Source organism: Mustela lutreola, chromosome 2, assembly GCF_030435805.1.
Source record: "Mustela lutreola isolate mMusLut2 chromosome 2, mMusLut2.pri, whole genome shotgun sequence".
In the NCBI taxonomy this organism is placed as follows: domain Eukaryota; kingdom Metazoa; phylum Chordata; class Mammalia; order Carnivora; family Mustelidae; genus Mustela; species Mustela lutreola.
In genome coordinates, this window is record NC_081291.1 from 214,850,597 (window position 1) to 214,972,877 (window position 122,281).

A 122,281-nucleotide genomic window follows, 5' to 3' on the forward strand; every position below is an offset into this window, starting at 1 on the left:
CACGCTGCATTCTGGAAGTATAAAATCCTAAATGCTTGCTGACTGCAAATCAATCTCTTTAACCCAAATATTAATAGCTGCATGAACTGGTAATACTTCTCCATTGATTACGACCCTTCGCTTGGGTTTTGTATCCATATCAAGGGGGCCTAGTTTCATTGTTTGGCTGGCTCTATGCTGGTCGCCACCAGATCAGAAATGTATTCTATCAAAGTCTATTATAAGGAGCGCATTCAATCAATGGCCAAGAGATGTGTTCTGCCTGGTGCCGCCTGTTCCGTGTCTGTTGCTTTGCATTTTAGAGAGCCCTTGGATGAGAGGGACTGGACCAACAGATACATGAGTCCTGAGCGCGCTCGTGATTTGGGGCCCTTGGTATCCACCAGCCTCGTAAGCAGCAAGTGCTTGCAAGACGGGCTTCAGCGGAGGCTGCCACAGGACCACTCATCAGCCATCGTGCTCGAGTGAAGATGTTCAGCGACTTGTGATTTCTACTCTGGGCTTTGTCATCTTCCCAGGCCTTGGGACCTCCTGAATCTGCTTCTATTTTCCCAGGGGTGCAAGGGCACCAGCTGGAAATCTGAGTGAGCTGACCCCACATTTTGATTTTTTTCCCCCAGGCTTATTGCTGAGAAAGGATCCTGGGCTGGCATGTTGTGTAACCAAACTGTGCTCACCGGTGGGCCCCTCGCTACTCACGTGATGATAAATGACACTTGTCATCGCTAGGTGATCTATTAGTGAACAGATCCCCCTCGCGAGGTGCTCTATTAGTGAATCTGCTCAATGATCAGATTTGCCCACCGGCTTGAAAAGTGGATTTTCCAACATTTTTTTTTTCCCCCCAACATGTTTAAACCTCAAACGTACATGGGCTTAAGATATGGAAATTCTTCTGGACGTGACAGAATGAGGCTCTTCATAAGAGGAAAAAAAAAAAGAGCATGTGAATTTTCACAGAAAAATGCCTCATGTTAATCTTGATCGAGATTAATGTCATTTGCCTGAGTTCAGCCAAGAAACCCTGGTTTGTTTCAGCTTCGGCGGGGCTGGCCGAGGCAGGAAGCTCCCTACCACGTGTCCTAAGGACTCCAGGGAAAAGGCTGCTTGAGAGTCCCACAGAAGGCTCAGAGACAGACTTTCCGAACATAACTGGCCTTTGTGATTCAGTATGTTGCACAGACATCTTTTCTAACAGGAAAGACAACTCTTCAAATTAACAAGTCGAGACGCCCTTGTTTCATGGAGCTGCTGGTTTGGCCGGTGAGTACGGTCTTCCCCAGAGTATCATCTCCCTACGCAAAGCAAACCCTCCGACACCGATTTCAGTTTTATCTGTTCTCCCCTTTGCTGAGTGGTGTCTGGATGGTGCGGTCACCCCTCGGTGAACTGCAGCAAAGAATTAGGAGTTTCTAAACAGAAACAACGTGTCCGTTGGAGCCTGCAAGATTCAAAGAGATCACAGACTGATCATCAGAAATAAAAAGGCACAAAGATGAACCTCTCCATAAAGAGTATATTGTGTTGATTTATTATAGACTGCAGTTAAAAAAAATATTTTGAGGTTAGCCTCTCCAGTTTAAAAGCACTTAACCAGGAACATTTGAACAGCTATGCGATGGTCTCTCCCTCGCCTGCCTCCCCCTTCAGCAAGTACTGTAAACAGGGGTTTGAGAACATTCAGTCAGTTTCTGGAACAATCAAATGTATTTGCTTCGTAAAGGAAACCACCTTCCGAATTTCCAAAGCATGCACTGTTACTTGGCATTAGGTATTTCAAAACGACCAATTTTGCTATGGTATTGTAAGGCCAAAATAGAATACCTCTTTACCAGACGTACACATTACAACTAGAAAAAAAAAAAAATTACGGACTAACCAAGTATAACGATTCCATCAGGAATTAATGGGGAAAGGCACTGCGTCTCTTCCATTTGACCACACATGTACGAGCCACTTTGCATGCTTTGAATTCAAGTCCTTTCCAACATTTAACAGCATTTTCTACAACATACAAGTCACGAGTAGGGTAATATCTGACACTATTCTTCCACAGCCGTATTTTTCACCCACGTGTACAATAGGTATGAATATATGCTATCAGCTTTATTTACAAGTTTATCTTGATGTTTTAGTGGGGTAAAAAAAAAGTCAACTATCTCAACACCAAAAGGTGTCTTTTTTGGGGGGGGGGCTATGATTCATGTGTGTAAATCGCCATGTAAAAGAAAGAAATGGAACCAATGTCTGACCCAAATGACCAAAACTAAAATTTCTCACCCACTAAAAGTTGGCAGTGAAACTGCTATTCTCTGAATTTTTTATAGAGTGAAACCTGACATAGGAATTTCAGATTGACTTTTTTTGCCAAAGCACAGGTAGATGTGGCGTGGGAAAGGACCGGGGCTGATGTATCCAGACAGGACGCCCCGTGCGGGTGCTGTTGCAAAGAGAGTCATGAATCTGGAAAGGTGACCGGTTTTCCAAACGCTCTCCCGTCCTCCAGAAGAGGCAAAACAACAATGGCATAACTCTATACACGAACAAGGGTTAGTTCTGAAAATCGGTAATATACATGCACAAACATTAGAACAGGAGGGGGGAGAAAAATGAAACACTACAAATCCCACATTGCCTTGTTCTCGTTTTCACGACGCTTCTGCACCAGACCCTACGAGGCTTCGGGGGTAGTAGAGCAGAGCAGTAGAGAGAGCCTCCCCGCAGGCTGGCCAGAAAGACAAGGCTCTCCCCCCGCACCCGGGGATGAGGCTGCCCTCGACAAACACAGAACCTACCAGAGAGAACGAGTACGACACACTATCGTTAATCAGTTTTCATCGAGATGGGCCCCAATGTCCTTGGGCGATGACCTTGAGCTCAGTGATGGGCCCGGGGCGTCCCTGGAAGCCGGGACGCCGGCCCGGGGGAGCAGCATCAGAACCAGGGGGCGGAGCCCGGATGCTCCTCCGAGCACCGGGAACTGGAGGTCCTGCCCCGCCCGACCCGCGCCCCGCCTCCGCCCAGGTCGTGAGCCGCCACCTGCACAGTACAAGGTTCCTCCCCGCCAGTGGGACTCGGAATCCTTCTGCCCCCTGGCTCGCCAGTTCAGCTCAAATGCAGAGGCGCGTACTCCGGCCTTCGCGTCTGGATGATTTTTGGTTTGGGTCTCTTCGTTCGTTCCATCTCGTCGCCGCTGTCGTTCTCCTGGTCGCTCTCGCAGACGTGGACCACCACGCTCGGGGTGGTGTCGGTCGCCGCGTGCAGTTCATACTTCTCCCCTAGGGAGGGAAGAGAAGATGCAGGGTCACTCGGGCAAGGACCGGGAGGGCCAACGAGCAAGAGCTCGTGGAAGAGCACGGAGGGGTCTGCGGCGCCAGGCTTCTCCGGACGTTCGGTGGGGCTGGAGGGGCCTGGGCAGCCGTGCTCCGGACTGGCATTCCCTCGTGGCTCGAGCAGAAAAAAAATTATATCTAGATATATAATATTAAATAATGTAATATAAAATTTTGTATATAAATATAGTAAGTTTATATATATATATATATAATCATCTTCATATATTATGCTGCTTTCTTTTTTTTTTTTAAAGATTTTATTTATTTATTTGCCAGAGACAGAGGGAGAGAGAGAGCGAGCGAGCACAGGCAGACACAGAGGCAGGCAGAGGCAGAGGGAGAAGCAGGCTCCCTGCCGAGCAAGGAGCCCGATGTGGGACTCCATCCCAGGATCCTGGGATCATGACCTGAGCCGAAGGCAGCTGCTTAACCAACTGAGCCACCCAGGTGTCCCTATTATGCTGCTTTCAAGCACTGAATCAAGGTGTATGGAAAGAGTTTATTTTATTTTATTTTATTTATTTAAATGGAGGGGGAGGGGCAAAGGGAGAGGCAGAGAAAAAAATCCCAGTCAGGCTTTATGCCCCGCCTGGAGATCAACCCAGGGCTCAATCTCTGAGATCGTGACCTGGGCCAAAGTCAAAAGTCAGATGCCTCACCGATCAAGCCACCCAGATGCCCCAAGGAGTGCATTTTTAATTTCACTTAACATGTTCACCAGGCCTCCTAAATTTTCCAGTGTGTGCGAGGAGTGTGCATTTCGGAGAAGACAGTGCATGAAGAAAACACATTAGGAAGGGACATCGTGAGCCTGTCAGGGCTCCCACGGAGGCAGCACACCCCAGGGACAGGAGACACAAGTGGGGGGGGGGGCTGTGCGAGGACGTAATTATGGCTGGTTTGAACCAGGTGCTCCCAAAACATGTCTGACCACAGCATCCCTTTTCACAGGACAACTTGCAACCCCGGGAGCCAGGAGCGTCCTGCATTTCCAGGTCAGCCTGTGTCTGACCAGGTTCAGTCCAGTTAAGGCCCCTCTGGTGCAGCAAGGGTGGGATGCAGGAATCTTCTAGAAGTAACTGAGAAAAAAATCTATGGGGCTGCCCTGGTTGCCTCTTCAGGGCTGAGGGAGGTGGTGGCCAGACGTGGGCTCGGAGCCCTGCCACTCAGTCCCCAGAGCCCATGGTTGCATTCCTTCGCATCCCTGTGAACCTCTAGCTCCTCCTCTGTAAAATGGGAGAATAACAGCCCTGACCTCACTGAGCCAATTACCTAAGTGCAAGCCAAGTTCTTAGGGGTCCTGATGTCCAGGTCACAGGCCCAGTAAGTGTCACCTGGTTTTCCTAATGTTTACAAACAGAGCACGGATCACTACTGGTGGAAAGCTGGGTGCAGTAGAATGCTAGGATTTCAACAGGTGGGGGGTGGGTTTGCTTCAGCTCCCTTCACCCCCCCCACCTCCAAGGGATACAGGGGTAGGTTTTTTCTCCACCCAGATTCCAGACCTTCCTGCCTCACACTACTTTGCGGACTCCTCCGAACCTAGAAGACACTTTTCCTCATAAAATGTTGGGCACCTGGGTGGCTTAGTGGGTTAAGGCCTCTGCCTTCGGCTCAGGTCATGATCTCAGGGTCCTGGGATCGAGTCCCCACATCGGGCTCTCTGCTTAGCAGGGAAACTGCTTCTCTCTCTCTCTCTCTCTCTCTCTCTCTCTCTCTCTGCTGCCTCTTTGCCTACTTGGGATCTCTGTCTGTCAAATAAACAAATAAAATCTTAAAAAAAAAAAAAAAAGGGAGTTGTTGTTTCTCTATCTGGAACATCAGCACAATTGCGTTGGAAAAGTGAGCGAGTCTCAGCTCTTCCAGGGAAGGAATGAAGGTGGAGGTCACAAGACCTCGTTCGTCAGGATCCTTATCTACCCCCTAATTGGCCACCATCCAGCAAGCTTCGGGGTAGGACCGTATTTGCAAAATCTTCGCAGTCTTGTTGGCTGCAAAGCACAACCGAACATGAAATGTTGTTCCAGCTCAGTGTTAAGTAAACGAAGGATGAACGGGTTTTATTCTGTCTAGTTTCTGAAAAGGCTTTTCCAATCAGCCTTCCATAAAGGCGTGGTAGGTTCTGGAGTGGGAAGAATTGTCGTCAGCTGCACTTCTTGCCTCTGGAGCCATTCATCACCTCCTCCAGATGGAGGCCCCATTTCTTCCCTAGCATTCCCTCGGACTCCGGGGGCTCCCTCAGACAGCCGGGAGCTGCGGGAGGAGCGCCTGCTTCCTCAGAGCGGCCATCTTGACCTTCACACCACCATTACCAGTAGGTAACGGGATTCTTGCTCTCTCCCTCAGAGGGAGTTTCCGCTGGAGCGGTGGGTTCAGAAATGTAATCTTTTCAACACGAAACTGCTGATGGTCCAAGAAATAAATCCCTCCATCCAAAGGAACGTCATCAGACTTCTGGTCAAGGAGAAATAAGGAGCCAATGGTCTCAGCATTTATTACGTTTGCTCTACGGACAGGGCAGGAGGGTGGGCTCAAACCACTTCATGCCCCTCATCCAAACCCTAGCCGGTAAGACAGGAACCACCAACATTCTGTTGTTTCCAGAAATCATGAATTGGGCATTGCCTGTGGGCCAGGCACCTCTGCGGTGCTTTCCACATCGATCTCATCTACTGCTCCTAACTCCATTGGGTAATACCGATTGCATGGCCAGGGTATCTTTTATCTGCCTGACTACTCACATCTTTGTTGCCTCAAAGGACTGGAACCTCTTTTTCTCTGCATTCGAACAGGTGTGAGCCCCCTGTAGGGCCAAGTGGGGGCCTGCAGGACGGGGGCTCTTTCTTCACTACACTTCACTACACTCTATGGTTCTCCAGAACATTCAAAAGGGCAGGTGAGCATCAGATCAATGGATGAAACCACCCTGACTAAAAAATAAAGTTTCTGAAGTGTGGGATGGTTTGTTTTCCCTTTCCAAGTCTAGTCGGTTATCCTGGAGGGACAGGCCTTGGGCCCGGGTCTGAGGCTGCCCACACAGGCTGTGCTCAGTGGGTGACAGGAAAGATTGGCGTGATGCCAGCTGCAAGGGATCATGGTCCTTGGTCCCCATGACTGTCTAAGGCCTGAGGCAGGCACGCATGTTCCCAACAACTTGAGTCATGGGCACAGATGAACGCAAAGAGGCGCAGTTCCCAAACCCGCTCGCATCCATCGGACAGTTGAGAGGGGCCACAAGGCTCTGGCTGTTCCCTGACAGCAGGTGCGTGTCCTGGTCTTGGCCCTCAAGGACAACTTCTCCCCATCTCTTTCCCTGCCCCCACCCCAGAGCACTGCTTACCTGGCCCCAGCTTGGAGATAGCATATAACAGATCGTAATTTATGACGGGAGTAGCATCTTCTACTTGTTTCCAACCAACCGGCGGCGAGGCAGGAGGAGAGATCAGGAACTGCTTGTCCGGATTTGGGGGGGCCAGGTGGGAACTTCCTATGTGCAAAGTCTGAGGAGAGAGAGAACACACAGGTGGGTGTTTCTGGAGGAGAACAGCCCCGTGATGCTGCAGCACTCAGTGACAGCTAGTTGGGGACAGGGGACCAAGGATGAGTCCATGACTGGGCAGCAGAATGCCTGCCGTTGAAGGTCGGCTCATGATACGGTCTATTTGGAGAACGTGATCGGGCTATGCTGACCCCTCCCAGGACCGAAACCCACAGGCTCAGGACCACTGACCCAGACCAATGGAAAATTGATACTGTTTTAGTAGAAATGGAGAAAATAAAGCTCTGTCACTGAGGCCAGAGGGATCTCAGAATCCATGTCTTCCGGCTCCTCATATCACAGACATCTAACAGAAGCTCAAAAAGGCGAAACAACAGCTCTACCGTCATAGTTTCTCAGGGGCCAAACCAGGGACGGGGACCCAGGATTCCCGCCCACCCAGTGGCACCCCACAATTCCCTTCCTCTGGGCTTCCAAATCAGATGCACGAGGAAGAGAAAAAAGATCCACCATCCAGGGGGTTTTGAAAAAATAATACTATGAACCAATAACCCACGACACTAGTTTGGGCACAGAAGTCCTATCAGTGGTTAGAGGGCCGTCCGGAAAGGTGTTACATTGAAGTCTGATCAGTCTGGATTTTCTTTGTGTTTTAATTTTCACAATGAGCGTGCATTTACTTTCGTAATCAGAAGAAAGTTGTGGAAGGATTAAGTCATGATCCAGAACCTGGATCAAATGCAGAAAGGAGTGTGCTCCCAACTAAGGACTCAAGGTCAAAACCCGTACCTCCCAAAGGTGGCCACCAGGGGGCAGGGTATCCCAGCTCTAATTTACCCTTGAGGGACCAGCAACCCCCTCTTTCTCCCCAGGTCAGGAAGCCTCTCTAGGAGGTCTGCTTCCCCTGTATGGACCTGGGGAGCTCAGAGCCTCAGCAGGGGCCAGCTTTAACCAGAAAACAGCATCGACAAAGCTCCTTCCCTTCCACTGCTAATCTGTTGGATCCCTGTTACATCATCACGTAGCACTTTGTGAGCTGCCTTGAAAATGGGTCCCCGGTCACTGAAGGTTAGGAGCAGGGGGAAGCTGGAAGGATGGTGAGCCAGGGAAAAAGCAAACCCATGCACAGCCCTTCGTGAGTGTCCTGGAAGCGGGACTCCTGCTACCAGGAGGATTGCTTAGTGTTTGCTAACTAAGCAAATCTGGCTAAGTCATTTTTTTCTTCTTTCAAGCCAGTCCTGCATTGGCAGACTGCTGGCTCTCCATCGCGTGGAGCTCGGTGCTGCTGAGAAAATGCACGGAGTGGGGACCCACTCAGGTCTGTTCTCCGTCTGGAGCACGTCATTAGCCCTAACCCTGGAGCAGGAGCCGTACTCCCAGTGTCCCTCAAACCAAGGTCAGGGGCCACTTCTGAGATCACGTGCTTTCAAATACACACTGATGTTTTCTTAAGATAGGCAAGATACTGAAAATTTAGAGTATGAACTTTGCCTTTCTCCAAATGAATTCGTAGAGTTTTAAATCGGCACATACAGTATATAATTGACTGGGAAGGGCGTCCATCATATCTCGCTGAGTAAAAGAGAAGCCGATAATGGTAACTCCATCGTTTTGTGCAAGAAAATGAACCACTCTGTGTTTGTGTCTGTATACGTGAAGGAGAGAGTGTGTAAGGATTCACGCTAGATTGTCAAAGGTGGTTACACTGGGGGACGGCTCTGGAAGGAGAGTGGAGAAATGTTATCTATTTAACTTTAGGGACTTGGGTGTTGTAACTTGGATTGTTTCAGTTAACTTGTACTGCTTTTGTCATTCAAATGACAAAATAAACATGCAAGAATGTTCATGGCATCATCATCTATGATAGTGAAAAACTGGAAAACAAGACAAACGTCTGAGAGTAAAAGCTGGTTAAACATATTTGAAATATCTATATGGCACACTATTATGTGCCGGTATTAATGGTCTTTCTTTTCAATTTAAGTCCAATTAGCCAATCATGAGTTTATCATTAGTTGCAGAGGTAGAGGTCAGTGATTCATCAGTTGCACAGAACACCCAGAGCTCATCCCATCACGCGCCCTCCGTACTGCCCATCCCCCAGTGCCCCCCTCCCCTATCCAGCAACCCTCAGTCTGTTTCCTAGAGTTCAGAGTCTCACAGGGTTTGTCTCCCTCTCTGCCGACTTCCCATCTGTTTTCCCTCCCTTCCCCTAGGATCCTCTGCGCTATTTTATTCCACAAAGGAGTGAAACCATGTAATTGTCTTTTTCCGATTCACTGATTTCGCTCAGCATAATACCCTCCAGTTCCATTCTCCTTCCCGAAGAATGAGTAATATTCACCCTGATGGCTGAGTGATATTCCATATAATGATCTTTTTAAACACATTTTCATGGGGCAGTAAAATGATCATGAATAATGATGCATGCAGGAAGGTATGACAGAGGGTATACTTTGTAATTTCCATCCTGCGGTGCAGACGTATAGACATTAAAACACCAAGGTAGAGCACGCTCAGGGTATGAGCTGCTTTTAAAGAGGGGGAGAGAGGGAAGCACGCGCATCCACGGATTTAACTCACCTGGGCAAAATATAATTTCATTTCCTTTCCGAGAAATTCAGTCTTATGCAGCTGGAGCCTGGCGTCTGCAGCCGATAAGGGGTTGCTGAAGTTTATTCGGACTCGTTTGAAGCTCTTAAAATACTGGAAGGTGATATCCTTGTCATACGTCCTAAAGAGGGATTCGAATTTGGCCTGAAAAGTAACAACAAAGATAAAAGGCGTCAGAACACACCTGCGCAGGAGTCTTGACGACTCCGTTCCATTTCTTCTTGAGGGAGTGGACTGGAATCATGGCGAGAACACCCCGCCTCTTTCTTAGAGGAGACAGGGGCCTCTCCCCTCTTAAGAAGATGTGTTCTCTCTGCCCTTCGAATTCTGAGGCGATTTTAGGACAAAGTAAGAACGTAGGATCTATTAAGTTCGCTGAATCGTGGAACAAGTGCCAACACTCGACACCTCCCAGAGTCACAGAAATAGTCTTTATAAGTAGAACAGGAGGACGTCGCAAGGAGGGCCGGCTTGGCAGTCTGTCACCCCCCTCTTGGCCTGAAGGTCCCTAATGTCCAGCCACCTTCCTCAGTCCCGAGAACCCCGATCCCACTGCTCGGTTTTGGGTGTTGGGTATTTCTTAGGGTTTAAGAGCACTGGAGCTCATTTGAGAAAAAAAAAAAAAAACCGTTTTTATCGCACAGGAAAACAATGCCGTTGATAAGGAACCTTGCACTTCTTACCGTAAGGAAGAGGTCTAAGGAGGAATCCCCTGTCGCCTTCCCACTTGCTCTGTTACCTTTTCACTCTCTAGAAGAATACTGGCTTAAAAATTAAGGCCGATGGTCCCATGTCTGCCCGCCGACTTTTTTTTTTTTTTTTAAGATTTTATTTATTTATTTGACACACAGAGATCCCAAGTAGGCAGAGAGGCAGGCAGAGAGAGAGAGAGGAGGAAGCAGGCTCCCCGCTGAGCAGAGAGCCCGATGCGGGGCTCGATCCCAGGACCCTGAGATCATGACCCGAGCCGAAGGCAGAGGCTGTTAACCCACCGGGCCTCCCAGGCGCCCCTGCCCGCTGACTTTAATATGGGTACAGTTCTAGCTCTAGTGTTATAAAGACCAGTGAAAATTATAAGACAGCAGGAGCTCTGAGAATGGAAGTGTCCAAGTTCAAGGGTGTATTAGGCTTTCCATTCAGGAGGGAGCTCATCTACCTTCTGGGAAAAGCTTTTTGGAGAGACCCCTGCTGGGCTGGGGGGTGTCAGCCGGAGCCTGTGGGGGAGATGGGAGGCCACAGCAGGTCCTCAAGCTCCTCAGGAGGTCCTCGGGCTCCAACCAGAGAGAGAGTTGACAGATAGTCGAAACACACTTCCAGAAAGATTGTATGGGCTTTGAGTGGTCATGCGACTGAGCACTGGGGATGGGTTGTGGGAACTCTGTGAAAGGCAGAAGGGGCTGGCTGAGGGTCCAGTGGGGGGCAGTGTGCTTTCTATAAAGGGGATCCATGCAGAAGAGGAGGTGTGGGGGGGGGCCCACTGAGGACCTTGGGAACCTACAGAAAGCAGGTGGCGAGAGGATGGTGTGGAAGAGGGGGAGAACCTTCGAGACTACTGAGTGCAAGAGAGAGGGGAGGCAACGGGTGTCCAGGGGCAGGCTGCTCCACAGGCAGGCTGTTGGGGGGATGGGAAAGCTCCCACACTTCCCCTCCTGGAATTCCGTGACTTTTCTTTAGTTTAGGAACAGTTCTGAGGGGGTTGCAGGGGCAAAGAATGAGAGCAGCGCATAGCAGATGCTTCGTGGGGATTTCATCGGGCTGCATGGGACTTTTTCTCCACCTCTCTGGAGCAGGAGGACCGGCAAGTTGCTGGCACGGCGCGTGGGCATCAATTTGGAATTTTGCATGACCTCATCAATAGGCATTGTGACCAATGACTTAGTGCTTAGTTCTGAGGTTCTGATTCAGAATTGAGGGGGAGGGGACTTTGAGGACTATTTTTAGAATACGAGGCAGAGCTTAGGACCAGAACACAAGACAAGGCACAACATCTGTTAAATCCACATTTCTGTGATACCATTCCCCTACAAAATAATTTGTGCTAATAACTGGTACCTGGTTTTTGCAGTTGTTGGACGGCATCTCTCTCTAATTAATTAAAATACGGATTTCGACTCACATAAGGCTAATACGAAATACAGAGATTTCTGTAGTACTTTTCATAGGTAGAATGTGCTCTGATCTAATTCAAAAAGCCCAGTCCTGGCTCACACGCATCGCACGTAATTGGGGAGTTAAATTTGATTAAATAACAACAACAATGACAACAACACAAAACCTTCACAGGCTCCGATAAGGCATTGGGCATAAAGCATATCACACAAACATCATCCCCAAACAGAACACACAGAATTCATTTATATACAGTACTGTTCAAGATCAATTACACAGCTGGGGAACTACTGATGGAAATCTGACATCCTAATCAAATGAAGAAGAAAAGCATCGGAATTAAAATTACTAATTACACTAAGTACCATCAATGGGAGCTGCTTCCCGGGAGGTACACTTACCCCCACTTAAGTTATTTATCCAGTTTTATTACTTGCTATGGCCTCATTTTCCCTAACTAAAGAAATCCGAAAACTTGGGGACAGGACCTAGTAATTACCACAAACATATACACATCTTTACAATATTTATTTCCCAAGATAAAATTAAATTGTTCTGATCGCTAGATGTCAAAGCGAAACGCTCCATTCATTGTCAGAAAAAGCTTCCCTCTAAAAATTTACTTACGACCTACACAGAATAAAAAACACCCTGTTAAAACCAGTTGCATTACCAGTTAGTCAAGGGACCTAGATGTTTGCAAATGTTGAGAGCTTTAGAAAGCTCTTTGCGGGTATTTTCTCAGGCAACAGCTTTTGATTGATAAAGCTCCAAGTATTTTGGATTTATTCCCCAACCCGCAAACCCACAAGACAGCCATGTAACACCCCTGCAAATATCTCATTCACTAGTCCCAATTAACACAATGCTTTGAAAACTCTCAAAAATCACATCATATTAGAAGCCTTACCCTGGTTTCACTTTCGCTGAAGATATCACTGTTTGCCACACAGGCAATCAGGGAGCTAAAACTGTAGTTAAAGTTTCTAAAGTGCATCTTGCTTTCTTACAGTGAGAGGACTAGCAGCTCAGACAGGCAAGCCCCAAGCGAGGTTCCTTTGCAAGAGGCTGTAGGTCCTGTCTCCGGCCAGCCCTTATAAAACACCGAAGTCCAGCCCCCTGGGGAAAAAAAAGCACAGCTTCCCTGGCATCCTGTTTGGACAGCAAATTCCTGAGTCAAGTCCTGCATGCTTTCAGGCAGACGGAGACAGAGTGTAAGTTTCTACTGGAAAGAGGTGACGTCAACACCTTAGTCATTTTCCCTATGCTAATTAACTTTGCTTGGGGAGGATGGAAAAAACAGCCAAGGTTTGCCTTGCAGCTGTTTTATCAACCGCTCTTGCAGCATACTTTCCACTGGTAGTAATTCCATTCAGCCACTCAGACACCATGCTCCTCGGCTGAATGGGACGACCCTTCTCAAGATGGAAAATGTTACCGAAGAAAAATGAGGAAGGTCTCAGCAGTAAACAGTAATTAGCCTCTAGGGGAGTTTCGAGTCTTTGGGAAACCTGGAAACCCAAGCCTGGACTGGTCGTTTGATCCCTGTAATTCCCTGAAAACCTCAAAGTTTCGTGTTGGGGTATTAGAGAAAACATTTTGAAATCTTTCTTGGTCAATGAACTCTGTTTTTAAAGAAAAAAGTGGGATTCATTTTGTAATATGGCTTTTTTTCCCCCTAATTGAACTTTATTGGATGAATGTCCCAATTCCCGCTTGTATTCCACCGTGGGAACGTGGGAAGAGATCCTCAAGCAATCCCGGGATTTTTCATTGGAAAACTTTATTATTTGTAATTTGGGAGCTAGGAATATGCAACCCTTTGATCATTTCCTAACAGCTATTGGGCTCAGAAAAAGATATAAAAACATTTTGGAGAATCTAGGCTCTGAAGTTGAGAAAAGAAACACTGATGCGGTTGCCTTGCTTTGAAACATGTTGACAAAGTTTTGTTGCTGTTGTTGTTTTAATAGGAAACGAGGGGGAAAGGGAAAGAGTCTATGCTACACTGAGAAGTCCATCCGGATGGCCCCTTTTCCAGGTACGACGTCTGGTGTGGAGAAGCTACTAGGATGGCAGAACGCTAGTTCTTTCCAAAGGCTGCGGCTCTTAAGTTCTAAGCACTTTACCAGTGTCGATCCCTATGGCAGCTTGGGTCCCAGGTCCTTCTCAATCTCTCCAATTTCATTATCCCCTAAAAGCACTCCAGGAACTTATAAAAAAAGTATTCTTTAGTCTAGAGGCACATGGAGACACCTCCTCCAGAAGCTTCCAAAAGTGAAACAGAACCCTGCCATTCACATGTAAAAATTAACTTCAAAGAATCGTTCAAGCCAGCCAATAATAAAAGGAATATATGCCGTGGAGGACAAAACAAACCAGAGCATTTATCCCTCCCCAGAAAGGAAAAGCAAAGCCTTCTCGGATGAACGAGTGTTGCTTCATTTGAATGCACGCTGCCCTCCTGCCAATTGTCGGGTTTTGTAAGAACCCAGGTATGGTGTATGCTTTGCCAAATTACCCATCACCCCCAACCCAAAAAGATCTAAATGCATCTAAAAAAGTTTGGAACACTGAATAGTACGGGTTTAACATGAAGAGGAAATGGTCATGTGAGCCAGTGCTTGGTGATGGGAGCATGTGTTTGGGTCCATGACACATACAAGCTCTGGTGGCCGCAGTGTGGAGAGGGGAGGTGTTGGTGGAAGAAAGAAGGGGAGCGGGAGGGTGGAGAGACAGAACTGTCCCCCCTTCTCCAGAGAGGCTGGGGACACCTCTGAGGTGACCCACTCCCACCAACTCCAACCCCTTTTCTTTTCCTCCTGGAGTCCACCTTAGCAAATGGAGTTAAAAGGCTATTGGAGGAGGAAGAAGAGGCTAATTTCACAGTCTTCTTCTTTTTTTTTTTTTATTTTTTAAAATATTTTATTTAAGTATTTGACAGAGAGAGAGAGAGAGCATAAGCAGGGGGAGCTGCAGAGGGAGAGGGAGACGCAGGCTCCCCACTAAGCAGGGAGCCTAACGTGGGACTCTATCCTAGGACCCTGGGATCATGACCTGAACAAAAGGCCAATGCTTAAACGACTGAGCCACCCAGGCGTCACTTTTTTTTTTAAATCATGGCATGAAGTTCCTGATCAGTTGTTGGACAGATCTGAAACATTTTTGTTCATCTGAGACAAGAGTACTGCTGCTCACCCAAATTTGTAGTTTTTGTTTCATTATACAGATGAAAACAACAATGAAGAAATAGTGAGGTATCCGAAGATTGTTCATCTGTCTTTGCTCGTAGAAATAGAGGACAAAAGATCACTCTCTCACCAGGTGGCCCATAACGCCTAATAAAAACGTATAATTCTGTACCTGCCTTTCAACTGATTTCATGCTCATTTGAATTCAATTGTGAACCTGAGTTCTCCCACTTTACATGAAGAAGAGGAGCTCAAAACGGTGGCCAGCTGTAAGGAGGCTGAAAAGAATGCTCTCCGGCAAAACTCACTGGGTCACAGAGTGACCGGGGCCTTGGACCAGGAGGGGCACCCAGGGAACCCCAGCCCAGGCTTCCTTGGCTACTGCATGAGTGGTGCTCCAGCCTTGGCTGGCCAAGGGGACAGACACCCGCCCCTGTACCGAGAGGTAATACTGCGGCAAACTCATCTCCGTTTCCCTTCCTCTGCTAATCTGACAGCTCTCCTTTATAGACCTAACACGCATGTCTATTATATGTGAACTTGGATTTCTGAACATCCTGTGCAAAAGAATTACGTTGTACATAGTGATTTTCCCCATGGAGGATAAAAATTGTTCCAAAACAAGTATTTAGAGAGTCAGCTTTCCTACATGTATATCCCTTGTCATTTGGGGGACAAGTACATTCTTGATTCTTGTTTGCTAGTCAGGCATAACTGACTCGAAGACAGCAGTGCCTAATGGCTTATTAGAGCTCTTGAAAAGCACACTAAAACTTGCACTTGAAATAGTAACACTGACACCAGAAGTTAAAGAAGAAATGAAATGCTTTAGTCAACTAAAAGCTTTAGATGTTTTGCATTTCTTCCATTTATATCGTAAAAATCCTAAATGCATCTCTGTAACTTGCCTTTGCTTCCTCTGGGTCCATGCAGTTTAGAACATATATTTTCACCAAGAAGTTTTCTATTTTCAGTGAGGAAAAATCCAGGTTTATGTTGAATTCCACCATTCCCATTACAGCATTCCTCAGGCAAAGTTAGGATGACCTCAGCCCGACCCTATAAACCCCAAGGGGTTGTATAACTATGCCGAGAATGTGCCACAGGGGAAACTTGCTACAAGATGTCCAGAGAGGGAAACGGAGTTTGGGCTTTGATGAGCAAACCAAAGGAGGGCGAAGAATGAAGCGATGTTCGGTGTTCGAGAGATTGAGGGAAGGGGGAGGGGTGGGCGGGAAGGACTCACCTGATTTGGATAAAAGGTGTCATTTTTTTTTTTTAAAGATTTTATTTGTTTATTTATTTGACAGACAGAGATCACAAGTAGGCAGAGAGGCAGGCGGGGGGTGGGGGGTAGGGAAGCAGGCTCCCCACTGCGAGGAGAGCTGAATGTGGGGCTCGATCCCAGGACCCCGGGATCATGACCTGAGCTGAAGGCAGAGGCTTTAACCCACTGAACCACCCAGGCACTCCCAAAGATGTCATTTTAAAGAGCATTTATCTTGAATGCTAAATGGAACTTGTGGTTTAGTTGAGTTTTTAGCTCCTGAGATAATGGAATTGTTTTTTTTTTTTTTTTAAAGATTTTATTTATTTGACAGAGAGAAATCACAAGTAGGCAGGCAGAGAGGCAGGCAGAGAGAGAGGAAGGGAAGCAGGCCCCCTGCTGAGCAGAGCCCGATGCGGGGCTCGATCCCAGGACCCTGAGATCATGACCTGAGCCGAAGGCAGCGGCTTAACCCACTGAGCCACCCAGGCGTCCCGATAATGGAATTGTTTTATTGTGACTTTATATTTGCAGCCCTTCTTTCTATAATATGGACCTTTATTCTTCCAACCTATGTTACTGGGCAACAGAAAAACACAGGGGCTCATTCTGGCTCCTTCTCACCACTTCCCAGTCTAAAGGAGGTTATGAGCGCAGGGGAGCGTCCTTGTCCTCAGCATGTAAACCGGGTTAGTATTAAATTCAGAGTTGCGGTGGGATCAAACAATGTGAAGTCGGCACAATGCCTAGCACACTGCCTGAAAATACAGCCGTGGTTGCGTGTTTGCCACGTTTCTATTTCCTATTTCACCTCTAATGGTGCTGAGGTTTAGAAGGACCACGGCTATGGGGAACGGAGCCGTTCACTCCAGAATGAGGCGCCACCCACGGGACACCATCAGAAGCCTCCTATGGCCACGGCAGCCGTCTTGACAACCCTCTGCCTGTGGGAAGAACATATACAACTTAATATATTTTCACCTCTTTCAATGCTTTTTAATGTCCTTTTTAAATGCTTACTTTTAGGGTATGTTTTAGAAAGTGCCCAACGTAGAGATGAAGTTGTGTAGAATTTACAGATGTACTGGCAGATGTACTCAAAAGTCTTTTACCAATGAGATTCATGACCAAAACCCAAAACGCATGGAGACCATTTGTCAAGGCAGAAAGTGTGATTTAATTCCCAATTTACTTTGAGTTTTGTCCTAACTATCAAGTTAAGAAAGAGAGCAGGAAAATGTTCTCATTTTTGATCTCCAAAGGAATTTCCATTCTTGTTCTCTTTTAGGAGTAATCAGGAAACTGGGCTCTGAGTGGTCAGATTTGGGTGCTTTTAGCATTGCTTTATTACTGGTAAAAATCTGCTGGGTTCCAGGGACCTCCGTTTCTGAGAAAATGTAAAACAAAGCAGGTAAGCTCTTTGCTGATGGGCTTCAAGGTTCTAACCAGAACCCCCGGAACAAACAGGCAAGTGGTGATTCTCCCAGGAATGGGGCTGATGCCTAAAATAAGAATTCCAAATCTGAAATAAGAAAACCATCTTAAATGAAGATCACCTTTATGTTTAATAATCATTAATCTTCTTCTGGATCTGTAGGATTACAACGAAGAAATGTCACTGATGGTAAACTTCAGCCTGGCACATTTCAAATGATCTGAAAAGCAGAAGAGCCTGAAGGATCTGGTACTTTGCACAGATTCATACAAGACAGCATACATACAATTTGTATTTCTGGGATAATACAGAACTTTCAAGGACTTAAATTAATAATATGGTAGCTTTTTGATATTAGTGACAAAAAGGGTCAATACAATGGTGAAGCTGCTAGGGACCCCTGGGTGGCTTGGTCAGGTAAGTGGCTGCCTTTGGCTCAGGTCCTGATCTCAGGGTCCTGGTATCTGGCTCCCTGCTCAGTGGGGAGCCTGCTTCTCCCTCTACTCCTCCCCCCACTTGTGTGTGTGTGTGTGTGTGTGTGTGTGTGAGTGTGCACGCATGCACCCACGCACGCGCACTCTCTCTCCTAAATAAAATCTTAAAGAAAAACAAAAAACAGTGGTGAAGCTGCTAACCGTGTTATGTTAGCAGAAGGGCACCCATGCTCTGTTAAATATGGTAATGATTGAAAAAAAAATTGCAATCATCAAAAAAAGAAAAAGAAAGAAGAAAGAAGAAATAAAATGAAAGAATCCATTGATTAGGGAAAACTATGGAGGAAGAGCATGTTTAAATTTCTCCCTTAAAAAAAAAAAAAGGTTAGAGTTCATACAAGATTTCATCTTGGTTGTTAAATTCCAGGGGCGCTCAAAATCCTATTAACTTCTGTTTCCTTATTACCTCACTCTTTCCTTAGTACATACAGGTTAACCACTCCTCTACAACTTCTTGGAAACACACTGCTTCCAGGGATTAAGATGGAGAAACAGCCATAGGCAAATCAGAACTATTCTTCATGAACGACCTGCGGACCGGCAGATGGGGATTAAGGGGGGGTAATGTTTATTTAGAGATGACTGGGCCCAAAGCCACCCTGACTCATTATACCTTGTTTGCTCTCTTTAGTCTGTTCCTTTCTAGACCCACCTTGGTTTAATGACTGAGTTTAACTTCGACCTCGGTGCCTTCCTCCATAGGGGCGCGATCCTGCCTTGACAAATACCCTGACGGGAAATGTCCTGGGAGCTGCTTAGCCACAGTCAGACCCTGGGCTCCTCACTCGCCGGGACCTGGTTCTCTCTCATTCCAGCCGGCCACCTGCACTCGCTCATTCCCACTGAGTAAATCCCTTTCCCTCCAAAGCAGGAGCTCTTCTTTCTCGTGGGAACGGGAACACGGATGGGAGAGCCCTGATCCTTTTGGTGCCCGATTCCAGGCTCATCTGGGAAGAGTTGAGGCAGCTGAGCCCCAGCCAGGATGTGTGCTGCCTGAAGGCAGAGGCCAGGTGTCTTTCTAGTAGGTTCTCCTGGGGAACCTGGCCCAGGGCTGGGGCCCTGCGGCAGCCCATGGATCTGGGGGGCAGAGCTGGCGTGGGAGGGGGGAGTGTCTGGCTATGTAAGGGGGACACCAGGGAGCAAAATCGCAATCCCTGAGTCTATAAAACCAAATAGAAAACACAGTTTTTGAGAACTTTCCTATGCAGTTTGTATGAACACCCCCTTTAAAAACTCGGAGTCGGGGCGCCTGGGTGGCTCAGTGGGTTAAGCAGCTGCCTTCGGCTCAGGTCATGATCTCAGGGTCCTGGGATCGAGTCCCACATCAAGCTCTCTGCTCAGCGGGGAGCCTGCTTCCTCCTCTCTCTCTCTCTGCCTGCCTCTCTGCCTACTTGTGATCTCTCTCTGTCAAATAAATAAATAAAATCTTAAAAAAAACCAACTCGGAGTCAGCTTGGAAACTGTTTTCTGCCAAATGCGGGAGCAGAGAAAAGTGGTCCCTGCGTGTTTTCCTGCTCTTTGCATCCCCACCCGCCCCCAAGCCCTGGTTCCCAGTCTGTAGCTGAGAGATGGCCAGTGGGGCCAGAGCATATGCTGTCCTTTTATACTTATGCGGTCTTCTTCGCTGATTATTTGCAAGTCTGATAATAAGCTGCATGAGGAAGTATATTCTGTCTTCATGAGGATGACACATGACTTCAAATATACTTAAAAAATAAACTATGCACACAAAACAAACAACCTTGGATATTAACACTTGTCTTCAGAAAAGAGAACAACCGAGCCCACTTCGTTCGTTGGGGAGATCTGGGGGTTCCTGTCAATGAGAACTTGGCCACACACCTCTGTGCCTCGGCGTCTGGGATGGAAGGGCTGTCTGTCCTCTTGGGTCTGAAACTGTCAGCTCAGTTTACTGGTTGTCAATTGGCAGCTCCCCAACATTTAAGAAAGTTGCTGACGGTATTGAAAAAATGGGAGGTTTCACAGAGAAATAGAAAATCTGGCTTCTTTGGAGGGGGTAAAGAAGGGACTAGTGGCCCTTTGGGGACCAGAAGCCCACAGGGCTATGGCTCACCTGGGAGGCTACATGCTGCGCTCGCCAGATATAATTGTCCCCATCGCTCCTGACGCCTAAGGCATTCGAGCTCTTGGCCTCAGGCTTAATTTAGTAATCAGCAAAAATAGAGGAGTCCCTTGCTGCGAGCCAGACCTGGAGGGCCAGGGGCGTGAGGCTGCTCCCCCACCCAGCCCTGGGGCTCACAATGTTCTCTGTCTCATAATCCACTCCAAATAATACACTCAGCATATCTGTCGCTCCTTACATGGCAATTCTTTATTTTTTTCTGGCCCCTTCGCTGGCACAACACATTTTCGTAAGTGACTCCCTGGATATTTGCCGAATGTTCTCTTCCACCCCTGAAATTATATGGTAACGCCAACGAATGGTGGAGACCTTAAGATAGGGATGACACAGATTCTGCTCAAACGTTTACAAACCACAGTTGGTTTCTTTAGAAACTGCTCATGTCATAGGACATGATTGGATCATATCAGGGAGGCAGACAGCAAGGCTGAGAATCATAACCTTGACGCGCTTACAGACTTCTGCAGAACGAACTTGTGACTGACGGAGGCCCAAAGGTTTGGTCACGAGTGGCTTCAGCAGACAGGGTTAGAGATGATTGTAAAGTAGGCAGAGATGCAGGTATTTTCAGAGTAAGGCTTTTAAGACAGTTCTTTAAAAGGCCATTTAAGGGGCACTTGGGTTACTCAGTGGGCTAAGCCTCTACATTTGGCTCAGGTCATGACCTTAGGGTTCTGGGATAGAGCCCTGCCTCTAGCTCCCCACACAGCTTTGAGTCTGCTTCTCTCTCTCCCTCTGCCCCTCCCCCTGCTTATGCTCTCAAATAAATGAAAAAATCTTAAAAAAAAAAAAAACCAGAAAAACCCCCATTTAAGCTGCCTTTGTAAAAATCCAGGATACAGTTTGATCAATCTTCTTATGTTGAAATAACTCTTAGGAAGATTGTGCCTGACTTCATCCTTTAAAGAAACCCTCCCCAAGAGTCTAAGCTGGCCTGGCTATTCCATCCTGAAGGAGATCATGGGGGTATCACTAACCTCTGTAGAGGCGAATTACGTGGCATATATAGTAATCAACCACTGGGGTCTGCTGAGCCCCTCTCCCCCTGTAACCCTCCCTGAGGAGGAATAAGTTCAGTAGGCACAGACAGGACACTGAGACAGATGTTCTTGTGCAGGAGGTTTATTTGGGGGGTGCTCCCGGGCTCAATACCCAAGGAAAGGAGGGTGGGGGGGTGGTAAGGGGAGAAAAGGAGACTGGGCAGAGGAAGACGAAAATACAGTGTTCCAATGGAAGCTGTGCTAGTCCTTGGGGAGTTCTGAAGATGGCCCAACCCTCACTGGGACAGAAGGGCTGGGTGCTGATAGCCCCATATTGGTAGCTCCCAGGTAGCTCTGGGACTGTAGTTATCTGGAGAAAGGGCGGGGAACTGAGGGAGGTGGCTCTCAGCTGAAGTAATCCCCAAAGGGGGCAATCGCCAAGGGCAGCTGGGGGCAGATTCTTTACTACTGAAGGATCCTGCAGTGTGTTACTGTGACCACCAACCAACCAACGAGCCAGTCAAACCAACCAACCAGCCAGCCAACCAACGATCCAACCAACCAGGCAACCATCCATCACTCCCAAGATCAAGGAACCAGTAAGTTCCGAGATCAAAGATTTGGACACCAAGAAAATCATCTGAAATAGCTGACAGATAGGACCAACTTTAAACTGGACATCATGAAAATACTCGGGATTCCACTCCAGATCATTAGCTTATTGTTTCGTGTTAAGGAACTTAAAAAATAAATGGGTAAAACGAACAATAAACACAACAGTCTTAGACTCTCAGCGTTAACCAAGTCAACTGAAAACCCAACAGTTTTACTCCTAGGAATTTATGCTAAGGAAATCCAGAGAACTGTGGGCAAAGACTTAGAAGCAAACATATTCCTTCAAGGCTACAACATACTCCTACAAACAGAAGCCTACATGGCTGCTTATGCAAATTATGTACCAAAAGCAACCTCGACATCCAATCAGCGAGCAGCTATTGACCTGTGGAATCCACTCCACTGACCACAGAGCCTCTCACAGTACGCAGGTGATAACTATCTCAGGACACAGTCAAGATATTCACAACTTGCTGTTAAGAGGAGAAAGCTGGTTACAAAGCCATGTGTATTGCTGTGATCCATTTTGGTGGAAAGAAAAAAATACGTTAGTAGGAGACTGCAATGTTTTCCTTTTTTGCCTTTTTGGACTTACTAGTACTTCCGCGGTGAACATTTATGACGTTTGTAATAACCAAAAAGCTCCTCTCTTTCTCCTCCCCCCATGATCTCCTGTATGTCAATGGTCACAGAAACCTCGGTTAACAGATAAGCTATTCAAGGTTAAGGAGAAGAAATCCACCTCCTCTTTTTTTACATAATGGTGTGGTATGTGGCTTAACTTTCTTTGCACTGCAATGTTTGATACACACAATTCTCAAAACTGATGTTTTTAACCCATGACTATTTTGGGAGAAAACCCTGTCTCTTACCTAGATACTTTTAAAAACAGGGATTTCACTAGAAAATATTTCGTTTTTCTTTGATAACCTCTCTCGTCAACCATTTTTATCTGGTGAAGGACCAAATATCAGCGGTGTTGACTGGGCCATTCTCGCTAGAGTCAAGGCCACTGACCCTGCCCAGAGACCGTCACGAGGCTTCCCTCCTCCCTACTGCTGAGTTCCGCAGGAGCGTGAGCAAGTCTCACACAGTGCACCCTTCAGGCCGGCAGAACCCAACAGATTCTGGAAAATCTCCTATCCAGGCCTTGCAGATGACCCCCAGCATGTTGCCATCGCTGAGCAGAACTGCCAAATCCTCTTTTGTCACTGCCGTGTCCTCACCTGTGCTTTCCCGACTCTCGTGCCATCCCAGAGTCACAGTCCAGATCTCTTCCCTTCTCCTTCAGATGGCCCTGCCCTCTGCCTCTCCCTTCTAACAAGACTGGAATGTTACCTAATGAACTTGTTTTCCTATTATAGTGTTAATGATGACAGCTGTTCAAGTATAAGGCCTCCCAGAGAAGATGTATTTAATCAGCAAATTATGAAGATCAAAGTCTCATCGCCGAAGGAATGAATGCATGGCTAAGAGGAAAATTCCAGGCAGCAAATTGGTTACAGGGGGAAACTCCCATAGACAGGGGGGCTTTTCTGGGGCTGGGTTCTACCTACCTGGAGATGGAAAGTGTATGTTTTGAGCACTTACTCTGAGCTGGTTCTTACGTGGGCTGTTTGAGGTCAAGAACAGCCTTTCAAGTGTAAGGAACAAACATCCATTTGTACATTTCACTCAACTACCATCTTTGAATCCCGAACCTTCACAGGACCTTGAGCAGAGAACCCAGGCACACCATGCCCCAGCATCTGTCAGCTAACAGCTGGGTGTGGTGTTAAGCCACTAAATTTGTGGTAACTGATCATGCAGCTACAGAAAATATTTCCTGAATCAGAGGCTCTGGGTTTATTTTATTTAATTTAAAGATTTTTCACACACACACACACACACACACACACACACACAGAAAGAGCACACAAGCAGGGAAAGCAGCCGAGGGAGAAGCAGGCTCACCTGCTGAGCTGGGAACATGATGCAGGACTCGATCTTGGGACTCCAAGATCATGACCTGAGCTGAAGGCAGTTGCTCAACCAACTGAGTCACCCAGGTGCCCCTCATGGCTACCCTATTGGTTACGGTTTCTGACTCTTTTTTTTTTTTTTTTTTTTAATAACTCGAGAGAGAGAGTGAGAGAGAGCACGAGACGGAAGAAGATCATGAGAGGGGAGAAGGTCAGAGGGAGACGCAGCTGGGAGCCCAATACAAGACTCTGTCCCAGGACTCCAGGATCATGACCTGAGCCGAAAGCAGTTGCTTAACTAACTGAGCCACCCAGGTGCCCAGTTTCTGACTCTTTTTAAAATTCCTGCCTGATCTTCTCCCTGTCCTTCTTTCCATCTCTTGGATTCATTCTTCCACTGGCCTTTCCCTCTTTCACTGGGGGCTCCCATGGAGGAGACCATTTTGTGGGTGGTCTTGGGTGCCTTTATGTAGGTTTGGGGCAGGACTGTTTATAGGAATGGATGTCTGGAAGCCTTTGCCCAGTTCTCTGCATGCTACCTGACAGCAACAGGACCTGGCACACAGGGAGGAATATGTGTCTTGGGAACATTCTAGAAAGTGAGTCTTGGAAAATGCAACACCACAGCCTCTTTGTTGAGGCCTAACGTGTGCATTAGGAAACAGCTTGTCCCTCTCTTCCTTTCAGCCCTGATTTGGCCTCCATTGGCTCTCAGGAGAAAAATCCAGCATCTAGACAATGAGTGGCTCCTGTGGGACCTCTCTGTGCCGGTCCCACCACCCCTTCCTGGCTCATCAGTGCTCCCCAGACTTTTAGGACTCAGGGGCTTTCATCCAAGCTGCTTCCTGGGCCTAGAGCAACTCCTGTGTCTTCTCCTGGCCAAGTTCCACTTGCAGGTCATAGCCAATGAGGTTAATCCAAGGTGGGATTAGTTCTAATTGAATACTATCTCTGGGGGCACAGAAGTTGCCCCAGGGCCCATGGATGTGATTAACTTTCCTGTTAAGCGCTCCTATTCCTTCCTGGCACCTATGATGCTTGCAATTTTTCTAGGCTGATCTCTTTAACATTCATTTTTCCCTGCTGTGCCCTCTTCAGAAGTTGGAAAATGACGGTCTAACCATGTTTTCAATGACCTGAAAACATGACATAGAGCATTGAGTTAGCAATTTACATATGACGTCAAAAGACGACACACTGGGCTTAATTCTGTGGTAGATTTATTCTGATGATCTGCACCAAGTTCCTCTTGCTGTAACAACTCATACGGAGGGTGTGACCTAAGTATAGTGTGTCAAAGCCAAGGTTTAGAATTTGCTACGGGAGTAGAGTACATGCTGAATTTTGTATGAAGAGCTATTTGTTTAAATTACACAGCTAGGCTATCTTGCCACTTTTATAAAACGAATTCAGTAGAGGTCCTAAAAAACCAACATCAAGAATATAGGTGGGTATATGTTTAGATGTTTAAGGTATGTTTGCCTAGTGTGATGAGAATACAAATAAAAGGCACGGTGGTTGCTATAGGATTAAAATACAGGGCAGATGACTAGCCAAAGCAATCTTAAGAAAGAACAAGCCGGAGGTGCCTGCGCTCTGAGTTCAAGCTCTATTACAAAACACAGTATTCAAGACAGTACGTCCTGGCACAAAAACAGGCACACAGATCTATGGAACAGAATAGAGGAACCCTAGAAACGAAGCCACGCTATACAGTCAATTAATCTATGACAAAGGAGGCAAGAATCGCCAATGGGAAAAAGACCGTCTCTTCAATAAATGGCACTGGGAAAAGTGGACAGCTACATGCAAAAGAATGAAACTGGGGGCACTGGTTTAGTTCAGTGTCTACCTTTGGCTCAGGTCAGGATCCTGGGGTCCTGGCATTGAGCTCCACGTTGGGCTCCCCGCTCCGAGGGGAGTCTGCTTGAGATTCTCCATCCCCTGCCCCTCTCCCCACTCATGCTCCCTCCTCTGAAATAAGCAAATAATTTTTTTTAAAAGAATGAAACTGGATCACTTTCTTTTTAAAAGAAGATTTTATTTATTTATTTGACAGAGAGAGATCACAAATAGGCAGAGAGAGAGAGGGGGAAGCAGGCTCCCTGCTGATCAGAGAGCCCGATGTGGGGCTCAATCCCAGGACACTGGAACCATGAGCCGAAGGCAGAGGCTTTAACCCACTGAGCCATCCAGGTGCCCCTGGATCACTTTCTTATGTAAAAAAAATAATTCAAAATGGATGGAAGACTTCCATGTAAGACCTGAAAACAAAATACAACTTGTAGAAGGAAACCCAGGCAGTAAGCTCCTGGACATCAAGCTTAGCAATATTTCTTTGGAGACAGTCTCCTCAGGCAGGGGCGAAAAAAGCTAAAATAAACAAACGGAACTACATCAAATGAAAAAAGGTTCTGCCCAGCGAAGGAAACCAACAACAAAATGGAAAGCCTACCGAATGGGAGAAGATATTTTCAAACCATATATCCAATAAGGGGTTAGTACCCAAAATATATAAAAAACTTATACAATATGATATTTTAAAAAACCTGATTAAAAATGGGACAGAAGAGTTGAATAGACATTTTAGCAAAGGATAAATACAGATGGCCAACAGGCACATGAAGCAATGCTCAGTATCACTCATCATCAGAGGAAAATACCAAATCAAAACCACAACAAGGGGCGCCTCGGTGGCTCAGTGGGTTAAGCTGCTGCCTTCGGCTCAGGTTATGATCTCAGGGTCCTGGGATCGAGTCCCGCATTGGGCTTTCTGCTCAGCAGGGAGCCTGCTCCCCCCCCCCCTCTACCTGCCTCTCTGCCTACTTGTGATTTCTGTTAAGTAAATAAATAAAATCTTTAAACAAACAAACAAACCAAAAAAAACCCACTACGAGGTATCACTTTACATCAGGGAGATTGGCTAGCATCAAAACTACAAAAAGTAACAAGTGTTGGTAAGAATATGGAAAAAAGAAAAGCTTTGTCCCCTGTTGGTGGGGATGTAATTGGTGCAGCCACAGGGGAAAACCAGTAAGGAGGTTCCTCAAAAAATTAAAAATAGAACTACTATAAAATCCAATAATTTCACTTCTGGGTATTTATCCAAAGAAAATAGAAAACACCAATTCAGAGATATATATGCACTCCTACATTCATTGCAGCCTTATTTACGATAGCCAAGATACGGAAGCAACCTAAGTGCCCATCCATGGGGAAGGAAAACATGTGGTGTGGACATCTACATCCATGTGTCTACAGCAGAATATTACTCAGCTATTAAAAAAAGAATGAAATCTTCCCATTTGGGACAACATGGATGGATCCAGAGGGAATAATGCTAAATGAAATACATCAGAGAGAAAGACAAATGCTCTATGATTTCACTTAAGCATGGAACCTAAAAAACAAAACACAGAAACAAAACCAAATAAAGCAAAATCAAACCCAGACTCATAGATCCAGGAAACAAACTGTTGGTTCCAGAGCAGAGAGGGGTTGGGGAGCAGGTAAAATAGTGAAGGGGATAAGGAGGTACAGACTTGCAGTTATAAAATAAATTGAGTCATGCGGATGTCATATACAGTGGAGCAAATACAGTCAATGGTATTGTAGTAACTTTGTATGGGGACAGGTGGTAACTAGACTTACCATGGGATCATTTAATAATGTATATAAATACTGAATCACTATGACTTCCACCTGAAACTAATAGGATACTGGATGTCAATTACGTTTCAATAAAAAAAAAAAAGTAGGTCTAAAATATGCCAGTTACACTTTAGCTTTGTTTTGGTAGTTGGAGAATATTTGTGGCATTTCCCTATATAAGCTCTGAGCACTGGAACCTTGACTTGTAACTATGTTGTAGGAAAGTAGTGATTGTCTTCTTTACTGTCCATTTTCGTTCTCTGTTCTCCTACAGAGTTGTGCTTGAGCATCAAGCTGATTTCACCGACACACTGGAAAAAGCAGATGTGGTCTGCACGGAATGAGACCCTCTGTGCAGCATTTTCAGGTGGCATTCAGTGCTCAGGTAAGCAGTGAGCCCTGTAACCCTTCGGGGACAAATGTGTGGATTTTTTTTTTTTTTTTTTGAGGTGGGGAGGGGCAGAGGGAGAATCTTAAGCAGGCTCCATGCTCGGCATGGAGCCTGATGCAGGACTTGATCTCACAACCCTGAGATCGGGACCTGAGCCAAAATAGTTGGATGCTTAACTGACTGAGCCCCCCTGGGCGCCTCAATGTGTGGGTATTTTGATGTTTTGCCATAATTGCACAGTTTGGGGGCATTTTTACATGATGGCATTGTTTCTTATAATAAAACCCCACTGTATTTCCACAGCCGGTCCAGTTCTGGGCACCCAGGTGGGGGCTCAGTCACTGTGTGTTGGACAAGTGATTGAATTAATGATCACGCACCCTGTAAACTCCAAAATATTGATCCAGATAGAGAAATTTAGGGGAAAAAAAGGTAATTGGCATCTTTTAAAACTTGTAAATGAGAGGCATCTGGGTGGCTCAGTCAGTTAAGCACCCGACTTTTGATTTCTGCTCAGGTCACGATCTTGGGGTATTGAGAGGGAGCCCCATGTCGGGCTCCACAATCACTGTGGAGTCGGCTTGAGATTCTCTCTCTTCCTCTCTCTCTCTCTACCCCTCACCATCCCCACCGGCTACACTCAAGCTCTTGAGTGCTCTCTCGCCTTTTAAATAAATGAAATCTTTAAATGACTTGTGAATGACGGGGGTGGGGGGGCGGGTGATATTTCGGTCATCTGACACTTCTTTCCCTATTCACCCCACAAGCATTATCTGAGCATCTTCGGTGTCTGGAGAGCCATGCTGGCCCCCATGAGATCTGGGGACTGAGACCTGGCCCTGCTCTCGGGAAGCACCCCCCCACACACACACCTCGGGAAGGCTCAGGCACAGACCTAGCCTTCAAGTCTTATTGAGCAATGGTATGAACCACGGGCGTCGAAGGACAGGGAGTCCTCCAAGGTCAGGAAGCAGGCAGATAGATGGAGGTAATTTATATGTGACTTTATGCTGACACAGCTGAATGGAATTCTCCGGCCCACCATCACTGGTGTGACAGCCACTGGGACAGCCCCCTCTTAAGCCATGTGCCTGCAGTCCCCGGGGTGGGGGGTGGGGGGGCAGGGCTGGACTGGCTTTCTGGGTTCAGCAGCCCCATATACTTCTCAGTGGGACATGATCCCTCAGCGAGACCCAATCAGAAAGCTAAAGCAAAGTCACAAAAGCACCAAGCCCCTCCCCGCCCCTGCCACTATCCCCAGCCTTGTTTCAAGGTCATCACTTCAAGTTTGCCCCTTGCTCACGAGGGAGCTAAGAGCATTGCACCTGCCAGGCAGCGCGTGTTACCCACGCTTCCAGAACCCAGCCGGAGTTCAAGCTCAACCCCGCCTGGCACTTCCTCACAGAAGCCTGTGTTGGTGGAGTCCCTGGGCGCTGGGTACCCACAGAAAACTGATGTGAGCTGTGACCAAGAAATTCGTTTTAGAAATAAGGAAGTAGATCTGGGCTCGTTGCGGTTTCTGATGCAAACTGCAACAATGTGGGGCCGGGGTAAAAGGAAACCCGGAGAAAAGCAGATGTGGGTGCTCCGTTTGCTCTCGGGGAGAATAAGAGAGAGGAGCCTGTGTTCCATACTACCCTGTTTATCACCCCACCTCCTCTTAACTCCCCCCAAGTGCCAGCAGCTCTCCCGCCATTGCTGTGACCCCAATGTGTCCCCTCTCTTTTCAAGCACCCCCGGGGGGGACAACTCTAGGATCTCAGATGAAGCAGGCTTGTTCTAACATGCTAAGAATAGCCCCAGCACGCCAACACATTCGAGCGTTCATTTACTTTCTTTGTCAAAGGCAAAGGTGGGCCCTCTTTTCATGAGGGCTCCTTGACAACATGCCATTTCAAAGGGGGTCCAGCGAAGATAATCATCTGAATCTCAACTGCTTGGTTGAAAAACCCATGCAGAAAGGCTGAACGATTTCAGTCGATCCTGAATGAAATGAAATTCCTCAGAGATACAGCATGCTCTCTGACCATCTGAAGGACAGCAAAAGAAAGTGATTTTGCAGAAACATCATGGCTAACAGCAAATGTCTCAGTGACTCAGAAAATGGTTAGCAATCACATGAGGCGAAAGTTCTTTTTTTTCCATTAAAAAAAACATGCAAAAATCAAAATTCCGCCTATTCGCAATCCCCTGCTCCAAACATTTACCAGCAGACTTACTCAACTTTGGCTCTAAGAACTTTTACCATTTCCTAAATGTTGGCTCTAAGAAATGACATAAAATTACTGACTCTATGTACTTGTTCGCTATTTCTTCATCATTCATTTTTTTTTTTTAAATGTAGAAACCATTTTCTCTGTTTCAAACTAAAGAGCTTTTAACGTAAAGGCACTGACTGGTATAAGTGAGCATTAAATTATTTGAAAAACCCTAATAATGCCGCTAATTTGTTGTTGTCAGCAGGTGTGTTAGCTACTAGTTATTCTGGAAGCTGAGGCGAAGGTTCCATACATGTGCACATGGAGGCAAAATCACCGTGGCTGAAGAGGAAAGCTGTCTTTGTAGTTTGCAGAATTCTCAAATACTCATCAAGCAAGTAAGTCACGGTAGCTCTCCAGCTCGGAAAGAAGAAGTCACAAGGCCTGCACATCCCCCTACCAGGAACTGGAGAATAGGAGGAAGCAAGCTGAGAATAGCGACGGGTTTCCCCCGAAGTTTGTATATGTTATAAGAAATGTTCAATTCCATTCGAGATATGGAAAGACAGTATGTTTTTCCCATGAAAAGGGGAAACAGGAAAGGTTTAAGTAGCTTGACGCGTTACGATGTCGTATTTGGAAAATGGAAAAGGTTGAGAAAATGATTACTCATCCGTGCATGACTTATTAAAAATGGCTTTCTGATAACAGGGACATAACCTGCATGAATGACCACTTCCCAAAAGCTCTATTCTGGCATCCGTGTTTTCGAAAGTTCTACACTGGTAATAAGATAGTGAATTTGGGGGGAGGGTGGTTTCTTTGGAACCCAAAGGGTCACAGAAAGAGTCTCACCAGGCTGTAGCCATGTTGCCCCCAGAATCAAGGGGCAGTGGGGTGAGGGAATGGCTGGGGCCCCCAGCACCCACAAGCATCAGGAGCTCGAGCCCAGGCACAGGGGACCCCCTCTGTCCCAAGCACAGTCAAGAGATAGGGGCACCAGTGGAGCCAAGAGGAGAGCTTCCACGGGCATCCTTAAGCTTCCCCAGAGAGGCACAGAGGGCTCTCAACAGAGCCAACCAGACCAGTGCCCTGGTCTCAGACTTTCCAGAATCTAGATCGTGAGAATCCTCCAAGTCCACACAGTATTTTGTTACAGCAGCCTGAGCTAACATACCCCCTACCGCTCAGCTTTAGAAATAGGATTTTAAGCAAAGGCTGTGGGTTCTAAGCCCCTGTTCTTAACAACTGTGCGTTACCACTTTTGGAGAACCCCTAAATTAAGACATTTGGTGTACTTTTTGCTTTCAAAGCTACATATGGAATTTGGCTTATATGGTTAGGTGTATACTGAATGAATAAGACTTCGGAAATTAGCCTATTAATGTTCAAGGGGTTAAGAGGTACAAGCTTCCGGTTAGAAAAGGAGTAAGTCACAGGCATGAAAAGTACAGCATAGGGAGTGTAGTCAGAAATGAACTGAGTTCAATTGGTGCTGGATGGTAACTACACTTACCGTGAGCATTTGTGATGTACATAAACGCGGAATTCACTATGTGCACCCGAAACCAATGACGATTGTGTGCCAACTCTACTTCAATTAAACAAAATCTTAAATAATCAAATTAGTTCTCTTAATAAAATGACATGTCTTTGATATCTGCAAAAGCTCTCTGATGACCTCTTAAGCTGGAAAAGCTGGGTTTTCAGATTTAAACAGAGTCCATGCTCAGGATTTAAATTCTCTGCAATATCAAAATTTTTCAAATAGGAGTACAGCACTTTTTATACAGCCTTATCTGAGATATAATTTAAGTATCATTATAATACTTTGAAAATCTGTATATGTGATAAACTGGTATTTTGCTTAACATCATAAGAAATGCCATGATGACTGATAAACATTGTTCATGATAATTTCAGAACCTATTATTAAGTTCTGTATCTACCAGTAGACCCAGTAATGTCTGGTACCAAAGTGGAAGAATATTGAATTCTGTCTTCACACCATGCAAATGAAATGTTATTTCTTCTAGGTTATATTGTAAATCCAAGTGAAGGACAATACCAGAGTATAAAGCAATTACAAAGACATGCACGCTGTTCCTGTTTGCACTTATTCTGTGTAGTTTGGATGATTCTGCTGGATTGTTCTGCCAACACACCGGCTGTCAGGCACCCAGGAGGAATGGTGAGGTTTGCTGGATGCTGAGATCTGACCAGTCATGTCTGAATTCCTCCTTCATTTGCCTTTTGTTACTCCTACTCTCTGCTGTCTCGTCCCCCATGAGGACGGGCAGCTGCCTGTCCCTGGCCGTGATCGAAGCGCTGTCCCGGACTCATGCTGTCTGGGTCCCAGCACGCCCTGACCCATGCTGGTGGCTGTCCTCGGAGGCCCTGGGCCCAAGGAGAAAGTCAGACGGCCAGTAGCCACATGTGTGGCAGCCTGTGTGCAAACAGGTGAAATTCTGCCAGGAAGGCACTTTCTAGGACAGCGTCTGACTTTCTAGAATTATTATTTTTACTTCTTTACAGCAGTGTTCATTTTCTAACCCAGTTGTGGTTTAGGTGATGTTCTCATCTGCTTTTGAGTTTGGAAATGCATCTTCTAGATGATTCGCTGTGGTCATTCCCAATCCATATTAGTGGCTGGGTGCCCGAGACACCAGAATGACCATTTCTGGAGGTCAACTTGGGGAATTAGCACTCTCTCCCAGACAGAGGGTGCTGCCGCCCCTGGAGTCGAGGCAAAAATGGGGCTGCACCAACCTGCCTTATTTCCACTGCACACAAAACAAAATGGGCTTTAACTCCACGGGCAGCACCTACCCAGCAGTCCCTCCCTAAAGGACTGCACAGGGAGGATGATGATGGACCACCTGGCGGGAGGCCCACGGCCTCCACGGCTGAGCCACGTGCAGGTAGGGGTAAACTGGTTTGCTGTTGACATCAACTCATTCATTTCCTCACTCATCCACCTGTTGAATATCTACAACAGGCCCAGGTGCCAGGGCCCAGAAAAGACTCCATGAGAGTTCCCTGTAGAGCTGATGCGCCCACAGCAGACCCCTGGCCACCCAAACTGAACCCAAAAAAGCTCCTGAACCCAGAATCCAAGTGTAATTCCGAGGCCTCTCCCGCAGGGGCACTTGGAGAGTAAGGGGGAACAAGTCAGAATAGCGGAAGCACAACCGAGACTCCTAAGTGGCCAAGGTCCCCCCTGTTCTCTGCAGAATGTCTCCCCCACACACAACCCCCACTGTGCTTCTCCAGAAGTCTTCTCCCAGAGTAAAACCATCTCCGGTGGCCCAAACTATCATTCAGAGACTTATGTGACTTGTTGCAAATTCTTAACTTCTTTTTTAAATTAGGCTCCAAGCCCAGTGTGAGGCTTGAACTCAAGACCCTGAGATCAAGACCTGAGCTGAGCTCAAGAGTCAGACCCTTAACCGACTGAGCCACCAGGGTGCCCCACGATTCTTACTTCTGTGGTCTAATTCCAGACCTGCACATGCAGAGGATAAACCACACAAGGTCAAGGCCAGGGAGCAGCCGTCTCCAAGCCACGGAGAGAGGAGCCACAGAAGACACCAACACTGCCCCACACCTTGATCTGGGACTTCCAACCTCCTGAACTGAGCATAAATATCTGCTGTTTAAGCACATCCCCCCCCTCCCCGACTGCCACAGGAAACCAATACAAGCAGTATTTTAAGAGTACATAACAATATAAAATGCGCCCGTCTCAAAAATACCACTCTTCCGTCAACACCCTTATTTATTTAAGGACTCTGCAGAGAATAAGTTCCTGCCTGCCCTTTGCCTTCCTGTTTTCAAGGAAAACTCTCTGAAAGACTGTGATTAGCTAGGAATGTAAGGAGGGCTCCAGGCCGCCGAGGGAACGCGCACAGGCGGCTGGTTCCAGGCGGGCTTGGTGGCCCGCGCAGAACGTTATCCCGCATCTGATGGGATTTGCACCCCAATCCTGCCATCGGACACCCAGCAGTCAGTCACCCCTTCACATACACAAAACCACAACGTGGATGTTGATCAACACAAGCCACTCTATGACAATGATTAAACTCACTTTTTCAGATGCCACATTCTTGGCAATCATTCGGAATTGGACCTTTTTCTCTTTTTTCTCTCCCCCTAAACAAAACAGTGGGAGGGCTTTTCAGGGGCACCCAGGACACTCCAGGAAACCGTCAAGGATGGATGCATGCCGGCGGTAACTATTTTTACTCCCACCTTCTGAACACTGTTTCTTTTCAGCTAGAGTTTACGCACGGTCGGCGGCTGGCTTGGCTGGAAAAGTCACAGAAATTGACCCTTGCTGAAAATATCTATACCAGTTTTCTTCCTTGGAAAAACGAATGACGAATCCTGAATCCTGTTTCCTAGGTTCTTAAAATAATGATGCCGATTTGCTGGTTTACTTGAAAATTCCATGGTAATAAAATAACCACTTAAAGATTTAACCTATTTCCATTGGGGCGGTTGGGGGAAAAAGGTGAAGGAAACCAGTTCTGTCATTTTGGCTTCCCAATTCTGCAGCAAGTCCAAAGCCACGTTCTGACCATGGGTGGCTCTCAAATCTAGCATCGGCCCAAATTTCTGGGCTGGGAGACTCCCCTCATGAACATTCTTTCTTGACTCTTTCTTTAAATCAGCCTTAAAGGAAGTCGTAAATCTCTGAGACCTTCACAGGACGTCTAGCGTTACCCTGTTGGTCAGTGAAGACAAAGTCCTCTATTGTCTCTCTGAACTTCCCGAACCTTCTCCCTCAATGTCAGAGGATAAAGGCAAGAGGGGCATGGAAAACATTTTCGAATGAATCCTTAAGTGTCGGTTGCGTGGGTCCCATGGGGAGAGTTGAATGAACAAGAGTTGTAGAAATCGTTCTCATACTAAGTCAGTCTAGCCAGTGGAGAAAGGGAAGGAATTGCCAGTACTTTCCAAGCTTTGGCAGAGTTCAGGGCACGTGGCCATGTGCTCAGAAGATGAAATGAGGTTTGAGATGCTGGGTGGGAAAGCCAGCAAGGGACTCTTGCCACGGGCCCATGAGGGCTGCTCCACCCTAGAGAGATTGCGGCCGGGGGTGCTGTGAATGTGAGGTCAAGAGACTTGGGGTCGCGGACACGCAAGGGTTCTGTATGTATTAGCCTCAGGCAGGGAATGACACCCTTTACGGTTTGGCTTCTTGCTGACTCTGCAGACACAGCTCGTTTCTACAACCCTGGCTGGGAGAGCCTGCATTTTCACAGGGTGGACCTGAGCCAGCAGCACTGTGAGCCTGTGAGAAAGGCTGAGAGTTGGCCCCACCTGAGATCTACCGAAGTCCAGTCAGCGGTTTAACAAGATTCCCAGGTCACCCGTGCACACTCTCTGGCAGCTCAGAGGCAACAGACGTTTATTTTGCACAGTTCTGGAGGCTGGGAAGCCCAGGATCAAGGTGCTGGCGGATCTGGTGTCTGCTGGGGTGCCCCACCTGGTTCACAGGTGGCTGTCTTCTCACTGCGCCATCACACTGGTGAAGGGGAGAGGAAACTCTCTGGGGTCTCTTACATAGGTCCCTAATTTCATTCATGAGGTCTCTGCCCTCGTAACTTAAACACCTTGTAACTTAATGTACACTAGGGCCTGGGATTTCAACAAGGGAATTTCAGGGGGACACACACTTTCCATCCAGGGCACACCCTTCTACCCCAAACTAGGTAGGGGAGAGAATTGTGCTGATTACCATCTGCTTGCTAAGTGATGCCACGGGACAAGAACAGCAAACCATCCTTGGGCAACCTGCAGACCAGTAATCGTCCAGAGGAATCTTGCCAGAGTGCCACAAAGGGCAAACAAGGCAAACCTGGTTTACAGGATTCTTCCAGAGAAAATGTTTACCAGGTTGCCAAGGACATCAGAGTCACCTAGAACGTCGTCGATGCTCAATGGGGAGTGTGAATGCTCACAGAGGGGCTCCGCTCTACTTACCCTATTAGATATGTTGGTTAAAAAAATTATATATATATAAAATATCATATATATCTCCTGAGCTATCATGATCGAGTGCTCTATGTACCGATCAAGCAATCAAGCATAACAGATGGGAGAGAGGACTTGATTACTTGACTTGGGTGGGCAATAAAACAACACACTTCCCTCCGTGTGCAGTTTTAATGGGGAATTATATATTTTCAGCATTTTTCTCTAAAGATGTAGTACAGATCTTATGTGACTCAGACTTTTAATCCAGTGCATTTCCATAGGGGTTTCTGTTTAAAAAGACAATGGGACACCGGAACACAGTGCATCACTCTGAATTTGAGGGTGCCTTTTCTGAAGGCAGGCGCACCACAGGGCAAAGGAACTCTGCTGCCCGCCATCAAGGGCATGCTTGGATAAGGCGCAAGACCTCTGGTTTGCGAGAAAATATCAGAAACAAAAGAGATAGATCCTCCCTCTGTAATGGGACTTTGCCAAGGCCAATTGCCTTTCGGACTTGACTCCGCAACCCCAAAGGCCCGTGGGGTGAATGCCCTTGTCCCCACTGGAGTGGGAAAGGGTGGAAATCCATTCGAGCTGATAGCAGGGACAGCCAATTACTGAAAGGAATGTAGTGCTCCCTAATAATTTCCCATTTTATTTAAAAAGTTATGATTAAAAAAAAAAAAAGGACTCCAGGTGTCTGAAGCATTATGCCACATGATTTACAGTACCTAAAATCATGGAAAGTCACGCCACTTCCTGATAGCACACAGCTCATGCTGGCCACCGAAACCCTTCTTCTGACTAATTCATTCCATGCTGTAGCTTTCCAGGTCTGACTCATGACCGAATCCTACTTTTCTCATTTCCTGAAATGATTCTGATGAAGGTTATTCCACATAAAAAGTGGGATAATATATAAAATCCAGAGACCTAGGTATAATTTTAAAGTCTTGACTGTAGGTCTCAAATAAACTTTTGGTCATAAATGAGGAAGATGGACCCACATTTCTGGATTCTAAAGGACACCATACATTCCAGTAGATGAGCTCGGAGGGCAGGGATCAAAACTTAGTTCAGCTCCAGAATCAGATCTACGTGTACCGCAACATATCAGCTATAAAGCAAAAGTCTTTTCAGACCAAAGGGAAGTCTGAAATCAGGAAGTCTGATGAGGATATGGACGTACCTGCTCTGTGAGATGGTGACCGTTATGCTTTACTTAAAGAGGCATTTCAGTATTTAATCACTCACTCTCTCTCTCTCTCTCTTTTTTTTTTTTTTAACATTATCACCAAAAGGAATATGGAGCATTTTAAATTGCCTTGAGTTGCTTGTGTTTTATGGCAGATAAATGCTTTAAAATCACTGAGTTCTCTTAAAAAGAAAATTCTTGGAACCAATGCATACTTCCAATTTTCAGTTGGGATTCATGAGAAGTGAGTAAACAAGCCAACCCTTGACTAATTATTTCTCATACTTATCTTCTTTCTTTGAGGGTTAGAATTATTTTTACTTTTCTAGTGAGAATCCCAGAAAGTACATATTTCTATATAAAAATGTGAAGACATTTTGCCTCATGCTATCGGCTGAATGAGTGAATCACCTGAATATTTACCTGAAATTCGTTCTTTTATTAGAAATCACTGAGTATTTCTGAGACTCCCCCAGGAATTTTGGAAAAATTTTTCAAAACGAGTTATGCACTGGATGCCGAATCCGTCAGATGAAAAGCTGATGGGGAATTTTACAAATGGGCTTACAGCCTCTAATCTAGGGAAGGATCAACCTGACACATGAAGGAGAGATAGACAGCCCTTCATGATGCTTCCCTGATGTACAGCAGTATCAGTAACAGGACATCTCGCGTAAGTAAAAACGAAATAAACAAAACACTCTGATTCCGACCAAGTTCCAAAACCTGTGAGTTCCCAGGAAACACAGGGATGGATATAAGAGATGTGCTAACAAGGCTAAGGGAAGGCAGTCGCTGCTCCTGGACTGTGAGACATTCTACCAGACAAATCACTCTGGATCTTCAAATACGAAAGGCTACGGTTGGGAAACCGGATATTAAGCGATGTAAGAAATAGATCAACCAAATGTGACAGATGCTTCACACTTGGATTCTGGTTCAAACACGCTAATTATAAAAACAGACTTATGGGGTAATTGGGGAGTTTGAACACAGAACGAATATTTGATATTAAGAAAGTACTTTTTTCTTTTTTTTTTTTTTAAGAAAAGAGTCCTTATCTTTTTGAGATGCATTCAATTGAAATGATATGATACCTGCAAACATGTTTAAAATTACCCCAAGCTGTGAGGATGAGGGAGGATTTCATATGTGGATTGTTGCTGAAACTGGGTGATGAGTGGAATACAGCGTTCATTAGATATCTTTTCTTGCTTTTGTATCTCTTTGGAAAACTCCATAAATAAAAAGTTATTTTTAAAGAGTTAGAACCCCCGCCCCCCCCAAAAAAAGTGGTAAAGAACCAGAAAGGGATTTATAATAAAGTCACTACTCTGTATGAATTCTAAATAGACATGTATAAGATAGTTTTCATAATAAAATGTGTATTTCACGCAAGGTGAAAATACACAATTTAATTTTTAACCATTTTTCAAGAGAGTGAGATCTATGATAAAAAGTTTCATACTGACACTAAAAGTATACAACAGAATTCTCTTGGACGTGGTTTCTTTTCGCCGTTATCGGCCATATGGTGGTGGGGAGGGAAAGATACGGAGAATGCTCTCCAAAATGCTGGAAAACACGAACAGGGAACCATCTCGGCGCACCTTTCTCCGGAGAACCGAGTAGCGTGGAAGCGTTTGTTTCTTGCTGTGACGGAGCTACGGCAGGTCCATCGCACCACCTGAGCCGTCTCAGGGCCTGGCTCACGAGGATGCTCTTACTGCTGCTGCTGAAACACCCAATACTTTATGGGACCCGAATGTAAAGCAGCGGCCGTTGAAAGGCAATGCCCACTGGGCCAGGCGCTCCGTGCGGGGGGCTCGTGCTCGCCACCTGTTGCAGACGGGGCAGCTCCTGACCCATGACAGTCCCACCCAGGGGGTGTCGGGGACGACCGGGGTGTTTTCACTGCAGCTGAGAAAAGCCTGGAGGAGGTCACCTGAAGGTTCAAGGGAGGGAGTGGCTCAAGAGGAAGGCCAGACGTAAAACCCAACCCAACCCAGCAAAATCCTGTTGTGCCCTCCCCGCGACCGCGGCATACTCTTCCCAGGCCCTGGGGAGACACGAGCCTCAACGTCATATTCCGATGCATGCTAGCGAGGGCACGTGGTGCGTTTGGAAATTTCCAGATAATTCGAAAAAATAACAACTCTCAAATAACTTTCACATTTAACCGTCCTTAAAGGGTGAGAGAGGTGGTACCCATTTTTCACAGAAAGGGACAAAGACAATGATGGGGATGATGGCCCCCTGCCCCCCCCCTCCCCCGCAGCTATCATGTAACAGCCCGGCTCCCAGGTTCTAGGGCCGGCACTCTGCCTACACTCCCTCTCTTCCTCCTCAACCCCCTCGGTGAGATGGCCACCATTTCTCTTCTGCAGACGGGGAACTAAGGCTCCGGGTCACACTGAATTGTCTCTGATGTTTGACTCAGAATCCGAATCTGAAGCAAGGCGACAGTGAAATCGTACCTAGCCTAACACAAATTCTTAAAATAGTGAAGAATGATCCATCATGCCCAGTGGCAAACTATGTTGACAAGTTCAAGCTGTCAGGAAGGTGCCTCTGGTCCCGTGTACGATGGATGGAAAATTTGCGAGACCTTTGGCCACTCTAAAGAAGATGTCCCCAAACTAACAAAGAAACACAGTGGAGCAAGGCAAGGAATGAAAAGGTTTGCCCGGCCAGCTGCCTTTTCACCGCGCACACCACACCACAAAACAGTGACTGAGGGCTCAGGCTGATTGAGGACCTGGAATGATGAGAGAAAAGGCACTCTCAAAAACTATCAAGAAAATTATCAAGAAAAAAACCTCTCACCCCCATCTAAGAAGGCAGGTTTGAACTGTCCATTTTAGACACTGATTTAAAAATGGTCAAATATTAAACTTCTAACAATCAAACTATTATATACTCTTCTTTAAAGAAAACCTGGCAATTTCAGGATTTTTGAGTAGCAGAGGTTCTACTCTGACTTTCCAAGGATGCAGGGCATTCTAGAAAGAACGCTGGTCCAAGAGTCAGCGTTGGTTTCTAGCCCTGGCTTTTTAGCAGAAACAAGCCCAGCTGGGCTGGGCAGAACATTCCATGTCCCTGGATCATGCCATCTCATCTGTCGCAGGGTCAATAGTAAAGGATCCTTCAGCTTCCAACACTCTGAATCCAGCACCTCCAAAAGGACAACAGCAGAGACAGGAAAGATCATAATCCCGAATAATATGATTGACTCAGTTTATATAACGGAACAAAGTTCGGGAAAGCAGGCAGGGAGAGTAACACTCAAGTGTCTTACTGTTTATGCTAATGGAGCCCCATAAAAGCATTTCACCTGAACACTAAAAACAGGCTTCCAAGTAATCATAACAATAAAATAAAAATCATAAATCGCTGTCAACCCAGCTGAGTGAAACTCCCATCCGAGTCACTGGAAATTGTGAGAAGGCTAAGATGGATAAATGCTGCCTACTTATTCCAGGAATCGTTGGAAAATTCAGAACAAGGCCAGGACTAAGGAAAAAAAAATAAAAGAAACTTGTCTGACAAATTAAGTAGTGTCAGGAAGTTTAATACTGACTGCGTTTGATTCATGGCACAGGATTCTTTCTGTAAGAACTTTCATTAAACCCTGTTTGTTCTGGATAAAGACTGACATGCTCATAAATGAGTTCAGACGAGCACAAGCTCCATGATGAATCCTATTATGTAGGTGTTTCTGTAAGTTTCACAGGCCAGCAAGAAGATAAAGGACTCGTTTGTAAGGTGCACAAATGTCCTGCTGGTAACGGTCTAATCAGCCGAATGCCTTAAATGCCACACTCTCAAATAGCTCCTTGTTCCAATGGATTAAGTCCTTTGAAATAAACGGAACTAGGTCCCACAGAAGGTCCTGATGTTCTTCTGAGAATGTGGCTCACGTTTTCCAGTTTATTGTGCAGGGTCTGACTGATGATTCTAAGTTACACTCAACCTACGCCTTGCAATTTACAAGGTCTTTGCAAATGTATTCACTCCTTTGAGTTTTCTGAAACCCTTGAAAGGACAAAGGGAAAGCATTCTTGTCTTTCCCTTAGCAGAAGTGAGGCTCAGCAAGCTTGGATTACTTGCCCAAGGTCGTGTAGCTCATAATTGGCAGCATCTCCAAGCACGTGGGTGCCTTCTCACTGTGACCCAGGACGGCTGCACCCAAATATGCCTTCCTGTAAACCCCCAAGATAGTACCGAAAAAGAGACAGTTTGGGTACACGGACATGCCCTCAAGATTATGGTGGTGAGTCAGTAAACACAACCTAAAGGGAACACTGATGAGCTCATTCAAGTCTTGGGCTCTGAACTGAGATGGGGTTAAGATCACTGAAAAAAACTTTCCCCCCAGATTTATCTTTTAATATAAGAAGTCAGATTCTAGGTATTTTGTAAATTTTTTTAATTTGAATTCAATTTAGCTAATATATAGTGTATTATTAGTTTCAATGGTGGAATTTAGTGATTCATCAGTTGCATATAATGCCCAATGCTCACTGTATCAAGTGTCCTCCTAAATGCCCATCACCCAGTTACCCCATCCCCCCTCCCCCTCCAGCAACCCTCAGTTGTTTCCTAGAGTTCAGTGTCTCATATGGTTTGCCTCCCTCTCTGTTTTTACTTTATTTTTCCTTCCCTTCCCCTATGTTCATCTGTTTTGTTTCTTAAATTCCACATGAGTGAAATCATGTGGTATTTGTCTTTCTTTGACTTATTTCACTTAGCAAAATACCCTCTAGTTCCATTTCATTGCAAATGGCAAGATTTCCTTCTTTTTGATGGTTGAGTAATATTCTTCTGTGTGTGTGTGTGTGTGTGTGTGTGTGTGTGTGACCTCTTCTTCATCCATTCATCTGTTGATGGACATCTGGCTCTTTCCATAGTTTGGCTATTGTGGACATTGCTGCTATAAACATTGGGGTTCAGGTGCCCCTTTAAATCACTGTGTGTATCTTTTGCATAAATACCCAGTAGTGCAATTGCTGGGTTGTAAGGTAGGTCTATTTTTAACTTTTTGAGGACCCTCTGTACCGTTTTCCAGAGTGGTTGCACCAGTTTGCATTCCCACCAACAGTGTAGGAGGGTTCCCCTTTCTCTGCATCCTCACCAACATTTGTCTTTCCTGAGTTGTTAATTTTAGCCATTGCGACTTGTGTGAGACGGTATCTCACTATGGTTTTGATTTGTATTTCCCTGAGGTTGACTGATGTGGAGCATTTTTTCATCTGTCTGTTGGCCATTGGGATGTCTTCTTTGGAGAAATGTCTGTTCATGTCTTCTGTCTATTCTTGACTGGATTATTTGTTTTTTGGGTGTTGAATTTGAGAAGTTCTTTATGGATTTGGAAGACAAGCCCTTTATTGGGTATGTCATTTGCAAATATCTTCTCCCATTCTGTAGGTTCCCTTTTAGTTTTGTTGACTGTTTCCTTTGCTATGCAAAAGCTTTTTATCTTGATGAAGTCCCAATAGTTTGTTTTTGCTTTTGTGTCCCTTGCCTTTGGAGACATGTCTAGCAAGAAGTTGCTGCAGCCGAGGTCACAGAGGTTGCTGCCTGTGTTCTCCTCTAGGATTTGGATGGATTCCTGTCTCACATTTAGACCTTTCATCCATTTGAGTTGACTTTTGTGTACAGTGTAAGAGAGTGGTCCAGGTTCATTCTTTTGCATGTGGCTGTCCAGTTTTCCCAACACCATTTGTTGAAGAGACTGTCTTCTTTCCACTGGATTTTCTTTCCTGCTTTGCTGAGCACTCTGACACAAACTTAGAATCTGTCTGAGTGAGTAACAGAGGTTGCATGATTTATGATTCTAACAAGCTTGCTCTAGTCTATGTTGGCACAGATGCAGGCACTCCGTGAAGGTGCTAGTGAGGGAAAACCCACACTGGAAGGGGCTGCAGGGCTCTGTGAGAGGGCCCATTTTAATGCTCCTCCTGTGATCTGCTCCCCCTAGGGACACCAACCTCGGCTTTCGTAGGAATTTAAAAGCAAGATCTTCCATATCATTTCTCCATATTCTACACTTAAAGCAAACAGGTAATAGAGAATAAGAATGAGAATTGAGGAAAAAGAACAGAAGCAAATGAAGAATATCTAACTGACATTCATCTCAAGGCTGTTGATTTCTGTGGGACATCCAGTTACTGGAAAACATCGTTACGAGAGGATTGTTGTAAAGTTTTAAATGATGAAAATAGGGTTTTATAATGGAAACTATTTTGCAATTCTTTAATAATTTTAATACTTAATATAATAATTTGAAATGTACCAGAAGAACATTGGGTTGAAATGGCAACAAAAGGAAAATAATGTGTTAAAAATCGGAAATATTGACATGATTTCACAAAGACATCAGAAGAATGATCCATCTGTTTGGGAATTGCAGTGAGAGCTTGGGGGAAGCTAAATGGAGAATTAGTGGTGAAATAAAGAAATGAAGCAGAGTAATGTCAGGCAAAGCGATTCTGACATTACAGGTGTAACCCCACCTTTCGAAAGTTCTCATCATGGGCCTTGGCTTTTACCAGAGGCCTGTATTAAGAGCTGCTTTCTCTTAACTGAAAGAAATCTGAAGAGGACTTCTGCTTCTACGAAAAAAGGGCATAACCTGAAAACAGTTTTCCAGTGAGTCCTAGTGAGGGAGTGCTTAGCCAGCAGCGAGAATGGCGCCCCCAGCACCTTCCCCAGGATATTGGCAAGCAGCCCCTTCGAACTGGGCTCCATCTTGATTGGTTGCGTACATCCTTGAGCAAGATGCAGCCTAAGAAAAGAAAAGCCAAACAGGGGTGATTTCTAGGGTCTGGAAACACTAAAAAAACTTCTCCATGTAAATTAATGATAATTGCTTCTTTACTTTATACCATTTTGGGTGATGAAAGTTTTCCTGTGAAAACTCTGCTTTCAGATAGTGGGGGGAACCTGTCTTCACAAGCTAAGTCTTTGTGAAAATCATGATTCATATAAATACAGGATAAAAATTCCTAATCTATGCCCTTTTCTCCAGCACCAAGGAACTCTTTTTGGCAAGTGGCTATTTTAAAAGTTTTATTTTTAGTACAAAGAAAAATAATCCCCAGAGTATATTTGTAAGCCTGGCTGGACTCCTCGCAATGTCAAAAATAGTGATCTGCCTGCCTACCCTGTTTATTTTAAATACTGTTCTAATGCTTTCTATGTGAACAAAAATACATTGGAATAGTTTTATCTTCCTCCAAGAGTTAAAAATATTGTTGTCAGTTTTACTTGGCTGGTTTGAATACTTGAAAGCAGAATTGCAAGAACTAGCACTTTCTGGAAAATGTTCACCTCCTTCTGGATTATTTTACATAGAAGTTCGTTACCTGAATAATCTGCTTATGAGAGGATGAGAAGCTAATACGCAGTGTCAAGGCCAACAAAATCTGAACCCTAACATCGAAATATCATCAATATTGGCCCCATGTCAGGGGGACACAACAGTCCTACTGTTCAGAAGCTGAAGCATAGAAAGTCAGCTCCTGCTTGGCTGCATTTTCCAGGGGCACAGAGAATTCAGGGATTTGGCTCCTTACAAGGCCCAAGATCCTATCTCTTCCAATCCAGGAATCCTCGCAGAAAATTCCAGGTTATTTATGACTCCACTGCATTCTTGCCGCACTCGGTTATTTTCTTTAATGTGAGTGCGTTACTGAGGCGGGACACTCCCAGCTCAGCCTCATATTTTCTGTGAGGTCATGCAGAACAAGCACTTCAAGGAAATATGACCGATGCTTGGTGAATTCCATTCTGAAAGCACATAAAACAATCATCGTGCTCCATGCCCCTCAGGGGTAATCTCTTAAGGTCCCGCTTTGGCGAAAAATCAGTAAGAACTTCATGGGGCACTGATTTACTTGGCAGTGACATCAGTAGGGGTACATTCTTATGCTCCTGGAAAATCAAATTCCTCTCTATTTCCTGACTCTCCCCAAGTATCCTCCTTCCCTAGGTCATCATGGATTGCATACCTACCATGTGCGAGATGTTCCTAAGAAAGTGTCTTTCTGGGGGGGCTGGGCCCACAGTGGCACATGAAGTCACCTGACAAAGGCCTGGGGAGGCACCTGCAAAGGACCTGCGGGGTTACAGCAGGGGGAGGGCAGGGGTGAGGGCGTGGGGGTAGAGGTGGTGGCACCAGCTGAGCCTCCCTAGCTGTTCTTGCCTACCTGAAGAGTTTGGACACTCCCCAAAGAACACCCTTGTACAACAACTTAACACTACTGATCTGTCCATTTGAAAATGGTTAAGATGGTAAATTTTATGTCATATGTATTTTGCTGTAATTAAGAAAAATAAGATGCATAATCTCAATCTCATCATGGGGAAACATCAGACAAACCAAGACGGAAGGACATTCTACCAAATGATAGGTCTGTAGCCCCCACAAGTGTCCAGATCAGGAGAAGCCTGGAAAGACCATTGTTGTTCTAGGCTCAAGGACACTCAAGAGATAAGACACCCACTGCCCCCAGCAGACCTCAACTGGATCCTTTCCTTACAAAGGACATCCCTGAGACAAATTGGGGACTGTAAATGGAGCCTCACGCTTTCATGACAGTGATGCGTCTGTGTTAACATCAGATCCTCATAGTTTTCTTGTGGTCATCTAGAAGCATGTCCTTGTTGTGAAGAGACAGTCTCCTGTATTCGGGCATCAAGTTGGTAAATACTTTTAAACGGCTCGGTGAGGGGAGAGAAAGTTACCTATATTGAACTTGCAACTTCTTTATAGTAATAACAACCGTCGCAGTCACAACGGCCAGAAGTATTCCATTGAGCTGGGCAAAGTGCAGAGGCAAAACCTGGCATCTTCACAGGGTGGTGAGGCTCTCGGTTGCCCAGGATCGCCTCCCAGCCTCCTCTCTGTGCTGTGCACCTGGCACCTTGGGCAAAGATGCCTATGTGCTGTAGTTCTTCACTGGTAAAGAGAGGCGATGGCACCCCACTCCTGCCTCAGACAGTTGTGAGGATTCAAAGAAGTAAGTGTGCAGTCCTCAGGGTGTCGGCACTATTATAACAAGCATCCATGTTCACTAGGCTGTTCTCACCACATAAGGTCAGGGACCCTGCTGATGACGTACCGGTGTTAGCCCCTACCATCAGCATGCCTAGATGTACCTATGCTCCCCCTTTGCCAGACACACAAGGAGGGATGCTTCCAAAGACAAACCTTTTGTCTTCCTTTCTGCTCACCTCGGCATCAGACTTGGCAAAATCAACATTGCTGTCATCGTGTATTGATTCTATGTTCATTGTTTTCTGGGCAAAAGAATGTTGGAAGACAGGACCTTGCGTTTGCAGAACTAACATACGGTGGGAAGCCAAGCCGTTCAACATTAGCTATTATAAACATAAGAACACACTGTACACTCTAGCTTAAACCTTATCTTGGGGCCAATGCTGGCACAGTATTTCTGAGTTAAAATTCAGGATTTCCTAATGTTGACACTGAAAAGTGGTTCAACCTTTCTAGAAGACAAGGGGGCAGCATGGGACAATGTTTATAGAGGGTCCATATTTCTTGGACTCCCTAATTGCATTTGGGGGAATCAATTCCTGTGTTAAGAAAAGGTTGTATAAAAGTGTTTTAAGTGGGTGCTTGTTTGCGATAGAAAACCATCTGGAGAAATGCAACAAAATGTGGCGTTCTCCAGAAGAACAGGTAGCTTCCATTCACTGAGTGTGGGTGGAGAGGGTGGTTTATCAATATCCCAGGCAGGGAGGCATGGAAGGACAGGAACCTTCCAGAATGGCATGGGACTCGGTGGCTGATGTACATGGGTGGGGTGGGGAGGGTCACGGCAGGGGAAAAAAACAAGAAATGAAACTGGAGAAGCAAGTGAGGGCCATAGCAGACCGTGGAGGAACAAGGAGGACCCCTTACAGGAGTGGGATGCTGGAAAGAAGACTCTGGAAGACACCTGGGCACTTCCAAGGGCTTGCCTTGAAATGGGAACAGAGATGAGAGGAGAAAACAGTGTGCAAGCTGGGGCAGCTACCAGGTGACCGGGAGGGAGGCAGGTGAGGAGGCTCAGACCCAGGAAGGGGCTCTAGGGATGTACCTGTGAGAAAAGGGCCAGTGAGTAAAAACAGAAGAGAAACTCAGTTAAGGACTCTAGCCATGTCAAACGTGTGCCTGTTAACCAAAAAAGATTTTAAAATAGATGAAAAGTAACTCAAACTGAATAGGATGTGGATTGATTTTTTTTTCCTGAAAATTTTATCAAAACTGCATCATCATAAATATACACATTTGTCATTTAAATCCAGGCTTTGACCTTTACTTGTCCTTTAGGAAAGTGATGCCCAAGTATGGTCTGTGACAGGGGCCAGTTTGCAACGAGGTCAGAAGAGAAACACGGAGGAAGGCATTTAGAAACTTTTAAAGCAATTTATCAGAAAAATTGCATGTCTGTTGCATCTAATAATAAGAAGATAAGGCTTGTGTGTTGTAGGTCTTTCTGTTCCACTTCATTCTTGTTGTAATTTATTTTTATTATGTTGTATTTATTCGTTGGCAAGAGGCTGGAAATTGAGACAAAGCAGGTCATCCTCACAGACGGACTGGGAGGCAGTGACTGAAAGCCCCGCATAGCTGCAGGGCTCTGGCTGGCGCGGTCTCCGAGCCACCTGCTCCTGGAGGCTGAGCAGCGGGGTCGCTCAGCTCAGCTCACCCCCTACCCCCAAATCCGGGCTGCAGCTCCATTTTACCTGGGGGGGCGCATGCGTGCTGAGCACCAAGCTGGGACACAGAATGAGCGCCACCCCGGCGGGTGTGACTGTTGAAGCCATTTCCCGCCTACTGTCTGGGGGAGCCCCACCCTGTCTCCTGCCCCGGAGGTGGGCTGCTGTGCTCCCTCTGGAACACTCAACTTCTTGCCTTATCTGCCGCCTTTCCGGCATCTGTGGGGCCTGGGCAAGAACGCGCATGCGCACTGTGAGGCAGCCCCGCGCATCTCCCTTCCGGTAGACAGGAAGCCTGGCTTCCGGTAGACAGGAAGAGCTTCCGGTAGACAGGAAGACCTTCCGGTGGAGAAAAGTCTTTCCCCGGCCTGGAGTCCCCAAGTCCGGTGTGGAGAAGTCCACACCTGCTCGGTGTCCCAGCACCGGGGTTCATAGCAGGCTGCCTTTCGTGAACAAATGTAGGCCTGTGTCCCGTGCACCTCAATGGTTAAAAGTACACGTCAATAATAAGTTTTAAATAAAATATTTTCTATCTTCCTACCTTGAAAAACAAACAAACAAACCCAGATAATTACTGTAATGGACTGAATGTGCCCCCCATCACCCCATTCCTATGTGGAAGCCCTAATACCAATGTGATGCTACCCGGAGGTGGGGCCTTTAGGGGGTAACTAGGTCATGAGGTTGGAGTCTTCATGAGTGGGTTGGTGTTTTTCCAAGAAGAGGGCTAGAGGGAGCTCCTCAATCGGCCATTGAGGAGACGCGGAGAGCTGGGCGGTGCGCAGGCCCGCGGAGGGCTTCCTGCAAACCCCACGCACGCTGGCGCCCAGACCTCAGACTTCCAGCCTCCAGAACTGGGAGAAATGCACTTCTGTGGTTTAGAAGCTACCTACCCAGTCTCTGGCACTTTGTTAAAGCCGCTCAAGCTGACAGATGGTCATAGTGACCTGCAAGGCCAGGCACAAATTAGGGTTCTCAGACTCCCCGGGTCCCTTGATGGAATGTGACAACAGAGAACTAACCCCTTTTCTTCCTACCACTGTCTGCACCCCATAGCCTGTGGTCACACCCCACGGGGTCTTGCCCACTCCAGGTGGGCACCAAGTTGACACATTAAAGCTCTGCCCACAGGGCACCTGAGTAGCGCAGTTGGTTAATTGACAGACTCCTGGTTTCAGGTCACCTCATGGCCCCAGAGTCATGAGATCGAGCCCCACTTTGGGCTCCATGCTCAGCAGGAAGTCTGGTTGGTACTCTGTCTCCCTCTCCCTCTGCCATCCTCCCCTGCCCCCAGCGCTCTCTCTCATACATAAATCTTTTTTTTTTTTTTTTTTAATTAATCTCTGTTCATAATCCCAGGAGACAGCTGCTCCTTAGCTACCCTGTGGCCAGAAGGGGCCAGTCCATGGATCTGGGGAAGAGACCCATACAGAAGAGAGAAGAGGATTTGGATCATCCAGGGAGGGAGCTGCAGGGTCCTTGGTACCCAGAGTGTGGCATAAATGGAGGCATAAATGTAGAGGTCCCTCTGGGAACTGGGAGTGTGGCCAGAGGAGGGCTACAGTAGGGAAAACCATTGCCTGATAAGACAAGAACCACCATGCTCCCTACTCCACCCCTCAAAAAAACATGGCTCCAGGGCTCCCGCGTAGCTCAGTTGGTTAAAGCCTCTGCCTTCAGCTCAGGTTATGATCCCAGGGTCCTGGGATCGAGCTCTGCATCCGGCTCTCTGCTCAGCGGGGAGCCTGCTTCCCTTCCTCTCTCTCTGCCTGACTCTCTGTCTACTCGTGATCTCTGTCTGTCAAATAAATAAATAAAAATCTTCATTAAAAAAAAAAAATGGTTCCTTTGTCCTCTACCTTCTCAGTGGAAACAGCTGAAGTTTTTTTGCTTTTTGTTTCCTGTCCCTTTTTCTTTCTCCCTTCTCAGCACATGTACACACACACAGGCAAACACCTGCCCAGGTGCACATCTGGGCACGCACGCACAGGAACACACGTGCACACACACACAGGTGGGTACAGAAGGTCCGTGCAGCCCAATCACTTGCTCCCCAGGTCAGACAGAGAGTGGCAGACCCCAAGACACACAGGACCTGTAAGACTCAAACCTCCCCCGCAGAGGGGGCCAAAGGGAGGTCAGAATCATGCTCGACCTTGACCCTCTGATAAATGGTATTGCTCTGCCTTCCAGCCACCCCCACACCCCCAAACCCTATTAGGGTTCTGCATATTTCTGTAGTTCGAGGCTGTGTGGGTACAACCCAAATGCTTTCAAGTAAGAAAGGTACAGATCATTTCCACGAAAAAGGAAGTTGGAGTACTTAAGACTGGGAACACAAGCTCTAAGAGGCATCCCTCTGTTAGCAAGAGGTAACCCAGCCATTTAGAATCTCAAATCAACTTCGACACAGAAGACTTCAGCCTAGTTACTGACAGGAAAAATGCTTGGGGAAGTCTTTGAAAGGTTTAACCTACAACCAAGTAAGTCTCTAGCAAGTTGGGGCTTCATTAGAATTTCCTACTTGTCGGGGTGCCTGGGTGGCTCAGTGGGTTAAGCCGCTGCCTTCAGCTCAGGTCATGATCTCAGGGTCCTGGGATCGAGTCCCGCATCAGGCTCTCTGCTCAGCGGGGAGCCTGCTTCCTCCTCTCTCTCTCTGCCTACTTGTAATCTCTCTCTGTCAAATAAATGAATAAAATCTTTAAAAAAAAAAAAAAAAGAATTTCCTACTTGTGGCTACTGGTGTGATGAAGTAGCAGCCTTAGAGGAAAACAGGGGGAGGGAGCATGTGCTTCTCTTTTTCCATTTATACTCCAGACTTCCCTTTGCCCCATGGACCAAAGATAATCAAAGCGAAAGAGATATTGTCCCATGTCTCTCTCATGCATTTGGTTGGCTGTTCTGTCAGGACAAAATTCCACTTGATGGATAACTGCACAGAAGGGCTTAGCTCTGAGAACAGGGGAGGTGTTAGCAGATCCCTGTGGCAATGCACTTACAGCAGCTTCCAGAGGGGGATGTGAGCCTTGCCCTCATAACCTGAGCTCCAGCTTTGAAAGCCCACCATGGTCCGAGTAAGAGGAAGTTCAACACACCCACGGAGAGCCGACCTCCTGCTTCAGCAGGGCAGCTGGCTACTGAGAGTGTGGCTAACGCCTCACCAGTTCCTTCAAGTCAGAAGTCCATCTGCAAGTCTAACACTTTTTTGTACTCATGTGGGCAGGAGAAAGGGCAAACTGAAGACACTCTTTAATTGATGCAATTCTGCCCCCACCAAATCCATCAAAAGACCTTGCTAATATAATTAGATTGGCTGTTAAGAGCTTGACCTCAATTGTGTGTGTGTGTGTGTTTTTAAAGATTTTTATTTATTTGAGGGGGGCAGAGAGAAAGAGATTGAAAGGGGGGAGGGGCAGAGGGAGAAGCAGACTCCCCACTGAGCACGGAGCCCGACATGGGACTCCGATCCCGGGACGCTGGGGGATCATGGCCTGAGTGGAAGGCAGACGCCTGACTGACTGAGCCAGCCAGGCGCCCCTTGAATGTGTTTTAACTTTCCGGTTAACTTCGAGAATTCAGGTTTCCAGCTTTGCAATAATGTGAAGCTGTTAACTGAGCCTAAAAAGTGTGTTGGCAGCAGTGCCCTAGAGGCAAAGGTGCGTTGGGGTCGCCTTGGTTCCTTGATATTTACAGTAGACGGGCTCCTGAGAAGGGTCTCTTACATCAATGTGGGCATTCCCCTGTGGATCCTGTGTTAAGGGCCAGGGGCTCTAAGTGGAAGAGAGCTTTGTTTCTCTAAGTTTCTGTGCTCAGGGACGGGTGGGGCAGAACCAGCCCAACAGGATGCATTCAGACCTGCCTTTTCATGGGCAGGTGTAAAGTGCCTTTAGAGTACTCAATGAGGGGCTCACAGGGAGACTTTTGGGAATAAAACTTATTTTTGAAGTTGGGGGAACTGCTGTGTAGGAATTACCATAAATCCCAAAAGACTGAGCCATTTCCTTTCAGCTATTTAAAATGATTTAATACAAATACTAACAGATGAATGTCCCCTTTATTCTGCAGTGATTCTTTACACATTAGCATGTCTTAGAATAGAGACCCATTTTTGACTGTTATCAGAGGAGAAAGACTATCCAGAGCTGCAGAGAGAAGGCAGGAGCCTCTCCCTCCTGGAAAGCAACATGGCACATGCATGGCTGCATGTGGGGAAGCTGGGGGAGAGGTTCCAGAACGGGGCGTGTGAGGGGTGGGAACGGAGGGATTACTGGACAGAAAAGGGAAAGAAAGTTAAGCGAAAACAACGAACAATTTCATCACATCCCACGTACCAGCTACTGTGTGTAGGTGTTTCTGTGTATTAACCTTTAAAATCTGTCCTCTTTGAGAAATGTATAAAAGTGCTGAATTATTATAATGCATGACTGAAACTAATAGAACACTGTATGTTAATGATACTTGAATTAAAAATAGTATTTAAAAAAAAGCTCCTCTCTTGGTGAGGAGGTATATATTATTTCTATTTACAGAGGAGGAAAGAGTCTCAAAGAGCTTAAAGACCTTGCCCAAGGTTATATGTTAATTCCCTTCTGGAGCCAAAGACCACTAGGCTGAGGGCAAGATTTAAGGAGCCTCGGGGTAAAGGCCCGCAGGGCTGGAGGGGGCAGGTAGCAGCAGGGGTGAACCTGGAGGCATTCCCATTGCTTCTCCTGGAAGCCTGCAGCATTGTCCAACTACAGACTGAGGTTGAGGGACAGAGGACGGGGAAGAGAAGGACCAAAACCCATGGGTGCTAGGACTTTGGATGAGTACCCCAGGCCCCCGAGTTGAGTTTTCAATACTTTGGTGATTGTAGAAATTTAAAGAAAACCAATCAATCCAGAAGATCCCAAACAATGATAAAGGTTCCTTCTCAAACTTCAGAGTTAAAATATGCTCTGGAGAGGGGCACCTGGTGGCTCAGTCATTAAGCGTCTGCCTCTGGCTCAGGTCATGGTCCTGGGTTCTGGGACTGAGCCCCAGATTGGGCTCCTTGCTAAGCAGGAAGCCTGCTTCTCCCTCTCCCACTCCCCCTGCTTGTGTTCCCTCTCTCACTACGTCTCTCTCTGTCAAATAATAAATAAAGTCTTAAAACAAAACAAAACAAAATGCTCTGGAGAAAATGAAAGATATCAAGTAAGGAAATAATAATTTTAAGAAGAAAAAGAGATAGGGGCATCTGGGTGGCTTAGTGGTTTAGCGACCAAGTCTTGATTTCCACCCAGAGCACAATCTCAGGGTTGTGAGAATGAGCCCCAGGGTAGGGCTTTCCATTGGGCATGGAGCCTGCTTGAGATTCTCTCTCTCCCTCTGCCTCTGCCCCTCCCCCTGCTCACATAGATGCTCTCTTGCTCTCAAAACAAACAAACAAACAAATAAATAAATATTTGCTTCTTAAAAAGACTTATTCTATCAAAACATGAATGTACATTTAAGTAATGAAATTAGATTTTCCTAATAATGCCAGTTAATACATTTAAAATTAAAATGACACAGACAGTACAGATAAAGAATTTAAAAGACTTCACAATTAATCATGAAGACTAATTTGGCAAATTACAACAAACTGCTTTTAGCTGCTTGCCTAGCAAAGACATATTTAATTATCACTAACATAATGGGTGGCCAAGAAAAGGTGGAGAATCGTCATCCTGGGACAAGAAGAGCACTGCCTGTTTACTGCTTAGGAGACGCAGTGCCCAGCGAGTTCAAGGATGTAGGATGGGAAATCTGCAGAACGTCCCTGCACACTGTCTAGCCCCACAGATGCTCATGTCCGTCTGTGGGGCAAGAACACAAGCAGTTTGCTCCCTTATGTGATCCTGAGGGATTTCATAAGAGCTAAGGTTAAAAAATTAAAAAGCCTCAGATTAAAACTGTCCCGAGACAGCTCCTTTCATCGCCATGCTAGAATGTCAAAATCTGGCTTCATGAAAAGCACTTTCTGGTGCAGGATCTGCCGTTTTGCAGCGGCAGCGAGAAGACTGCAGAGAACAGAACACAGGAGCCGGAGTACAGTTCTGACCCCGCCTGACCTCATCTGGATGTCTTGTCATTGATTATGAAGGAAGGGGAAATCCTAGGAGTCCATGGCTGTGAAGGGGAATTCGGTGTGGGGCCGCAGGGCAGAGCGCTACTCCATGGTGGGGGAGTTCCTCTTGGCTCCACTTGCGTATGTGTTGGGTTCAGTGGAAGAGTTCCTTTTAGCACAATATTTATTTCATTAAAAACAACAACAAAACCCCAAAATGAGACTGTTTCAAAACCACTTGGCTTGATCTCTGAGGTTCCTTCCAGTTGCAACATTCTGAAGTCAATGAAAGTGAGTAAATCTGGCTTATCTGGTCTCTGCTCCTAGATCCAAGCCAATGTCAGCTGAAATTTCTGGTACAAGATGAAACTACTGGCCTGGGTGAGACTTTGCTTTTATAAGACAGCAATCCAAGGAAAATGTCTGAAAACAGACTTGATGTATATGAAAGACTTTAGCAAAGACCCTCGAATCTAGGGGACCAAAAGCGTCCAACTTCCTTTTTGTCATAGTTCTTCCTGGGACAAACGGCACATGATGGTGACTGAGGGAGCAGGGAGGGATACAGAGAGGACATCAAGTCACGGACTTGGATAGAGTCAACATTACGTAGCTACTCTCTCCTATGAACATCGGGATGAAAATATTTTGCCTTGGTTGAGTTCCCTCATCAATGTCCTATCACCGTACTTGCCTTGCTCGATTTCCAACCCACTCCTGCTCACAGGTTCCAATGATTGGACATAAAGCCAGGCCAACTGGTCCCCCTACAAATACATCCTACATAACTTTAGACACACCTTCATGGCTTCCAGGTCAAACTTCCATTCACCACTTGCTTCATCTGCCGTGGTTTCATACCTTCTTCCACCCCTGAGTTTTCAGCCTAAGTCAAGGACCTCAACTGCTACTTTTTAAGACTACCAATGCCAAGAAACTTGAATTAACGTCTCCTTTCGTACTAAAACATTTTTCTGTATTTCGATTCATTCTTGGCTCCTTCTCTATCTTGTCAATAAGAACCATCCCTCTTGCCTCCTCCAAGACCCTCCTGTATCTCATAATGACGCCTACTTATAATGTCTGTTACTGCTGTTACAACAGACGTTGCCTCTCGAGTTAGCAGAACATTGCCAGAATGCCCTGTATCAAGAAAACACATAAAGACATAAAATACAGGAGATAGTACTGGTTTAGGAGGCCCAACATTCAATCAGATACTAGGGTTCCAGAAAGAAGAGAAATAAATGGGGAAGAGATTAGGAATACAAAACAAAACAAAACAAAAAACAAAAAACAACAAACCCAGGTTTAAAGGAGATGAGTCTTAAGATAGAAATAACTCATCAAACAAAAACTATACTGAATGCAAAAACTATACTGAATATAATATACAAGTTAACATATCTGCAAGGCATTTCAGAATTTAGAAGAGGAATAAGAATGGTTTAAGAGAAAAAAAAACCCAAAATTACCTACAAAAGTGTGTGAGTCAGAATGCTATCAGCCTTTGTATCAACCAAACTGGACCCTAGAGGACAATGAAGCTTCCCTAAAAGTTCTGAGAAAAAACAGTATTCTCTAGAGAGTTCCACATGCAGACAAAAACCAGCAATAAAGTGGGGAAATGAATACACATGTTTTAAGATATTTCAAGAAATCAGATAATTTATTATCTGATTATCAGATAATTTATTAACTGACCTTTTCATTCTCTCTTGGAGAAGAGGAGGGAGTTAAAGTGAATGTAGTCCAGGAAGATGAAGGCACAAAACACAAGAGATAAAGACATGGGATCTTGGAAAACTGGACTCAGCTCAGGGGAGGAGAGAAGAGATGCACCCAGGTGCCTGGGAAGCCTCAGGTCTTGAGAAGAGCCAGTCCAGGATGCAAAAATGTCAATAACAGGAAGTTTCCCGTCATTGAGAAGGTACAAAAACTTCAGACTATGATAGAGCACCTCACACACACACACACACACACACACACACACACACGAATTGAAACTTAAGCAAAACAAAAATGCTATTCAATTAAATCAGGTTCAAATGTGAAGTAATGCATATCATGACCTTATTTTTAAACTGAGAGATTTTGGAGGGTATAAAAGGAGTATCCATTTGCTTTTGATTTTAATACATTCTCTCTGAGTGCCTTCTGGGTCTTGAAGTTGGACCTACTTAGAAGGAAATGAAATCTTAACCAACTGGTTGGCCCAGTGCTGAGGAATATTTTACAGCTCGAACAGCGTAAACCCTTCTTCCTGATGTTCAGATTTGAGAATCAACTTATGAATAAAACATGGATAATGGTCACAGCACAGTATGTAAATATTAACCACCTGAATGCCACAGTGTGGCCGGCTAGAAGGGGAAACTGGACAGAGGGAAGGCAATCAAGAAGAAATGAGGAGCAAAGAAAGGTGGGGACTCGGGCTCCCAGGTGGCTCAGTGAGTTAAGTGTCTGCCTTCAGCTCAGGTCATGATCCCAGGGTTCTGGGCTAGAGTCCTGCATTAGGCTCCCTGCTCAGAGGAGAGCCTGCTTCTCCCTCTCCCTCTGCTGCTCCCCCTGCTTGTGCTCACTCTCTCTCTCTCTGTCAAATAAATTAAAAAAAAAAAAAAAAAAAAAAAAGCAAAAAAGAAAGGTGAGCACAACCAACTGCATAATTTGAGGACATCTGCTAAAACCAGTCCCTTTCCATCAAGTGAATTCTTGAGCAGCATCATGGATCTCTCTTTACCAAAATTGGTCCTGGGGCTTTGCACAGATATGGTTAGGATGAGCCTCTCCTTCCAATGGCTCCCTGCCCCTCACTGCCCTCCACGCCTGGGAGGTCTCACAGAGTCTAGGCCCACCCTCAGCAGGGGCAGCAACACGCCAGAGGAACACACACAGTTCTTCACCCTGCCCCCGCCTGGAACTACCACACTCAACTTACTAATAATATCACTTCCTTCTTCCGGCCTTTCCTCCCCAACCCCTCACTCCTCTCATGATCATGGCTTCTTGCATATGCCCAGCATGATGGCTGAGGTGCTGAGCCTGTCTTAAAGGAAGTGAAGCCTACAGCCTGGGGAATCTTATGCCTGGGAGTGACAAAGCAGAAGGTGTAGAGTAAAAGCGTTTCCTAAAGGGCATTTCACACAGAAAGATCAGTGGTTGGGACTTCCTAAAGAGGATTCCATGAACTGTAAGGATGCGTGCAAGAAGTCTGCTCATGGAAGCAAAGGAGAGCAGACGAGGCAGCAGATCACCACGGGGGCCTGGGTGACCCTCAAACACATCATTTCATTTCATCCCTAGGGCTAGGGATGAAATGAAATGATGTGTTTGAGGGTCACCCAGGCCTCTTTGAGCTCTTTGAGGCAGCTGTCATTTTACTGAGGAGACAAACTCAACCCAGGCCTGTGTGGAGCCAGAGCTTGGGTTCCTTCCATCGCACCGTCCAGGATGGTTAACTCTTGGTCACTCTGAGTGAGGGAGCGAGCCAAGGTCTGACGAATTCTCTAGAATGCTGCACCCCCAATGTGATGGCTGGAGGAGAGGAAGTACAGCATGAAGGGAGTTTGAGGAAGATTCTGATTTGAGTCCAAGAGCTCAACAAGGTCGCTTACCAGAAATGGTCCCTAGCTCCCGCCCAGGAGTAAAATTCCACAATTCCATAATTGGCCTCCTAGTTCTTCCTTCTGTTTCCCAACACAAGGACGGGGTTTGCACTTTGCCAGATCTGCACAAATAACCAAGGCCATAAGCTGGACAGGCGCACACACCTGTACCACCCCAGCCCCGGGGGCTGTGCCCTCTCCCTGACCCATTCTTTCCTACAGGGAGAATTAAGGCCTCTCCCTGGACCGGGCTCTGGACAGCTTCCAGAGGAGATGGTGACAAGGAGAAGAGAGCCCCTGGGACACCATCCAACTCAGACACAGCGAGGTGCGGGGTGGGTGGCTGTTAGGAGCTCCAGGCTTGGCAGAGTTCTCCTCTTACTTGAATAAAGCAAGCTATGAATGCCTTGCATGCTTTCAGACTCGACCTTTCTTTTTAAGGAAGGATGATGAATTTGATGAAAAATGAAACCAAAACCAGCCAGGAAGTTTAGTCTTTAGAAGAAAGAAGTTATAGCAGGTTGAGAATAAGGTACCGCAGAAGTCCACACATTTTGGTAAACAGATACGATGTTTTAAACTTGACACTGGCCAGATTTCCTTGGTGGGGGGTGTCTAATGGCTGCTTGGCAGGAAATCTTTTGCAATCAAATGTATATTACAAATGAACAGTTGGGAGAAGACCCAAAGATACCTAAGGAATCATGCTTTCTCCTTGGGTTCGATCAAGACTTGGTTTTTAAAGGTATGGCCAACCCTTCCGCCCACCCATCCATCCATCCATCCATCCACCCATCCATCCATCCTCTCATTCATCGCATTATTAACAGCAAATTACATGGCAAGCACGTAGCATGTGCTAGGAACGAGCAGAGCAAGACCAAGACAGTTTCTTCACTGGAGAAGAGAAGAGGTAAGTTGGGAAGAGTTAGTCTACAGAGAAAAGATGCTCTGGGATCCACAGACATGCACGGAGGATTCTGAAGGGAGTGACTATACGCCATCTGATACTATAATGGCGGCTACATTTGTCCAGACCCCCAGGACACACAACATGGCAGCAGGAGCGAGCCCTCATGTCCACTGCGGACTCCAGGGGATGACGATGCCTCCAGGCAGGACCATCAAGGTAGCAAATGTACCCTCTGGTGTGGGCTGTGCATAAAGATGGCGGGGACTGTGCATGTGGTGGGGGAGGGCGCGGCAGGCCCATATGGGAGATCTCTGCATCATCCTACAATTTTGCTGTGAACATTAAACTACTCTAAAACATCAAGTCTCTTTAAAAAACAAACAAACAAAACAAACAACAAAAGCAACAACAACAATTTTAAGTGTAGGGGCACCTGGGTGGCTCAGTCAATTAAGCGTCTTCCTTCGGCTCAGGGGATGATCTCAGGGTCCTGGGATGGAGCCCCATGTTGGGCTCCCTGCCCAGTGGGAAGTCTGCTTCTCCCTCTCCCTCTGCCCTTCCCCCCACTTGTTCTCTCTCTCTTTCTCAAATAAACAAAATCTTTAAAACAAAACAAACCCCAAGCCCAAAAAACAATTTTAAGAGGCTACCAAAACAACCACTAGGGTCCAACCAGATGCAGGAACGGGGTGAGGTGTCCCAAGCAGAGCCCCCGCTGGCTTGCTCAGCCAGTAGCCTGCATCCTGGGGACCCCGTCGGGTCCCCACCCTTGCATTAATGAGCCATGCTACAGAAAGGCAGGGGAGGAGCAGAGACGGGAGCAGGAGCCAGACAAAACCCCTTATTTGCCAAGTAAGGATTCTGAACTTTTCTTACAGACAGCGGATAAGCATGTTCAAAGCAGGGCAGGGAGATGATTGAACAGATCTTTGGAAAGACCCCTCAGGGAGCAGGCCAGAGGTGGGTCAGAGGTTGCCTGGGTGGACAGCAAAGCTAAGTAGGAGGTCACCACAGTCACCTAGGCAAGAGATGGGTCTCAGACACTGCACTGTGGCAGGTCTAATGGACAGGAAAGTGGAAATAGAGGGAAAGCATGGTTAGATGTGAAATCTGCAAAACTTTTGGCTGAATCGGTGAGGGTGAGACAGAAAGTGTCAGCAGCACCTCCCCTGTTTCTGTCCCTGAACACCTCAGTGGATGGGAGAGAAATCAGAGAGGGGTGGCAAGTTCAGGGGCAGAGCCGATGGCCCAGGTTTGGACACACATAGGTGGGGAGGCCCTCGAGCGCTGGAGCGGGAGGCCCGCTAGGAAGGCAGCTAGCCAGGTCTGGAGCCTGCATAGAGATCTGGAGGTCCGTCTGCAGACTACTGAAGGGGTTGAAGAGGACAGGGAGGCTGAGGCACCCAAGGTCAGAGCCCAGGGGGCCACCAACCTGGAGAAATGTGAATTTCAGAAATTCAGAAATGTGACAGGGTCAGCTGTGTGTCACGGAAACCTGAGATTCTGTATTGTCCTAGACCTTTGAATTTCTCTGACAACTTCCATCATGATTTTTACTCCCAGAATATATAATCTGGGTAAGCCAATGAGGCCATGCTGTTGGACTCCATGCTATATGACTACCAAGGTCAGGCCCATCTAGAAAGTAAATTTCTACTTGTTTGATCTGGAAAGAAGTTAGACTATGACACTGAAAAACTCGAGGAAGGGGTGGTTTGGAAAAAAGGCATCAGAATCATCTTGCAGGAGGAAATTAAGAAAAAATCAAAGCTTCATAGGACTCCTGCTGTGAGTACGAAGTAGCCAGAACCCCTAGAAATCGGGAGAGAGCCCACACTACATATTCTTATCATCTTTCTTAGCCAAGTAAGTAGTGAGATAACCTGTGTGCACCCAAAGCCCTACTGGACATTCATTTTTAAATGGGCCATTTGGCTAAAGCCCGTGATGGTGGACATTCGTTGTCTCGGATGAATGGTTGTTAACGTTAGAAAGGATTCAAACGCAAGCTGATGTCATGGGGCAGCAGGTGACTGGACAGGCTGACTCTATTCCAGGGCCAAGTCTGGCATCTGCTCCAGTCCTGGGGGACCCCTCTTTGGGCGCCAGGGAGATGGGCCTGCCCAGACCAGGAGAGCGAACTTTGTGGACAGACCTACGAGTAAGTCTCTGAAGAGCTGGAGATGGACCTCCTGAATGTGGTGGTCCTCTGAGAGGTTCATCTTGGCCGAAGCGGCTTCGCAGGGCCTCAGGCACACAACAGAACATTACCACGAGGGGTCTGTGCGGCTCTGCACGGGTGCCTTGACCCCCTCCCTCTACTGACCACCCCGTCAGGCTGCATTCACACAGACGCCCTCGGAAGAGCAGGGCTGGGTGACCAGTCCCAACTCAACAGCTTGAGTCCTCGGACCCATGCCAAGGTCAGCCACCATTTGGGTCACTCACTTGAACAACAACAAAAACAAGCAGATGAACAAGAAACCGAGAGGATGAAGAAAGGAGGCTTTGTTCTTAGTGACCTCCAAACATGGGTCCTTTAGAGATGTTTGGGCTGGCAGTCCTAGAGAGCTTGCTAAAATCGTAGTGCTGAGGACAGAGTCCAGATCATTGACCCTGGGCCCGGGGTAAGGACAGGGCATCTGAATTTTTAATAAGCCCTTTAGGTGCTTCTGATAAACCGCCAGACTTGGGAGCCACTGGGGAAAATGATTTCCAAAGCCCCTGCTGGTTTTAGTAATACATGAGCCAATGCAGGCACTTGATAAATGCTCAGGACTGATTCAAGCACCATGACCCCAAACCCAATAGTGGAGTTGTATTACTTAGACCTTACCTATCTTGCTGATGAATAACGCTCTTAGCTTTACAGAAAACAGAATAAAATGAATTAGTCAGGGGTCCTAAAATAGACCCATCTCTCATTTCCCTGGAATGAGTTTTCTAAAACTGAAACAGAGTGTCAGCAACGTCCCTGGGCTCAGGGGAGGGCGGTGGGGGTTGGCAGGTTCAGGGTCATGAGCTCCAACTCCATCTGGGCCAATGGTGCTCAGTAATGACCTGAGCAGAAGAATTTGGTTTTGTTTTCTCTTCTATCACATGGAGATAACCACCACCAATCCCTGTCCCACGGACGAATTCATAGGGGTTTTGCTATCAACCTGACTCTTTATGGCTAAGAGCAGGTGTCAGGGAACGGGGGAGAATGCCACACCCCAGGACTCTCAGACCCAACGGGTGGGCTCGAAATCGAAGCAAACCTGGCCACAGATTCCCGACGACGGAGGAGGAGGCCCGGTTTATCTTGCTTTCGCAGGTAAGGGGAGTCCAGCTTTGGAATGCCAAGAGCAACTTTATCTACCCTCACGTGCGCTGGCCACGGAAGCCGGAATGCACGGCCCACCCCGCACTCGCAGCTTCCTTGAGCCAAAGGTGCCGGCACTCAGGCCTGACAGCGAGCAGGGTCAGCGCGAATGGAAAGAATGACAGTGTGTCCTTCTATCTTCCTGAGGCTCTGGCTGATACGGAAACCGGCTGGCGCAGGCAGCAGTGGAAAGTATGAATCCATTCTTGCCTGGGGTTGAATGACTGAAGAATAATCAGATCGGGGCTCGTGTTCAAATATCACTGTGGCTCACTTGACGGGCCACTCGGCACTCTCGTCCCCTGGGCTGCACGGATTGTGCGTTGCAAGACCGAGCAGCTGAAAGCCTGGCCTTGCAAAAGCCAGCATGCAAGGGACTCCAGTGAACAGAGCGGGGTGGCGGATGGGGGGGGGGGGGTAGATGAGACGGGTGTGGTCGGTGCCCGGCAAGGCCCTGGATGCTTTTCTTAGGCCTCTCACCTCTGGGTGACCTTGTGGTCCTAAGAGGCTCTCAGTAATCCTCCCACTTTATTATGGAAGAGGCCAACTCCAGAGTGTTTGCCAGACTTGCCTGAGGTTGCACAGAGCGGGGATCCAAACCCCAGGTGCTGGGAATCTAAGACCAGAGACCCGCATGCCTTCCTGGGCTTGTGTCCCTTGACAGATGCATAAAAGCTGGCCCCAAGTCAAGAAAAAGCACGGGAAGGCAAGCCCAGCGGAGGGTGTTTGCGAAGGGGACTGGTGTGGAGGAGGGAAAGGGGAGTTTTAGGCCAAAAGACTTCAAAAATATCTTTTGAGAAGCACTAGAAACCACTCCCCCTGCCCTTCAAAAAACACTGAACAGTGAGTCGGAGTTCTAGGTCCTCCTAGAGATGGGCCCAGTTGCCTCAGAGAAGTCTTAGGCTCTGGAGGGAAAGATCCATTGGAAATGCCTTCCAGCTGGAAAGTTTAAATAACCAAAGATGTTCCTTGCAATTTTTTTTTCCCCAGAGACTATCTCACAGTTCAAAAATGCCAATTCTAACAACCAAATGAAGATCTGGTCTAGGATCTTACCTGCTCTGCTCTGAAAGCTGCAGAACTGGGCACAGGAAGAAAGGCTAGAAGGAACGTCCTTATTAAAACACAGAACAAAACAGAGGTGCCTGTTTCAGTCAGCAGAGCATGTGACTCTTGATCTCAGGGTTGTGAGTTCGAGCCCCATGCTGGGTGCAGAGATCGCTAAAATAAACAAAAGGACCCCCCCCCCCCCCAAACTAAAAACAAACAAGCTAAACTAAAAAAAAAAAAAAAGAAAAAACCCCAAACCAGAACAAAACAAAGATGACCATCCCCGAGAGTCAGAAAATGAGCTGACAGTGCCCCTTAATGATCCCTTCAATCTGAGAAAGTATTACTCACACCCTCTCTCCCTCTGATTTGAAAAGTTTCCTCGAATGTGAGAGGAGGAGGAGGAGGAAGAGGAAGTTCCCACCCTTCCCAACCCCAGCCTGTCCACTCTCCATTTGCTAAATTCTGATCCCAGAGATGAAGAAGCCCAAAGAGAAAGAGCCATTATGCCCAGGCGTGGGGGCTATTAACAAGCGAAAGAGAAGTCACAGAGAATGAAAAGCCTCTACTGTTTACAGCCCTGAAAAGAATTAAACACTATCAGGACACCTAGCATGATAGTTTCAACAGAGTATTAATGAGAAGAAAAAAACCCTAAAAATAAAAAGTTGGGAAGATCAGGAAGTGCCCTGATGCCTAGGGGAAGTGCACAGCAAGGGCGCCTCCCAGGGGATCTGCCGCATTCCTGCAAAGCAGGTGTCCTTCTATTTAGGGAACAGAATTAGCCTGACCTCCTCAGGGACCTCCTGGTTCTGAATTTGTTATCAAAAGGCCAACAGGGCGGCTCTCTTTCAAGCCAGACCAGGCATTTACTCTAGCACCTGGGCTGGATGTGACTGCCAGATGGAGGTCGATGCCATTTTAAAGAGTATCTCTGAGATTGTTATTTATAAGAAAAAAAAAATAATACATAAAATATATAGATTTTATATACATATTTAAGATATATGATATATCACATAAAATATAATATATAATGCAATTATATATTTTATATATAATACAAACTTAAATATATATTTATGTATTTATCTATTTATATGTATATATGTATTTCTCTATTTATATATTATATGCAAAACATATATTTATGTATTTATTTAATATATATTTTAAATATTATATTACATCTTATAATCATATAATTTAATATTTATATTTATTTTAAATATATATTTATACATATTTATTTTAAATATATTTTTAAATATACTTATTTATATATTTATATATTCATTCTTGTCCCTGTTTCTGGCACAGAACTCCTAAAACCCCTGGAAATTCCGAAGTGATGAGGGCATAAAGGTGTCTTTGTTATGCCATTGAAGGAATTTTGGACCACCCCACAGAATGGGGGCTGGGGGCTGGTTGCTGGGGAGCTAATATTGTGACTAGAGGGTTGGATCTCTACGGAGGGGAGGGGGCCTGGAGGCCATTGATTTAATCAATCATGTCTATGTAATAAAGCCTCCATAAAAACCCAAAAGCCTTTGGAGAGCTTCTTGATTGATGGACAGATTTGGAAACAGGGTATGGAAGCTCCGTGCCAGTTCCCCCTTCCTTTGGGCTGCTCCTGAGTGATATCCTCTCCTAATAAACCAGTAGTCTACATAAACTGTTCATCTGGGTTCTAGGAGCTGCTCTAGTGAACTAATCAAACCTAGGGAGGGGGCTGTAGGAACCTCAGACTGGTCAGAAGCACAGGGGACAACTTGGACTTGGGACTGGCCTCTGAAGTGTATGGGTGTATGGACGGGGCTGTCTGGTAGGTCCGAGCCCTTCACCTGTGCGATGTGAAGTGACCTTGGGCTGTCTGACACCCAGCTGGTATCTGACAATTGGTGGTGTGGGGAAATCCTCCACACACACATGTGGGAATTGGGTCCAGAGTCATTCGTTTCAAACAGAGAACAATCTGACACTTGTTTTAGGAACAAGAGGGCTAATAGGTTCTTACAGATACTCCCCCCTCCTAAGTTTTATTGATTGATAAAAATCTTAGATATTTAGGGTGTACAAATATGATGGATATGTAATATATATGGTGAAATAATCAAGATTATTAACATAACTATCATTACCCCTTTGTGTGTGTGTGGTGAGGACACTTAAGATGTACCCTCTTAGCAAATTTCAAGTATATAATACAGTATTATTAACTATAGTCATCATGCTATATATTAGGTCCCCAGAACTTACTCCTTTAAAACCAAAAGCATGTACCCTTGACCAACATCTCCCCCCATTTCGCCACACCCCACAGTCCCTGGTAACCAACAGATCACTCTAACAGTGTTATGGGTTAAATTGTGCCTTGCCTCCCTAAATACACAGGTTGAAGTTCTAACCGTCAGTGTCTGGGAACATGACTATATTTGGAGACAGGGCCTTTATAAAGGTAATTAAGTTAAAATAAGGCTCTTAGGGTGAGTCCTAACAGTCCGATTGGTGTCCTCTTAGGAAGAGGGTAGGAGGGGTGTGTGGCTGGCTCAGATGGTAGAATGTGTGACTCTTGATGTCAGGGTCCTGATGTTCAGGCCCCATGCTGGGCACAGAACTTACTTAAAAAAAAAAAAAAAAAGATGAGGCTACACAAAGGGACATCAGACACGTGCACACGGAGGAAAGACCACACCCAGACATGGCAAGAAGGTACCATCTGTAAGCCAAGCAGAGAGAACTCAGGAGAAGCCAAACCTGCCAGCACCTTGACCTTGGACTTCAGCCTCCACAACTGTTGGAACATAAATGTATGTCATTGAAAACACCAAGTCTGTGGTCCTCTGATACAGTTGCTTTAGCAGACTAATACAAAGAGCCTCTATTTTGCTTGGAATCTCTATAGGTTAATAAACATGACCACAATGTACAGAGATCCCATGACCACATTAGGTACTGCAGAGACCTGAAGGCTGATCATCAAAAAAAGAAACCACACACACAATCACACACATGTGCACATACACGCACACACACACACACGTGTGCGAGCACGCACACACACACAGCAGGGTTCGTATGGATCCTGAAGTCCAACCAAGAGCTACCTGTTTACTCCCCAATACCTTAGCACAACTTTTCTTTGAACCTTCTGCTGAAGAGCACGAATCCTCCTGCTCCGGCCTGAGGACAGACCATCAGCTGAGGGCTGCTTACAAGAGTCCCCTGGGGGTGCCCCCCCCCACCGCTGCTGGTTGTCATCATGCAACAATTTGTCGACTTGACCTTTTACCTGTATTCTAGAGGCAGGAAAATCTCACACCTTATTGCCAGTAATGGCTGTTAATGTCCCCCCCTCACCTTCAGGAGATAGTAAGAATCCAAACTCAGTGAGCTAGAAATATCGAAGATGTCTCATTCAGAGTGAATTCAGCAAACAAGTTCAAAGCAAAAATAATAATGAGAAATAGCCCTTCCAACACCAGAGTATCTCTCTTTCCAAATGCTTCTACCAAATCTAAGAAAATAGACATTACCAAGGTTAAAAAAAAAAAGTCCTTTGTAAAAATAAAGCTTCATAATTATAGTTTGTTCTTGTGAACAACCCCTCAAATATATCCTCCTCGCGAAAGGGTTTCTTTGACCAGTCTACGTATCTCCCACCGCTGACTGCAGTGGAAAATTACATTGCCCCATGAAATGGAATCTTGTTGATATTAACACCTACTGAAGTTTGCATCAAATTGCTAGATGAGATGGTATAATTAGGGACAGGTCAGGGGAAAATTACAAAGGATGCAGAGGACACCAGTCCCAGGGAGAGAGATAATGAAAAGATCCTCAGTTGCTTTTAATTGTGGGTCAGGTACTCACAAATTAGAAAGGGTTCACTGGCTAGGCTTCTTCCAACCCTGCAGAGAAGTGTGTACCTGCTCACCGGGTGCCAGAGTCTTCTTGAAAATAAGCCTGTGCCTTTTCTGATTTTCAACAGAGGATTCAAAAGAGCATCTTGAATTCAAATGACAAAATTAAATGTACACTAGCTTCATGCAAATGTGGAATGCATTAGGAATTCAAAACAAGAATGATCTGTTACCTGAGGGTCATGCTGCAATATGAGTTTAACAGACACCAGTTCTGTATGCTCAAAGGGCAATGTGCTAAAGCCTTACATAAACTGTGTGCTTGGGTTACTATAAAAATTACTAAAAATTTATAAAAATTATATAAAAATATAAAGATTATAAAATTCTTGTTTAAAATGAATTTTATGTTCTTCTAGAAAAAGTAGTGGAACTTCAACAGCTGAATAATTTCTAAAGATTATGTAAGATTTCAGCTTCACTCTTTTCATTCATTTTGGTGATTATTATAACATTAAGAGCTCTAAGAGGTCTTTAAGAACCTTACTGAAACGCACAAAAAAGAAGCAAATTTACATGCCTCTCCAAAAAAATATATTAGCTACATAAGCATCCCATGTTAAGATATTATTTCCACTTTCTAATTCATATCAGACCTTAATAAGTCCAGGATGCATATTGTAATCTCTAGAACAAACACAAAGAGAACACTAAAAGAACTGTAAAGGAATGTATAATAGACAAATTAGGGGAGGGAGAGAAATAACGAAACAATGAAATAATTTTAAAAATAAATCAAAAGAAGGCACATATGTGGCTGTGTATGTGTGTGTGTGTGTATACATATATACATATATACATATGTACACTCACAAATGTATGGGGGGGTGAGGAGAGAGTAAGCATGCAAAAGTAGAAAGAAAGGAGAAAAACATCCCAATCATAGTTGGATATTTTAGTACACTTCTCTCAGCATCATAAATCCAAAACACAATAAAGCAAGAGATGATATGAACAACGCAAATGACAAAGTTAACCCAAACTGACTATAAGTTGTTGTTTAGTGCATCTAACAAGCTACAAAATATACATTCTTTTCCAGGCTCCTGGCTAGCTCCATTGGTAGAGTGTGTGACTCTTGGTCTCGGAGTTATGAGTTGAAGTTGGGTGTTGAGGTTACTTAAAAATAAAATTGTAAAAAAACAAAAACAAACAAAAACCCCAAACATTCCTTTCCAATATACATGAAACTGGCCCTTTGTGGAGCCATGAAGCAACTCTGAAAAAAATGTCAAGGAACTGACACAGAGTGCTTTCTGATTACACAGTGGAGCTATGCTGGGAATCAATGATATAACAGATATTAGAATATCCCCAAATATTTGTAAACAAAGCAATGCACTTATAAATAATCCATAGGCCAAAGAAGAAATTACAATGGGCATCAGAATATATCTGGAAGTAAAAAGTAATAAAGATATGACATGCCAAACTTGTAAGATGCAACAAAAGCCGAAAGCCATAGGTAAAGGGAAATTTTTTTAAAAAAGATTTTATTTATTTATTTGACAGACAGAGATCACAAGCAGGAAAAGAGGCAGGCAGATAGAGAGAGGAGGAAGCAGGCTCCCTGCTAAGCAGGAGCCCAATGTGGGGCTCGATGTGGGGCTTGATCCCAGGACCCTGGGATCATGACCTGAGCTAAAGGCAGAAGCTTTAACCCACTGAGCCACCCAAGCATCCCACTAGAAGGAAACTTATAGCCTTATAGGCAGGCATACATTGGAGAAGACTAAAAATCAATGATTTCATATTAATCTCAAAAAGCAAGAAAACAGAACAAAATATAAGTCAAAGAAAGCAGAAGAGGGGAAAAAGAGTAGAAAATATTGAAAGAGAAAATAAATCTACAATAGAAAAAAAATTAAAAATCAAGTGTTGACTCTTTAAAAGCCCTAATAGATTCAATAAACCTCTGACAAGACAGATGAAGATAAGGGAAAGAAAGCACAAGTTGTCATTGTTAGAGTTGAAAAAGGAGACATCACCATAGGTCCTACAGATATTTAAAAGCCTATAAAATGCAATAAATTTTTTACAATATATTTGACATTTCAAATAATATGAAACATTCCTAGAAAACTGCTACTTCACAAAACTGACAAGAGGAAATCAAGTGAGTCTATGTCTATAAAAGAAACTGAATCTCTAACTTAAAAACCGTCTCAGAATAAGACTCCAGGCCCTCACAGATCAGTGGAATCTTCCAAACATTTAAGTAAGAAATTACATCAATTTTATATAAACTCATCCTTAGACACAAAAAGGGGAACTCTTCCCATGTGTTTTATGATTTTAGCATACCTTTGATCCTACAGCCTGACAAGGATTTTATAAGAAAGAAAACTTATCGACCTATGTCTCTCACAAACGTAGATATAAAATTCTCAGACAAAAATAATGTAAAGCAAGCTAGAGTTACAAAAGAGAACACTGCACCACAATCAAGGAGATGTGAACGTGTGTATGTTGAAAGACAAGTAGGTGAATGTTATAGAGACATTATTACACTATCCACAACAGGAAAGTATCCAAATGGTATCAACTTTAGAAAAGTAAATAAACTGTGCTATATTCATACCACAGGACAGAAACAACAATGAAGATAACTATTATTAGCAGTGTGGGATGGTTAATTTTATGTGTCCACTTGGCTGGGTCATGGTGCCCAGACACGTGGTCAAACGTTACTCTGAATGTCTCTGTGAGGTTGTTTTTGGATGAGATGAACATTTAAGTTGCTCTTGCTAATGTGGTGAGCTTTATCCAATTAGCTGAAGGCCTGAGTAGAACAACAGACTGACTTCCTCCAAGCAAGAGTAAATTTTGCCAACACAAGGCTTTCAACCAAGGTCCCACTGGGTGCCTCCTGCTAGTGTCTGTCACGCTCCCGTTTGCTTTGTGATAGGAATCACAAACTGTAACTAATATACTTAACAAATATCTGTCTCTCCCAGGAAAAGGTACATTCCAGGAGGGCAGAGACACTGCTGTGTTTTCTCCTGGGTCTATGTACATTGCCAGGAGAGTTCAATAAATATTTGGTGGAGAAACAAGTAAATAAGGAAAAGGATGTCTAAGGTGCACACCTCAGAGGGTATGAACGTCAGCGCTCTGACCGGAAAGGGAAGAAGAACTAGAAACCAAAGAAAAAATGCTCTCAATCCCCTTTCTAAATCACGTCTCTTCAACCGGTACTTCTCCACCTTCTTCTGGCCCATCACCCCACCTTCAGGAGGCTCCTCCATCCCAGCCCTGGTCAGCAGCCCAGAACCCAGGGGGTTCCGCGGGTCCAGGACTCTGGATTTTGGCCAACATCCCATTCTGGCTAAGGGCTGATCTCACATGCGTGATGGTCCCTGAGGACAAGGCCACCAAAGGAAGGTCACAAGACGAGAAGATATGCTTCATACCCTTGAGAAGCCAGCAACCTCACGGAGAAGTGAAACTCTGCCCTTGTTGAAAGATAAAGTGTATCCAGCCAATCAAAGCATGGAACGACTGGAGGCAGATGGCCTAGAAAATTCTGGGCACAATAACATTCTCCTTCTTGACCTGGGGGACAATGGTAAGGATTTTTTAGTCACAACCTATCAAGCTGTACCTTTAGGATCTGCATCCAGGTGATGCCTGTACAGTGTTTAGAAAAGAAACCTGCCAGGACCCATAAAAGCTATTTCCTTGTGAAAAGCATGGAATCAAGTGAGAACCTGGGTTCAGCCCTCACCTCCAGTACCCTCCCCAGCCACCGCCAGCATGAGTCTTTTTCGGGAAGGATTCATTCCTTCATGTGATAAATATTTTGGGGGGGCACCCCTGGGTACTAGGGCACAGCTCTGGGAACAAAAAGGACACCAACCACAGCCTGTGTGCAGTCGCAGTCTGAAAGGCGATGATGGGGGAGAATTAATGAATAAAAGCAGTGCGTCCTGTGGTGAGAAGTGCCCAGGGGGACAACAGGGTAGCGCGTGGGACAGAAAGTGCAGAGGAGGGGCTACAACTAGACTAAGAAGGCCATGGACCATCTCCCTGGGAAGGTGACGTCAGCCCAAAGGAGGTGAGGAAGTCACCTATGACCTTCTGGGCATAAGCTATGCCAGGAGGAGGGAAGAGCAAGCAGAAAGGCCTGGGCTGGGACCTCATGGAACACGCAGGCAGGGGAGGGGTGCTGGCTGGCTACCGCAGGGAACCTGCAAACTCCAGAGCCGCATGAAACCCTGGAGGAGGGTGTGAATAGGGGATGGTACTCAAAGCTGGGCATCAAACACGACTGTTGCAAGACTAAACAGAGCTGCGGTGTTTTAAACTGCCACTGAATTCCAATTTGATTAATTGATGTATCTAAAGATTCAAGATCCCCATAAGCCAGATCTCATGATTATCAGGTTGATATCAAAATGGCTATTACTTTACACTTGTGCACAGAATGAGCCATCACCCCACACCCCCCACCCCCCACCCCCATGCTCCCCAATCCTGCATTACAGCAAACGGTCACACAGCAAATCACAGCAGGACCTGGGTTCCAGCTGCCAAGTGCCATCAGGGGTAATGAAGAAGTGCTCCCCACCCCTAACCCCGCTAGGGTTTCAGATCCCACCCTCTCCACCAAATCTTCCTCTGTCTGGGTTTAGATGGACAGAAGAAAAATGATGGGGAGCCAGAAAACCTAAGACATTACCCCAATTCATGAGCATCTAAACTTGCCTTCTGGGGAGAAATTCTGCTTAGCGGAGCCCAGCCTCCCCGCACTCCTGGGTGGCGGGGCTCTCCTGCTGGGTCCACTCCCGCAGTCGGTCAGCCCTGCTTCCGGATTTCAGGAGGACCCCGGAACCCACACCCACACCTGCCGACACTGTCCTCTGATTGGCTCAGAAAAGATCTGCTAAATCCTCGACAGAATCAAACACTGGTGAGGAGGTGATTAAGTTCAAGGAAAGGGGACGTCTGGTTTTCCCAGCACAAGGATTAGGAAGCAAGTCAGGAAAATGGGACACGCACCCACACAAATCCCTGAGCCCCTTTCCCGCTCAAGCCACCTTTCTGGGGCCATCCAGGTGCCTGTCATTGTTCCACATCAGGATTCAAGGTCTCTAAGAAGTGAACCATTTATCAAGGGCCTACATTGCTATAAGCGGCCTTAAAAAGGGAACAGAAGCCCGTCATCTCTTATTTGTGCCTTCTGATTCCGTGAAAACATTACAAAACAAAGCTTGTCTTGTTGCTGAGGCCATCTGTCCCTGACCAGATTTTTCTATATAACTTGTATATACTCTAGTGATTAATACGGAGACATCGATTCACAATTACAGGAAAGCCTCAATGGCTTGATTACAGGAAAGCCTCAATGGCTTGGCTTCCCTGGAGCTCCAGGGGAACGTGAGAATGGGGTGTGAATGGGAACAGAGAGACACAGAGGTGGGGCCCAGACACGGAAGACCCACGAGCACGGCTACGAGCCAACACTGGACGCCATCAGAGAAACGCCGATGGCCCTCACTCCAAAACGAGCCAAATCCTCCCTCATGAAGATGACACTAAAACCAGACCCCCATTCGTATACACTGGGACTTCATAGGATGCTCTCAATCTTGTTTTCGTTACGGAGATGGTCTTAAATGGGAAACCGAGTCACGGACAGAGGCCTAACAGTGAAGCACCGATGTCTTTACGTGGAAAATGCTCAGATATGGGCAGTTCCGTGTCTTCTGACAATACCAATGAGCTCCCAACCCATCAAGCACAAGCTTGCCCGTAACTGCCAGCCATGGCCCCACCGAGTTTCACACATGTGAAGCTCACCATCCCTCGGCTGACCCTCTAACTGCCTCGTCACCAGTTCTAAAATAACTGAATAGTTATGAGAAAGATTTGGCTTATGACGCGGGCTGAGGTGCCGTCCTGAGTCATGAGCTTCCCTTAGAGACGTTCCAAAGGGATACTAACCAAGCGAGCATGTCTGCTATCTTCTGCACGTCCTAAGAATGGGAAGGGCTCCTGTATGATGAGCGCACTCGGTCTCTCTCTTAGGCCGGGGAGGGAGCATGAGGCAGCCTGAAATGCAACAACCATGCCGGTTTTCTAGGTGAGGACACTGAGCCTCCCAGTGACGGAGGCGCTGAGTCCCCATGGGTTATGTGGTGGGGCTAGGAGCCCTCCAGCTGCTGAGGTAAGCACAGACAAAGGATACACACAGATTCCAGAACAGCAAACAGGTTTAGTAATAGGTCTAGAAAACATTAGAAAACTGCTGTGGGCATTGTTTTCATGAAAGTTCTGGACTAGGTTCTGGGTGCCTGGGTTTCCCTTCCCACCAAATACATGTGAGCTGCTCACTGCCATTCCCTGGACAGACCCTGATAGAAGGTCGTTGCACACTAGGTCTCAGATTGGGATACAAGGCGAACCAGGTACAGTCCCGCCTTCAAGGAGCAGGTGTACAGATACAAGAGTGGCTTATGCCCTGGGTGACCACCGCCCCAGGAAGACTTATAAATCTATGACCTGTAGGAAAAGAACCACTGGTTTACATTTGTTTTCTGTTCTGGGGCTGTAGGGTGGGTGGTGGGGGACATCTGCATTCTTATGCTCTTGTTCGGCACGATAGGTGATTGATGATTTCAGAATTCCTGCAACACCAAAAAGGTACCAAAATGTTATATATTTATTGGTAAGATTAGAGGAACTTCTGCCCTGGCCCTTAGGAAACTAGACCTACCTAAAATAAACAGTCCAATCACTGCATCAGGTAAAGAATATGAACTGTCCAGAGGAAACAGGACCAGGAAATAAGCATGTGGGAAGACAGAATGATGTTGCAGAGACTGTTTCCTGAAGAGGAGCCTCGAGGCCCCTAGAGTCTGTCGGTTGCCAATGGTTGCCACGATGATGGGTGTCCTTGTGGCCAAGGCAGAGTCCAGGGGCTCCGACGGCAAAGAGGGATGGATGGGCAGCTGGGTGCATGGGGAACAGCAGTGCTCAGAGCCAAGACCTGGGGGGCTGCCCTGGGGGGGCCCTGAGCTGGCCTGGGCCCCTACAGAGGACCTCTCCAGGCTTCATGGAATGACAGCGCGACAGTGTGGACCTCACAAGGATGCTGGCATCAGACTGAAAGATGCTGCAGAGGCAGCACTGGGCAGCGGTTAAGGACTTGGGCTCTGGGATAGAACAGCTGGGGCTCCCCCACCCGCACCTCCCCCACGTCAGCTCTGCAACACGGAGCCGGTGACGGTGACTTCACCTTGGAGTGCCTCGGTGACTCAGTCCATAAAAGGGAAAGGACAGCAGCTTTGCACTCACAGAGCCTGCGCGAGGACTAAACGCACCCACGATTCTAAGAAGGTACAATGTGCCTGCACAGCCCAAACGCTCAGCACTTCCTTGAGTGCACACAGGTGATCCCGTGCTGTGGGGACGGGCACATAGGAGGTGCCGAGTGAGAGGCCGGGGAAGGGTCCCCACAGCCACTGTCCCTTCCCTGGATGCGCTGGGAGGCCGCGAAAGAGGGTCACGGGTCAGGGAGGAGAATCACCGAGTTTCTAAGCTCTAAGGAAGTACTCCAAGGCTCTCGCCCGTGGGGGAAAAAAAAAAAAAAGAAAAGGAGCGACTGGGCAGAAAGAATAGAATCCTAGTAATTCTGTGCTCTGATCAAGCCGAGTCCGACCTTTTAGCAAACTACCAACTCTGCTAGGAGGGGACACAGCCCGTCTATTCATCAGAAATGCCAGGGTCTGGGGAATGGGTCCCGAAGGCTAGACTCTGCAGGTGGGCCCGGGCATCTCGGCCACCAGGGAAACCCATGCACAGAGATGGAAATGCTGGGGTTCGCTCCCTCCCCGGAAGCGGGTCCTCTTCCGACCTGAGAGCTGACTCCCCAACTCACAAACAGGCTCAGGCAGGCGTGTCCCACCCCAGGTCGCTGGGAAGGCATCACTCCCCAAACCAACCCATGGCCTGGACCAGATGCACCTGTGACCCCGTGTCCTGAGAGCTCCTGGAGGGTCATGGGTGCTGGACAAGCTGCCCCAAGGGCCCTGGGACCCGGCTGGCAGAAGCCAGCTGTCACTCTGCCAAGCTGAGACACACACGTGATCCAGCCCAGCAAGAGGACTCCCTGGGGGGCCCCGGTGCAGCCATATGCACATACCCAGGCCCCGCACCCCAGTACGCACCCCAGTATGGCTGCTTGGAGAGCGCTCACTGAGGGGCCGGGCTGGATGGGGCCTGGGGTCACCTGCCCTCGGAGCAGGCAGAGTGCTCACCTGTGTGGAGAGCTAACTCCTGGGGGCCTCCTGGGGACCCAGGCCCTCGGAGCACTTTCCAGCTACGGACTCAGGTCGTCTTTGTCTTTGCTGCGGCCCTACCCATGAGGTGGCCATTTCCATCTTCCAGGCCAGCAAGCCGAGGCCCAGAAAGGGCGAGCACAGAGAGGGTGAGCGAGTTGCCCACAGTCACGCTGCGAGGGAGCGGCTGAGGAGGCAGCGGGCACTCCGACCAGTGACTCCAGTTGGGAGTGCAGGGTCTTCTGCTGGCCCAGAAAGAGCAGAGCGTTCTCTGGACGAGGTCACTCCTGTTTCACGGGGATGGCTGGCTGGCAGTAAGGGAAAGTCAAGGAGAAGGCCAGCTGTGGCCCCAGGGGACTGCCCAGGAAAGCCCCAGGGTAAGAGGGGCAGGATTGGCTGAAGTCGGGACGTTCCAAGTGACTCGTGAACACTGCCATGGTTTCTTCACTATGGGGACACCCAACCCTATGCTGGAGCCCCAGGTCCAGGGCCTTTCTGGAGGTTCTGCTTTTTTTTTTTTTTTTTTTTAAGAGAGAGAGAGGACACCTGGGAGCAAGTGGGAGGAGGGGCAGAGGGAGAAAAATCTCAAGCAGACTCCCTGCTGAGCACAGAGCCCCACATGGGGCTCCATCCCATACCCCTGAGATCATGACCTGAGCTGAAATCAAGAGTCAGACATTTAACTGACTGAGCCACCCTGGCGCCCCGGCTGTCCTTTCTTTGTACTCTTCTTCAGCTCTCCAGCTCACCAGACAGGCGTTCCCTTCAGGTCTAGATTAGTCATGGGGGAAGGAGCAACGCTGCCGTCTTGCTGGAGGAGCGGATGTCCACCATCTTGTAGGAAAAAGACTAGAAAATGCATTTGGACCCAAAGGGCACAGTATTGGCACTTCCCGAGGAGGCTGGAACAGAGTGCCCAGCCCTACCTGCAGAGGCCACGGGACAGGCCCCGGATGGTCAGGGGACAGGCTCCAGGCCAGCTGCATGCCCCGTTCCCCTGGAGGAGCAGAGCAAGGAAGCTCAGCTGAAACTCACCAACAGCACAGGCCCCAAGGTCAACCCACCAGGGGACAACATCAGGGGTGCCAATGTATATTTACTGACTGCTTGTTGGTCTGCATACCTAGACATGGTTGTCCCTTCAAGGAGGGAAACAGGAAGTGAGGAGCAAGGGGGAGGGTCAGGGATTGTGGGACAAGCTCGAGAACAAGGAGCTGGGCATCTCACTGAAGGTTAGTCGTGAACTTGCGTGTGATTTAGGGCCAATCTCAACCTCTCCAAGCACACTGAGGGCCCACTCGGTAGTTTCTAGAGTTCTAGAGTATCTTGCATGATATGAAGGCAGAACGATGCTGCCTGATTCTGTGGCCATTAGCCACGTGTAGCTTTTTCAATTAAAGTGACTCCAACTTAAAATAAGAAATCCCCTTCCTCGGTAGCGCCAGCCACATTGTAAGCACTCCGTAACATGTGACCATTTACGGTAAATAAAATGAAAACAAATGAAACGTTCAGTCCTTGGTCATCTCCACCACATTTCAAATGCTCAGTGGTGGCCGTACTGAGCCACACAGATTAAAGAACCTTCCCATCAATGCCAAGTTCCCTTGGGCAGGGTCAAGACTGGGCGGAAACATACGGTTCAGAGACCATCCTTCAGGTCACTTCTTGAAAAGGAGAACTGAGTGAGAGGTTAGAATTTACTTCAACAAGAGTGCTGGGTGTGTTTTCTGTGTGCAACCAGGTCTAGAACAGGAAGGTATTTGTTAAAGATAGGTGCAGGTAAGTTAAAATACCATACCGCCACACCAAGGTAAAAATGGTAAAAAATGGTAAAAAAAAAAAAAAGAGTATGTTCCCCTTAGAAGTTGGATACAAGATAAGGATGCCATCTGGCACCATATAATTTCTGTTCAAGCACCATGTGGGTAAGGGAATAAAACACAAGTGTTGTAGAAAAGACAGCAAACCATCACTATTTACAGATGAGATGATTTTATACCTGGAAAATGCAAAAGAACCAACTGAACCCCTCTTAGAAACTGTAAGAAGCTTTAGCACGGTGGGTGGTTGCAAAGTTAACACATAGAAACAAGAATTTTCTTTATATGAAAGTGAAAGTCAGTATAATAGGAAAAGTGAGCTCATATCTTAACGCATTTCTTAAGTTGACATAAAAAATATGTATACCCAAGAATCTAAAACATGAATACAAAGCAGAAATGATAGGATCTATATGAAGACAGTGGTATATACTGGTGGCATAAAGATGGCCCAAATAAGTAGAACATTATCGAAACATAATATTCAAAAATGCCAATATTCCCTAAGTAACTATAAACCCAAAGCAATCCCACAAAACACCAACAGGTTTGGTTGATGCATTTCTTAGGTTGTTATTTGCAAGGGATAGAGACAGTTTAAATGTGACAGAGTGAGTGCTTCTAAAGGTTACGGAGAAGAATAAGCAAATGAAATTGGCCAGGAAAATAAATACTGAAAAGAAGAATGGAGGGGAATATACGCGTGGACGGTTAAATAAGGTTACCACGTAAGGTCACAGTCAGTACAGTAGCAAAAAACTGGTTTCGAAATGGACAAAAAGATCCAGAGCAGAGCCCTGAATCCAGTATATTTGGCCACCTGAGTGTACTTCGAATCTGTAGGATTTGGAACTCAGAGGTAACATGCAAAAAATAAAACCAGAAACCTACCTTACTCCTTAAACCAAAATTTACCCAATGAATTAAAGGCAAACATCAAAAATAAGACATAAAAGTCCTAGAAGAAAAAAAAAACCATTCTATACATCTATACATCTTGGTTAAGGAAAGGACTCTATAGACATGAGACAAACCCAGAAGACCAAAAGGCATAATTTTACATCTTTACTGCAAATAAAAAGAGTAAAAACTCCTATGGGATAAAACCACATAAAGTCAAATGGCAAACTGGGAGAATATACATAATAAAATACCAATTCCTTTAATTCACAAAAAATTCTTAGATTCCTCAGTCCAGAAATGTACCAGAAAAGGAGCAAGAGATATAAACCATCAATTTACAGGAACAACAACCACAAAACAAAAAACAAACAAACAAAAAATCAACAAATGATCAATAACCATAAAAGATGGTTGGCCTTGTTCCAAATCAAGGAAAAACAAATTCAAACAAAGAGGTACTATTTTTTGTCTCTGAATGATCTTGGCAATGATCCAAAAGGATTTGTAATGCCCTTTGTTGGTGAGAATGTGGGGAAAGAGGAAGTTTTATGCAGGGGGTAATATATATTTGTATAAACATTTTGGAGAGCAAATTGGCAGTATCTCTCAATATGTACACTCAGTATTCCATCTAATTCAGAAATCCTACTTCTAGAAATGTAACTCCCGTATGTGTGTACAGAAGTCAACAAAGATATATGTATAAGGAGCTGCTGGCAATAATGTTTATAATGGTGAAAAAAAACCTAGAAAACAACCTAAATGTCTATTAGAAGAAATTGCCGGTTAAATATTACATTTTTATAATGAAATTCCGTGTAGTCATCAAAAGGAATGCACAGAGTTATTGGAAAGATATCCAAAATATTTTAAAGGGATAAGTGGCTAAAGAGTGTGTATGGTATTATACTACAGAAATATATATGTATGGCAGATATTTAGTTGCATTTATCTCTTTATATATACCACATACATGTTTATCACATGCATAGAACATGCATGAAACAGTACACATAAAACTCAGAGAGGCTATTTCTAAGAAACAGGTTAAGAGAATAGGATGGGGAATTTTTAGGAAACATTTTTATTCATTTTTACAATGAAATGTTACATTTATTTATTCTAAAAGATTTTATTTATTTATGAGAGAGAGAGAGAGAGAGAAAGCATGAGCTGGGGGAGAGGCGGAGGGAGGGGGAGAAGCAGACTCCCTGCTGAGCAGGGAGCCGGACACCAGCTTGATTCTAGGACCCTGAGATCATGACTGAGCCGAAGGCAGACGCCCAACTGACTGAGCCACCCAGGCGTCTCCCAAATATTACTTTTAGAATGAATTACTCTTCAAAGCAAACAGCAATCTAGATAAATGTAATAACCCATGGTTGGCACTCGGCAAATGTACTTATTATGAGTTGTGCTCTTCAGAAAGTTCTCCTTAATGCCATTAAATACCGTTCCACCAGCACACTGTGGACCTAACACAATGGTATGTAAACTCTTTGCTAAAGCCAGCTTATAATAGCTGTGCTCTCTGGCTAGAAGGATAAGGGGTGAGTTATCCTAGACCAGAGAACTGGCTCTAAGAAGAATAAGCCCAGATCCCACAGTGCTAAAGCCCAACCCTGGGTCCCCACTGGTGCCGCCCTATGATGTAATCATCTGGAATTACTGGAACTGGGGGCAGACTGGTGGGTGACATGCTGCTGTGGGGATAACGATCAAGTTTTTAAAGACTGGTTCATTTAATTAAAAGCACAGCAGGTCACTGAGTACTAAGCAGACAGCATGCATTTCATCGCAGAAGGTCATCTTTCCTGGCACGATCTAATGGAAACCAGGGCAGCCTTCAGAGATAAGATCACAAGCTGATTTTGCCTTCTTAGGGACAAGATTTGGCAAGGAATGAGCAGACACCGTCTATCCAGGGTGCTAGAGGCTGGCTGGTGCCGTAAATGGACACCTAGCAGATGACAAGGAATTTCTGAAAAGATGTTTGTGTGTCTCCTCAAAGGCATTCTAGGAGCAATGAAAGAGAATGCACAGAGGGAAGGAGAAGAGGGGAAGAAGGAAGAAGAGATTGAGGGCAAGAGAGAGGTAAAGCCCCCCCAGCAAACACGCTGTTTATTTTTCAATCACAGATTTTTTTTTAAAATTGTGCCAGGAAGGCTAAAATTTCTTATCATTAGCACTAATAATTTTATGCTTTAGAGTTAATGGTTTTTCCATCCATTGTCTTATTTGCGATTTATTTTTACCAAGTGTTTATAGTTTCTTAGGTTTGTTTTCAGCTTTGTAGCAGAGCTCATTTCCTGTGAAAACATGCTTTATCTCAGCATTTAAAAGTGATGACAAGCCATTTTAGTATTCTGGTATGACACATCTTGCTACGTTTAGCCACACCTCAGTCTGTTAATTTCATACATGTGCTCACATGTGTGGGAAACTCCTGGGAAAATAAGGCTTAATATTTAATGGACTTAAAAGAGCAATACTTTCATTTGCATGTGTTTTACTTCCACTGCTGCACTTAGTATTTATCAAGTGTCCGCTATGTGACAGGCACTGTCATAGGCACAGGGTAAATAGCAGTGAGCAACAGACACTTTAATATTTGCATTTTAATAATTTTAATGAGATTGCTAATAAGTATCAAACACTTATTGGAGCCTGGCATTATTGTTAGCGATTTATTTTGTGGAAATTAATAAAGGAAAGCCTCACTAAGATGGGAAGCCAAAAGTAGGGGGAGCTAACACCCTACCTCTTGTCAATTGCAGGGAGAGGTACCAGGATACTAATTTATCACCCCACAGGAGGAAGAAGGGTTTTCTCCTCTCCCAGCAACAGCTCAGCCAATGAGAGATGGTCACAGCCTAGCCAATGAGAAGCCACTACACTTGAACTCCCAGCTCAAGCCAATGGAGTTTTTTTGTTTACACAACCCTCTCAACTCCCCCTTTCTTCTATAAAAGAGCATTCCTCTGCTTTATTCACCAGACTTGCCTGTAGTTTTGGCATCCCTTGCTTATCTGGGATTGCAATTCTGTTATTTCTGTATAAACCCATTTTTGCTGGTAAAATAACTAATAGCATTCTTTTGCTTTATTTTTAGTGACCTAGAGACCATTGTTTATTTTTTAAATTGAAGTACAGTTGACATATAATACTGACAGTTTTATTTTGAAGGTTAACAATTTATATACTCTCCTCTCATCTTAATTTAGGGAAGGAAAAGTTCTTCCTCTATCTTTTAAGGTCTTCCAGCTGGAGTAAAAATTGAGCTGATGTGAGATAGATTAACAGGAGAAAAAAATTTAAAAAACCATGAGGTTTTATTATGTGTGCACAGAGGCCCAATGATGAAAGTGACCAAAGAAATGACAGGCATGGGGCGCCTGGGTGGCTCAGTGGGTTGGAGCCTCTGCCTTTGGCTCGGGTCATGATCCCAGGGTCCTGGGATCGAACCCCACACCCCACATCGGGCTCTCTGCTCCACGGGGAGCCTGCTTCCTCCTCTCTCTCTCTGCCTGCCGCTCTGCCTACTTGTGGTCTCTGTCAAATAAACAAATGAAATCTTTAAAAAAAAAAAAAGAAAAGAAAAGAAAAAGGAAATGACCAAGGCAGACAATTTTTATGCTTTTTAGACAAAGAGACAATAAATCCGTAAGGAAATGACAGGACAAAGAAGACTTAACTTTGGGGGCTTCAATTAGTAAGGAATTCTAATCGGAATTTGGGCTGGGGCAGTAAGCGAGTAAAAAGTAACAAGGTTATTTATATAGCTCTCCTGGGCCTGAATTTATTTCTGGTGATAAGGCTGTCTCTTCACCTCCTTGTACAGGGAGGTACCTTCCGCAGGGAGGCTTATTTCCTGCTCTCAGGGGGACAGAGGAGGGTAGGAATGTCCTTCCTGCACAGGCTGGCTTTTATGTAACTTCTATTTAAAATAACCAGCATGACAAAGTGGCACATTTTGGGGCGGCCTGCCCTTATCCCCTATGTTTACAACCCTATGAGGCGGGTACTTTGATTACCAGTTTAAAAACAGACACCAAAGCACAGAAAACTACTCGCCCAAGGTCACACAGTGATTGCCGAGAGAGCTGGGCTGTGAATTCTGGCTGACGTGGTTTTGGGGACTCGCCCTCCTCACTTCAATGTCATAATACCTTTTACCATGCACGGGGCCAAAGCAAGGGAGGTATCTGTCCATAGAAGAGGGCAGGCACTTAGGTGGAGGACAGGCACATTCCCACTCTCAGCGGAGCCATAGAAGTAAGATGAAGGATAAGCAGCAGAGGAACCTGCCCATAGGTGATTCAGCCAAGAGGCCCCTCAGGCTATCCGGGGGAGAAGGGGAAGGAGGAAAAGGAAATAAATGAAAAGGAAGTAAGTGAACAAACAAAAATTAAATGGCAACCCAATATACAACATCATCTAATGATACATTCACTGCTGTTAAAACGGGGTCCTTGATAAAGACCACACACATATTTCGAGTCTCTCCTGCCATCAGATGCTATCCCAGATACTGCCATGCTGTGTTTGATCCTCAATAGCATCCGGGAAAGTGAACGCACCACCTTGTCCTCCTTTCAACAGATTGAGGAGGAAACCCAGAATCTCTGCCATGGCGGGGGGAGGGGTGGCGGGGGGAGGCAGGGGGATGGGGAAGCAGGGGTTGGGGGGAGGGCAGCACTGGTACAGCTTCATTCCAGGCTGTTCACGCAGCACAGAATGTTCCATTCTGCCCCCTGTGCAACAGCCCTCTCTGGTGGGCAAGGGCAGGGAGTCGTCCCCCAGCAGACAGGCTCCCCACCTGCCACCCCCTCCCCCTACCTCGCTCACGCCCCAGTCTAGGGCCACTCGCCATGCTAAGGACTAGGTCACTTTTCCCAGCTTGCTCTACAGAACTGGCGTATTCAAAATGGGGAGGTTCCGAGGTATCCTGTTGATTAACGGTATTTCACAATATACATCAAGAATAAATATTTGACAAAACAGAGCAAATCAGGGTGCGAGTGTTGGGTCTGCAAATTTATTGACCACTTCAAAGAAATACACAGATGCAGACTCGACTTGAAAAATGAAAACGTTCTGGAAATATTCTGTTGGGATGAATAGGCAGATGAGCCGGAAGGCTACACCTTAGATTTTGCTCTGCTAGACAGAAAGATGCAGATACACCCTGACCCTGATGCTGTTGTCAGACACCCACAAGGGGCTTCCGGGCCGTTCATCGACTGTAGGTAACCAAGCAGAGTTTTCTCATGGGTGGTCTGTCTTTACGGGTCGCAGAAGGGTCTATATATTGCTGACCCAGAACTGAAGTGGTCTCTACCACCGTCCAAGATCTGCAGCTTAGGGCACAAGCTTGTGGGTACAGTCAAGACCCACCTGAGTTCCCAAGAATCCCCACTCCAGCGCAGAACACTGTCACCACATGGCCCGAGTAGTAGATAATTCTGGAATCATTCTAGGACAGGGTCTCCCATGTGACACTTCCCACCATGCAGTTATGGGGACCTAACTGCTTTACCTATTACAAGTAGTCTATGTAGGGGCACCTGGGTGGCTCAGTCAGTTAAGCGTCTGACTCTTGATTTTGGCTCTGGTCATGATCTCAGGGTCCTTAGATCAAGCCCTGCTTCGGGCTTAGCACTATGCTTGGAGCCTGCTTAAGAGTCTCTCTCTCTTAAAAAATAAATAAATAAATAAATAAAAAGCAGTCTATGTAGTAACCAGCTCAGGAAACCCCCATTATCTCTGAAATAGTGTTTGTTTCATCTGAGTGAGTTCCTTTTGTATTTCTTTATGCCAGCAATTTGAGTCATAGTTCCAATAAATTGCAAATCAGAGCATGGGGCAGAGGAAGTCACAGACTGGGACCAGGCGTGGTTGGAGCGGGAAGACCATTGCTGCGGGTGAACCCATCCCTGTGTGTTTCCTGTTCTGAAGGTGGTGGTGTCGCCCCCAGCAAGGCAGGGGCTCCTCAGGTCGTTCTCCCACAACCTCCGTCTTCTATGGGAGACAGAGGAGGTGTATTTCCACCTGAAAGTTTCGACTACGAACTTATCTTTAAATAGTTTTTTTGGCAGCACAGGCGTTGACTTCTTCCTGCTGAAAATGCACTTTCTGTGCCTGAATTAAAGCCCAAGTCAACAGGCTCCACCACAGAACGTGCGCGAGGTTACTGCCCCCTGGTGGCCAGCTGGTATTTTGAACAGCGTGGGATCAGCGCTGGAGCAAAGCTCTCTCTGCCTCTCTGTGTCATAGCCCCCTAATGGTGACACTGGGACAGTTTTGCCTGTCCTGGCGGACTTGACTCTCGCTGTCCTCCTCATTATTTGCAGGCTCTGGGTTCTTCTAGGAGGGGTGGGGAGGACATTATTTTGCAGACAATTAGATGAGCAGTATAAAAAACCAGCGGGCAGGGGGTAGGGAGACCTAGCGTAAGCCGATATCCAGAGAGCACCCCTTAGACACATCATCCCCTCTCTGAGCCTTGATTCCTCCTTGGAGAAATGCAAGGTGTGTGCCTCAGGGCCCTTCGTGCCCTAGTTCTGTGCCCACAGTCAGATGCCCCGTTGCCATGGGCCATGGGGACATAAAATAAGCACATATGGCATTTCTCTTAGAAGGCTGTAAGAAGGATTAAATGAGGGTAAAATAAAATATTTGGCACAAGTGGTACTAAATAAATAGGGGGATAATCATTAATTGTATGAATTACTGATTATATAATTTATCATCCAAACTTCAGGGTCACAGGGGGTATTACTATAACTTTCCCAGGATGACAGGCATAAATCAGACATGCAAATGGGACATACTGTCGCCTTATCAATAAGTAACAGCCATTAGGGGATTTGGAAAAGCCCCCAGTAAATAAGAGACTTTTTAAGAAACATTTCATAGGAGTGTGCTGGCCTTGGGAGGCTCTCTTTGGCAAACTCTCGAATACTCACGGGACAGAATCGAGGTTGTAGTCAGTGAAACGCTCTCTGACACAGGTTTCTTTCCAGATCAGCTCTACAGAAATTTCCAGAAATTACACATGTGCCTCCTCTCCAGCTCCAAACTAGCAGATAGGCCTCCCACTGACCGGTACAGGACAGGAGGCAGGAGTACGGGTGTGAAGGAACCAGAATGTCACCCCAAAATACCCCTCTTTGACATAAAAGTTATTTTGAGCTGAAGGCAATTTAAAGCACAAGGCAGAGAAAACTATCTTCTTCCCCTTTTTCTGCCTAAAGGCAGGAAATAAATTCTCCTTTTACTGCAGAGGACTCCCAACTCCTCTCAGCCTACAGAAGGCACCAGAGGAATCTGCAAACAATCTTACTCCATTAGCTTCCTCCCACATATTTACCTTCCTGCACTTGGAAGCCGGCTTTTCTCTGCCCTGTCCTTCCTCTACAAACGTGCTGTTCTTTGTTCAAGAGGATTTATAATCTCGCTGATTATTGAGAGCGAACCTCGGACTCGCTGAGGTTCCTCCCTTGTGATGTGCACCGTGCACTTTAATAGCTGTCTGTTTTTCTAGTGTTAATCTTTTTGTTAGAGAGCCACAGCTGAAAACCCAGGACGGGCAGAGGTCAAGTTCTGTCTGCCCTACAGGTGGAAGGCTGGAAAGTCGGTGGAACAGAACTGGATTCACGCTAGAGAAATTCTCTTCTGGAGCAACTTCCAACTCGGGAAAGTCTGATTTAACACGTGGGGGATGCCTGGGAGCAAGGGGCGAATGGACCATGTTCCCTGACGGAACAGTGCAGAGCCCTGTGATTGGGAGAGTCCGTGATCCAACTCCACCTGCTCGCTTTGGAGACGAAGCAACGGAGATCTGGCTGAGTATCTGGCCCAAGGACCCGTGGTTTTCTCTGGATCTCCCAAGCTTCCTGGTTATATTTACCATAACAAACACAACTTAAAAATGCAATTTCGTGTCTTCGCTGCTAGCTTGTGAACCCCAGGAAGGGAGGGATGGTGTCGCTCACCACGAGCCCCCTCGTGCTGACTTCACCACGACCATGAGGGAGGGGCAGCTGTCTTCCTTCTGCAACCCAGGAGGCTGGGGGTGCCAGGAAGGGTGTGACAGACTCACCCAGGGATCTTGTGATTGGTCCTACAACCAGCACAGCGTTCAGAAAAGGCACGCAGTAAATATTTGTTGAGTGGATGAATGAATGAATGAGTGCGTGAATGAACGGACGAATGAGTGAGTGAGTGAAGCGATGGAGTCCGGATTCCAGTCCAGGGCTAGCCAGCACCTGTGCCCCGGCCCTGCCTTCTGTCCGAGCCCCAGAATATGGCCAGGGCTGTCACCCAGGTACCGCCAGCACTCAGCTACATCCGCTAAGCATAAATAAATGGCTGCGAGAATAGAGCTGTCACTCATCTGGACCTCAGTTTCCTGTGGATAAAAATACTTTCTTCACAGAGCTGCCCTGGGGTTTCAGTAAGATGTGAAAGATATGAAAAATTCATGGGCATTACTGCACACGGCAAGACGATGACCGCGCAGGCTCCGGAACTGGTTAAAACGTGGTCTGAATCCCAGGACCGGCGCCTCCTGGCTCTGTGACCTGGGGCCAGCTCCTTTGCCTCTGCTGGCCTCCGTTTCCACATCTGTGGAATGGGGACCGTTAAGAGTAGCTATTGCATAGAGTCCTTGTAAGAGGATGAAAAGAAAAAGATCCCATATAAGGCACTTCACATTAATGACTGGGAACTACTTTATTGTCTTTAACATAAAGCAGAAAGTTGAACAAGAAATATCAAGGGGGGGGGAGGGGAAACAAGTTATGTTACACTGAGTGAAAAAAAAATCCAGACTCGGCACTCTGAATTAAGTTAACATTTTCATCTCTTAAATCGGAATTCAGGCCAACCTCAAATTCCTGTTCTGTGGCGTTGACCAGGCCCTCTCGTGGGAGTTTCATACCGCACCTGCTGAAATTAGTATCAAAAGGAAAAATACCCGCTCTTCCCAAAGTAAATGGATCTAATTTCCCAAGCTCTTCCTTCAGAAATGTAGTAGTTAACAGCTTTTTGTCCTTTAGAAACTTAATAACCCTATCTATCAATGAGGTGAGTAGTGGACATTTAGGACAGTTTTATGGTCTAAAACTGTGGGGGATAAAACTTCTTTAGGGTTTAAGCAAAAAAAAAAATCAGATTCGAAAATAAGGTACCTTAATGAACACTTCTGTTAGCTGCCCCAGGAAGTCAAAAAAGTTTATAAAGCAAAAAATGGACTAATACATAGCTCCTGTGGCCAGCAGCCTGGGATGGCCCCGGGAATCACCTCCCGGGGTCCTGTTGTAATGTACGCCCCCCACCCCTTGCGTGAGGTTAGCCTGGATGCCTCACTTTTCCTGAACGGAGCCCAAGGGGTTAGGATCTCCCTCCGAGATCATGGTCCCAAAAGCCTGTGCATCCCATGCCTCTCACACATCCTTCCTCACTTGTGTGGAGGGAAGCCAGCGGCTAGGTCTAGAGTTGCCCTACAGAGAGTTCCCGGCAGCTGGGAAACCTCCAGCCAGTGGCCACCCCGCGGGGCAGGACCTCAGCCCCACAGCCCCGCAGAAATGCAGTCCTCCTGCCTCTCCCGCAACCCCGTGAGTGAGCCTGGAGGCACAGGCTCCTCCAGCCAGGCTCCTCCTCCCTCGGGTGGGGCTGCAGCCCATGCTTGACCGAGGAGGGCAGGAGAGAGGCGCTGGGCTCAGCCATCCCTGCATTCCTGATCCTCAGATGCTGGGGAGCATAGTGTTTCCCGCTCTCAACTACTAAGCTTTTCTATCAACATGGATGGGACTGGAGGAGATGATGCTGAGTGAAATAAGTCAAAGAGAGAAAGTCAATGATCATATGGTTTCACTTACCTGTGGAACATAAGGAACAGCATGGAGGACATTAGGAGAAGGAAGGGAAAAATGAAGGGAGAGAAATCAGAGGGGGGGACGAACCAGGAGAGACTGTGGACTCCAGGAAACAAACTGGTGATTTCAGAGGGGAGGGGGATGGGGGGATGGGTGAGCCCTGAGGGTGGGTATGGTGGAGGGCATGGATTGCAGGAGCACTGGGCGTCATACACAAACAACGAACCGCGAACACTATATCAGAAACTAATGCTGTACTGTATGGTGACTAACATAACACAGAAAATAATAAACTACTAACCTTTGAGTTAGTTTGGGGCTCAGCAGGGGATAACTAGTACACTAACGATGTCGTGCGTTTACTCTGTCCTAGTCAGTGAGAAGCACTTGATGCGCATCGTAATATGTACGTACTGTCACCACCCCCACTTGACAGGCAGGGAAACTAAGGCACCGGGAACAAAAAACTTCCTCAGCCTCCCAGTGTAGACGTGTGTGGGACGGGGGTGCTGAAGATCCACACCTTAGCTGTTACACTTGGACGAGCCACGTGAGCCGACGAACCCCAATTAAATTTTCTGAGGTTAAAAATAAAACACTCAGTGCCAACCAAATCAAATACAGCAAAGGGCTTCTATACTGACTGACATCTACATGCGAAGCCAACCCTTTCCCAACATCAACCTCGGAGTCAAGGTAATTAATATTTTCCCAATGTTATGTCTTAAAAAAGCGTATCTGTTTCGCCCCACGAGGGTGGAAGAGCTATTTTTACTTCCTCTTGCGGAGGAATAGCCTGTCCAGGCTCAGAGCACACAACACCGTCATTCACTGTCCGCGTCCCCACATTTTTGAGTGGTGATTAGTATTTACGAAAGAAAAAAAAAAATTCTCCCTCACCACTGAATTGTCTTTCCAAGGACTGGCAGAATCCCACAGCCCTTGACGTGGGTCCTGACAATGGTGCATAGATGTGCTCGCCCAGGGGTCTGTCTCTGCCACTGCCCCCCCTACCAGTACACACACTGCTGAGTGCCAGCGCCTGATACTTCCCAGGAGTCCTGCCGTCTCAAACCAGGGCCAACGGGGCCCCTCAAACGACACAGATGCGGGCCGTGGACTCGACCATCTGACTACACTTTTTAAAAGGGAAGCGTGGAAGATACAGCCTGAAATCTGAACCCAGGAGTCGGCGTCTCACAGCCTCTGCTCTCGCTGTCTGTTCTATCGCAAAGCAGATTTGTTTTTTGTTCCCTGATGTAATGTCTTGGGGCAATGACATTTGAAGCTACTGCTGCTGAGGAAAAACGCTGTGAGCGGTGCCTGGTGGTGCAGGATGGAGTTAAAAGGAAGCCACACGCTCGCTCGCGTGGGGAGTGACGGGGAGGGATCAAAGGAACCTCAGGGATATAAACACTCATTTGATTTATGTAAGAGTCAGAAATTCTAAAATTAGGGAAATTGTAGATAAATCGTCAAATAAACTTCGCACATATATAACACACAGGTGTTTTGTTTTTTGTTTTTTGAACATGCGACATTCTGGACACTTCCAAATAAATTAAACCACCCCGTATTGGTTTCTTGCCTCTCTACTCTTCAGGGGGCTTCAGGGGCAATTTTAGGCATAGTTTAAGTTGGAGAAAGCACATACCTAGGACGCGAGAGCGAATGGTGAAAAGGCCTGAAAGCGCCCGGATTTTATACCAATGTCGACCCCAATTGCTACCGATCTGCTGGAATGTCACATTATCCAACCCGCGGCCACAGACTGACTTGGAACAGGAACAGGCAGAAACGCCGCCAAGTATCTACAGCCTTGTGAGACCCCGCAGTGCATATCGGCCTTGCTCGCCTGGACCTGAAAAACATCTCATCATCAGTTACTACTGGATGGTGTCTTGTCTACCAACGCACAAGTCTGGGGAGGGCCCGTCCGGGACCTGCCGTTTGGCTACATACAGACTGAGCAGCTGCTGAAGAGGCTGTGGACGAAGGCCCCGGGAGGCAACCCCATGTTCAAGTCCACGCTCTTATCTCCTGTGTCACCTCCCAGAGGCACGGGCTCCAAGGCTGACAGCCAATCATCCAGCCTTCCAACTACAAGGTCAAACACCACTCAGAGGAGGGAGGCACCGGACCAGGAGCCTGATGCTATTTTAGACTCAAGGAAACCAAGGCACAGATCTGGCTCAAAATGGAACCCAATGACCAATTATTCAATATTTTCCCGGCACAACAAGGGCTCTGGTCAGGTGAAAACCCCTCCCAGGTAGCACAAGGGTCCTCAACCTCGACTCTCAATTAGAGTCACCTCGGGGAGCTTTTCAGACAACTCTTTCCAGGCGGTTCCCAGCCCAAGACTGCAGTTGGTCAGGGTGGCCCGGGGTCGGGATGATTTTAAGTCTCCCATGGGACTCTCCCGGACAGCTAAGGTGCGACAGGGCTTGGGGTCTTCTCGGATACAACGAATTCAAAGCCGCTGCTCAAACTCCTTTTATGGCTCTCAGAATATTTCTGCTACTGAAAGAAAAGCATGTCTATGTCACAGGTCCGAAGTGGGCATTTGTCTTAAGGAAGGTGAGTTTATTTACTAGAAAAGAGTAAATGTTCTGATGATTCACATTTTCTGACTTAGCCTTCGGGCAAAGCTCCGTCAGCCAAATATGCATTCGTGTTTCCGACAACAAGAAAAGCAGCATTCAAAAAAAAAAGAAAAGAAAAAGAAAAAAGAAAAGCAGCATTCGTGTCTATTACCCTATGCAACCGTACTCGCTGTCTGCAAACTCACAGCATATTACGTGAGAACCAAGTGTCTGCTTAGCTTGATAAGGACTGAATAAGCATTCTTCTAGGGAACCAATGACCATGGCCAACAAGCCCAAGCACATGTGGTCACTGGTTCAAAGCCCTGTTTTGCTTTCTCAGAAAAAAAAAAAAAAAAAAGTCTTGCAAAAAGAGAACAGTAATGGGATATGCTAGTTAATATTTGTACAGTTGAAAATAATCTTTTATTTTTTCAGAGAGGGAGAGAGGGGGTGGGAAGGGCAGAGGGAGAGGGAGAGAATATTTTTATTTATTTGACACAGAGAGAGAGAGAGATCACAAGTAGGCAGAGAGGCAGGCAGACAGAGAGAGGGAGAAGCAGGCTCCCTGCTGAGCAGAGAGCCCAATGTGGGGCTCGATCCCAGGACCCTGAGATCATGACCTGAGCTGAAGGCAGAGGCTTAACCCACTGAGCCACCCAGGCGCCCCAAGAGGGAAAGAACCTTAAGCAGGCTCCACGCCCAGCATGGAACGTGACCCAGTACTCTGTCTCGGGACCCTGAGATCATGACCTGAGCCAAAATCAAGAGTCAGACACTTAACTGACTGAGCCACCCAGGTGCTTGAAAATAATCTTTTTTTAAAAAAATATTTTATTTATTTATTTGACAGAGAGAGATCACAAGTAGGCAGAGAGGCAGGCAGAGAGAGAGGGGGAGGCAGGCTCCCTGCTGAGCAGAGAGCCTGATGCAGGGCTCGACCCCAGGACCCTGGGCCAAAAGCAGATGCTTAACCCACTGAGCCACCCAGGCGCCCCTCGAAAATAATCTTTTAAAAACTTTTCATTCATTTATAATGATGTGAACTCTCTAGTAATATTGCTTGAAGCTGATGGTACAGTTTCAGGTGTTTTTTAGGTAAGCATTTAATGAACACATTTATTATAAATTTTTTACAGCACTGACGATGACCGGGCTAACACCGACAAGCTTTACCTATCAGACCTAAGTGTTATGGTTAGAAAACGGCTTGTGACATAAATTCCCAAACGAATTGGTGGTTTAGATCAATTTCTATCAGGACTATGGTTAGAGAGTAAGAGGAGCACTGGGAAAGAAGTTGGCACAGTCTTTTTCCTTCATACCTTCTGCATGGTCTGGATGTTTGTGTTCCCCCCAAATTCACAGGTTGACATCCTAACCCCTGAAGGTAATGGTATGAGGGGGAAAGGCCTTTAGGGGGTCACGACGGGGGAGAGGCCCCCCAACCCCAGCTCCCCCATCCCTTCTACCGAAGCAGGACAGAGTGAGAGGTCCGCAGCCCAGGAGAGGACCATTGCTGACCACACTGGCTTCCAGAGCGGTGAGAAACATGCGTCCCTTCCTTATTCCCCCGCAGTCCGTGGTATGTGGTTCTAGCGGCCCTACCAGGCTAATGGGCACTCCTCCAGGTGACCCTCCGAGGGACTGGTTCAGGAGAGGGCATGGCCAGCCCCCCAGCACAGCGACCTCAGAGGAGGGGGACGCAGGGAGCCGTCTGCCCACTCGGGTAAGGCAACACTGACCAGAAGCAGAAGGATATGTTCATTTCAATATCCAAAGGAGGGATCGGGCCGCTTGAGGGAGAACGGCCTCGAAAGTAATAAGTAATCACCCCTAGAGGGGTGATTTTAGCTGTAGGAGACATTCTTTCTACTGGAAGGCTCACCATAAGCCTCCCCCCCCACCCCCACACAGTGATTTCTCCTCTCACTGTCCCTGGTGGCAGAGCTCTTTGCTTTCAGGGCCTGGGCCTCCTTCAGCCCAGTGAATGTTGTGTCTTCCCCGATTATCGGACACCTTAGGGGGAGCTTAGGGATGTGCGAGCAACACTGCACAAAGCTCGCCTGCCCCCTCCCCACAAGCTCCAGACAATGCCCCCACCCAAATTCAAACACCTTCATAACTCCCCTAGACAACAAAGGGCGAGAGCTAACAAAGGGGTCTCCTTGCTTCCTCTCTTGATCAGCCACCCTCCGTCCCCAAGAGACCTTCTCCACTCTGCTAGCTGTTAGAGTAACATCCCAATCCCTCTCAGGGCCACCAAGGCCCCCCATGGAACCATTCCCCAGCTGTGTCTAACCTCAGCCACACCCCTACCATCTCTCACTCGGCCAAGAGGCGCCCTTCACACCCTCTGAATACAGTCAGTTCACCATCTCCCTAGAACTTCTGGCTTTGCTGTTCCCTTCTGCGCCCTCTGCCTGGATGGCGGCCACACAAATCCACGCAAGGAGCTTCTTTCTGCCAGCCAAGTGCAAGCTGTGCCTAGGGACCTTCCGGAGCCATTCACTCTAAAGCGGCCCCGTGCTGGCCCCTCTCTGCATGTCCTCTCTGCCTACACTGACCCTCCCCACACCCTTCTCTGGGCTCTGGAAGGCTGACCCCACCTATGGACTGCAACTACTTGGGCTCCTTGGCCTCCTGGCTGCCAGCTGGTTTCCACCAATGAGACCAGAAAGCCAGGGTGAGTGGGATATTTCCGCCCTGCCACTCCCTGCTGTAGCATCCTGATCCCACACCCCTTCACTCCCGCAGCTCTGGCCGGGCCACCAGCTGCTCTCCTGGGTCTTGGACTTGGCAGTGTGGCCTCCTCCCGTCCATCCAACACCCGTCCCCACCCCAGCTGTCTCCCTTAGTCCTGCCCCAGTTCATCTCCAATTCGAACCACCAGGGTGTCCCTGTTAGGACTGGTAGGACTCAGCCCCTGCCCTCTCCTTGGTCACTCTCTAGCATATTATCCTACATTACGTTCTCTACTGTACTGGTCTCCACTAATCCGAAATTACCTCGTTCACTTATTTTTCTCAGTTATCTGACCCGCCCCCACTTCAACCACTAGAACATAAGCAGGAAGTTCACCGTGTTCACCGCTCTTCCCCATGGGCCTAGACCAGTGCCTGGGACATAAGAAGCATTCAGTACACAGCAAAAGAATAAATAAAGGACTGAATGCTAAGCCCTCAGTCTCTGCTCAAACCATCACCTTGTCAGAAAGCTCTTCCCTGATCATCTGACGTAAAACAATCTCCCTCCCCTCCCAGACCTCCGGTTCCTCCTCCCCCATCGCCTCCATCTTACTTTTTTCCTATAGCACGATGACCTCCTGACATGTTTAATACTCGTTGACAGTCTGCTGCCCCACAACAGAAAGGCCAGCCCTGGAGGCAGGGTCGCGATTCCATTCACTGCTGTCCCTCAGAGCCTAGAACAGTGCCTGGCCCAAGCAGAGTCTCAACCATTTCTTAAAATGAACAGTTAGCAAAGTGGACAAAATTTCATACAAAGCAATTTCAGGAATGTCCCCTGCACTTTCTGGAAAGACCATAAAACTAGGAATCGCTAGACACCCAAGTAAATAAGCACAACCTTACACGACCTGACCTGATCCATTAAAAAGACAGCCTCAGACCCCTAGGAAAGAGACTTGATATGCTGGCTAGACCTTGGCGTTGAGAAGAGAAAAGGTTTTAGAAAAAGATGAGCGAGACCTTGCATTTATGACAATTGTTGCTTTAGAAAGCATGCATGGAGCTCCCCTAAGCCCACAGCCGATGTAAATCCTTTCTGAAAGTGGATGGGCATAGAAATTACCAATAAATGGGACGCGAGCAGGCCATTCTCTGTTCCACAGTGGTGTTCCTCTTGGCAGCAGCCTTCAGCTACAAGTTCATTGCCAGTATAGGCAGACTCAGAGCCAAGCATGGAAAGCATCACTTTTTTTGACAGCTGCTCTCCTCATGAGGCATATCTCTCAAAGACAGGCTTTATTCTGCAATGCCTACGTTTTCCAAATTTTATTCTGCACACTAATTGCAGATTTGAAATAAATGCCTCCTCCCCGCCACCACCGTCGATTACTCATACCTGCCCCCTCAGCCTCCTAAGTTTCTAAATTGGATAGATTTAAAAATCAAAAAAAAAAAAAAAAAAAAAAAAAACCAAAAACAAAAACAAAAAAACAAAAAACGAAAAACAAAAAACCAAAAACCCAGCTCTGCACATACTGAGTGTCCTGACGGTGGCATGTTATCCATTCTGGGGCAAGATTCCTATTCTGAAGGCCTAGAGCATGGGTCCCTTCCCCCCACAACACCATTCGACCAAAACTGGCCAGCCACAGGATAATGAGCAACCGAAGATTCTCACCCAAACATTGGCTTTTCTTCCAATAGTGCAGATTGGGAATGCAGAGACGTTGTCCTATTTATGAACAGTGAATCACGTCGCCGCTCCACGTCTGTTTCCTGCTCCCTATGAATGACGGGGAGCCCCTTCCCCAAAGGAATAAGTGCAGAGCGACGGTACTTGCCCCGGGGTGGCAGTGTGAGCTGCCGACCACTCCAGGTGCCAGTTCATCCCTGACTGTCCCTTACTTCATGTCCCCCACCCTACTATCCCCACCGAGTAGACACCCGGGGTCACGGGCGTCCCTAGGAGGCGGTGACCAGCCACGGTCTAAGGCGAGGCGCTGAGACCCTGCGCCCGGTGTGCGCGCGGCCCGGCAGGTGCTCGGGGACCCAGGACCCTCGGGGAGCGCGCCCCCGCCCCCGCCCGGCCAGGAGCGGACCGTGGCAGGGCGGCCGGGGGGGTCGCCTCTCGGCCCTGACAGCGGCCCGGGCTGGAGAGGCTGCCCCGAGCCGGCCGGGACCTGGGCGCCGCTACCCGCGCCTCCTCCTCCGGGCAACAAGTGTCCGCCCTCCCCCCGACGGCCCGCCCGGCCCGGCCCTCACCCGGCACAGGCCGTCCACGAACACGCGCGGGTCCAGGTGGCAGGCGATGGTGGCGCTGGGCAGGTCCTGCAGGTCCACCTCCTCCATCTCGCAGTCGATGAAGCTCCAGTCGCCGCCGCCCTCGTCGGCCTCGGCCTCCCCCGAGAACTGCGCGAAGGGCCGCAGCGTCACCCGCGGCTGAGCTCGCGATTCGGCCGCTTCGGCCGCCGCCCGGAGCCGGGGCCCGGCCACGGCGTCCTCCATCCCCGCGCCGGAGCCCGCGCGTCCCCGTGCGCCCCCGTCGGCTGAGCCGGGCTGGAGCGCGCGCTCTTCGCGCTCTCCCGCCAGCCGACTCCGCGGTTAAACCCCTCCGGCTGCCGTCACAGCCGGCGGCGGTCACCACGGCTCCCCCGGACGCGGCCTTCGCACGCCGGCCCCGCCCAGCCCCGGGGGTGGAGCTCTGGAAGACTTAGCGGCTGGCCCTTTAAGGCGGCCCCCGCTGGGCCATTGTATCCCGCCCTTCCAGGAGAGAAAGCCAATAAAAGAACGGAATTCGTCTCACGTGACTCTCATTCTGCCGCCCTCAGTTTGAAGCCCGAGGGTGGCCATGCTGGTTAGGGGCAAAGGCCCCTTCAGCAAGTTCCGCTTTTCCGACAGCTGGTGTCAGCTGAGTGGCACCAGGCAGTGTCTTGGGCGCCCGGATGATAGCTGCAGAGGCAGAGCTGCTCTGGTTCCCCTGCAGTGACGCTTTGAGGCACATAGGCCAGCTTTGGGGGATTCAAGGGAGATCCAGTTTTGGCTATGGCTCTGTGGCCATTGGCAAGTGGTTAGGTGCTTACCGTATATTATCATATATAGTCGCAATAAGTATTGAACTAGACCGTGACAATACCTTTTATATATACTTTATATATACTTTTATATGTACGTATTCGTCATTATATCATTGTTCAAAATTTATATAATCAGAAGTAAATTTTTGAGTTACCACTATGTGCTGTGTACAAAAGGAGATAATAAAAGGAGTAAAACATCGGTGCTTGCATTTGTGGAATTCATAGAGGGAAAGCACAAGTTCTCAAATAAACCTCTTCTCCCTACAAAATAGATAGAATTCCTTCACCGTGAAAGACAACGTGATGCAGTGAAAACTTGGGTCTGAATTTCAGCTTCGCTGTTAATTACTTGGACGAGTAACTTGAGTCAGTTTCCTTATCTGAAAAATGAGGTCATATATGGTAGGAGTCCAGTAAGGGCCCCGATACAAGGGAACTCTGTTTATGTGTAGATTTCTTTGGAAGGTGTGAAATCAGACTTGTATTTTCTCCTAAAGTGGGCTTACTCAATTTAGTTAAGAACTGTAACTGAATATAATAAAAGACATATCCAATGAATAGCTGTGATTTATTCAGAACATATCCTGTGCTGTGGTTCCCTCTGTGACGATCTCGCAGCGGTTTGTGGCCACTAGGAGCTTGAAGTAGTAATATACATATAGAGATAATTCATGAACTAGAATGTGATACAAAGATCAAGAAATATAGGAACTATCCTACATTGCTGGTGGGAATATAAAATAGTGAAGCCACTTTGGAAAAACAATCTGGCAGGTCCCCAAAAAGTTAGCAATAGAACTACTCTGGGACTCAGCAATTCCTCTCTAGGTATGAACCTAAGAGAAATGAAAATGTATGTTGAAAAAAAAAGAAAGGAGGAAAGAAAGAAAAGGTCTGTCCACGCAAAACCTATATTCAAAGGTTTATAGCATCCTTATTAAAATAGCCCCACTGTCCCGAGTGTGGAGCATGCTTAGGGTTCTCTCTTGGGGCGCCTGGGTAACTCAGTGGGTTAAGCCTCCGCCTTCAGCTCAGGTCATGATCTCAGAGTCCTGGGATTGAGCCCTGCATCAGGCTCTCTGCTCAGCGGGGAGCCTGCTTCGCCCCCCTCTCTGCTTACTTGTGATCTCTCTCTGTCAAATAAATAAAATCTTAAAAAAAAAAAAAAAAAAGATTCTCTCTCTCTCTCTCTCTCTTCCTCTGCCCTGACCCCCTTTCCCCCACTGCTGGTGCTTTCTCGCCACTCTCTAAAAATAAACAAAACAAAACAAAATAAAAAATAAATAAATAGAAACAGCCCCAAAGTGGAAATAACCCAAATGTTCATTAGCAGATGAATGGATATCTGTCCATCCATACAATGGAATATTATTCAACCATAAAAAGGAACGAAGTTCTGATAAACACAACCACATTATGGGTCTTGCAAACACTAAGCTGAGTGAAAGAAGCCAGTCACAAAGAACTACAAACTATATTATCCCATTTATACGAAATGTCCAAGATAGGCAAATCCACAGAGACAGAAGATAGTTCAGTGGTTGTCAAGGGCTGGGAGAGAAGAGAGGACGCAGTAAAGGCTGAACGGTATTTTATTTTTTCCTTGGAGGTGGGAAAAGAAAATGTTCTAAAATTGGACTACGGTGATGTTTGCACAATTCCGTGAATATACTAAAAGTCACTGAATTGTACTTTCGGTTTTTTCCTTTTTAAAGATTTATTTGACAGACAGAGATCACAAGTAGGCAGAGAAGCAGGTAGAGAGAGGGAGAGAAGGAAGCAGGCTCCCCGCTGAGCAGAGAGCCTGTTTTGGGGCTCGATCCCAGGACCCTGAGATTAGGACCTATGCGGAAAGCAAAGGCCCAACCCACTGAGCCATCCAGGCGCCCCTCCTGGATTGTACTTTCAAGAGCAACTTTTACGGAATGTGAATTATATCTCAATAAAGCTAGTGTTTACAAATAGAGAATGTGCTAAAGGTCACAGGGGGTTAGATGAGTTGTGGTAGAGTGGGTGACATGGCAGAGTTGAAAACTCTGTAAACTTGGCCAGACCTTTTGAAAAGGGTAACAAAGGGGATGAGACAGCAGTTTTGGAAAAACAACACCCAGGCAACCCGTTGCTGGGTGGGTCCACGTTGTCATCACCCTTAGGACAGGACGCTCTTTCAATCCAAGCTTACCCTAAGCTGCTTAGCGCAGGCAGAGAGGGCCGGGGACAGTGCATGTGAGTGGGAAATGGACCAGGAAAAAGAAACCTAAAACGCACACTGAGCGGGCCATCACAGCTGGCCAGCTGCTGAGCTAAGAGAGAAGGGCACGAGTTCAACCTCAGGCAAGTGTTAAAGACAGTGACCTGTCATTGACTTTGGAATGCAGTTAGTCGTTACTAAGATGCAGGCACCGTCACCACATATTCCTTCAAGTGACTTTGGGCTCCCACCACCCACTGTCTCTTTTCTCTCCCTCTCCAGGCAGCAAAGTAAAGACAGGTCACCGTCTTTAGTTGTCTGTGTGATTGCAATAATAATAGCGATTTCATTTGGGTAGCTTTTAATTTAAGGGTGTACACCTGAACTAGCTCACATAAGCCCCACAAACAGGTATTATCACTTCTTGTTCTTAGAACTGAGGCTCAGAGAAGGAATGACCCACCCACAAGCAGAGAGGCAGCATATGGCAAAGCAGAACACCAGCTCTGCTCTCCACCCTGCTTCTGCCCCTTGGGACTCTATGACACAGAACAATGGGGAATGAACCAAAGAAAAACAGCGGGGGTAAAGGACAGGAGAAGGAAAAATAAGGGAGAAGAAAAGAAACAAAGGAATGGGAGAGGTAGGAATTTGCAAGCAAAGGAAGGAGGTATTTGAGGTTCAAGATGGGGGACAGGGTGATGATCTTAAGGAAGGGCTTAACTCTCAGGGACTCAGGACCAGCACTGGATGTGATGCAGGAGAGATAGAGAGCTCTAGAAATATCAGAGCAAAATGACGGAATCTCTCAATAATTAGGATGAACATCACCCCTTCCTCTTCTAGGGGTATGCCTGGGGTCCTTGCCCTACTGCAGGCAGCATCCTTAGTCATAAAATGTCCAATTCTTCCTTCCACTTAGAAAATAAACTTTTATAGAAACTGCCATCTCTGCCATGCCTTATAAATTTAAGAAAGGCAGACACCTGTCTTACGCTTTCACGGACACTCGTGCTAACCACCAGTGGCCTTTCCCAAGGAGGGAAAAAACAGAGAGAATGTGCTGACAGCAGCACAGGTGGAAACTAAGCAAAAGATCCTGCTTCACTTGGATTGCAGACGTTGCTAAGGGTGAAATCCAGTCAACTTGGGGACAATCTTTGAAGAGCTGTCCTACCATCAAACAGGTACAAAATTCCCGATGTGTCCTTTGGGAGCTGTTAGCTGTTCCCCTTTGTCCGGCTGTGGCGATGGAATCCAAGATCTACCACTGTTTCCTGGTTGGGCATCCAATAGAGAGCCATCCCTTCTCCTCAGCTCGAGCAGGCAGAGCCGATCCAGATGTTCAGATACCCCGAAGGCAAAGGAACCAACATGGGTGAAGAGCTGCTCTCAGAGATTCCTTTTTGGAAATGAGGGAAGGGATACAAATCTTAATCAATATATCCTACCATTTCCCGTTCATTTTCCTCCCCTAACTCCTTCCTCCATGTCAGCCCTTGTAATTACCGAATATAAGAGACCAGGCGCTCAGAAAGCCACGTTTGGTTATTTTTGTTCTTAGCATCTGTCTCTTATATTTAATGCAGCCTGGTTATGCAAACATGCCTTTGCCCAGATAAGCCAGCCTATTCATTTGCCAGGTGGGAAAGTTTCATTGGATGACACTTTAGATTGCTTTCTATTTTGTTCTGGAAATTGAAGGGGGCTGTGTGCAGTAAGCACCCGCTGCATGCTTATTAAATGAACCAACGGCATTTCTGAACACTCGAGAAATTATAGGCATTTAAATATTTGATTTAAGATAGAAGACAAATAGCTGACTTTCCGAGTGTTTGCTATTACAAAGGATGAACTGATCCAAAGGCTGCTCAAATGAGTAAACCCCTCAAATATGTCAATTTGCAAATTTCTATTTTGTTAAAAATATATGCTGCTTTTTGTTTAGTTTGTTTTTTGTTGTTGTTGTTTTGGTTTTCTTTTTTCTTTTTTTAAGGAAAGGAACTTTCTCCCTGGATCAAGCCTAATCAACTTTCATTCTTAAATTTCACTTTGAGGGGTGCCTGGGTGGCTCAGTGGGTTAGATACCTGCCTTAGACTCAGGCCATGATCCTAGCATCCGGGGAGCAGCGACTGAGCCCCTCCTTAGGCTCTCTGCTCAGCAGGGAGTCTGCTCCCTCTGCCTGCTCTCCTGCTCTCTCTCTCTCTCCCCTTCTCAAATAAATAATAAAATAACAATCTTTTAAAAAAATGAAATTAAATTCCACTTTTAAAATCCCTGTTGTTTTCTATGGTCTTCTGATGTTTCTTAAATCAGAAGCTTGAGTTATAAACTGGGTTTTGAGAGAAATATTGGAATTTGGCTTCTTTGCTTTTCCAAGTTTAGAAGGTTCACTGGCTTCTCTGTCACCCTAAGTTCTCTTTCAAGGTAGCTGACACCTGTGTGGTTTTTAGGTGAGTTGGGATTCTTCTGGTTGCAAGTTAGCAAAACCTCTGAGGCAGTTTAAACAGGAGAGAATTTAAATGTAGGGTGCCTTATGGTAGCCAAGGGCAGCCATGCAGCCAGGCCTCAGGATGGTCCTAGAAACTGGGCCTCGGTGGTTATCCAGAAGCTGGGTTGTCACTTGGGCCATCTTGAGGCCATAGGAGGTCGAGGACGGGTATGTAAGAAAAAAGGTATCTACTTCTGGAAGTTCGCAGCCATGCATTTTCAGTGTGCTCTCATTGTTCAAAATACGTTCCTTTTATTGAGCTAGAATCAAGAATCCTGTCATAGAATCACACAATCTCCTGTGTGGCTTCACAAGCCAGGGACATGTGGTCCAAGTTTCGGTTCTGTTTGTTACATCTCCACGGACTTGGGGCAGTCACCGGCCCTCTCTAACTCTCCAGATCCTCTTATATCGAAGGGTGGTGTAAGTAGCTTCTTGTCAGAAGTGCCGAGGGGCTGGAAACAGTGCCCACAGGGGAGAGGCTCACGATGGAGAGTTATACTTACACTCCTGGTCCTGGCTCTCCCACTTGGAGACGCTCTTCTGTCTTCTGTGTTAGAAAGTCCTTTAACAGTGAGAATCCAGGTAAATGGATCTTCCCCTCTGGCCAGCTTCTAGGGAATGAACACCAGGGCAGGGTCTGGACCTGTTGGGTCACTGAAAAGACATGACTGCCCACTGACCTGTAAGCTGGACCTCGGCACTTGGAGGCTCCCCCCACCTTCCCTGTTTTTGGAATGTGGATTCCACTGGCTTTCTGGCTCGCAGAGGCTGGGGCACATGACCTGGAGCTGGGGATGCGGTGTTGAGAACACCTGTGCGGCACACGTGACTGGACCCTATTAGGACCTCTTTACCAACTTTTAAGATCTGGTGTTAGGGCAGCTGTGGGGGTCCATCCATGTTTTCATCCTGCTGCTGCTGCAGCAGCCTCGCACCCAAGTTCTCTTGCTTATTAAACATGCCATCCACCAGCCCTGAGTGGCCTGCCTCTTTCTTTGGTCTCTCCCTGCCCTCTGCACATGGCTGAGGCTTTCAGATTACACCTGGGAAATTCCCAAGAGGATTTCAAACCAACAGGTTCTGGGGACCGGTGAGCTCCTATGCTGATGAGCTCTTCTCTTCAGATCGCAAGATGGGTGAGACCTTAAGGACTAGTCCCACCTCATACCCAGTCCTGAGGTCAGACTGAGGTGGTTGTCATCATTCCAACAGGAGATAGTTCCTTTTAGGGAGTGGGGCAGGATATCCCTGGGACCTCTCCCAGCGCCCTTCCTCAGGGATGGTTTTTAACCATGTGATAAGTTCCGTCTTTGATTTTACCCTATAGCATAGGAACCACATCTCATTGGCCTGTGATAGCCAGCAGTTGGCTAAATAATGGCCTCGTGCTCCCGAACACACAAGGAGCAGGACCTGGAAGAGAGCATACTCGCAGGTTCCGGGTTTTAGCATGTGGCCATCTTGGGCAGGAGGGACCATTATTTATCTACTTAAAGAGAGGGGTCAAGGCTGAAGCTGAGGCTTTGGCCTGCGTAGCCTTAGGGAAGGAGCCACCTCTGACCTAGATAAGACTTGGAGAGGAGCAGGTTGGGAGCGAGGATTAACGGGAGCTCACTCTGGGGTAGTTAAGGCTGGAAAGACCACTTAGGACTGCAAATGGGGCCCTCCTGGAGGCAGTTGAGTAGAGTATCTGGAGTTTCCCAGGAAAAGGCTGGAGGTATACGGCGGGAGATGCAGCTCTGGATAGAAAGCAAAGGCATGAGGCCATCAAGAGCCCCTTTGGAGTGAGGAGAGGGGCTGGAGCTCCGATATTAGTCAGCAGTGGAGCCTGGGAAGGTGGGCTGAGAGGCCAGGGAACCACTGGGCCGGTGCCGTGTCCTAGAAACCAGAGACGGAGGCTTCATGGAGGACAGAGTCTTCTCTGTCCAGTGCTGCCGGAAGGTTGGCTTTGAGGAGATTGGGAAACTGAGTTTGGGATTTCACACTTTGGAAGTCATTGTTGGTCCTGGCAAGAGAAGTTTTGGAGAAATGGCGGGAGATCGATGCCCAGCTGGGGGAAGAATTGAATTCAATGAGCCTCAGACGGGGACAGAGGAGTGGGAAGAATGACATCAGAGTAAGGGAAGGGCTTGGCTTGTATTATGATGGGAGGAGAGGCACCAGGTTTGCGTGCTAATGGAGATAACTCAGCAGACAAAGCTTGAGGACTGGGCGGGGCAAGGGGATTTCTGGAGCTCTCGGTGCCTGGGAAGAGAGAGGAGAGGCAGGTCCAGAGGGAAGAATGGAATCCATTTATTATTTATTTTAAAAGATTTTACTGACTTATTTGACAGAGACACGGAGAGAGAGGGAACACAAGCACGGGGAGCAGGAGAGGAAGAAGCAGGCTTCCTGCTGAGAAGGGAGCCCGATGGGGGCCTCGACCCCAAGACCCTGGGACCATGACCTGAGCTGAAGGCAGCCGCCTAACGACTGAGCCATCCAGGCGCTCTGGAATCCATTTACTGACCCAGAGAGCAGGTAGCAAGCTCAGCACAGGTGCTGGGAGGGCCGGGGAAAGTTCCTTGTGGTTGCTCGGGTCTTCTCAGTGAAATAAGAAGTGGTACCACCACCTGAGGGTAAGGATGAGGAACACGGCACGGGGAGTTTAAGGCGAGAGAAGAAGATGTAAAGTCGTCTTCCAGGAATGCGGGAGAGTGCGTACACTGGGGAAAGGCAGGAGGATTACAAATGTAGTACGAGTATAATATACGCACGCATTATGTAAACATATGCACATTATTATAATATATACATATGCATCAGTAGATGTAAGTAAGCATATTTAATATAGTATGTATAATTTAACATACTGCAAAATAATTACAATCAGTATCTAATATACATGTAATATGGTATATTAATATATGTTCATTCATCATCTATGAATTGGAAATATATGCCGATAATGTATGTAATAACATATTAATCAACTATATTATATGTAATTAAATATATTTATTTATAAATTATGTCTCCTTCACTATTCATAGTACAGTGATGCTTATTATAAAACATACATAAAAATAGATATATTAAAAGTATAGGAAAAGAGAAGGGAATACAAATTTAAATGTTTGTTTTATTTTTTAAAAGTAATCTCTACATCCACTGTGGGGCTTGAACTCACAACCCCAAGATAATAGTCGAATGCTCCACTGCCTGAGATAGTCAGGCACTCTGAATGTTTATGTTTTTACCCTCCTCTTTTCTAGCTTGGAAGACCAAAAAGGCAAAGTCTTAACAACCATCAAAAATACCCTGTTTTCTCAAAAATCTTTTGTACCTCTCAGTTCCTTATTAATGATGTCTTATTGAGAGTGATGTGATTAAATGTGTGTCATCCTTTTGGGAAATCATAATGAGCCACATGGTAGGTGTTCCATACTCCGCTTCCTAAATCAGAATATTCATTTTCCAACCCCATCTGCCGAACATGCCAGGGGCTGTTATTATTTATTGCTATGATTATGTGATGCAGTTAGTAAATGTCCATGCTCCTTGATGTCAGAGAGTAGTTCTTGCAAATTAATTGGAAGTTATTCATTTCTATATGTTTCACAAATGGGTTTTAAAATGCACAGAATCCCTTGGAAGCTTTTTAACAGGTTAGGAAATGGTGTTTCCAAGTTTTCAAGTGTGAGATACGAGAGCTCTGATAGTTGTCACACGTCATTTGTTGGCAGTAAAAACACTAATGATAGAAAGCTTTCCAAACTCCTGTTTTCAGAACGTTCCCCTCATAGTACATGTTTCTGGCAGGAAAGTGGTTATTTTCTCATTTGCTGTTAAATGCCACGTTGACCCGGAAGGGCCAGGTCAGGTTTATTCCTTTATCCTGACCTCCTGCATCGCTGGAGGGCCGTGGTCCCTTTCTCTCTGCCCACCCCTGCTTGCTTCCCTGGAAATCTCTTCACATCATCGTCCAGCAGGCATCTGTGGAAGGCACTTGTCCATTTTCAGGAGGATGAGTTTGATTAAAAACTAGATAATGTCATCTGCAAATTCTCTTAATGGGGATTTGGGACCTGCAGTAACAGCAAAATTTGGAAAGCCAAGAAGGTGTGAAGAGCTGGGTCGACCCACGCCACCTGGAGCTCCAGCTGTCCCTTCAGGGTGCTGAGAGCATCCCATGACACCTGCCAGTCTGGCCCCTGCAGTGAGGTCGGGTACCAGGGTTAGCCCGCAGGGCGAAGCAGCAGAGCATTCCTTTCTCCTTCCTCCCTTCCTTCCTATGCTCCTCCCTTCCGTCTTCCCTCCCGTCTTTCCTCTTTTCTTTTCTTTTTCCTTTTCTTTCGCTTCTCCTTCCTTCCTTCCTTCCTTCCTTCCTTCCTTCCTTCCTTCCTTCCTTTCTTTCCTTCCTTCCTTTTCTTTCTCTTCATTTTCTTTTCTTTTAGTTAGAAACCAATATAAACAAAAGTCCTAGGATTTTTCATTCATCCCTGTAAGTGACCTTGACCTAGTAGGGCAAATGAGCAGAATGCACAAAACTCCATCAGGGACAGCTTCTTGCACCTGGACTGTCTCGCTCTGACCTGAGACTGTGATTCCCGGCTGTCGGGCGCCTGGGGCTCGAGCGAGCTCTGCCCCTTCCACCTTCTCAGCTCATCACTGGCCTCTGAAATACAGGCTAATTCCCAAAGAACACTTTGGAAGGCCAAAATGGAAGTCTTCATGTTTCCCATCAAACCTGCTCATCCCTCTCTGTTCTGTTTTAATTTGTACTCTGTAATCTGCCCGGCCACCGGGCAGAAACCAGGAGCTCTGCAAACTGCTCCCTTTACCTGACATCCCTCTCCCCTGTTCCCTACTCCAGGCGACCATCACTATATCCTGCCCACGCTTCCTAGGGAATAACACGGGCTGAAGTTACCCCATTGTCTTGATCTCCATCTCTACCTCAAGTCTCCTAGCTCAGGACCACAGCTGGGTCCCCGATGCTGTGTAGCAGAACCAAGGACTCGGGAGCCTTCTTCCATTCACAGTTGAGTTAATCATCAGGAACTTCCAAGGAACAGCATCCAAATAAGGGTCATCAAATTTCCTCCCTTTTCCACCGTCCCCTCGAATGAGATGTGTCCCTACACAGTCCCCTATACACAATTGCCTTCTTTATCACTTTATCAAATAGAATGACTGTACTGCCTTCTAACACGTCATTGTCTTGCTTCTGCGTTGCACCGCCAGCCGCCTGAGAGCAGGGAGAGTGGGGGTTCTCCTTGTCTGCGGCGTGACGCATGGCACACAGGTAGTCAACATTCAGTCCTCACAGCAGCAGCCCGGCAGTGTCTGTGGATCCCAGCCCCAAGCACGGGATGACCGGCTACTGTGGGGATGAATGGGTGATTGACAATATCCCCTTGACGATGGGCAGAGCGCAGCTTTTATCCGAGTTTCCATTGAGGCAAGCTGGGGAAAGAGACCCAAAGCCTCGTTGAGTACACGAAAGCCGTTCTGTGAGGAAGCCGGCCTGGCAGCCCCGATCTGGCTTGGTTTGGAGCCCGCTGTTTAGCTTATAGAATAAGCTGTTCCACGGTAAAGGGGGCCTGTGTGTATTTCACGCTACCCATTGGCCTGTCCTCCTGCCTTACGGGTGACTACACAGATGTGACAGGGGGAGGGGCCGGTCTGCATTTTTGCTTTTAACTGAAGTGTAATGAACACACGGCAGTTTCAGGCAGTTTCGGGCAGACGACATAATGATTCGACGGTTTCATACGTTACTCAGCACTCATCCTGGGGCAAGTATATTTTTAAAACCACTTTACTGGGGACACCTGGGTGGCTTCATTGGTTACGCGTATGGCTCTTGGTTCCGGCTCAGGTCCTGATCTCCGGGTCCTGGGATGCAGACCCACGTCGGGCTCTGTGCTCCGAGGGGAGCCTGCTGGAGATTCTCCCCCCACCCATGCTCCCCTTCTGCTCCTCCCTGCACACACACACTCTCTCTCTAAAATACATAATCTTAATAAAATAGGACCACCTTATTGAGGTATATAACAGGCGTGCTCTAAACTAAACAGATTTAAGCAACACAGCTGGTAAGTTTGACACACATGAAGCCATCACCAACCACAGTCAAGAGAGGGAATGTACCCATGCCTGCTGAGTTTTCCCAAGCTTCCTTTCCATGGCACTCCTAAGTCCCCCCCTGATCTGCCTCCTGGCACTGCAAATGAGTTGAGCTAGCCTGTGTTTAATCTTTCAGAGCTTCCTTGTTCTGTCTTCTCTTTACATACCTTCCTTGCACTTAAATTATTGCTTTATTACCTGACCTCCCTCTAGAGTTTTAGTTCAATTAAAAACACGCATTGGTCTGCTGAGTTTCCTCTGTAGCCTCCAAAGCAGTTTTCCAGTGATGGTTTATCTTGCTTGTTCTCTACATTAGGTAAGTGGTGAGCCTGACTTCCCAAAGAAAGAAGGACCAGGTGGCCAGCATGCGTTTCCTCTGCTGTCGAATGAGACATTTCCCTAGGGCCTCTCATCTAGGGGGGATGCGGTGTGGAAGCTCTCTGCAAGAAAGGACAGCGGCTCTGGTCAAGGTAACCGGTGGTCGGTGCCGGAGCCTCAAGCCAGCTAACAGCCTATGAACCTCCAAATGCCAGAGGGAAAGGCTTCCCTTGGGATGCCAGTATTGATGAGTATAGACTTAGCTTCCCTCAGTTTGTTCCATTTATTCGTAGCGGCATGTGGATTTTTGCTGTGTTCTGTGTGCTGTGTGTATCTGTGCCTGAGCGCATGTGTGTGCGTTTGTATGTGGATATGAGCATGTGCGTAGATAGCCATGAGCATTTGTGAGCATGTAAACGTGTAATATGCATGTTTGTGTGTGTCTGTGCGTGCCTGCATGTCTGTGCACGCACACACGCATGGCATCTCTGTGTTTGTGCGGGGAATGTGTGCCTAGGCTCACGTGTGTGTATGAGCGGGTATGTATGCACACATGCACGGGTGTGTGTCAGGTGCGCGTGCACATGTGTACATGCCTCCGTGCATGGACTGGGGTGGCTGCTCCCAATACAGAGGCTTCAAGCAGTCCCTGTGTCCACCGTCGTCGTCTGCTGGTCCTGGTCCCGGGGCTGCTCTCTGTTCTCTCAGCTACATGGCTCCCTGGAGCTTTGCAGCTCCCTCAAAGCCTGCATTGCATTTGGTGTGTGGGTTTCTTACTTTTACTAAGTCGGGTGGAAGGGGGACAGGCTGAGCCCCGCTGTAGGCGTGCCAAGGGGGCCTCCTGTCTCTCACCCCCAACTACTCTTCAGGGCCCATCTGGGTGTTTCTGACTCACTTGCGAGACCAAGGCCGTTTCTCTACAATGTGGAATCACTGTCACCACCTTATTTTATTTTAAAAAAAGGTTTTCTTCTACTAAACCCACTTCACCTGAGTATTTGAAATTAGTGTTGGTCAGAAGAAGATCACAGGCTATTTTTACTCAGAATGTAGAACTCTGCTTAGTGTGTTAAAGGCAGATCCATTTCCCCATCAGTGAAGTGCGCAGGCATGGGAGGGCATGTAAGTTTGGGGTGGGGGTTGGGCTCCTTTTACCCACTGGGAGCTCCCTGGACTCCAGTGACACCTCATGTCTATTTCCGGAAGGACCATAATCATGGTTAGAAAACAGCAAGGGCCCCAGTGTTGGAGATGGTGTTCAGTTGAAAATGTCCAACCATTCCTTACTGTCAGCCAACCCTCTTGATAAAGCTCACCCAATAAAAACATAGCCTTACCATACAATCCGCTAATTGTGCTCCTTACTATTACGTGAGTTGAAAACTTACGTCCACATGAACACCTGCACATGAGTGTTTATAGCATTTTTACTCAAATTACCAAAAATTAGAAGCCAACGAAATGCCCTTGAGCAGGTGAACGGATAAACGGTGGTACAGTCAGCTAATGGAACGTTATTCAGGGCTAAAAAGAGGTTCCCAGCCACTAAAAGAGAGGGAGGAATCTAAGATGTGCATTGCTAAGAGAAGGAAGCCAGTCTGAAAAGGCCGCATACCCTATGATTCCAACTACGTGACGTTCTGGAAAAGGCAAAACCACAGAGACAGTAAATGGATTTGTGGTTCCCAGGGCTTGGGCGGGGGCATCGGGGAGGAACGAATAGGTGTTACAGGGAAATTTTAGGGCGGTGAAAATACTCTGCATGACATTATAACGATAGATACGTAGCATTATACATTTGTCCAAACCTATAGGACATACACCACCAGGAAGGAAACCCAAGGTAGCCCATGGACTTCAGTTAATAACAATGTATCAGTCTTGCCTCCTCAATAACAGAGATGTACCTCCCCAGGGCAAGACATCAGCAACAAGGGAAAGGGTGTGCTGTGTGTGGAGTGAAGTGATAGATGAGAAGCCCCTGTAGTTTGGCTCAATTTTTCCTACTCTAGAACAGAACCTATTAATTAAAAACAACAACAACAACAACAACAACAACTGTCTAATTAATATGGCCACAAAACACCTGATGGAAAGCAAAAAACGTGAAGTCATCTTGCCAGAACAAACTAGTCGCAAACTGTACCTGTCCAGGGTGACATTGGTGAAGACGTGTCAATAAAACGGAGAGCGTGAAGTCACCCCACTGTTGGGGACAGTCCTTGCAAATGGCCGGGTGAGGAGAGCAAGGCATGGCAATACTGCCACCTCGTGGTCGAAGGCAGACTTGCAAGAGAGTCGCTTGGCGTGTCCCATTTTCTGTGATGTTATCACTATATCTACATCTTTTTATAAAGCCCGGAGAAAGAACAGGGGAAGGAGGGAGATAAGTGGGAGGCATAAAGAGATCTTGGCTGTCCACGGGCCATGTCCCTAACATTTTCCATCTGACAGACAGGCAGAAGGGTCAGATGGCGAGAGCCCAGAAGGCTGCTATACAGGTTAGGTACGGAAGGATCTTGAAACATCTGATTGCTTAAAAATATCTCTGTCATGTAATACTGCCCATACACACTGCTTGATGTTGATTCCCACCATACACGATCAGCCAAAGTGGAGGGACCCCCTCGTTCAATGAGGCTCTAGCGGGGGCTTCCTCTGGACTGAGCATCCCTCATAGGGAGGGGATGTTATGTCCAGATGTCTGCCCTGTCTTCTGGAAATATGAGCAGACTTCTAGCCCCTTTTTCTGAATGCAAAGAGATGGACCCCTTGACTAGGAAAGGGGGCAAGAATGCACACTTTGGAGGGTAACTCTGGAGCTGGAGGAGGGGGAGCTCTGGAGCGGGACAGTATGTTTAGAGGGACACCAACAGCCAGTTGTGTAGGGGAGACCCATGGGGCAAGAGGCATGGAGCCGGGGAGGCAGTGAGAATGAGAGTGAGCCTCTCTATGGCTGTGCTTCAGGTCTTAAAACTTAGCTGGTTAGTGGGTGGCCGATGGTGGGCGGCTTTGCCCCGACAGAGGAATGTCTCTTTTATGAAGGGTCTCTAAGTGGCATTCCAGCCCCACGGCTCTTGCCCAGGTTGGCCTGTGTATCAGTTTCTGAGGGCTATGGAAGCAAAGCACCACGCGCCGGGAGGCTTAAAACAAGGGCATTGAGCTTCCTCAAGGTCCCGGAGGCCAGAAATCAAGGTGTCAGCAAGGGGATGCTAGCTCCAAAGCTCCAGGGGACGGTCCTTCCTCACCCCGTCCAGCTTTGGAGGGCTCCTGCTCCTCCTCAGGCTGTAGCTACATCGCTTGGCCTCTGCCTCCACGGTCACAGGGCCTCCCTCCTGGCCTCTCTGACACCCAATCCCCCTCTCCTATAGGGATGCCATCCCTGGATTCCAGGCAGCCCCCATCCCCCATCCAAGGTGACCACCTATGAACTCAATCCCACCTGCAAAGACCCTGTTTCCAAATAAGGTCACATTCACAGGTGCTGAGAGTCAAGCCCTCAACATACCTTTTCGGGGTCACTTTCAAACCACAGCATCCCTCCTGAGTTGCTCTGCAGAATCATCCAGCGAGAACTGCGTTCTTTCCCTGGGGAGCCAGAGCTGCTCTGGTCTGGGGTGTTAGGAAAACACAGTGGTTCTGTGTTGGTGTTTCTGGTCCTTTGGTGTGTCCGTGACTTTGGGTTCCTCTGAGGCAAGGGCAAACTCCACTCAGGTGTTTCTGCCCCAGGAAAGGGCCAGCTGTTGCAAGTCTCCAACCAGCTAGCCTGATACGTCGTTGATAATCAGAATGATTCCTACAAAAAGAAAAATCCACAAATGGTGTCATTCTGCTCCCAAATGTTGAATGCATTACATCAGGAGGAAAGGGGCTGTGATCCCAACCCCCCTCCCCCCGGAAGTAGTTGGTTGGTAACAAATTTGAACACGTTCTCCCCACTGGAATGGGAGCAGGTACTGGATGGTGGTCAGATCGCTTCTGGGGCCTCTGCCTCTCACAAGTTTTCATCCTACATGAGCTCGAAGCAAGCAAACAAAAGATTTCTAGCTAAAACCAGGCCCTGCCCATCAGCCTATCCCCCTCTGCTGCTTTGTTTTCTCCATGAAGCTTATCATTATCCTAGGCAGTTGGTTTTTTATACTATTATCAAGATTTTTGATTATTTTGTTACGCTCCTGCATTAGCTGGTTATGGCTGCTGTTAAAAAAAAAAAATCACTGTAAACATAGTGGCTTAAACCAATACAGATATATTGTCCTATAGTTCCAGGGGTCAATGCCACGGTGGGTATTACTGGTTCCACTAAAATCAAGGGTGTCTGCGGGGCAGGGCTGTGTCTCTTCCTGGGGGCAGCACCAGCTTTCCTGCCTTCCTGGCTTCTAGAAGCTGCCCTCAGTTTTGGCTTGTGGTCCCTTTCCATCCTCAAAGCCCCCTGAGATCACTCCACCACCCTGGCTTCCGTCATTCTGTCTCTTCGTCTTCCCCAGTGACTCTGCTGCCTCCCCTCTTCCATCTTTACGGAACACGTGGGGTGACACTGACCTACGCACTTAGTTCGATATCATCTCTTTATTCTAAAGTCAGCTGATTGGCGACTTTCACTTCATCGGCAACCTCCATTCCCCTTCATCATATAACATCTTCACAGATGCCAGGACTTAGGGTGTGACCCTCTTAGGGGGGCTTTATTCTGCTCCCTGCAGTCTCCTGCCCCCACATGAAGGTTTCATGAAAGCGGGAATTTTTGTCTATATTCTTGTAAAAACACAGATGTGATGACATCACCTTCATACTTTTCCTCCTTCACTATCTCCCATGGTCTACCTATAGGATCAAGCATCCTTGCCAGCAGGAGTCTGCCCATGGTCCCCCCATCATGGGTCCTGAAGATAAAGATCTGAGACAAAGGAAGTGATCCTGGGAAACTCTGAAGGAAGTGGGGAAGGGAGTGCATCGGTGGGCAGGTGACCAAGGCCAGCTTGGTGGCTCCTTGTGCGCAAGTGTGGAGAACACCCCTCCGTTGTCCACCCAAAGAGCCTGGGAGCTGGGGTGTGAGTCTTCCATCGGCCAGCAAGGACGGTTGCTGGAGGTGTTGACTCCCTAGCACTTGTGGCTGGGAAGTCTTCAGGGGGTATCTCAGGTGCATGTGGTGGGACATTGATGGCTTGTGAGCATGGAGGGGATTGGACGGGGTGCCTGCTACAGCCTTATGTCCCCAAGGGTGCCCGGCAGGTCTGAAGACACCTACTTGTGTGAGACAGGGCTGCTTTACACCAAGACGGCGGGAGTTCTGTGCAAATTTTAAGTTTCCTGAAGGTCCTTGGATGACCAGCTTGTGCCAGTTTGCCCAGGATTTTCCTGGTTTTTGCATTGAACCTCCCCTCCACTCCCCACCCCCCAATCGCCCCATGTACCTACTCCAGGGAAAACCCAGACAGATGGGGCACCGTCTCTGGTTACTACTCTTGGACAAGGTCATGCTGAGATGAGCAAGTTAGTGATTCAGAAGGTGCTGTTTATATATGCAAGGCACCCAGAGCTAGCTTGTCTACACTGTTTATGCATGTAGAGATCCGTGGGGGTACATCGGCTTCACCCAGTTCCGCAGCCCCCTTGACATACAGATAGAGCACACACATCTTGGCGGTTCAGAATTTGAAGACCTGGGCATCCCGTGCGACTGAGAAAGGGCAGTGGAGGCCTATGCCTGCAAGTTTTGGGACCTCTCCATGGTTGTTCCCTTTTCTCTTCTTACTGTGCCCCATCTCTACCTTTGTCAAAGTCGCTTGTGCTCCAGTGAGGACTTGCCATGGCTGGATCCTGGGTCAAGGGTGCAGTGCTCTCTAGGCTGACCACTTGTCTTTCTCCTCAGTCTCCTCAAATGTCTTAGAGATAGGACATTTCTAGTCCTTTTGAACACGCCAGGGTCTGTCTTCCTTCTGGAACTTTCCATGTATTGTTCCCTCGGATTCCTAACTGCCTTTGTTGACTCCCCAAGGCTTATCAAGGTGCCCCCTCTGTGCTCTCAAAGTCCTTGGTTCTTGCCCCTTGGCACCCAACACATTGTATTATACTTGGCCTGTTCTCTTGCCCAAACCCCTGCTGAACTGTCTTAGCCTGCTTGGACGTCTGTAACTAAATACCATAGACTGAGCTGCTTGAACAGCAGAAATGGATCCTCTCACAGCTCTGGAGGCTAAAAGTCTGAGCTCAAGGTGTCAACATGGGTTCTGTTCCCAGTGGGGGCTCTTCCTCTGGCTTGCAGATGGCCACCTTCTTTTTGTGTCTCTGCATGGCTTTTCCTCTGTGTGTCTGCATGGAGAAAGAGAGAGAGAGAGGTATCTAACTCTCCCTTTTTATAGAAGATCACCAGTCCTATCAGATTAGGACTCTACTCTTAGGATAGCTTTTTGCTTTAAATATCTTCTAGAAGCTCTGTCTAGAAGCAAACACAGTCACCGTAAGAGGAAAGGCTTCAACATATGAATTTGGGTGGGGGTGGGAGCACAATTTAGTCCAGAGAAAAGCCCGCAAGCTCCTTGGGGTCAGGGACTCTACTTCACTCCCCACTGAGCTCTTGGTACAATAAGTGGCAGTAATTATTCCCTGAATAAACAAACATACGAATGGAACAATAAAGATATCATTGTATCTTCCAACACCTCTGTGAGGGGACATGCCTGTTATGATCAATCCCATTCATTCATTCCAACCTCCTTCTACTGGGTTTTCCTTTACTGCAGAGACTGGAGAAGCAGAAACCTCATTTCCCAGCCTGCCTTGCAAACAGGGTGCCATACGTGATTTGGGAGCTGCGGGCTGAGGCGGTGAAGAGGGAGTTTGCAGGATTCTGTGCACAGAGAGATAGCAGTTGGGGGCATCTTTTTTTCTCTCTCTCATACAGATTTAGCAGGTTTGAAGAGCCACTGACGATGTCCCGCCACTGGAAGCAAAGGCAAAGCTTCTGTCCCTGGAGACTCCAAGGCTGTGTGGCTTCCTGCTTCCAGAATTTGCCATGGAGTTAGTTAGAAGCTCCTCTGGTGGGTCCGTTCTGGGGTACTAGCCAGTGAGTCATTCCTGGAAGCCTCCTTTGCAGCCTGCATTTTCAGCCCTTCTGAAGATTTTATAACCACATACATGTTATTAAATGCATTTCTGCTTAAAATAGCTAGACAGTGGAGAACCAGTGGAGAACCACCCACGTTGACACTGCCTGACACGGATGGCAGCTCTCACATACTCATGGCACAGGTGAGACCTGAGAAGACCAACAGCTACCCAAGGTCGTCGAGGTCCTAAGTGCCTGGCCCAGTGAAGACTAGGCAGGCAGGGAGTGTGTTTCACAAAGTGGTATGGTCCTGCAGACAGCGATGACGGACGGCAAGATGAGGAAGACAGCTCAGTGAAGGGATGGCAGGAGTACAGGATGAGAAAATCTCAGGGAATAGACAACCACAGGTTCCCCTTAGCAAACTGGCTATTGAGGGATAGAATGCAAGGCACGGTGGTGTCACAGGTGTGAGGCTCCGAAGGAAGCCTGGGGTACACTTGCATCCTGCTGGGCCAGGTGGACGCCTCAGGTTTCAGGGAGAAGCCTGGTGCTCTTGGCTCTGGGACTCAGATGGAATGTTGCTGCAAAGATGTTTTTCTGTTTCTGAGGTCCGCAGAAGCTGGTGGATAGGGATGTGGTGACTCTGCTGGAATCTGGTCCGGCAACCCTGTTTCAGACACACAGCTTAGAAATTTCCTGAGTCCTGCCGTTGTGCTGGAGAGCACCAACCCCTCCCCAGATTTTGGAGTAATTCATAGTGCTAGGTGCACAGGTTCAAGGACATGGAGAATGGATTCTAAGGCAGAAAGTTCAGATCCGCCAGCATCAACCAGGAACTGATGTAGTAAGTCACCACACCTGAGAACAGTTGGATTTGATTGTTTCCCTGATGGTGAAGTTCAGGAGTTTTCTCACCTCCGATGGTCCCAAGCCAGATACCTTTCACTTGCATCTGCAACGAGACTCAAATGGCCCTGTGCTAAAGAAGGAAGAGAATTCCACGGTGTATCCATTGTTGGAGAAAGTAACCTCCCACAACGCTGTCTTTTGTTATGTGGCCATTTACCACAGTGGTTGAGGCCACCCAGGGATTTCCAAGACTATAATCACAGTGTTGATGTTGATAAAACCGAGAAAGTAACCTCCCACAACGCTGTCTTTTGTTATGTGGCCATTTACCACAGTGGTTGAGGCCACCCAGGGATTTCCAAGACTATAATCACAGTGTTGATGTTGATAAAACCGATGTCTTCATACAAGTTTGAAAAGACGAACTAATAGCTTTTGACAAAGCAAAGTTTCTTTCCACCAGGAAATTGGCGTCTCACGGAAGATTTATTGTGATGGACCCAATGACCACATACTTCTGATTTCCTGGGGTCATGTGCTAAACATTGATTCCTGGGCCCAATCTACACTTGCTGAATTGGAATTTCTGGGAATGGTGTATTTATAAAGGTCTCTGATTTATAAAAGTCCCAGATGATTGAAACCTGGAAGTCACTGGTTATAGGCACGCCTGACGCCAGCATCATCTGACTGCCAGATCTTTCAGTATCTGTCCCAAGATGTTTCCCGGGGAATCTGAGCAGTGAAAGAATGAGCCTCTGAGCAGAGAAGCTTTGAGCTGTTGTCCTGCATTCTTGGCTCAGTGTGGGAGGAGAAGAGGGACAGGCTCAATTGGCTCCTTCCTCCAGGGTGTCCGATGGCTCAGCTGCCTGGGCTAGGGGCCACCCCAGGTCTCACACCACACACCTGTCCACAAGCTTGAAAGAGTATTCGTCCATCTTATGCCATCCCGGCTCTCGGAGTGAGTTGTATACGCATGCATTTGTCAACCACCGTATTCCAATACCACCGAACATCGGTTTGGTTGACCAAAGTAGATTATGCAAACGTCACTAAAAAATCTAAACTCTGGTCCTCTTTTCTTCTCCCCCAGCATCTTGATTTTGGACTTCAGGCCTTCAGAATTCTGAGAGAATAAATTTCTATTTTTTTACTTGCAGTGTAATATATGTGATGGAATATTTATCATTTTAACCATTTGTAAGTGTACAATCCAGGGGCATTAAATACTTTGGCAATGCTGTATGACGATCACCACTGTCTTCACTTAAAACGTTATCAGGAATAAATAAATAAATAAATAAATAAATAAACAAACAAACATTATCAGTCCCCAAATAAATTCTGTTTCCATTACACAACAGATCCCTTTCTGCCCCTGTCCCCAGCCCCGGACAACCTCTATTTTGCCTTGTCTCTATTAAATTGAACTGTTCTGGGTACTGCCTGTAAGTGGAATTATACAGCGTTTGTCCTTCCCTGTCTGGCTTGTTTCACTGGATACAATGTTTTCAAGACCCATCCACATTGTATCATGTGTCAGAACATCATCTCTCATTATGGCTGAACAAAGGTCCATTGTAGGTATAGACCTCATTTGGATTTTCTTTTCATCTGTTGATATGCACTAGGGTTGTTTTACCTTTTGACTATTGTGAACAACATGGCTGTGAAAGCTGGTGTACAAATACATGTTTGAGTCTCTCCTTTTGATTCTTCAGGGTTTTACACCTAGAAGTGGAATTGCTGGGCCATGTGATAACTCTGTGTTCAATTTCTTGAGGTTTTCCACAGTGGCTGCACCATTTTGCATTCTCTCTCTCTCTCTCTCTCTTTTTGAGGAACTAAAAAAGGATTGTTTATTGAGGGCGAGAGAATGCAAACAATACGAAAACCAAAAGCTTATCTGACTTTTCTTTCTCTCCTTCTCAAATGGGTGTTGGATTTTATCTGTACATTTTCTGAGGGTCACCATCTGCCAATGGAATCCTTTATACAGGAGGAAGCTGTGGGACAAATTCCTTCAGAGACCCTTTGGGAGAACTCTCATTGGGTGGGAGTCTCTCATTGCTCAATGTGGTCTACTTCTTTCCCTTACATGTGTGCTAAAAATAGTCTTTGCACAAGATGGTGAGCCTCACAATTAGTGAGAAGCAGCTGTGGAAGCCCACTATGCCATCTCCACACTGGTCGAGGTTCTCCTTTATTTTGTCCACGGACAGAGGGTCTTTTTGATTTTCCAAAAATTCAGAGAACTCCTTTTCCATGAGTACTCTCAGGTCATCCTTTGTTAAGTAGCCTTTATCCTCAGCAAACATGTGAAACATGAACATCATGATTTCCATGGGGTGTTCCATTTGAGACTGCATTTTGGTGAGGTCTGTGAAACCATGGCCTGAGGTGCAGCAGGGATGATTGTCTGGCTGGGACACAGGGCCAGTCAAATTCTCTCTCTCTTTTTTTTTTTTTAATAAGTAAAAAGGATTTTTGGCTTTGTAACAAGTTTGAGGTGAAGCCCACATGGGGGCTCACTTGATGCTCTGTACTTGGTCTCCCTCCATCTGACCTGCCTCTGTCCCCACCATTGCCCCTCCATCTGCCCCACTGACAACCTCAGGCTCTACGTGGTGGTAAGATGCCTGCAGCAGCCACCACGTCCAGTTATGCTTGAGTTCATCTCATGGACTCTGAGTTCATTGGAGACACTTCAAGGTTCTGCCTCACTAGAAGCTGACTGGTTTCTGGAAGGCAAAGATAACAGCCTGTCCCATTTGGTAAATGTCCCCCCACCACATCTTGGGGAAGCCTCTCCTCCCCAAGCACTAGATTTGTGAGTGGAGATCACAGTTCATCTGGTGTGCACGGACTGTATCCCTCAGGGCTCTTCAGAGATACAGACCCAGGAGGACATACAGGAAAGGGGATTTATTATGGCATATTAGCTCACAGGATCGTGGAAGCTGAGGAGTCCTCCTGCTGTTTGCAGCCTGGAGGCTCAGGAAAGCTGGTGGTGAAATTCCGTGTGGGTAGAGCCCAGGGTGGGAGAAGATTGATGTCTCCACTGAAGAATGTGGCTGGATCACCCCTCCCTCTGTTCTTTGTTCTATTCAGCCTCTCAGTGGGTTAGATGAGCCTCATTGGGGAGGGGATTCTACCTCCCTGAAGCCCCTGATTTAAATGCTAATCTCCTCTAGGAACCCTCTCCCAGACACACCCAGAAAAAACCTGGGCACCCCATGACAAATCAACCTGACATAAAATTGAACTGTCACAGGGACTCAAGTTATCCATCACTTTTGATCCTTCTTTCTTCCTTGACCTTCACACCCAGTTCCTTGCTCTGCCCACCCACACCCCCCAGCAGATAGTTTTTCTTGTACCTGATTTGCTCCCACCTATTTCAGTCTGTGTTAAGTGGTTACCACAGGCATTCCAGATGCAGAGGTGATAATGCATTCTTGGAGGTCTACTTGGTAAACTCACCACAGAACAGAGGAGAAGGGGCTGTTTGTAGAATCTGGAATAGGATCACTTCCCTCTTGTGACCAAGGTAACCCTGGGGCTTAGAAGGCAGTCTTGGGAGACCCACCGAATGTAGTAGAAAGGTATGGTTGATCAGGAAGATTTAAACAACATGACCAGCAAGGAGTTTAGAGGAAAAAAAGGGGGGGGCAGGGGGAGAAGGTTAGAATGTCACAAGCATAAGTGTCCTGGGGGTGCAGCCAATACTGTGTCATCAGATGTTTCTCACAACCCATGATAAATGTCTCTCTGTCCTGAGTCCATGTTCAAAAAGCAACCTACTGATTACTAATTAGTGTCCCAAATGCTTCTTCCCAAATGGCAGAAAAGCAGTGCCTTGAATGTTGTGACAAAAGTCCATTACTGGTCATTGTTAGAGATGGAAGGCTCTCTGAGGGGCCAGAGGGCAGGCATAGGGCTCACAAGAGAGCACGATCTGACCACAATGGGTAGAGCTCTTGATGTGAACCCAAAGCCATCTGCACCTGCCTGCTCAGCCAGTATCACCTGCATGGCGATGCCATTCAGGGAAACCTTCCTTCCCCTGAGACATAGGCTTGAGTCTCACTTCCCCTGCATTGGGTCATCTTCTGATTCCTCCCAGTGTCCCAGGGTTTCAAAACCTTGGCCTGTATCCAGACTGAATCGGAAGACTCAAAAAACTGAGCTTCCTATTAGAGCCACAGAGTAAAAAATGTCTCAGCTGTAAGTCCTAGGGGTCCAGCGTGGTCACCAGAGCCACAGCATGAGCAGGACCCTGGCCTTGGATCTTGCCCTGTTTTCACTCCACCACTGCCCAACCATGGCTGCCAGCTTACTGTGCCTGGGACAGCCCGCTCCTTGGCAAACCAGAAGGGGATTGCTTAGGGATACTACTTTACTACTCCAGCATGAGGAAGGACGGTTTTCTCCTCCCTCGGCAACAGCCCAGCCAATGAGAGACGGTCACAGCTCAGCCAATGAGTAGCCACTATACTTCAAACGTCCAGTTTGCTCCTATGGACTTTTTGCTCATAACAGCCCCTCCCCACAGTCACTTTTCATTTATAAAAGAGCGGTCTTCTCCCTTGTTCTGTAGACTTGCCAATGATTTTGCCATAGGTTTCCTGTCCTGAATTGTGATTCTGCAGCATTCCGGAATACACACTTTTTTTTGGGGGGGGGGCGGGGGTGCTGGTGAAATAACTGACAGTTTTAAGTTTAATTATTAATAATGTGTGTGTTTTATTGTTTTCTGTATGTTGCTTTTTTTGGGTTAATCCTATTTCTTGGAAATCACTCCAGAGTAGTACAGGGAACTATTCCACATTCATGTCTACAGTCCACCGTGTAGCCATGCCTGAGTTTATTCAACCAGTTTCTAATTTGTTCAGCCATTCCTTATTGATGGACATTTGAGTCGTTTCCCGCCTTTTGCTATTAAAAATAGAGCTTCTGTAACTAGCATTGTGTGTATAGCTCCATTGCATTTTGCCAATATTATCTTTGGGAGAGATTTCTAAGAAGTGGGTTTGCTGGATCAGAAGGCAAATGTATAGATAAATTTGCTAGATAATGTCAAATCCTCCTCTATAGAATCGTACCATTCACATCACAAGTTTTTATGTCTATCTCTTTTATGTTATTAAACCAGAGCTTATGTTTAACTTACTTATTGTGTCCCATTGAGTCAGAAAAACAACAACAAAAAAAACCCCCAAAATAAAAAACCCACGAAAACAAACCACAAACCATTTTCCCCCACTGTGTGTTTACTTTCACACAGAAAACTTTAATTCTGACACTTGTAGTCAACCTGTCTATGGGGGATTTTCCTACGCTGAGCAATTCTACAACACCAGCTGGGGGGGTCCTACAATTTAACCAAATTCTGACACCATCTATGTGGAGATAGCATCAGCTCTTACAGCGTAAGGGCTCAGTTTCACGAGGTTCCTCCTCACTCCAGATGCCAATTTCAAGTCTAGGTGGTCACCTGTGCTTCTGACCCATGGGCTATAAATCAGAGGTTTCCCTAGCCACCTCTTTAGGTTTGATTAATTTGTTAGAGCAACTCACGGGAAACAGTTTACTTATGCATACCAGTTCATCAAAAAGGGGTACAATAAAGAGTATGGATGAACAGCCAGTCAAAAGCAATGCACAGGGCAAGGTATGTTGGAAGGGGGCCAACCTTCCATGCCCTCTTCAGGGGTTCAATCAATCTAGAAGCTCTCTGAAGCCCATACCATTGGGATTTTTATGGAGGCTTTCTCACATCGGTAAGGTCAATCATAAATTCCATTTTCAGCCCTTCTCCTTTCTCAAGAGACTGAGGGTGGGCTGGGAATTTCAAGATTCTAATCATGACTTGTGTTTTTCTGGTGACCAGCCCCCATCTGGGAGCCCAGCAGGAGCCCACCTGACATCACCTCATTAGAACAAAAGAAACTCTCATCAACCAGGAAGTTACAAGTGTTTCAGGAGCCATGTGTCAGGTACTCAGGTCCAAGACCAAATCTTAGAACAAAAGATGCTACTAGTGCCCTTGTCACTTAGAGAGTTACGAGAGTTTCAGGAGCTCAGTGCCGGGAGCTGTGGGCAGAGGCTAACATATATTTTTCTCTACTCTTACACCCATTCAAGAGAAAAACAAATTGACAGACTAAAATTTTGTTTCCCATCACAAAGTTTATTCAATGTGTCCATAAAACAATCTTTATTCGTCCATGAAAACAAGCCAATTTGGCTGTTTCATTATTTGGCACTTACAAAGGTACCCTCATGCCATATTTCCAGTGCTAGTAGCTGGCTGTTACAACATCAGTGGAAATATTGCACTTTGAAATTATTTCAATGAAAAAAATTTGTACTGTCCCCAGGGGGAAGACTTCCGGTGTTAGCATGTCCCTTGATGACATTACATGTCACTCAAGTCCCATAGAGAAGGGAAGCTCCCTCCTGTGCAAGATGTTGAATTTCCTTCAGCACGGACCTCTTTGCTGTCTCCCAAAGATGTAGCCAGGACTCTCGATTCTCTTTGCCTCACATCACCTTCCAAGCGAGCTGGTTGAGGGCCAGCCCCTGGAAATATGGGGAGGGTTTTGATTCCATTTATCTGGGTCCAGTGGAGTCATGCCAGCCTGCGTGATACAGCAAGCTGCGTCATAAATTCCATGGGCTGACCCCAAGACTGGGGAGTTTGGGCCCCATGATCGAGGTAACAAATTCCTGGAAGTTGGTCACCTGCCAAAAACCCCTTTACAGGTGGACATGTCCTGAAAGGAGGGCTTACACACCTTGGATATACGATCCTCTCTCCTAATGAACCAGCCGGCCTTCAAAAAGACTTCTGAAGGGAGAGTGGCCACAGTGGAAGAAAACAGGATTCTGACCTCTCAGAGCCTATAGATACCAGGGAGGGATCAGGTGGTGGGTTCATTCAAAAGCTTCCCTGTAGAATAAATGCATTGCACAGGTGAGTCCTGGGACAAAACAAGGTTCACTGAAATCAGATCACTGCTGGCTTCAGGAAAGATTAAAGGGGGAGGTTGAGCCTTTTTAAACCTTAGGGTGCACATCAGCTGTGTAAATTTCACAGGAAGGGGTTACCGGGTAGTAGGGTGTTGTGATCAAGACGCCACTGATTTATTAAGAAAGGTCATCAGAAAAATATCAGAGTTTACGGATAAAGTTCAGAAGGGACAAAGATTTGGAAATTTGAATTACTAACCTCTTTAAAAAAATTAATTATTATTTTTGTATTGGCAAGACAATTTTTAAATTTTAGTATTTAAATAATTTTAATGTAA

The 122,281-nt window shown here is 46.8% G+C and overlaps 1 protein-coding gene across 2 annotated transcripts; it reads right to left on the reverse strand.

The window, feature by feature from the left end:
* Positions 1-1,504: 1,504 nt before the first annotated feature.
* RCAN1 (regulator of calcineurin 1) lies at positions 1,505-95,538 on the reverse strand. 2 transcript variants are annotated; one of them, XM_059164666.1, is made up of 4 exons: positions 95,139-95,538; positions 9,418-9,591; positions 6,676-6,835; positions 1,505-3,278 (listed from the first exon to the last, which is right to left on the reverse strand). In XM_059164666.1, exons 1-4 carry the CDS (start codon positions 95,379-95,381, stop codon positions 3,106-3,108), a joined length of 750 nt encoding a protein of 249 aa, XP_059020649.1. In that variant the 5' UTR covers positions 95,382-95,538; the 3' UTR covers positions 1,505-3,105. The 2 variants fall into 2 exon arrangements, with proteins under 2 accessions (XP_059020649.1, XP_059020650.1); XM_059164667.1 differs by lacking the exon at positions 95,139-95,538 and adding an exon at positions 12,467-12,652.
* Between the last annotated feature and the right edge of the window lie 26,743 nt (positions 95,539-122,281).

Bases quoted from the DNA above. Each gene is read 5' to 3' on its own strand.
- RCAN1 (XM_059164666.1), bottom strand. From the start codon at position 95,381: ATGGAGGACGCCGTGGCCGGGCCCCGGCTCCGGGCGGCGGCCGAAGCG. The intron at 9,592-95,138 runs GTGAGGGCCGGG...GTTACTTTTCAG, and splicing joins TCGTGGACGGCCTGTGCCGG to GCCAAATTCGAATCCCTCTT. The intron at 3,279-6,675 runs GTAAGCAGTGCT...TTCCCTCCCTAG, and splicing joins TATCTCCAAGCTGGGGCCAG to GGGAGAAGTATGAACTGCAC.